General features: G+C 43.8%; 3 protein-coding genes and 2 long non-coding RNA genes across 16 annotated transcripts; 2 read left to right on the top strand and 3 right to left on the bottom strand.

Moving 5' to 3' along the window:
• Window positions 1-5,527: 5,527 nt before the first annotated feature.
• On the bottom strand, window positions 5,528-17,715 carry smox (spermine oxidase). Of its 2 annotated transcripts, none has more exons than XM_028977998.1 (8): window positions 17,378-17,715; window positions 16,668-17,271; window positions 13,323-13,557; window positions 12,525-12,751; window positions 10,598-10,771; window positions 9,210-9,912; window positions 6,922-7,082; window positions 5,528-6,031 (listed from the first exon to the last, which is right to left on the bottom strand). In XM_028977998.1, the coding sequence occupies exons 3-8, from the start codon at window positions 13,528-13,530 to the stop codon at window positions 5,885-5,887; spliced, it is 1,620 nt and encodes a 539-aa protein (XP_028833831.1). In that variant the 5' UTR covers window positions 13,531-13,557; window positions 16,668-17,271; window positions 17,378-17,715; the 3' UTR covers window positions 5,528-5,884. The 2 variants fall into 2 exon arrangements, with proteins under 2 accessions (XP_028833831.1, XP_028833829.1); XM_028977996.1 differs by having other exon boundaries at window positions 17,018-17,271; window positions 17,378-17,714.
• A 6,209-nt stretch (window positions 17,716-23,924) lies between these two features.
• On the top strand, window positions 23,925-28,860 carry LOC114787761 (uncharacterized). The gene is made up of 3 exons (XR_003749453.1): window positions 23,925-24,353; window positions 28,286-28,413; window positions 28,626-28,860. It is a non-coding gene; the product is annotated as an uncharacterized LOC114787761 (long non-coding RNA).
• On the bottom strand, window positions 28,239-35,402 carry LOC114787760 (uncharacterized). 5 transcript variants are annotated; one of them, XR_003749450.1, is made up of 4 exons: window positions 34,930-35,402; window positions 30,100-31,007; window positions 29,828-29,989; window positions 28,239-28,444 (listed from the first exon to the last, which is right to left on the bottom strand). It is a non-coding gene; the product is annotated as an uncharacterized LOC114787760 (long non-coding RNA). The 5 variants fall into 5 exon arrangements; XR_003749451.1 differs by lacking the exon at window positions 28,239-28,444 and adding an exon at window positions 28,867-29,606; XR_003749452.1 differs by lacking the exon at window positions 28,239-28,444 and having other exon boundaries at window positions 28,867-29,989; window positions 30,100-30,240; window positions 30,506-31,007.
• A 324-nt stretch (window positions 35,403-35,726) lies between these two features.
• On the top strand, window positions 35,727-71,285 carry rnf24 (ring finger protein 24). 4 transcript variants are annotated; one of them, XM_028975611.1, is made up of 6 exons: window positions 35,727-35,910; window positions 50,574-50,702; window positions 59,865-59,907; window positions 60,450-60,491; window positions 65,513-65,592; window positions 68,191-71,285. In XM_028975611.1, the coding sequence occupies exons 2-6, from the start codon at window positions 50,581-50,583 to the stop codon at window positions 68,330-68,332; spliced, it is 429 nt and encodes a 142-aa protein (XP_028831444.1). In that variant the 5' UTR covers window positions 35,727-35,910; window positions 50,574-50,580; the 3' UTR covers window positions 68,333-71,285. The 4 variants fall into 4 exon arrangements, with proteins under 4 accessions (XP_028831444.1, XP_028831445.1, XP_028831446.1 ...); XM_028975612.1 differs by lacking the exon at window positions 35,727-35,910 and adding an exon at window positions 39,978-40,119; XM_028975613.1 differs by lacking the exon at window positions 35,727-35,910 and adding an exon at window positions 45,978-46,083.
• Window positions 71,286-74,289: 3,004 nt separating this feature from the next.
• Window positions 74,290-139,541, bottom strand: fbxo41 (F-box protein 41). 4 transcript variants are annotated; one of them, XR_003749559.1, is made up of 15 exons: window positions 139,466-139,541; window positions 124,192-124,262; window positions 123,239-124,114; window positions 108,302-108,509; window positions 101,077-101,147; window positions 92,666-93,024; window positions 86,234-86,469; window positions 85,220-85,335; window positions 83,858-84,010; window positions 83,228-83,323; window positions 82,673-82,791; window positions 82,192-82,350; window positions 80,993-81,108; window positions 79,184-79,513; window positions 74,290-78,946 (listed from the first exon to the last, which is right to left on the bottom strand). XR_003749559.1 is itself a non-coding variant. In XM_028977398.1 (14 exons), the coding sequence occupies exons 3-14, from the start codon at window positions 123,979-123,981 to the stop codon at window positions 79,451-79,453; spliced, it is 2,439 nt and encodes an 812-aa protein (XP_028833231.1). In that variant the 5' UTR covers window positions 123,982-124,114; window positions 124,192-124,262; window positions 139,466-139,541; the 3' UTR covers window positions 74,290-79,450. The 4 variants fall into 4 exon arrangements, 3 of the variants coding, with proteins under 3 accessions (XP_028833231.1, XP_028833233.1, XP_028833232.1); XM_028977398.1 differs by having other exon boundaries at window positions 74,290-79,513; XM_028977400.1 differs by having other exon boundaries at window positions 74,290-79,513; window positions 92,672-93,024.
• Between the last annotated feature and the right edge of the window lie 4,263 nt (window positions 139,542-143,804).

Genomic DNA, 143,804 nt, shown 5'->3' with positions numbered 1-143,804 from the left:
CAATTATTGCATTATAATTAGCTATTTTATTGACATTTTTCTTCCGAGTTGGCAATGCGATTTTTACATTTTAGAGAAAAATGGTTGGTAGTTGGGGGAGGGGTTGTCACCACTAGAACCTAGAGTCCAGCAGATCGTGGGAATGCTCTCTGAGCTCTGAGTCCAGGCAAGTTAAAGGTCAAAACAGTCAACCACTTGGCCTGAGTACATGACAAAGAAGACAAATTATGTCTGGGATGTTCTGAAGAAAACAGACGTTTTAGAGAACCAAGTGGCTTCCAACTTGTTTCCTGGTTTATCGTGTTTATGTTGAACATTCTGATCAGACTTTTTTCTGTTTGTCTGTCAGATGGTTTGTTTGGCCAAGCATCATTATTCTCCTCCTCTTTATTTCGAAGTGTTTAAATAATTTGAGTTTTGTTGCTGATTAAGGACATTAAAACATAGATAAAAACCCATGCTGTGACCCAAATATTTTTCAGTATATATGCATGAAAAGTCCATTACCACTGGGCCCTAAATTTAATCGATTTTTTCAGCCCACCCCTCAGTTGAGATCTGTGAAAATGTGAAGGCAGAGTGAACATTTTGAATCTCATGTTGTCCAATATGGCAGGGAATAAGTGAAAGTGGAGTGATTGTCACTGTGATTCACAGCAAGGAGAGCACACGGTGCACACAACAAAATGTGTCCTCTGCATTTAAACATCACCCTTGGTGAGCAGTGGGCAGCCATGACAGGCGCCCGGGGACCAGTGTGTGGGGGTGGTTCTTTACTCAGTGGCACCTTGGCGGATCGGAAATCGAACAGGCAACAATTCCTTCCTAACCCACTAGGCCACCAGTGCATGTAATGCTGCAGACGCAGACATTATGGAGTTCTGTTGTCACCACTGATCTGCAGCAAAAACTTACTTCTGTGGGACTGAAATCAGGTAAGCTTCTTTCCATCAATCATGTTTGCATGTAAATAGATACAAATAGATACAAATCATTGAATTGATTTGTATTTCCATTTCCAGCTGCAATCTTCCTTCCTGGCCAGAAGAGAGCAGTAGTACAGCGCTCACGCCCCGTTCCATCCAATCCCATCATCAGTTGAGATAAAAGCGACATGTTTCCATAGTTGGAAAAATAAAACAACAAATTGTTTTATTCCACAGAAAATACTGCCATAAGGGATACATGTGCTGGACTCACCGCATTGTGTCAAAGATTAATCATATTCATTGTTCAGTTTAGTGTTGTTATTTCAGTATTTGGTACCAATACCAGTAAAAATCAACGGTTCTCTGTACCAATTTTTGTACCAAAGCAAAACACAAACAAGTGATTTTTGTTAATAACAAACAAAAACTAGAAACAAAAATCCCCAGGGGAAATTTTGATGGGTCTGTCCGGGCATTGGTCACAGCTGCGGGCATGTTATTTGTAAAATGGGAATTCTTTACAGTGGTACTGCAGTATCACTTCAAAGAAGTTTTATTTTACAAATGCTACCAATGCTAAAATTAGCGATCAATACATTCCAATGGGAAATGACCCTGTTTCAGCGTTAATAGCTCGGCCAGGCCCAGTCCGATCGCTTATAAAAGTAATAGCACACCTCACACAACAAAGTTCTAATTTTTGATATATAGCACGTGGGTGTGCGTGCTTCGGTACGACCCGCATTAATTGCCGAAAAAAGGCTGAAATAAATAATAATAAATAAATATTTTTTTTTTCGCCCATTTACACTTTTTTGTTTTCCCAAATTTGTGCATGATCCGTAAGTCCGACAAAGGTAAACCATACGTCAAATCGTCGGCCTTGGCGAGATCTACGAAACGACATCAATATCTTCTTTGTATGTCAAACCGTCTGGACACAAACTCCAAAAAAGTCCAATTTTGGGCTAGAATAATAAACGCGTTCCGAAAACGCTTTTTGGCTAATTGCGCGCGGACCGTAAATCCGGCCGAGCCGAGCCATACGTCAAACCGTGCGTAACGACAAGCCGCACGATTTGATATGAGAGTCGTGTGTGTGCTGTGAAGCGTTTCATCGCAAATTCTTGGAAACCAGATTTTTTCACACTTTTAATGTTTTGGACGTGATTTGTGGCCCTCCTGTAATCCCCAAAGAAGCAACCAATACGTCATTGTGTGTGGAGAGGTCAGGCCTTCGGCCTGACCTCTCAGTTTTTTTTGTGCGTCTCACGGCCTTAACGTGGCAGCCACAAATGCGAGACATGGCCTTTTTGGCCTTCTTCCCTATTTCCCATGTTTTCCTGACCACTGTTGGCGGTAGCAACACATCCAATATGTCAGATCGTGTGTCTCGGCGAGGCCTTCGGCCTCGCCTCGACTCCCGTGTCTCTAGCTTTTACGGCTGGTCACAGGGAGCTGAAAACCTCTTCCTCTGCGCAACAGTAAACCGTACTTTTTACGCTTTGAAGCCGATTTGTGGGCGGGCCGTGCGACCTACCAAAACAAAAAATATATCATCGTGTGCGGAGTGGTCAGGCCTTCGGCCTGACCACTCCGTTGTTTCTGTGCGTTTCACGGTCTTATCGTGGCGGCCTTGGACGTAAGACGTGTCCTTTTATTGCCTTTTTCCCGGTTTTCCGGCTTTTCCCGGGTTTTCCAAACCCCCGTTGGTGCCACCGACTCGTCCCATACGTCGGATCGTAAGACTCGGCGAGGCCTTCGGCCTCGCCTCGATTTTCGGGTCGCTAGCTTCAACGGTTAGCCTCAGGGAGCCAAAAACGCGTTCCCGGCACGATGGTAAACGGTACTTTTTACACGTTTTAACCCGATTTGTGGCCGGGCCGTACGACCTACCAAAACAAAAAATATATCATCGTGTGCGGAGTGGTCAGGCCTTCGGCCTGACCACTCCGTTGTTTCTTTACGTTTGACGGTCTTCGCGTGGCGGTCTTTAACATTCTTTAATGTTCATTTTTGCCATTCTCAGCACAATAATAAATGGTCTGTCTTCCTGACAGACCCAATTAAACAAACTTGAGTTAAATAACAGACTTCTTATTTATAAACTTTCTTGAATAAATTTAACAAAATATGCCATGACTGAACAATACTTTATTATTATTATAAATAAAACAAAACCAAGGCATTCTTTACATTTGAGTAATTAAATAACAAAATAAATTACAAGCTTTGAACATGTACAAGAACATGTAACATTTTTGAAAAGAACATGTAAAAAAAATTCCACTTACTCTGTGCTTAGATTTTCGCCCCAAAACTTCACTTGCCTGCACTGTTCCTTAAATTATTATTTTTTTGCCACTTGAAGAAACACTAACAAGCCAACATGTTCCTTAGTCAGCCTTGAGCGTCTCAGTGTTCCCTGCAGTGCTGAAAACATCTTGAAGCAGCCATGCACAGATACTTCCTGGCAAACCTTGATGGTTGAGGTGTTGTACCCATATTTCTTTTACACCAGGAAAGTGGTGTGTAAAAATACTTCGCTGTGATGAATGCTATAGGAGCATTAAATAGATACTAGCATTGACGTTAGCATTAGCCTGCGCTTTTGCTTACGATTAACTGAACAAATGGTAATGTTTATTTCGAGAGCCGCCTCATCAGCAGCACAGCCAGCCGTGTCTCTGTGCGTCCACTGCGAAGCCGCATCTGCACAGCATGCAACAAGAACCGGTACTTCAGAAAACCTGGTACCCTTACATTTACATTTAAGTTTCATTTTCATCCTGTGTAGTGTTTCCTGATTGTGTTCACCTGTGTGAGATTGTTTAAAGCCGCCCGGTCTGTGTCTGTTCACCGTCGGGTCATTGTTACTTGTTGTCTTCCCTGTCCTGTTTACCATGTATTAAACCCCTGTTTCGTGACATCGTGTGTATGTGTCCTTTTTCATCGTCATGTCCAGAAGTCATTCAAGATCAACTGCCTCGCCATGTCAAACCAGCGTGACAGAATGGCCCGACCGGATTTGGACACAGTTGACGCTGCACCGCTGAGATCCAAGGAGCCGCGAATTGCCAGGAGGACACTGCCAGCCCCCTTGTCCCTGGCCAGTTTAGGCATCATGTGACCAGCCTGGTGACCAGTCCAGCAGTACTGGGGGGCCGGAGAATGTCAGGTGACGTGCGAGGTATAACAAGAGCTGTGAAATTGGATGGTGCTACCCCATGTTTTTGCTTTGTAGGCCAGCATCAGACCTGTATCAGACATTGCAGGTCAGCTACAGCTATTCAGCGGTAGACCTGCTAGAATAGAGTTACAGTAATATAGTTGTGAGATTACTAGAGACTTAATGAGTATCTGGGTGGCCTGTGTTGATAGATACGGGTGGATCCATCTGATATTGCACAGAAGGAATCAACATGAGCGGGAAAGATTGGTGATGTGAGTCGAGAAGAAGAGTTGGTTGTCTATAGTCGCTCCAAGGTTGCGTGCAGCTGTAGAAGGAGAGAGCTGTGACTTGTTCAGGTAAATAGCAAGATCTTGATATAGTGAAGAATCTGCAGGAATGAGTATTAATTCGGTCTTGTGTGGATTGAGTTTTAGATGATGGGCTGCCATCCAAGATGAGATGTCAGTTAGACATGCAGGGATTTTGGAAAAAGCATGAACATCTGAGGGAGGAAAAGAGAAGATGAGTTGTGAGTCATCAGCACAGTAGTGGTAGGATAACTCATGAGAGGAAATGACCTCACCAAGTGATCTCATGTAGAGGGAGAACAGGAGAGGACTCAAGTCTCTACAGGATAGACAGGAAAGTCTTGTGATTAACTGTAGCAGATCCTGCAGAGAGGTCTAGGAGAATACGAACAGATGAGAGTTCTGCTGATCTGGCCGTCTCAGTAGAATGACCTGCTCTGAAGCTAAAATAGTTGGGATCAAGGAGGTTGTTCTGAGACAGATGAATTGACAGCTGATTGTAGACACAGAGCTTAAGGACTTGTTCTTAAAGAAATGTTCAAATTAAAACAAGAGTTTTTTTAAATTCTATTTTTTAGAGGTAATAGACCTTTTTAAAGGTAAAAATTGAACCTGCTTGAATAAATTATATTCATTATTTAATATGACCTGTCTAATCAAAGATAATATTTCAGCTAATTAACTTTGTTGAACAGATATGTAAGGAAAGTGTTCCAAATGCTCTATTTGGTTTACAAGGAAATCAATGTAAATCGGTGCATTGTATTACTATCTTTATGATAGGAAAATGTTTCTTAATTCTCTGTGCATTGTATTGTCCCAGCAGTAGAAACATTATAATTTTATTGAAGTACTAACAGGGAAATCAGTTGTGTTCAGTTGTGTCAAATCCCTGGTCAATTTTTTTAAATTTTGGAATGAATCCTGAATCCATCCATTCCATTGACTAATTGATGAAATCCCATACAAAAGCTACTATTTTACTCAATAATTAATCATTATGGTAATTATATGGTAATTTGTCTCCAGGGGTCTGTATGAAATTTATCATCAAGACCTTTTATACTGTTTTTCAGTTTTTCAAAATAGCAAGAACAGATAAAACCCCCACAAAAAAATAACATTAATATGTGATTTGTTTATTGAACTTTTTTTTTTACGAATGTTCTTTGATTTGAATAACATGACATAAAATACCGAAGGCACTTACAAAACAAGTTAAATTATGTGTTATAAACATATTAATAATGTTCTTGATTTAAAAAAGAATGATAAAAACAGAGATGGCAGACGTGGCAGTCTCTTACAGTACATTTCAAAAAGATTGCTAATAACTATCAGTAAAACACATTTCCATTTTAATGCCCCTACAGGTTTAATATAAGTGTTATTACATCATTTAAAGTCATTAAAAATACAGACAGCATAAGAAACACAGAGAGGTTGTTTCACGAGTTAGTGGTTCATTTGACTTATTAGGCGTTTGTGGTTTCTGCATTGTACAAGTCCGGGTACATCTCGAGCAGGCGAGAGGCCTCCCTCTGGCCCGACAGCAAAGCACCATGGGTAGTGGAATAATATTTCCTGTGAGTGGCCTCACCAGCGAACAACACCTGTAAGGGCTGAAGAGAAGAGATCATGTCAAGTCAACAAATCAGAACTGAAAACAGCTTGTCCACATTATGGTGTGTGGTATTAATGCCCTGAGGCATCATGGTATATTACTCCCCCTCCTTGGGCGCAAGCAGCACCGGCTTTTTGTGAGATTTCTGTGAGGTCACACTGCTCCTTCCAGACCCCTAATTGGCAAGAGCGGTGTGTTCTCTACTCGGCTCAGATCCATGGCAGCGCCTCAAGTTACAGCCGGTGCAGAGCCACGGACACACCACACTGTCTGGCACTGAGATTCTGAAGGCCTTCTGTGGGGCTGTCGATGCGCACACACCCCTGCCGTACTGCCGTAAACATCAACAACGTCTCTATCGCCTGACAAAACTATCAGCCACTTCACATGGATAATAAATGCGCTTCATATAATGATATGTTCAAACTATAAACGATAATATACTACTAACAAGTAACTGTTCATCTTGATTTATTACAATATGTGATAAATAAATAAAAAATCCTATATACACACAACCTTCCCCTTCTGTACACAAGATGAGACAAAAAAGAAACATGGGCTGGAGCATCAGCACAACAGGGCGTGGCCAGGTAGCCAATTTGCATAAAAACAAATATGTTACATCTGTTCTTTTACATTTAGCAATTGACTAAATATATTCATTAAACAATCAGCTACTCAAATAGAGGTCACATTTATATTATTAGATATACAGTTTTAAGGGTTGATAAGTGAAACTTAAATTATAGGGTTAATATATATATATATATACACACACACACACACACACACACACACACACACACATATATATATATATATATATAAAAACGTGTTAAGATATTGTAAGGCGCAACAGACACTGGTGCACAGAGTGCTTCTTACCGGAGCCTTGGTGCTGTTGGCATAAGGCAGGGGCGTGGCCAGCCGCTCCACATCACCGCCGCTGGACCCCACGCGAGTGAATGAGTACGAGCCCCGTATGTAGGGGTTACTGCCCCACGACGAGCGGAAGATGCGCCGAGGTTTTGGAATGTTCGGGTTCCCTGTTGCACAGCCAGTAAGAACACAGATTTCAGGGTTTAATTCATTATGATAATAATAATAAGTTTAATAAATATTGCCTTTATCAAACCCAAGGTCACTTTACATACAGGATAAACAACAGGAACAAAACACACATTTGTACACATACAAATATATGCACACTAAATACAAAAGTTCATTAATGTGTTCAGATTTGAAGTTAGAGAGACTTTTACAATCAAGAAGAAAAAGAGGAAGAGAGTTCCAGAGCTGTGGGGTCATAACACTAAAAGACCTGCCACCAAGGGTGGAATGTGGCATGTGGGATGGTGAGAACATTGCTTTTGGAGAACCTGAGTGAGAGCAACAAAGTGTGTATGGAGATAAGAGCTGAGGACAATAGGAAGGGGCAGGGTCATGAATGAAATCCTAGATCGGACCGGTAACCAATGAGGTTGGGGAAAGAATCAGGGTGATGTGAGCAGAGCACTTTTTATGGGTGAGGACTTGACTCAGGTCTCAGTGTAGCAGCTGTCACTTTCACTCTCTAGCTCTCTCTCTCTCTCTCACACACACACACACACACACACACACACACCATCTCTGTCTCTCACCCAGTAGAACAGAACAATCAGAGCATTACAAGTTGTGTCATCAGTCTGTCCACGGAAAGCATTTGCCAAACCAACCTCCTTATGGCCAACTGTCCCATGAACTACATGCATCGCTCAGAAGATGTGGACGGCACTGTGTGGATTGTCTTAAGTGGCTTTATGACTTTCATTGGTGTCCAAAAAATAAAAGTGTTCCTTATTAGTCACCAGGGTCCAAAATATGTGGATATAACTACTGAACTGGAGTGTCTTGCTTAGCAGCCCTGTCATTTAAAATCCGAACAGGGAGCCAATGAAAGGGTGGCTGTTCCCGTCTGAGACCGTGTCCCCGCAGCAGCATCCATTATAGATCTGACGGCCGTCTCCTTCCGCCTCTTCACCAGGAGGAGGTGGCAGAGGAGGCATCGGCGGGGAGCCGCAGCTACGGGGACGTCCAAATCCTAATTAAGCACAGCCAGTCCTACTGAAGAACCGGGCCACCGAGAGATCGACGCGGCCGACAATTACGTGCGCCCTGACCCACATCACGGCGAGACTGGGCCACGCGGTCCAGCCCTGCAGCTCCCTGGAGGATTTACTCTTAACTGTGACCTGACAAAGCAATTCACTCAGGAACAAGGGGGGAGAGGTACCCTGGTTTCCAGTAAGAAGCTCTTCACCCATGTTAACTAGTGCTACTGGTTAGGCTTTAAACACGATAAAGAGGGACCGCGAGGCTGAAGTAACATTTTTTACACTGGTGACAATATTACAAGGTTACAACAACCTTGTAATAAACAGCGCTGGCTGCTGCAGTGGAACACTGACGTCATTTGAAAGGTTCTAGAGGCCCGTGAGAGGGAAAAGTGAGTGGACCTGAAGGTGCAGAGGTGAGTCACTGACATCCTCCGCCACGGCATACTACACTACTCACATACACTTAATCCTCTTAACTGCTAAGCTGCAGTTCTGTCTGACGTCATGACCAACTGCTGCATGTCCAAAGTTGCGGAAAAGTTGAAAAACACATATTTCCTGCTGCGCTGATGAAAATGGAGTCTTCTGGATGTGACGAAATAAACAGGAAGGACAACGTGCAAGTGAGCTGTATCTTAATTACTCACATTTTATCAATTATCGCTGCCAACTAGTTTATCAAATTTTCTAAAACTTTCAAAAACAATAAAATAAATGTGCCTTTTTCATGAATAAATGTGCAAACGCAAGAAAATTTAAATACTAATTCATTCTAAGCACAAACATTGGTTGCATCCTTGCATGCAAGTGGACCACGAGGTCCATCTCCATCCACATCCCAAATATGAAGTGAAGTGAAAGTGAAGTGATTGTCATTGTGAAACACTGCAGCACAGCACACGGCGACACAACGAAATGTGTCCTCTGCTTTTAACCATCACCCTTGAACCGGCAACCTTCTGACTACGGGGCCGCGTCCTTAACCGCTAGGCCCCATGGTCTAAACACCTCAGGACCACGGCAGCTCCCTTTAGAGAACGCGATCTTTTCAAGCGCTGCGCTGATGGGATGTCTGACCTGTGAACATGCGCAAGAGCTCGGTGCAGGTCTCAGCCACGGTCTCGTCGTCGCAGCGCTCCATGAGCAGCGCCTCCTCGCCGCAGATCCAGCCGCTCAGCATGTAGCCGTAGCGCTCAGGCGGGTACAGCACATCGAAGCTGCAGATCTTGCGGTACCACAGCTCCTCTGGGTAGGCCAGCTGCTCCAGCTGGGCCTCGTCCTCCCACACAAACTGGATGCTGTTGCACTCGGGGGTCCAGAAAGGCTCGGAGAACTCCAGAAAGATCTTGTCAGTGGTGCTGATGCCCAGCTTCTCGATGGCCAGTGCCTTGTCGTGGGGCAGTCCAGGTGAGAAAAGTGTTCTGTGGCTCTTCTTCAGAACGCCCAGAGAGGCGGTGATGATGACATGGTCAGCGGGGAGGCATTCGCCGTCCTCGCACTCCACGCGCACAGGGGCAGGCCCAGGCCGGCGGTCTTGGTTGTGGTCGAGGTCGCCCCCGGTGATCTCCTCAGCCTGCGGGGAGCTGAAGTTCCAGTGGATGTGGCGGACAGGCTTCCCCAGACGGAGCACGCGGCCCGGGATATCCTGCGCCAGGAGCTCCACCACTTTGATAAACCCGGCGGGGATGACGTGGTGGGCACCTGGAATCTCTGTCCACTCCCCAAACTCGCTGAGGGACACCTCATCCATGCTGGGGGAGCTGCTCTCACAACTCTCCACCTGCGGCCAAAGCACAGATGACCACCAGCGCTTTCACAGATGAGCACAAACGGAGCATCAGTGGCAGCACGATTACTACAATTAACATCCCTCACTGGCTAAACCATGAGGCAGCGTGACACAGTAACTGAATAAAGACGGAGTGCTGCTTTATATTGTGTGCAAACAGGGATCCATTGAACATGGAACATCATGCATGTCGGTAAAAAGCAAAAGAAGCTCTACTGTCTATTTAAAGTGCAACCATTTATGGCGTCCTGCAGAGAAAGAGGGCCAATTGAGTTACTGCTTGTATCAATGGCGCTAAACAAACTGTTATTTGTCCCAGATTTTACTTTGCCTCGCTCCAACCCAGATTGCTGGTGAGGGAGCGTTCGGCACAGTATAGTACAGAACAGCAGCAGCATTTCTGACCAGTTTTTTTAACTGGTACCCATTTCCATAGGGTGGTAGTAGCCTAGTGGGTAACACACTCGCCTATGAACCAGAAGACCCAGGTTCAAATCCCACTTACTACCATCGTGTCCCTGAGCAAGACTCTTAACCCTGAGTGTCTCCAGGGGGGGACTGTCCCTGTAACTACTGATTGTAAGTTGCTCTGGATAAGGGCGTCTGATAAATGCTGTAAATCTAAATTCCTGAGATCCGGGAAAGCCCCTGGTCAGGGTCGATCGACGCTGCTCACCTTGAGGTACTGCTGCAGCATGGACAGCTTGAGCTTCTTGGTGCTTCCCCCATCATAAGGGTCCAGCATGATCTTCTTCCACACAACATCACGCGTGAAGATCCCCACACTGTTCTGACTCTCGGCTCCCACGGGCTTCCCGTTCTTGAAAAATTCCTGAGTCAGCTCGTACACCTGAGACAAGTAAGAAATACATCAGATTTACTACAGCATAACCACGCTTCATCATAGTTTCATCATACAAGCACTGCAGCAGCCTTGTACTGTACACTTACGTCCCATATTTGGTGACAAAAATGTGAGCCATATTTACATATTTGAAATAACCCTGTCTTGAAAACTGAACCCACTGGTATAGGCCAGCACAGCCTGTCATGTCAGCGAGTTCTTGAGAGTGATTGAGCAATCACCTCAGCGGAAAATAAGTAGGTTGCGGGGTCACAAAACAAATAGTTAATGCTGGCAGTGAAAAAAACGCAAAAACACATAACGCTAGCAACATGATACCCCTGGAAAATAGGTGCATTTTTAAGTGACATTTTTGTGATATTTTAGGAAAACATCTAATCTGTTTGGATGTGTACTATAAGAAAGGATAAAAAATGTGCGGTTCCTCGGCCCAGATTACGCAGGTTTGAATGTAGCCGGCTGCTGATGCTTGAAAAATAATCACACAGGAGATTTATTTACTCTGTTCCACTCCTAAATCCACGGCATGTGCTCACTCTCATCCAGCGAAAGCCTAAATACCATGGGTCAGCTGCCCTGGCCCAGCGTTTAAAAAGGAGAAAAATGAAGCCAGGTATGCCAATAACACATTTAGTAAGCCTAGTGGGTAACACACTCGCCTGTGAACCAGAAGACCCAGGTTCAAATCCCACTTACTACCATCTTGTCCCTGAGCAAGACTCCAGGGGGGGGACTGTCCCTGTAACTGCTGATTGTAAGTCGCTCTGGATAAGGGCGTCTGATACAAGCTGTAAATGTAAATGCTAGAATGAAATGAACTATAATTAGTGTTGATCAGACAATGCCGATCAGACTGGTTAAACTGCATCATCTAACTGGTTTGAGAGGCTTTACCGGCCTACCTGTATGAGGTAGGTATTATGTGGATGTTATGTGAGATGCATGTTGCAAAAGCTACAATGCATGACTAATGAGATGCTCTTCCTTGGAGAGGTAAACGTGTGTAGAAATATTGAAACAGTAGAATCATAGAAAGTTCGAAACCTGACTATCAACCTGCTGAGCAAATAAAACTGCAGGTATGAATAAAACTTAAAAGTGTCATGTGGTGGGGAGAAGACGGGAGACAAGAGCGCGTGTCGGTGAAGAGGAGAAAACCCAAATGCGGAGTCAAGTGACAAAAACCACTTTGTCCCTGCATTTAACCCCGTAGGGTGAATGTCATGGTAATTAGTGGCGGCAATTAGTAATTAATAATTAATGGTCCGGATAAGAACGTGGGATACATGAATAAACCTAAGAAAAGAACAGAAAACACATTTATCAGCTGGTATTAGAAAACTTTATCACACCAGGTTTGTGAATCCATCCACGAAAACCATCATTTGCCGAAATCTAAAGTCCAATAAAGTGGGGATTCTCCGCATGTGGCTGAGTGGATTCTGCTACACCAGTTTAACCTTTTCCCTTAATCGTACCATTTTTAACATTCTCACATTGTGACTGTTGCGAATCCACGCATCACAGTTAATACTCTGAAATGACATAACCCTAAACAGCACAACACAAATGAAACCAACCACAGCCAGCCATAGATTTAAGTAGCCCAGCTTTAGCTATGGGAAGAGTCACACTCTTCTCACACTCCATCTGCAGCGTCCTGACCCCATTTGTTGGCGACAAAGAAGCGGGAATGTTAACGGGTATTGATCTACAGTGGGACTTTAGTACAGCTCACTTCATTGTACAGGTCGCTGAATTCTTCCACCAGATCTTTTGGGATCCTCTTGCCATTGTTGGTCTGGTAGTGAGCCAAGCCTTTCTTGGCATAGAGACTAATGCGGCCCACGCTCCTCTCCTCATCTGTTGTGTGCTCAAGAAGCCCATTGTCTTCTGCCAGGTGGTAGATTGGGTTCCCATTGGCACCATGAATCCAAGTGGCTCCAAGTTCCAAAGTGGCTTTACCTAGAGGGGCAAAGAGGTATTAAACAGTAAATACATCTATCCAAAAACAGTATATATCCATTTATTGAGTACTACGGAGCAAGAAATAAAGTAAAACTATTTGTTTTCTTAAAACTAGCTGGGATTAATGTGTCTTGATATGAAATGCTCGAGTCCACATGAATTTACTTACATAGCAAAGATTATTAAACAATAGTAGCAATAATAAAAATATTTTACACCGCTTAGTGGTAAAACACTGTTCTGTAAAAAACGCTTGCCTAGGGCTCCAAATGAGTTTGGGCCGGGCCTGTAATAAGGCTCGGATCAATGGGACTGCCTGATGTAACTGAGTTTCTTGAAGGAAAGCGGGCAGCTCGTTCACTGAAACGTGCCTCAATCTGCGCCACTGTGCTTTTGGCGCTGTGGCAAATTGGTTAGCCGTGTTAAACCACATTAGCAGGAGGAACCGCTGAGGTGGACCCGGGCCCGCCGCTCGTGCGCATGGCAAGCCACCATATACCGCGTTCACCGGAACAATCCATTTTTTATTTGAGGGCCGCATTCACCGTGTGTCTGGAGGGTCCCTTACCGTGCTGAACACTTTGCACTCTGCCTCCGACTCGGTCAGAGGCCTCTAGGACTGTGACATTAGCGAAGCCGCTCTCCAGGAGAGTTTTAGTGGCAGCGAGGCCGGCCAAGCCTGCGCCGATCACTACTATTCGCGGTTGGCGATGTCGGCGTGAACCGCTACTAAGAGGATCATCAGTGCTGTCTGAAGATATTTCACAACTTTGCATGCCGTCCAAGCTCCTCTACTTTGGGCTCTGCGGGACAAACACACAGACAGGTCGGAGTTAATAAGCCACAGAGAATTCGCACAAGCAGCGTCCACAAAACGGCCGCCTGGAGACCCGCGCCACAATTCCACTCGGTCATGTGGGCGGTTCATAACATCAGCGCTTTCCGCAAATAGAATCCCGTTCCTTGGGTTCGGTGAAGGTAACGACACTCCCACAAGTCCCCGCTTTTAGAAAAGCGGTGTTACGTTTCAGTTCTCTAACTATGCACAGGCCAAACTTTCAATTATGCCCATTCATTTGAAATGATAAAGAGTAATTACTGCTCCGGTCGACCCAATCACCTAAATACAGCTCTCAGTATGGCACACATTCGACAAATCCCGGGCCAGCGATAAGACAGAATTAAGATGGAGAGAGAAGAATTTACTGAAAACACTGCGTTTCCCATCCCGTGTAAGACGTGACCACTGCAACCACGGGGTGGGGTGCACTAAACACGCCACCAGAATGTTAAAAAAGGAGGTTTTATGTCCCTTTGATAATGAATGTAGATATATGTAAAATTATATCTGGGGGAGGAGCTAAAATTTGAGGTCTTCTGTGAAATCCAAGTCCGTGAAACGTGACACAAAAGCAGGGGATTTGTGGTGTTTTAGGCCCAGATGGTGGGATTTTCCTCCACTGTGCTTTTCAGGGTAATAGCAAATGTGGCTTTACCACCAAAAAGAAAAGCAACACCACACCAGGTTTAAAAGGTTATCTATGTTAAAATCTTACAAATACCCCGCCAGAGTGAATGGCTCAATATAATTAATAAAAACTGATAAAATAACCTTTTTCCTGATACTGTATCAGTATACAAAATGTATCATTTTATTCAACTCCAAAATGACTGGGTTTCAACCGGTTCAGAAGTGAGTGGTGATAAAATAAAATGTGTTTTCTTTATCTTCATGACCATTTACGTTGGTAGATTCTCACTGAAGGCATCAAAACTATGAATGAACACATGTGGAGTTATGTACTTAACAAAAAGTGGAGACCTGGACTCCACAGTCACTGGACCTGAACCCAATCCAGATGGTTTGGGGTGAGCTGGACCCCAACAAGTGCTAAACACCTCTGGGAACTCCTTCAAGACTGTTGGAGAACCATTTCAGGTGACGACCTCTTGAAGCTCATCGAGAGAATGCCAAGAGTGTGCAAAGCAGTAATCAGAGCAAAGAAACTAGAATATAAAACATGTTTTCAGTTATTTCACCTTTTTTGTTAAGTACATAACTCCACATGTGTTCATTCATAATTTTGATGCCTTCAGTGAGAATCTACCAACGTAAATGGTCATGAAAATAAAGAAAACACATTGAATGAGAAGGTGCGTCCAAACTTTTGGCCTGTACAGTACATTTGACGGCCATCTTCTCCAGCTCACCAGGGGTCTGAGGAAAGCAGAAAAGGGCCTTTCAGAGCTAGGAGGTACATCAGCTGGCGGGCAGGGCACCTTGGAAATGCATCTCCTCACAGCAAGAAGTCACACAGTGAGGATGAGAGCTCAGCGGAGAGAAGGAGAGCGAATCCATCCCAACGTGTTTGAAGTCAGGCCGACATGTCATGCACAACGTTTAACAGATCCACTTAACAGATATTAACAGGATGTGGGCCACTGCTGCTTGTGCCGTGCCAAGCGCTGCCGTTTCAACAAACTTGAAAGGTCCAGGGATAAAGAAACATCTGCACACCATCTCAAGCAGGATCAGACAGGGACAGAAGGTGGGGGGGGGGGGTATTGTTTCTCAGGCCGACCGGCCTGGAAGCGGAAATAACAGGTAAACCGAACAAAAGCCGTTTCTCTTTTGTTCTGCCCCATTGACGCTCGACAAGGTGACATCGCTATAAATAGATCCCGTTCGGGATGGCTCCCAGCTTCCCGACACGTCCTTTAAATACCCCGTCGCGCACACAAAGACGTGAAAGGAAGGAAGTGGCGGGCACCGCGTCCAGTGTAATCCACTGTACTTTCACTACTCAGACATAGAAGGTTCGGAATTTCCCATCGTAGATGAATCCAATTTCCAGCTTGCAAACAGAGAATTTGCCACGTGTGCTAGACGTGCGTGTGCGTGCGCACGCGCCCCGCAGTTCATCTCCAGAGATTACGGGTGGGCTGAGCTGTATATAGGGGCGGGAGGGGCGTCGGCCTAGGAGCGCCAGCCCGCATCCCCCGTACGCCGTTGAATCAGCAGGTCATGATCCGCGGGAGGGGCCACATCCGGGCATTCCAAAATACGAGGCTTTTGGGACGTGGTCCAGATCCCAGGCATACCTTTCTATCTCCGTCCCTCAGCTTTCCCGGTCCAGCTGCAGGACACACCGCAGACAAGGCGTAAACAGGAACGGCGTACCCCCACGCCGGGGCGTGGATGCCGAGGGTAAACAGGAGGCGTGGCCCAGCCAGACCGGAAGCGCAGGTGACATTGCCACCCATCAGCGCGTCTCCATTCGGCTTTCAGGCACGAAGCTGCGTGCCACTTTTTGGGTTGCAAATGGGCAGGACAATCAGAACTAGAGAGTGCCGACCCCTGCGAGGTCAGAGGGCTCGGTGGCCGTCCGAGGGACCCGGCAGCCCGCAGAAATGCAGTCAGCAATCGGAACGCTCCTCATCAATAACTGCAGCCGCCATCCCGCTCGGGATCTATATGCATAGATCTGTAATAATACCAGGTTTCAGCACAGTATTTCTTTAAACCTACTAAAACGACAAATCGCTTTTTAATTTGGCAGCTGTCATTGTGAAATTCAGCAGTAATACAGTGTAATACATTTTAAAGGCTGATCAGACCTTAGAATAAAACAACAATTGAATTGTTGGAAATAAAACCTTTTCTTTCCTTCAGCTTGTAAAGTCCTGTCATTAGTAGGGACTGGAACAGCCCGCGGTGGCTTCAGGCTAAACGACTGCTGGGGACATTAAATGGTTGATTCTCGTGTGAAAAGAATCCCAAATGACCTAAAGCTCTTCTAAAAAAAGATAAAATAATAAAATAAAATAAAAAAAAAGAAACTTTGAAGCGTTCTACACCAGGGAGTCTCCTTCTCCTTCCTCCTCCTCCTCCTCCTCCTCTTCCTCGACTCACCGCTCCTGCCACGTAAGAGTTGAAGTCGACATCGCGGTCGTTTCTCGCCGGTCGGCGTCTTCGTTCACCAGCCGATAAATATACCAGCAGCGGAGCAGCGTAACAGCGGATCCTCCATCGTTTCCTCTCGCGTTTTAATCTAGATCTATATGTATATATGTGTATATATGTGTATATATGTGTATATATGTGTATGTGTGTGTGTGTGTGTGTGTGTGTGTGTCTGTGTATATATTATAGGACCAGCTCTCCATAGAAATAAAATCTCGCTCCTCCGTAAAAGCCGGATAACGGAGCTCGGCTGGTCCGTGTCGGCCGGCCTCCGTCCCCCTTCCCGCGGACTCGCTCACCCGACTCCGGTCGCCGTCTCCAGCCGCTCGGTCCCCGTTCGCGCTTCCTCCGCGTCTGCGGCCCCGCGTCTTTGTACTCGCTCGCCGACTCGCCGCGGAACCAGAAGCAGCCAGTTGCCGCTGCCTCCCGCCTTAATAATCATGAGGCCGCGGTGACGTGTCGCAGCAGGACCGGCCCCGATCCGCCCCGATCAGCCCCGATCAGTTCCCGGTCCCGTCGTGGCGGACCACGCCGCCGCGTTCCCGCTTCCTTCCTGCGTGGGGACATTTATTCTAGATTTTCGCCACGTCTGTGATGAGACAGCAGGGTGCACATTTGTAAAAAAAAATTAAAATTAAGACGCGCATCCGTAACCTTACCTGAGGAAGGTGGCCCGTTCGGCTCTGTAACGCGTGCCTGCGTGCGTATTTGACGAATGTCATGTTCCCATGTCACTTTTTTTCACACTCCTGCCTTAATCGGGCTGAACGGCAGTAGATCTGCGGTTGAACTGGAGCCCTTGCGTGTCTGTGGGAGCCCAGCCCCCGCCTGATGTTGTGCACAGCTGGATTAACCGGAGCAATTGGATTTAATCGCTTCGAGGGAAACGCCCGGCGTAGACCTTCGTCACCTCTGCGACCGTCTGGCTGCCGTGTGATTATTATTCTCCACACTCGTTGCAAAAGAAGAGAGGAGAGACCTCGGGGGTTAGAAAAGGGCGCCGTAGCGAGACGCAATGGCCGGGCCTTCGGCGAAAACCAGGGCACCCGGATTAGTCCCTTGCTCGCCCACTCCCCCCCCTCGTCGTCTCTCCGGTGACATCAGCGCGCTCGGAAATAACACGTCCTTGTTGACTGAAAGCCACCGGCCGGCCTGGGCGAGTAGTCGTTTGGCGACAAAGAACAAAAGTCACGACCAAGCTGGTCCGGTGACCTCCTTCGATCCAATTCTTCGCCTCGGCGCGGAACAGTCTGTTTTCCTTCCCACGTTATCTAATAAAATGGTTCTGCGAAGGCACATAAAAAGGGAATCTACAAGAGTCCAAAAAAGCACGTTTTTTTTTTTTTCATTCTACCAGGCCTAAAAAGCACGACTGGTCCGTCCTCGCGTTTTACGGTTGGAGAGGTGTTTGCAGAGCCGCTCCTGACCTCCTTGGGGCCCGAAGCAAAATTCTTCCTAGGGGCCCTCTTCCTGACGCGAAAGCCACGTAACCATTTGACATTCCTGCACAGCCATTCCTCCCGCTTCGAGGTATTAGCACCATTGCTATAGATTTATTTATCCGTGGTGTCCTTTCCCTGGAATTACGCGCCCTTTTTTCCCCAGAACGTTTATCTGCAAAGTTCACATGCTGAATTGCGTTACTAGGACACAGGAACGCCGTTCTCCTGCCGACTCGGCCACGAAGGTCATATTTGTTCAGTTGTGGCTGAGCAGAGCGCCACCATCTCACTGAAGGGACTTTGCCGTCTTCCAGACCTCCACTTGACATCCATCGTTCCTTTTGTATGCCATTACAGACTGAGGAAACTCTCTTGCTCCTGCTTCACCAGCACCTGTCATTTCATTCGTGGTCCATGGCTCTCCTTTTCATTTTTACTCTGTAACTGTACAGAACATAAACAGTTCCTAAATCTTCTGCTTACTTGAAGATTCACAGCAACAGGCACATTAGGCGAACGTGCTGTACGATACCCCATCACCGATACCCCATCACCAGAACTTCTCATATGTTCTACACGGACAGCCTAGTAATAAAACTGGCTTTGCAATTATAATTACATGTCAAATAGTACTGTTATAGAGACTATATGAGCGCCATATTGAGTAGTCATCTCTACTGTTGCAATTTAAAAATTGTCATTATGCAGAAAGAACAGTTTATTTTTACAGATTTCTGGAAATATTTCAACCACAAAACAGATGTATCTTGAGCTGCACATGTTAATGCTAAATTCTTACCACCAAACTTCGGAGAGTTTTAACCAGAAACATAATGATCCAAAGTAAAACGAAAAGGTCGCATTTCAAACCAGAAGAGAAGGAATGTAAAGAGAAGGCAGAATTTCATGGTGAACAGCCATGTCCAGTCTGGTGGACGCGACCTGGCTCGTGAACTTGCCGTGGAAAGCAGGAGGCCAGGGCCCAGCTGTCGGTGTGGCCTGATGACCGGTGTCACTTCCCAGCGTGAGGGTTAAGCATGGACGCTGGTGCTGTGGTGGCGGTCTTTTGTGTTGTTCCTTGTCACAAAATGATTAGTTATGATTCCAACATTTTGTACTGTCGTGTCTGCTCATTTGTGTGCCTTTTCTGGCTTTATTTTCTGTATTCTTTTCAAAGTTTGTTTAGGTCAAGTTGATTATATCAAGTTTATTGGATTTTGAAAGCAAGCCTGCCATGAATTGTTCAAGCTGGAATTGTTTTCCACAACCTTATAACGCTCTTGAGGGACAGAAATCTTATTTTACACCACTGCAGGTTTTGAATGTAGAATAACCTGACGTCTATTTTATTGTATAAGGATCAGGTTTCAGCAGCTCCATGGGGAGTTTTCACTTTATTATAGGTGGTCAGAATAGAAGACTTTTATTTAACAAAAATCAAAAATGTTTGCATCACTATTAGCAAAGATGTTATGTTATGTTGTTAATACCTCGTGTTAGGAATAGAGTACTTGCTCCCACCAGTTGAGACCTAGAACTGATTAAAACGAGCAGATCACACAGCAATCCCAGCAAATACAGTCATGCAAAAGTGGAAACCCTTGATCAGTATGTAGCTGTGAATACTTAAGTGAGGCATTATGTTAAAGATTAAAGCCTCTCTTTTTAAACATTCTACACAAGATTTGATCATTTATTTAAAATTGTAGAATGGAACACAATGCAAGTTTGGGCATTCCAAAACATCTGAATTTCATTTATTCTATCATTGAGGGCTGAGACTTGCTCCAGGGGGACTGTCCCTGTAACTACTGGAAGTCGCCCTGGACAAGGGCGTCTGATAAATGCCATGAATGTAAATGTCTGAATTAACAGTTTGTTGTAATACAAAGAAGTGGTTGAATTATTGTCCATCATATATTACCTGCATTAACGTCCCAAGCTTACAAATCAATCATTTCGAGAGAACGTTTTTCATATCCTTTCAACATTTTGGCCACTATTTTCTAACTGGAGCTAAGCACAGCACTGTGCACTGAGCATGGTACTTGTTTGTTAGTGCAAGGTCAAAGGCGTCCTCAGGATTTACAACAAGAAAAATTGAATTTTACAAAGAATCTTTGTTGAATTTGAAGTGAAAATGAAGTGATTGTCATTGTGATACACTGCAGCACAGGACACGGTGAGACAACGAAATGTGTCCTCTGCTTTTAAACCATCACCCTTGGTGAGCAGTGGGCAGCCATGACAGGCACCTGGGGAGCAGTGTGTGGGGACGGAGCTTTGCTGTGCTTTGGGATTTGAACTGGCAACCTTCAGATTGTGGGTCCGTTGCATGAGTGCTGAGATCATCGGTCTCCTCTCACCTTAAACACTTTATTATGTTAATCCAGAGTACCCCTCTGATCTAACACTAGCAAACGGGCCCATGCTCAGCATGTTGCTCTTTGTCCCAGTGAGACAACGGTCTCTTAGTTACCTCTCCATATGCAAACACGAAAGGTTAAAGCATTATACATTTTACATTAAAATGTTTTTTTATTGTATTTTATCTTTTTTTTTTTTTAATAGGTCTAAGTTGTACCCTAATTCAATATATGGAGTCTCTTTCTAAAAGTCTCTTTATCCAGTCCCACAATGAGATTTCCCCTGGATGCGCCGTTGGGGTGTCTGTAGCTTTAAATGCTAATGAGGAGGAGAGGGGCGGGACGTGGAGGAGAGCGGCCTATAGAAGTGAGCGGACATTCACGGAAATGGCGTCATCAACACCATTCACCAACCACAATGTTTGGCAAAGACAGGAAGTCGTGTTGGCTTTTTTGGTTCTTCAGAGTCTTGCGTTCCGAAACTAAAAAATACATTTGTGCCAAAGCGTGAGAAACGGGAGGGAACCTTTCCCCTTATGACAACAGAAGGGGACAAATTCCAGATTCGACGGTTGCTGAATGCAGATTGACCAAAACACTCTTTATATCACCATCTCTAGCCACTGCAGGACCATAGACAGGCTAGACAGAAGAAATCATTTTCACAAAGTGAAATTTTCATGTCATGGGACTTTTAACATGCGCATCAACAAAATCTAAGTCAAAACTCAGGACACGGTTTACTGCAGTCATGGAAACCCGGAGACACATTCCCACCTCTTAATCTTGCCTGGTCTTCGCGGCCTTGTACGTTATTTCAGGTGTGTGAGGGTGGAGCAGGGCAACAGGCACGAGCTGCCGAGTAGGTAGAATGCAGCACAACGCACCGGCGGCGGGTCACGCCCAGCCCGGGGCCAGTAAAATGTGCCCTCTGTTTGCTCCACCGGTGGGTTGTGGGTTCTGGCCCAGCTCCCCGCCGCCCTCCACGCAGCACGGAATGCCCATGCCTCTCCGCAGAGCACAAAAGACGGGAAAGAAAGAGAAAGTCTTTTGATTGCTGGGAGGGCTCGGAACGGGCACAGGAAGTGGGCTCACAGCGGCCAGCTACAAGCAGCTTTTATGAAGCCCCCATTAATTGAAGCCTTCAGTGAGTTTTCCAACACACCACTGTGTAAGAGGCTCGTCATTGTTCCGCCACCAAGGCTGCATGAACGAGGGAGCAGCACTGGTGACTGTGTTATGTAAGCCTTGGTGATAAAGCCGAGCATTCACTTCGAACTGAAAAACAGCCGTCCAATGGCACGGCTCGATGGTTCCTGAAGGCAGGGTTTTTTTTTTTTTAATAATCATTTTTATTTTGATTTAATGGACTGACAGTTAATGGCTGACATGTTTTCAGCCCCTCTCGCTGAACCCGGATCGAAATAACGTGACGTAAGCTGCTTCTTTTTATAGTTGCAGCTTTGGTTTGAATATGATACTCCTGGCGTGGGAAAGAAAAGACGTTTTGCTGAGACAGGAGTATCTGTGTGTGAGTTCCTGTTTTAATTAGACCGACTTGATGAACTTAGGTCGTCTCTTAGTGAGAAGAATTTGTCACAGCAAAATGCATTGTGTAAGAATAAGAGGTGTAATTTGTGTGAGTTCCGCAGTCTGGACATGACATGATGAAGTACGGGGGATCGGCTCCTCTTCTAATCATAAATATCCACAGACTACGGGGTGTCAGAACCGGAACTTTTACATTTTATTGCATTTAGCAGACAGATGGCATTCGGTAGTTACCGGGACAGTCCCCCCCCCGGGGACATTCAGGGTTAAGTGTCTTGCTCAGGGACACAGTAAGTGCGGCCTTCTGGTTCGATAGACAGGTGTGGTTCCCACTAGGCTACTACCATGTTGCAATGTGTGGAACTCTTGTTGGTTTTCTGTAATCACGTGAATGTTCCTCTAAACACCTGATTGCAGACAACGGTGGCCTGAACACTTAAGCCAGACGTGACAGCACATGTCTCGCAAAGTCCATGCATTCATGGAACAGAGCTGTTTCAAATCCAACCCCGTGGACTGCAGTGGCCAAAAAGATGGCAGGCTGGAGGCACCTCTGTGAATTACATTCTGAGTGTGTGTGTGTGTGTGTGTGTGTGACCTTGTACTCTATGTATTTTCCATAAGCCTAAGTAATGGATGGTGAATGATGATCCACCTAAAACAATTCTTTTTAATAGCAGAGAAAAGTGTTGTGACATCTGGACACCTTGTAACACCTTGCAAGTAGTCGTGCTCCACCCAGCAGACATGGGATACGAAACACTCGCTAAAAACGCTCAGACTCCCCGAACCTCGAGATGGCCAGTCAGCCCACGTTTCTTCCCCTCATCACGGCTCTCTCTTCCCCTCTTTAATTCCCCTTCTCTTCTCTCTTCTCTCTGCGGCCTCAGCCACGTCACACGTTGCGCAACCCTTTTCAGCCGAATCCACTCGCCCCGTAATTTGGACAAAGGAGCAATGTTTTGTAACCAAGTGTAACGCTAAATCCTGAGCATGAATGTGGCCCCACTGTGTTCAGAGTGTTCAAGCGGGAGGTGCAAACAAACAGGTCCCGCTTTTAAAAAGATTACGTAAGGGCAGCTTATAAAACTACATGTTTGGACCTCGAATTACTTTCTTTTTGATCGTCACAGCCTCTTCAGTGGTTCAGTGCATGTACTTTGTAACAGTCGAAGATGTGAAGTGAACATTTAAGACACCTGTGTTATGTGGTGGGGCGAAGCTATCAGCATGCACTGAGATTTTTTGCATTGCGAGACATGCCTAGCTGGGACTGAATAGCTCGTACTGCGCTTCGAACTGCACTTTCCTTACATTTTTTAAACCGATGAGTAAGAGTAAGGAATTTGATCCTCTACATTATCTAACGTCTGAACATGTGGAGTCCTTCAACCATGCACAGTACGGTTGAAATGGCGAGTAGAATGGAAGTCCCAACATCTGTGTTTGTGTTTACAGTTTAAGCCTGACAAATGGATGTGAACAACTTACTTTGTACATAATAAAGGACTGGGCAATAAAAAAAAACACATTTCATGAATATGTTCTATGACTGTCAATTTATTTGTAAATTGATTCAGGATAATTAGTTAAATGAACATATTTGAACTGAGGGGCCACAATGTTGCCTCATACCCCCCATGGTTTTCATGCTCTCTGGATGTTGCTGCGGCTTTCCTCCAGGTCCTCCAATTTCCTCCTGTCATCCAATAGGACCCCATGGTGCCCCTGGTCCACCGCAACGGTGATTGGGACCCGTTGAATGTAGGTGCCTCCCCTCACTCCCCTGTTATTTGTTGACTAATGTGTGCTGTGTCCACTTGTGTTTCTGTCTACATTGTATTATTCTGTTCAGTGTACACCCTGCCTGAGGGCTTTGTTAATGTTCCGGCCCCCAAGGCGTTTTTGTTTTTGTGCACTATTGAAACCATTTCGCCATGTAGTGCATCTATGCCTCCTCTATTCAATGTGGCATGACAGAACAAACGACCAAACAGACCAACTTCAGAGGCGTAGCCGATATGCACACACCAGGAAGAGAACCAGACGCTTGTTTGGAGGGACATGGAACAGCACAAATGGCGTTTGCCTGTCCGCTGTTCTGGTGCACCGACACCCAGGGTCTGTCAACCATCGTACAGCAGGCCACACTGAGGACGAGCCGTGCAGCTGGGCCAATTCCAGAGAGGAAGATGCCAATCCCTGGGAGGGGACAACCCCTGGGAGAAGCTGGGGGGGCCAGAGGATGAGAACTGGTGGCCATAGCACCTGCACAGGTTTGTCCAGAGTCACGTCTTCAGTGTAGAAGATGAAATGGTGGCTGTGAAAGTGATTGTTTGTCATTGTGATAAAGAGCATAGAACAGCGCACAACCAAATTTAGTCCATCACCTTTAGTGAGCAGTGAGCAGCCATGTGTGCAATATGTGTCAGTGAATGGTTTGTCATATAATCTAATTTTCTGCTAACATAAAAATATTTATTGAAAAAAACTTGAAATTGTATTGCATTGTTACCAATATTGTTTTGACAGACAGATCATAAATTATTTTATTGCATTATGAAAAACATTTTTTCCTAGAATTTCCTATTTTCAACCTCACTGCAGCTCCTGGAAAGAACCCAGGAGGAACTAGAGACAGCATACTGTGTGAAGATGACCTAATTTATCTTAAAGGGTCCTTATGGTACATTGCTATGCTGGGATCACTAGTTATAGCACTGCTGGTGAATCTGATATCACTTGGCAAATTCACTCTGAATGATTCTACTCAGTGTAATTCAACTGATGGACCAAGTTAATCTTACTCCTGCATCTCTGGGTACAGCGTAACAAGAGAACATAGGACAAATCTTGCCAAGTTCTTTGAAAAAACATGGGACAAAAAAAAAAAAAATGAAAATGATCCACCGCTTGAAGGCATTTCAAAAATTAAACATGCCAAAAGAATGGCTTGGCTACATGGATTAAGTGAGATTTATTCATCAACTCATCAACACAATACATTTAAAACTCATGATTTGAAACATCAGAATAATTGTTGCCAGACAGAAAACATCCCTAAACAATATACAACAAGTGTAAGTATATTGCATATATTCTGTATATACTGTGAATAATGCATAAAGATGCAAAAAGCATACTTTCCAATGTGGTATCACACAGTGTTTTGTCTAGCATATTCTAGCATATATTCAGAATATTGAAAAAAGAATCTGAAATGTATGTTAGAGTTAATGAAAAAACTGTTTTCCTGAGCAGTTCCTCATCACTACATGAAAGCTGACATCGTGCCTACATCACATTGCCACATTTTACAGTCACCTGATTCTGTCAGTCTCCTCGAGACACAAGATTCAGTATATTTGATCATTCCTGCTCTTGTTGCTTATTGGACTGGGGTATTTGGCAGCGCTCTGCCAAACTAGGTCATGGACTATTTTATCAGTCCTCAGCACTTCAGGCTCTCAGCATTTATCTGTGTTTTCCTGTCTCTCCTCTCTCTCTCTCTCTCTCTCTCTCTCTCTATCTGAGTGTGTGTGTAGTAATCAGGGGTGTTGGCGGTCTCAGCCACACAGTAATCTGTCTGAGTGAACGCGCTCAAATTCATTTCTGCCGCGTGAATGTTCTAATGGGCGCTTCAGAGACGGAAGCAGAGACTCTCATAGATGAGACAGCGGGTAATTGGGCAGAATTTGATATGGATGATTTTTCTCTCCGGAGAAACAGTTAGCATTTAACTTTGCTGCAGCACTAATGAGTAAATGAATGGGCTTATTACTGGAAAAGTCCCACATACAAGGAAATAAATCAAGAAAAAGCTGGGCAAGGTCACCCTCTCAATGCCAAAATAACTGCATTGTGTAAAGAATAAAACATGGATGACAAAGAGTGAAGTGAAGAAATTAAAGGTAAGAGGTAAGAGAAGTGAAGATGATCCTTTATTAGTCCCACAAGTGGGAAATTCACATTGTCACAGCAGAAAGTGGTAAGATAAGATCAGCAAAAAAAAAAAAACACTTTGCCGACTGTATAATATAAAATGTTAGCTATCGAAATAAATAGTCTGAAAAATAAAACAGTAGCTGTGCAGCTGGGTGCAGCCGGGAATCCTGGCTCTAACCATGGACAGGTCCAGCATTTAGGGTGTCCATGGTTATGACCCTGTATAACGGGAGCAGACTGCAGCAGGACGACGCTGCTGCATTAATGTGGACGCTGTTACTCACCTTGTGTTAGTTGATATTGCGGTTCCTGGTCTTATCCCGCACGCCTTCGGGTCGCTTTCAGTTCATCCTACTTCTGTTCCTTCTGGCCATCGTGCAGTGTTTTGTTCTTTTGGTTCCTTATTAAAACCCCTTCATCACCAGGTCCTGCTTTTGTGCTCCCTGTCCCTATCAGCCTGCATTTGTGACAGGATGTGAGTTTTAAAAACATCAATATATACATTAAAATTGATTGATTGAATTAAAGTTAATTGATTAATATGAGTGATAAAGGGGTGGTTGTCTTCTAGTGGGTTATGAACCAAAAGACCACAACCATAAATTCAAACCACAATTTGTACCATAGTGTCCCTGAACAAGACCCTAACCCTGAGTGTCTCACACTGTCCCTGTAACAACTGATATGGATAAAGACGCCTGGTGAATGCTATAATTGTAAATGTAAATTAGTCTAATACATAAATTTTTTAGACAATTTTTATTAATATCTTGTCTTAGTAATACATTGTGTTTGCATGTACAGATCAACATACTATTATACTCTTGTTAGTAATTTATAAAAATATATGGATTGTATTTCTAGTTTTTAAATGAATTGTTTTTAATGGGTTTAAAACTTAATAATAATAATTCTAGAAAGGACTATCAGAGCGTTCCACAAAGATTAAAGAACACTGTTTTTTATTCAGTAGTTTAGCCACGTGACTGTGGACAAGGGACAATCTAGAAGTCAATCAACTTTCATTTAAAAAAATCCATCACACATGCATGAAGTTAGGGCTGAGGACACGTTTATGTCATTGGTCCAAAGTCACTGCCCCTTTGTTCCTGAGAAACGTACATAAACTGCAGCCCAAGGCTGAGGTGTCTGCACACCTCTGTCCCAAAGCCTGCTGGGTGGGTGTGGAATAACAGAGCCAGCATCCTGCCTGGATCCCAGGAAGGAAAAGGCATCACAGACCCCAGACCTCCCCGGTCATCGTCTTGGTTCTTCTCTGGCCTAAAACCGCTGGGAGAGGGTGACCCCCGACTGCCTGGACCAAATGTGGAACTGAGTGATAATTTTAGCCGTGTGTCCAGGAAAGGGAGTATTCCTGTACACACCTCCTGAAACAAACCCACTTTGTCTCAAACCCGCCTGACACACGTCCGCCTGCTGCACTGCCAAGGTCTTCTTTCCCTTTGACTAAAAATCAGCCAACGCAAACGAAAACGGTCAACGCTTAGTGCTATTGTCCCCACACGGCTCATTACAAAGATGCATTATGCTGCTTCAGTAAGCTTCGAGGATGGTAATTCATTCATGACCCCCCCCACACCACCTGAATGTGTTTGTCAGACGAAGCGTAAGGGGAAGGTGTCACCGTGGCGCTACCTGTTGTGTGTGTGGCTCGTGTGTCTGCATGTGAGCTCCAGTGTCAGGTGTCAAAACATGCGGCTCATCTCAGGAGGTGCCGTAAAGGTCATCCTGACCCAGGCTGGTCATCCGAGAGAGCAACCCCCCCACCGAGCTGTTGATGGGCCGCTCCACGCGGCGCTCCGTTTCTGTCTGGCAGGTAGCTGCTGACCTACAGTTGACCTGGAACCTGCAACACCCACAAAGTAATACTCTTCATCAGAGGGCAGAAATGTCATCCCAAAAATAATGCGCCTCTCCCCCACAAAGTGCCACTGAGTGTTTTCGGTGTGGGTGTGTGTGGGTGTTGTGTTGTGTCAATTTTGTCATATCAAGTTTCCTTGCTTGTGTTTTGTAAATTGCATGTAAAGCTGCAGGACAGGATGGAGAAATTATTACACATTATGAATATTTATGAAGATGGTTTCTTTATTTTTAGTTTGCGATTATACAGAAAATAAAAGCTAAATAATTGTACTTTATTAATTTTATTTATCCTCACAAATTATTGGATCCTTACAAGGTTGACCGAAAAAAAAAAAAAACACAGAACAATACAAACAAAGTCTTTCTTTTTTTTTTAAAGTCAGTATTCCATCGCAGGAGGGTGGGTGTGGGACGGAACAGAAAGGCCTTGGCAGATCTCTCCACCGCAGAGCAGCAGAGCTCAGCTTCTCAGGAGATAAGGACAGTGTCACAAATCGCCCAGAAGAGGTAAGCAGTATTGTATTCCTGTCCCTGAGCCCTGGGTGTTTACATCAAAATATAAAAAGACATGAAAACCCCATCAGCACCTGCATTGTGCGTGTTCGCTCCAAACACACACATCATGTTCATTAACTGAAAACAACAAAAACACAAATGAAATCATTTATTTGCGTGGAAAGAATTAAGCTCTAACCAGTGTTCTCCTTCTCCTTTGGTAGGCTGCTGTATGCATTGTGGGTAAAAACACTTGACACGACCCGGCTGTACGGCACCATAATCACGATTATTTGGGCTAAAATCAAAAGCACAATTGTTTAAAATGTTGACCTTTCAAAATTCTACTAAACTTTCACAATGAAGTGGTGTTATATTAAGTGAAAGTGAAGAGAAAGTCATTGTGATGCACTGCAGCACAGCCCATGGCAACAGAATGTGTCCTGTGCCATGACAGGCGCCCGGGGAGCAGTGTGTGGGGACGGTGCACTACTCAGTGGCACTACTCAGTGGCACCTTGGTGGTTCGGGATTCGAACTGGCAACCTTCGGGGCCGCTTCCTTAACCGCTAGGCCACCGCTGCCCCCAAAAACATTGGTGCAGGTGAGGCTTGAACTCGCAGCCTCTGCATAGCTCATTAGACACTGCTTTATAAGAAATGTGCGCTATGCAATTGTGCCACTGGAGCTGTAACAACTGAATATGAAAAAAAAAATAAAGTAAAAAAGAAGTGATATATAAAAGTAACAAACAATTTATAAACAATATTTATAAACGAAATGAATAACAGGAAATGTTCAACTACAGTGCATCTGGAACACGTCAAAATAACAATTTCATTTCGATTGTGTTATTGTTTTAATCATTGGAAGACTGTAATTGCCCCACCCTGGTTTACACATAGCGGAATACAAACCCCTTAAGACCCAAATTTTGTCCGGTTTATCCAGTTGTGTTTTTTTAGAGCTCAGCTTGGGACAACAGCCCCACCCCTTGGATATCAGAAGACTGTGAATACAGCCCACGTCCCTGTGTGTGTGTGTGTGTGTGTGTGTGTGAGACAGCACATGGTCCTAGAGACCCCAACTCTAAACTGTATAGACTGAAGAAAACTGGGAAGCCTGTTTAATAATTATAATAAATTATAATAAACTCCAGACAACTGGATCCAGGTGGTTCCATCATCAAATTCACCTCCCAAGAATCTGAGACAAGGCAACAGAAACAAATCACACATCCGATTTCTTTTTTTTAATAATAAAATAGTTCAATAATAGTAAAAATTTCAACAATTAACACAATTAACAATGTGTGCTCTATTTTCCTTTATTTGTCTGTGTTCGGATTTCACGAACAGGTAAATGTGTCTATATATTTTTGAACTGTGTATGCCCTGGTTTGGAGTCTTTGTTTCTGTTTTACTCACTGGCAAGTACAAGCTGCATGGGGCTACACAGCACTCCTCGCATGGAACTGTGGCAGAACAGATGCAGCAGTGGTGCAGGTGCAAAGATGTCGTGAAGTGGCCATTGTTCTCAACACAAGGCCCTCCGGCGCCTGCAGTGAGGACTGGATCATCGCTGCTGAGCTGAGTCAGGGTGAGAGACGGAGAGAAAGAGCGAGAGAACAGGAAATAGACTGGTAAAGAGTGTAAACATTCAGAAGAATGTTTACACTATTGAAATATGAAATATGTACCATTTTATTTTGCTGCCCCCTTGAGTCAACACAGGCACAACACAAGGGAAGAAAATACTGTATCCATTACTGTGAAGGGTGAATAATTCTTGTGAATTCTGCTGAATTCATTTATTGCTCAGATGTCCATGATGCAGGTGTCTAGAAGAAGCACAAACTCAAACTGAGCTTAATATATTTTTTGACTTATGGTTGTTTAATTTTTTAATTTTTCTATTTTTTTTTTATAGCAGAAAAATAAAGTGGGAAGTATTCTTTCAGCAAGGAACTTTCTTTCATGCTCGTGTATATATAACAATATCATGTATATGTTATATGCAATATGAAGATGCTCTTCATCTTTGGGAACAATATGCGCAACAGCTGCCCAGAGGTCACTGCTGCACTCGCTAATAAATAAACGCACCATGGGAATCGCAGGAATTTCCGGTCGGCATCAGGAAACTCGGGGTCTATGAATAGTGCTCCCCACGCTCTGTGTCTTAAATACTGACAATGCTGATGTAACACATGGCTCTGTCAGTGTCATGTGGGGACTGGACCTTTGACCCGCCTCCATTGCAATGGATGCAGCAGTGGCTAATACAGAACACCAGATGGAGAATAATACATTATGGAAGGACAAAGCTGTGACCCCAAGAATATCATTATTATTATTATTATTATTATTAATAGTAGTAGTAGTATTGTTGTAATTGAATATGATGCTAATATGCATTTATCATTAAGGTAACAAATCATCGGCCATGGATTCAACACAGTGGGAGTACCAACAATATCTATTGGTGTATTCATATAATTAAATATCATTACATTTAAAATAAAATAACGGGTTTGGTAAATTGTCATTACCAGGCGTTTTGATGTTCAGGCCTGTAATGTTCTTCACTAAACGCTAGAGGGAGACACTGCAACAAAAAGCACAAATATGGCAGAAACTCCCAACACCCAGTCAGCAAAGGTGTACTTTGAAAAGAGCAACAGCCGTATAACTACTGAACAGAACAATATACAGAACTGATCCTCAACAAGGCAGCAATTTCTGAAGGAGGAAAGAGTCGAACCCCTGTTCTGAAGCCGAACATTAAAGGCTAAGACATTTCACTCACATGTTGGCCCAGTTTCCAGCGTGCTTCGTAATGAGAACATGCAGTGACCCTCCATTTATTCTGTCCAACAGTTACTCTGCAAACTGCCTCAATTTCCTGCAGCTTTTCCAAAATGCAGCAAGATTTGGGCCAATTTCAAACCAAAACGAATGTCTTCAATGTCTTATTTTATTTACTTAGGCCCACAATAAAAAAACAGGCCTGGCATTTTTATAGCTCCATATTTCTAGCACCTAATGATGGTTTTTGATAGGCTTCCAGGCCTGAAGGACCTTCGCCAATAACATCAGTAAAACAAATAGTCTGGGCACTAAACACGTATTGAAGAGTTGGATATAAAATGTTTTCTAATGAATCTTCTCATCTTTAAGATGTGGCAAGAAAAAAAATGTGGGTAATCCCACATGAAAAGAAGGGAATTCAGTTGTTTTGTAGCCGAAACCACTGAATTGGCGTTCTGCGGTGTGGCAACCATCCCCGGCCCATTTTGTCCTCCCCTTCCTAAGAAGGCTGCTGGTTCTGTAAGATGCACGTTCAAAGCAGCGGGACGTTTACGGCATTTTATTCGACTCCCTTATCCAGAGTGATAATCAGTAGTTCCAGGGTCTGTCCCCCTGGAGACACTCAGGGTTAAGTGTCTTGCTCAGGGACACAATGGCAGAAAGTGCACTGTAAAAATAAATTTAGCTGTGGCAAATAAAAAATAATAAGGCAACACGTTTCACTAGAGGTTTTGAGTAAACTCAACTTTTAAAAACTAATTCAAGTAAACAAAACAAATTTAGTTAGGATTCCTTTAAAAAGTTTGTGATTTTAACATCACAGTAACAGTCCAACACACGCAACGTATTGAGTTCTCACAAATAAAATGCCTTTAAAATTGGCCTTAACTTCCACTTTTGGACCCATAAGCTGAAACTCTACAATGCAGTTGAACGAATTTAAGCCAATCCATCTCTGCTAGAAGAACTCCGCTTCCGCATTACTTGTAAAAGCAGTAAGATGAGGTCTATAGAAGCATGATGCTTCTTTACATGAGTTAAGCTCTTGCAGAGACAACGTGAGCAACGTGTTGCGAAAGCAGGAGGTCACTAGAAGAAACAGTCTTCTGATAGACTAAAAACTCCACAAATAATAACCCACTAACAGATACATATAAAGCGTCACCTTATCCTTCAGAGCCGAGTACACGAGCAACATCACCACCAGAACAACCCCTGTTCTCCCCACGTGGTACAGCCCTCTAACTTGTTCCCTTTTTCTAAAGTGGACAAAATGGCTTCAAAATGGCTCCCTATTACTTTGCACTGAAACATTTAAGTGAAATCAACAAAAAAATTGCTTGTTTGATGACCATATTTTCTGCATTGATTTCCCAAATGTACCCTTCTTAGTTCATTTTACTCAATAATGTTCATTTAACTTTTTACAGTGCGGGGTTTGAACCCGTGGCTTTGTGGCCTTCTGGTTCATAGGCGCCCACCCACTAGAACAGGAGCTCTCCCTTCTCCCCTGTACAGACAGGAACCCTCTCTGAACTGTCCCCTCCACAGTTTTTCCATATCGTGCGGATCATTCGTTACATGAATGCTGGGGTGACGGCCAGGGCTGGAGGCTGGAGGAGCGTGTTTTGAGGAACCAAAAGCTCCAGACGTGTGGAGATCTGGAGACGTGGAGCAGAACAGTTGAGCCTTGGGGGCTTCTGCAGCATCATAAACTACCATTACTTACGTTTCTCTTTATGAGCTGTGGACGGATTATGTGCCCTTGTGCACACACACACACATCAAAAACCTGAGGTCTTTCCAGGCTATTTCACAGTTTCGTAATTGCTACTTGTTCTGCAAAGTGGTGGCGATTGTGAGCTCCTCTCCCCGGTTTAATGAACAGATGCTCTGATGCCGTCACGTCGCACAACGCGCCGCTTGTTGCTGAAGCGTCGAGGATATGATTCAGAACAGGGTGAGGAGACGCGGCAATCTTGTGCCTTTATTTAGACCGAGAATGGGCCTTCAACGCGTACCAGGCAGCCCGCTTCCTGCTCGCCCACTTCCATTATGCCCCACGTGTAAAGGGAGTCGGTGCCAGTCCAGCGCCTAGTGTGGCGTGCTCAATAAGGCCTTTGTGGGCATCGGCATCCTCGTCTCCTGCCCGTCCCGCAGTTGGCCATTCAGTGGGGGGGTCACATGACACAGCGAACTTGGCTCGGCCACAACGCACCCCTGTCACGGGTCGCTCATCGGCATGCAGCGGCAGCCACACTTCCACGTCCCCACCGGGCGCGTCTGCCGGACTTCGCGGGACCTTCATACTCTGTGGGTTCATTGTTGGGCAATGATTCCTTCAGACCTCCCGGGGGGGGGGGTTCCTGTTCCTGTGTCTGTAGCACGGAACTCTGTCATGCATTGGTGCATTGGGCATAGCAATAATTCCCTTATTTAACAAGGGATTAGGGTGGTTTTCTTCTGGCAGGCTCTTTTCTTGCTACTGTGGGGGGTTGTGGGGGCACCCTGGTTGTCCCTGGCACATTCATGGCCATTCATGACTGTAAGTAGTCTGGTGTTACTGGTGACATGTGCACGATGGTGAATGAATTAGGTGGATATGGTTACAATAATGGCACATTTTCTATTGTTCACCCACAGAATTAATAACACTCAGGACCTCCCAGTTCGTCCTAGTAGGTAAGCAGATTTACATTTACAGCATTTACCACCCTTATCCAGAGCAACTTACAGTCAGTAGTTACAGGGACAGTCCCCGCAGGAGACACTCAGGGTTAAGTGTCTTGCTCAGTAAGTGGGATTTGAACCTGGTTCATAGGCGAGTGTGTTACCCACTAGGCTACTATTGCCCATAAATAATGTCAGTAATTAGATAATTCGCTTTTTAGACTCTGAAATATGAAAATTAAGTGATTGTCATTGTGAAACACTACAGCACAGCACATGGTGACACCACAAAATGTGTCCTCTGCATTTAACCATCACCCTTGGTGAGCAGTGGGCAGCCATGACAGGCACCCGGGGAGCAGTGTGTGGGGACGGTGCTTTGCTCAGTGGCACTTCAGTGGCACCTTGGCAGTTCAGAACTTGAACCAGCAGCCTTCTGATGTGTAGAAAGTGTGGTTGTAACAGGATTATTTAAATGAAATAATTAAAATTCTTTAACACATACTATATTAACAACTATAATATCAATATATATTATAGTTATTTTAAAGTATTAATATTATTAAAATAATATAATAAAAGGCTTAGTACAGAACTTGTGACAAATCTGAAGGTTATGCTCTGTAGAAATTTATATGTGTAGTTGTTCACTTCACAATATATCTTCCACATTTAATAGCTTGTAATACCATATTACTGTAAAGCTTGAAATCTAGGCTGGTAGTAGCCTTGTGGGTAACACACTCGCCTATGAACTAGAAGACCCAGGTTCAAATCCCACTTACTACCATCGTGTCCTGGAGCAGGACACTTAACCCTAAGTGTCTCCAAGGGGGGGACTGTCCCTGTAACTACTGATTGTAAGTCGCTCTGGGTGAGGGCGTCTGATAAATGAATGGTAGAATTTGACAGATTACATGTGCCAGGTCATCAGGAGGTGTGCCGCATTACAATCCTAGCAGAATGGTCTTTGTTTTGTTATTATACTATTGTTACTATTTGTGTTTATTGTACAACTATTTTTAAACTCACTCACACACTATCCTTACCTGCATAGTCCTGTTCCTTAGGGCCTGGCGGGTAAAGCGGGTAAGCAGATCCGTAATCAGAAGTTTGCCGTTTTGAGTCCTGAACTGCCACAGTTCCTCTGCACCGTTCCTACTGGGCAGGGCAGGAACACACACACACACACACACACACACACACACACACACAAACACACACACCTTTCACTTACACACTCACACTTATGGTCAATTCAGAGTCACCAATCCATCTAATGTGGAAACCGGAGAACCTAAAGAAAACCCTCGCCAACACGGGGAGAGTCCGACCGCCACCGTGTGGTACTAAACTGTTACTACAGATTTTTTAAATTGTCTTTTGACGTTATATACAATGTTTAACTAATAAAGCAATCAAATAAATCAATAACTGGAGAAAAAAACCGCAACGTCGGGTGGCAGTAGCCTAGTGGGCAACACACTCGCCTATGAACCAGAAAACCCGGGTTCAAACCCCACTTACTACCATTGTGTCCCTGAGCAAGACACTTAACCCCCAGTGTCTCCGGGGGGGACTGTCCCTGTAACTACTGATTGTAAGTCGCTCTGGATAAGGGCGTCTGATAAATGCTGTAAATGTAAATGTTTGAAGGAATTACAGAGTTCCATCAGGACACCGCTGATCAGTAATTTACCTGCAGATTAATATTTGATATTAATATTAATGTTTGAATATTTCGGCCAGTACGTGAATCGTCGTGGGAAATAAAGACGCCCCCCGGCATCAGTCGCGCCTCTGTGTGCGTGGAACCGTCCGGAGAGGAGGAGGAGGAGGAGGAGGAGGGTCCTGCTCGTGCGTTACGTGCACAGTCGTTCGCATCGTCCGTGGCGGGAGGGAAGGCTTCAGCGCGTCGCCCACGTCCCGCCCGTGAATGAAAGTCCGACCGTGATCGGCGGCTCGGTCCCCTGACCTGCTGGAACGGGAAGAGCTCGCGGGATCTGCGCGGGGGATAACGGGACAGATCGGTAAGTGTCGCCGTTCCCTCGTGTCCGATGATTTGCACACGCGTCGGTGAACGTGGCGTCTGTTGACGGCCGCGACTGTGCGGGTTTCGACGAGGAACGATTCTTCGCTTCCCCGCTCGCCATCCGATATTCCCGATAATCCGAGTTAGCGTGGAAGCTAACCAAAAAACAGCAACAACAATAATAACCCGCAGTCGCCACGCCACGCCACGCCACGCCACGCCCCTCCCCGCTACATGGTCGCGTCCGCGCGCGCGGCGGAGGGTTCGAGGCGCGTCCCCACGGGCTCGCGCCTGCACCACGTGCTCGGTTATACAAGATAAACAAAGCGGCGGCGGCCGCCTGGCTTTACTCCGGCTTTACTACGTTTCCTTTACTACGTTACTACGGCTTAACCCCTTCCCGTCCGGACAGGACCGTCGTGGAGGAACGGTGCCGTGTTCCATTTACATTTACATTTATATTTACCTTTACATTTATATTTAACTTTACATTTACATTTATATTTAAGGCATTTGGCAGACGTCCTTATCCAGAGCGACTTACAACGTGCTTCCATGTTACCAATGATGAAGTGATCAGTTCTGGTTCTTTAGGACCCCCAACTATGAATACAACCTTTTTATTCACTGTTGTTGTAGATTCTATACTATTCTATTCTAAATCAGACAATAAGAAGGTCACAAGTTCATCTAAATATTCTCTAAAGAAGAAGGCCTTGAGCTGAAAGTGCTCAGTGACTGTGTTCAGTGCCATGTGTCACAGCACCAGACTATTCTAGAGTGCTGAGTAAAGAACTAGAGTTTACAGAGCAGGTTGGGTTTTTTTCTGGAGACTCGGCTTTGCCTTGAATTCTTCATTGTTTCGTTTTTTTTTTTTTTTAGTTCGCCTCACGAAGTTATAAAGTGGCAATCGGGGGCTGTGCACAATGTTCAAAAATGTCCATTTTCCCAGAGCCTTGGTGACAAGTAACAGACAATGAACAGAACAACTTCCCACTGAGAAGGGGTCGGCTGTGTGTGCCTCGCGGTCCGCCGTCTCAAATGGCCACAATTGGACCCTGTCAACATGAATTTAGTCATGGGGAGGTGGGCCCTTATAAACTCCTGGTAAGACCGTTCCAACCAATCGTGGTCATCAAAATAGCCGCTGTAATATAAAGATCCAAATGACTCGTCATGGGACACTTCTCCAAATGTGATGTGTGTGTCATGTAATTGAAAGGTGCCAAATAGTGGGTTAAAATTACATTTACTTACCAAAATACTCATTACATTCATATTGGCGTCAATTGGTAAATGCATAGAACTATATTTGAATATAATTTTTTTTAATGTAATTTTGATTCATATTTTTGTGAAAATGTTTTTTGCGAAGGAGAAATGCTTGCGTTTGGTTCTTTTCTCTGCCAGCCTAACACATTCGGATGAGAACACACTCTGTTCTTTCACACACATTGTAAGTGAAAGTGAAAGGGAAGTGATTGTCACATGTGAAACACTGCAGCACAGCACACGGTGACACAATGAAATGTGTCCTCTGCTTTTAACCACAACCCTTGGTGAGCAGTGGGCAGCCGTGACAGGCGCCCGGGGAGCAGTGTGTGGGGACGGTGCTTTGCTCAGTGGCACCTCAGTGGCGGATCGGGATTTGAACCGGCAAACTTCTGATTACGGGGTCAAAATTACATAAAAAAAAGTCATATTCAAATATAGTTCTATGCATTTTCCAATTGACACCAATATGAATATAATGAGTATTTTGGTAAGTAAATGTAATTTTAACCCACATTTGGCACCTTTCAATTACATGACAAACACATCACATCCAGCTCAAACGCACACACACATGCACTCCCATTCATTAAAGTGGCCTGAATTAGGATTCATTCTGGATTCATTCTGGTTCCTTCACACTGAACGAATTCCTTAAATGCTAGGCCACAACTTGATGGCGGCAATATTTCTCCCCGTCCTCAGACTCTGTTGGCTGGTGACAACGTGGCTGCATCGGTATGGTGGAATCTTCCCATTGTTGTAACAGAAGCAGGCCGCTGAAATGGCGGTTGGGTGGCGAGCGCGAAAGATTTTGTCGAGGAGCCGGCGATTTTGGCAGGGATATCTACCGTTAGAGTCAATATGTCTTCACAGATGCCTAAAACAGATAAACGTGTCCCAAGATTACTGCAAACAATGGCTGCCGGGCCAAAACCTGCAGGCCTGTCCAGCTCAAGGACTGCATGTTGACGGTGGCGATGACAAAATAATGGTTTCTTCAAAATGCCAATTGTTGGACAAAGAAACGTTGCTCGCAACGAGTTTGTTGCAAAATAACGTGGGCCGTTGAGTCGAAGGCCAGCACACACACAGCTGCTGTTTTCGGTCGAGCGTGTGGCTACTTATTGCGAGCGACGTGTTTGATCCACCTGACAGCTCTGAACATCTCCAGGAGAGGTCTGGTGAAGATAACGTCCTCGTATCATGCAGGCCTGTGGTAAAATGGCTGGAATGAGGTGAAGTTTGAAACCCCACAAACACTAATTCTTTGCCGAATAACTGCTGGAGGTGTGTGTGAGTAGGGGTATGTGTTGGGGGTGCAAACACACACAAAGGTCACGTTAAATTGTGTTTTTTGTTTTCTTTTTTCGGGTTGAGGGCGGAGCCGAGACGGGTGGGTTATGAACGACAGCTGTGCATGTCAGTCCCACTTCTTGTGTGTGTCAGCTTGGGAGAGCGTTTGAAGAGGAGTGGGGTAATCATGGGAAAAATGAAGAGCGTGTGAGTGTGTTTGACAGCAAAGGGGAATGGAGGGGGTGGGGCTTTGCGGGAGGAGACTGGGTATTTGGCTGAACCGACGTAAAAGGTCACAGATAAAATGAGCCTTTTTGTTTTTGTGTCTTCTAAAAAAAGAGAGATCACTGTCTAAATCTGCGCTACTGCTGCACTAGATTTATTCTGTATTTTTCGGGACACTCACATACACACACATGTTTGTGTAGAAACCAGACGGTATAAATGCATGAGCACCAAAAGCGTAGGCGCAGTTACCAATAAATCAGTGCTTAACTTTTGGGACAAAAATTTACAACAAATTTATTTGCAATAATTTTTTTGATAAATTGCCAGTTTTGCAAAAAATTTCCCATAATGTGTATATGTATAATACATCCAGCTCAAACGCACACACACACACGCACTCCCATTCATTAAAGTGGCCTGAATTAGGATTCATTATGGATTCATTCTGGTTCCTTCACACTGAACGAATGAAGCACAGTCATTTACTTGTGTGTGAAATATATATGTATATTTTCACACACTCTCCTTAACATTAAAATCAAACCCAGATTAAGCCCACATCAGCAAAACATACCAACGTGGTTTTGCCAACTTACTGTTTTGGCTATTTACTGTAATCAGTGGATAGAAACATTTAGACCTACTTTGTATGAATTGTACTCATGATGATAAGATTTGAGATTTGAGAAGTAAAAATGTCCATCAGAGCCTGAAAACTGAATGCATCTTAATCTTGAGTTGCAATTGATATACCTTTTGGGTCAACCTTTCTTTTTGCAGCTAAAGACATGGCGTTGTCCTTACGTCTGCTGCATTTAAGGGAAGGTTTCCAATGGCAAGTTTGATGGACAGATTGGCTCAGTGACTGCTACCGAACCCTAGTCATACCTGTGCATGTAAATCGTGAGCACCACATCACAGAACCTTGTGAGAACTGGGAACTTACCATTTACATTTACAGCATTTATCAGACGCCCTTATCCAGAGCGACTTACAATCAGTAGTTACAGGGACAGTCTCCCCCCTGGAGACAATTTAGGGTTAAGTGTCTTGCTCAGGGACACAATGGTAGTAAGTGAGATTTGAACCCGGGTCTTCTGGTTCATAGGCGAGTGTGTTACCACAAGGATACTACCACCCCACGACATACCCATGCCTGTAGTGCATGGCGGTGGTCCAGGCTCGCTGCAGTTATGGGGCTGTTGGTCTCCACGTTCGCATTGCCCTTTGGCATATTTAGTTTCAGATGCACAAACTGCGCGGCCGCCTGTGGCTGCCAGTGGAACTTTCCACTTCAGAATCAGACGGCTGCCTTTGTTCCAGAGCGCAGGGGCTTGCTGCTACTCCCCGGAGATCGACCTGGCCTGGTGCCGCAAACGATGGCAAACAGTCAGGCTACTCGATAACAAAGGTAAGTAAAGAAAGAGAGCGAGTGAGAGCCAAAAAATGTCCCACGCGTAATGCTAGAGCTCCTTTAATCTAGAATCCATTTCATCCTGAGAATGAATGTTTTCTCGAGGAGGAGGAGGGTGGTGACCCCACCGTAAAAGAATAGAAAAATCGGGTTTTGAAGTACTGGAATAATTATTGTTTTTGTGCAGCATGGGTACGACTATTTTTAAGTAATGACAGAGTACAGTCAGGAGAATAATGACCAGTCGTGCCAGCACGTAAGCACAGTGCTTTGTCGCTGAGAAAATAATCGCTCGGCATCATCGGCGAAGGGAAAGCGCTCCAAATCCGCGGTGACCGGACACGAACGCGCTTCAGTGGCAAGACCCCATTGATCGGACAGAGATCAGCTGCAAGTGCCAAGTGGAGGGGGACACGGCTCAATACGTTTGGTTCTGAACATCAGCTGATATGGCACGTGGGAGTGAACATTGACCCGGGCTCGGTGTTTGTTTTTGACCTTCCTTCATTTGGTCATGGTGGCTGCTGGGGATTGGTCCCACCCCACCGTGAATGGAAGTTTACTGGAATGGCCTGGGAGGAGATCCTCTTTCAGCGCAGATGACTTTCCTTGGTCCGGTTGACAGAGTTCATGACTGAACGTGTGGGCGTGAAGGCCCCACAGTCACAGTCAAAGTCAACTTTAGATAAAGAGACAGAGATACTTGATTGATCCCAAAGGGAAATTTAGGATTTACAAACAACATAGATGCAACCACGTCTCCCCAAGTTCAGGGAGCAAACGCAGGCATGGTAGAGCGCCTGGCCTGGGTTCTGCCAATGTTTCCATTTACCATCCTGGATCCCACTTCAGATTACTTGAAGAACCAGTTAATTCCTAACAGGCTCCTCATCTAATGTCTCCCTTTTCATGGCCAGCCTGCACACTGGCACTCATTTACCGCCGAGCGGTTTGTTTTGATGGCGCTCGTCACTCTGACCCCATAAACGGTGTCAAGCGAATCGTACGCGGGACGGAGTAGATGTGTGACAGAAGGAAGCTGACGGTGAGTGGACAATGACAGGTGACACACAAGGGAACGTATAATCTAATCCACAACTCCCCCGTCTGACGGTGACTCTGGATCCTTTGTCATTTCCTGCCGTGACGCTGACAGGAAGTAAAAATTTGTGAAACGGATTCCCAGAATGCCACAGCAGTGTTGTTGGGACTGGAGCCCCTCGAGCATGTTGCTGCACTGTTCTGCATCAGAATCCACGCTGTACCTCTTATGTCCCAAGTAGGCTTGTCACCAAACTGAAATTTCAAACTCAACAGTGACACTGAATGATGGTACTTGATACGATATTTCATACTGCAGCAGGAGGAAAACCACCCGCAGAAACTTTTTAATAATTTTTTTCTACATGATACTTTTAGAATACTTTTAATAAAGTCAGAAAACTATATACACACACAAAATAAATAATGAATTAAATAAATAGATAAATACATGAAAAACACAAACAAATAAATGAATGAAATGTATTTTAATGTTTTTGAGCCAAACTGAAAAAAAAAACACTTCTTGCTTCTCAGGCTGCAGAAGAGAAAAATATATGCTCGTTGGGCCATTAGATAATTATAAAACGTGGAGAGAGGAGCAAAGACACAGCCATTCTTACAGTTAACTTATTTACTTATAGTTCATTTGTCCTTCTGCTTGCTTTGATGTTGACAGCCTTGAAGCACTTCTTATGCTGCACAGGTTGGCCTAGCGGGTAAGGAAAGGGACCCGTAATTAGAAAACCACCGAGGTGCCACTGAGGTCACCTTTATCAAGGTACCGTCCTCACACACTGCTCCACGGGCGCCTTTCATAGCTGCCTGCTGCTCACAAAGGGTGATGGGTTAAAAGCAGAGGACACATTTCGTCTTGTTTCATTTTCGCTGTGCTGCAGCGTTTCACAATGACTATCGCTTTGCTTTCACTTTCACTTCAAATGGGCCTGTCCACATCTTTTGGTTTTCCCCATGTGATATCCGTATGTGTGTCTCTCATGTAAACATTCCATCCTCCAGGTGATTTCTGTGAACTGGCAGATGGAAAACTGGAATTTAAGAATCAATACCAGTGCTGATTTGATATGAAAGTGAAGTGATTGTCACTCAGTGGCACCTTGGCGGTTCAGGATTTGAACTGGCAACCTTCCTATTACAGTTCTGCTTCCTTACCTGTTAGACCACCACTGCCCTTTAAAGTATATCAAAATCAATTTTAAATTTGATCATTCATCAGTATCTGAGAATCTTCTTTTCCCAACAGTAGTCCAAAGCCACTCGTGACTACTGAGTTTCATTGTGCTGCCAGCATACAGGCATGATGATCACGGATTGAAGTCATTTTCTTTACATCCTCATCGCAGACTGTGGGCCCGTCTGCACTGATTCAAGATGAAGATGTTTCAATTGAGCGTGCCTCTGCCTCCTACATGGCTGTTGAGCCGTAGACGCCACTGCCTGAATTGAACACACATGCCATCTGTTTCCTCTCAGGCCAAACAGCAAACTGTTTTTTCAAGCGAGAAACATACTAAAGGCTGCCAAGCAGTGGTCAAGAGGCCCTTATCAGATCGTGCACACACACACACACACACACACACACACACACGTGTGCTTCACCTCCTCTTACATCATGGCTGCCCATGTAAACACACAGGTTCTCAGGTTAATTAATGAAGTCACACTTCCTCTTTTCACAGATCCTTCAGTCTCTGCATCTCCTGCATAGGAAGCAAAATGGTGACCATGACAAAGAGGACAATGGGTGTTATGTCAGGTTTTATGAACGGCTTAATGGTTTGTTTCCATGGTTTCCGCCCAGAAGTATTGCAAAAGACTGTTTTTCAGACAAATTTAATAAATAAAAAAAAGATTTAATTTTAAAAGTATTCAAAATATAGCTCACTGAATACATTCACAGCAACGTATTCAGTATGCAGCCATCACTACATTGTTTCATGTGTGGTGCCAGACTGGTGTTTCTCCATATGTGATGGTACTGTATTACAGTCTCATTGCAGATACAAGAATTAGGAAATCACAAAGGGGATGTTGACCCTGCTGTCGTGCTCTCATGCTCTTGTGAGGAGTTTCCGAAAGTTTTCACAGAACATGTTGTAGTTTTTGGAAATTGCCCACAGATATGCAATCATGTGTACAGCACTGGTTTTCACTCCACAATGAAAAGTACAAGAAGAGCCACAGCATTGACAGTCGGAGATCCACATTGGTGAATTTTGCCTGACTGTTTTGACGCCTATTTTTCCAGCAGGGTCGCCTGCCACCAGAACAATTCCTGCTCTCAGATGGCTGAACGACAGGCATGTGGATTTCTTTCATAGGCTATTTTAGTAGCTAGTAGCTTTTACTGTTGCGCAGGTCATCTGATAAAGGAGGTCAGGAGTTCACACATATTGAAAGAGTGAAGATACGGTTTTTGTCATTACAGCTCACTTTCAATTTCAGTTCTGTAAGTTTCATTTTTTTGTTTTCGTCTCTTTGGTATGTGAGTATGAGTGTGGGGTTTCTGTGGACAAGGTATGGGGAGGACATGAAATGGTCATTTTTGTATCTGCCTTCTCCATTAAAACCTTCTCTGTCCAGTCAAGCCTGCTCTCTGCTCAGTTTATTTTGAGCAGGCTGTAGTGCTGCTGCTTATTACATTTTTTCTTATCTTCTGCTAACGTTCCCTCCTCCTTTCTGTACCAGAGCTGTATTTTTAGATTTCTTTTTATGAGTCTTGTTGAAGGTGTTGAAAGCAAAGAGCTGAACAGGGATTTTCACTGATGCATTATCATGGTGCCAAATCATATTAGCACTTCAATGACTTGGCAACTAATAGAAAAAAAGATGCACATGAATATATTTCAAATGGTGTTATTTTATTATAGATATCAAACCAAAGTGCTGGTACATATTTTGTTTTACGTGGGCACTTCATGCAAACAACAGCATCATTTACTGGTTGTAAATTAATATTAAATAATATTCATAATATTAAAAGATATTTGTATGATGTTTTGCCTTGTATCTTGGGTAAAAATAATAACACCAGAATAATTATATTCCTAATGTTTGTGGTAGTCTAGTGAGTAACACACTTGCATAGGAACAAGAAGACCACAAAGTCACATGTTCAAACCCCACTCACTACAATTTGTGTCCCAGTGCAAGACATTTAACCCTCCAGGGGGACTGTTCCTGTCACTATTGACTGTCCCTGATTGTAAGTTGCTCTGGATAAGGGAACCTGATAAATCATGTAAATGTTACTTACAATGGGGCCAGAAAATTGGCAGCCACCAATGGTTGTCCCACTGTAATTTTCATCATACTGTAGGTACACTTCAACTATGAGAGACAGAATGTAAAAAAAAAAAAAAATCCAGGACAGTTTCCTGTAGGTCTTCACCAGGTTTGCACACACTGTAGCTGGCATTTCAGCCGATTCTTCCATGCGGATCTTCTCAAGGCTGTCGCTGGGCAGAGATTTTCTATTGGATTGATGTCTGGAGACTGACTAGGCCACTCAAGAACCTTGTAATGCTCTTCACATAGCCCTCCTTGCCTAGGTGATGTGTTTGGGATCGTTGTCATGCTTGAAGATCCATTCATGTTTCATCCTTAATGCTCTCACCGATGGAAGGAAGTTTTTGCCCAAAACCTCACGATATATGGTCCCATTCATCCTTTCCTTAATACAGATCAGTCTTCTTGTCAGCAGCCCCAATGCATCAAATTCAAATTTAAATTTTATTTATTTGTCACAAACACAGTCATACATGGAATGATATGCAGTGAAATGCTTTTCATGAAATGCTTTCATGTTTCCACCCCCATGATTCATAGTGGGTATGGTGTTCTTGGGATGCAACTCAGCATTCTTCCCCCTCAAAATCACGTTCTTGTTTGGTCTCATCTGAGCTCATGATTCTCCCAATCTTCCTATGGATCATTCACATGATCTCTGGCAAACTTTAGACGGGCCTGGACATGTGTTGGTTTAAGCAGGGGATGTTTTGAGCGCTGCAGGATTTTAATCCATGACGTTACTGTGTGTTACCGATGGTAACTTTTGTTACTGTGGTCCCAGCTCTCTTCAGGTCATTGACCAGTTCCCCCCATGTAGTTCTAGGCTGTTTCCTCACCATTTCCTCACCAAGAGGTGAGATATTGCATGGAGCCCCAGGTAGAGGGAGATTGTCACTCATTCCATTTTTTAATAATTGCTTCAACAGTTCTCACCAAGCTGCTTGCCTATTGTAGACTGCCTCATCCCAGTCTTGTGCAGTTGTACAATCTTGTCCGTTGTGTCCCTAGACAGCTCTCTGGTCTTGGAGTCTGACTGTTTGAAGGTGTGGACAGGTGTCTTTTATACAGCTAACCAGTTTAAACAGGAGCCATTTATACAGATAACGAGTGAAGGACAGCTTCTTAATGAAGAAGTAACAGGTAACTGCTTGTTTGTAGGTGCTAAATACATTTTTTTACATTCTGTCTCTCACCGATGAAGTGTACCTATGATGATTACAGACCTGTCTCCTCTTGCACAATCAGTGGCTGCCAAATACTGCCACACTGTATATTATTACTTCCAAACTACACTGATAATTTGCTCTTAACACATGGAAGAAAATATGGACCTGAGCGTTTTATCAAGTGAAAAGGCACTTTTGTTCAGTGATGATGTGCTTCATATAAGTGCAAATTTGGACCAACAGCCAATTATTTTATTCCACACTTTCATTTAGCCTTTTGTTCACTGGACGTGGAAGGCCGTGGTTTGAGGTGACTGACCCAGCCTCAGAGGCTCCTCCATGTACCACCTTCACCGTCAAAGCTGTGACGGTTTGTGAGCCTGGCTTTCTAATGCCACCACCATTGACTGGTCCTGCTGTGTCTATGGAAATGGTGTGAAAGGTAGCATGCAAAAAGAAAACAAAATCTGAGAATGAATGAATCAAGTTTCTCTTTTCTTTTCGAAAGGCTAGCTGCTTCACTCAGAATGGATAGACAGTGGTCTGACGGACACCTGAAAAGCATCTTTGTGGTGGAGGTTGTTTACCACACTTGTGATCTACAACATCTTGGCACTGGACTGTGATCTGAAAGGGGATCTCCTGAATATGTGTCCCCAGAAAGCCCTTTTAAATCATTACCAAGAATCCCCTTCCCACATACTGTCCTGCCATCAGGCTCTGCTGACATTTACATCCTAAAACTTTTACAGCAACAGGGTCCTTCGGAACAGCCAGTCACTCATTATAAATTATACAACCATTTAATAAAGGTGGAGAATTTTTTTGTCATTGTACTATAATAGTTTTTATTAATATTTGTCTTATTATGTAGAAGCTCAAAGCATATAATGACTTTGAAGACAACAGTATCTATGCGTATTTGTTGTTTCAATCCTGTAGTACATTATGTTAAAGCTCAGCTTCTGAACAAAGACAGGAACCTACTGGTGAAATCTGCTGTGATGGTAAAGGGCTTCAACAAAGGCTTGGCCTGAATGGACTGTGCTGAACACCTCAACTCAGTATTTTCATTTTTCTTCAGTCTGCCTGCTTAATATTGTATTGTGCTCCCAGCTGCTGCACTGACCTGTCATGGTGTGAACTCCAAAAAAGCTTTTTGCTTCATATACAGCTCTTTAGAAGGAGGTTGGTCAAGGTGTGCAAGTTTTTTGTTGAGGCTTCATGGATAGGAATATTTTTTCCAGCAACAGATCTGCATTCAGATGATTCACCAGACCACCCTACAGTCTTTCATGATACCATGGTTCAGGTCTGTTTTAGTCTAGATTTTCCTTTGGACAGGGCACAGCCTTTCTATGACCAGCATTAGTCCTTTCAGCATATTGCAAGAGCTCTCTTGTCATCTTTGACCTGTCATCTTTGGAGATGTGATGACAGAGATCCAGCAGTTCCACCCCTTGATAGTGCATTTCATCCGCCAGGGTTTTTAATGTGGTGGAACAGTTCATATACTGTGAGGTCTTTCATGATCCAAAGCTGCAACTACAAACATGCATTGCAATAGGCAAATGGCTTAATTTCCAAAAAATTATTTATAAAATCCAGAAACAACCCTGTTGTCATTAAACCTGTCTGTACCTGCCTAGATCAATTCTTCCACCGAAATAACCCTTCCTTTCCGTATAACCCAAGCAAATCTAAAAGAAAAATGCAGCTTTTTGCATGACGCATTGCTGCTAACTGACGCACGCGGAGTGTTTATATTCGGAACAGGCGGCAGCAGCACTATCCGGTGTTTAAAAGTAATGACTTTTCTTCAGTGCAAACTAATGAAGGTATCTGAGATCTTTCCTAGCACTTGCACAGAAGCAGCATTTCTAATGAATGGACAGTGAAATAGGGAGAAAGTGTTGAAAGGCAACTCGTCGTTCATAAGAAAAAAGTATGTCGCGCTCGGAAATCTGGGAATCTACCGACTGCCATTGCGTTGCTGCAGTTGTTGGGAAACAAGGCAAGAGCCGGCAGCAGGGCTTCCCACAAGCCCTCGGGGAGATCGAGCACATCCAGCCCGCGCCATAACTCACAGAAGCCGTTGCAGGCGCCTCCAATGCCACGCTATAGCTATTTACTAAAAGTCTGTTCACTCTTTTCTTTATGTGTGTGTGTATATGATTTTGTCATTATTCATTTCATTTAGCCAAACTATCTAGTGCCGAGATGAAGACAGAACAATAACTATTTTCTCCATACAAACTGTAAAAAAAATAAAATCTCGATATGTCAATGACATGGTTGTCCATGGATTTCGATTAGGACTTAGGGCCATACTGTTGCCGTACTGTGACGTAGTTTAACAAATATATACTGCACACATATATAAGCCTCATAGCATGCATAATAACAACGAGCAAAAGAGGAGGGAATTAAAAGGGGCACCAATTGGGGACAATTTTCTCAGGATTAGGACAGTTTTTCATCCTCAGGGATCTTGTTCGTCTGTGCGCGGCACTCAGCATGTTATATTGGAGGGAGAACAAAGATAGGTTGGGCAACTTCCCAGTGCAATCTGGCCACAAGTTCTGCCATGGGTGGAGTGTCACTGCAGCCAACCAGAAAGCAGCGTGATTATGAGAGCTCCGTGCATGAGGGGGATAACTGTTCACTTTGGTTCGGTGTGAGGTTGTGCACAGAAGGAGGGGAAATGTGGGTGTTTCTTTTCTCTCTCTCTCTCTCTCTCTCTCTTTCGCTCTCTCTCTCCATCCCAGGCTCATCTGAGCACAGATACACAAGCTATAAATTTACAAATTTAAACCTTAGCCTACTCTGCACATGGATGGTGTTTGAATGAGTATGAGTGAGTGTGTTTTTTACTACGTGACTCAGTTACAATTAAGATATAAAATACCTTTTATTAGAAATACCATTAAATACTCATTATCAATGTCAAGAGAACAACTTTCTGAGGATTGTAATTATCATTTGCTGTACTTATGACCTCTGTAACTGTTAGGACTGGCCAATGCATTGAAGGAATTTCATTTTGTTAATATTTATAATGTCATTCATAATGTCACTGCTTGACAGTTGTGAATATTGCGACGTAGTGTGTTTCACAATTATGCAATATGTCTGCCCCGATAATGTACATTGGTACATTTATTTAGCGCTCTGGCATTAAACGGTTAAATATGATTATTTTGCTCATATTTCCCTGGAGTGAGTGAGGGTGGGCGCTTGCAGAACGTAAACAGTGTGTTGGCAGTAGCGATGCTTGTGGAAGGAAGTCAGGGTTTACTTATGTGTCTGTGGCCCAGGCGATTCCTGAATAATTGGGCCACTGAAGGCTAAAGCTCCAGCTCTGGGAATGAATGTGGGGGTCGCTCTAGAGTTTCACAACTGCAAGTCACGCTCATTCAGCCTCGCCGAGCTCCATTAGCACAGACAGGGACATGCCTGGGCATGGGGTGGGAACGTATATGCCTACACTTCCACTGCTTAGTAAGCTTCGGCTTCTAACAGTTGGTTCTGTTCTATAATGGACAAGACAGGAAATTCTGTGTTTTTTGAGCATATTCAAACTTGTTACAAATTATGAAAGTGCTGCATTATTTCTCTAGTTAGTACACAACCCACAATGTATTCTGATCATTTGCATTTATATTTAAGGCATTTTGTCCAGAATGACACACATCGGTGCTTATGTCTGATCTGTATAGTTTGACTTAGATCAACAACTGCTGTTTAACAGAGACTATAAACCAAGTTACATAGCATCACAAGCCCGGTTAAGGTGTAAAGAGTGCAGAAAAAAATTTCTGGAGCAGATTAGCCACTAAGACAGAATGATGATGAATGCGCTGATTTGTGTACATGTGCAGGAACGTCAAACAGCCGGTACAGATTGTGCACCAACACACAGCATGGCTGGCAGTACAGATAAATTTGCCAAAGCAATTGGAACCAGTTGTGAAAAAGGAACCCAGGAACATGAACTGAACTTTAAATGAGTGCTTTTCTATGTGAACTGGCCCAACGCTGATATCAGTGATGTCTCACTAACCACAGTCATGAATGTGTTTTTTTAAAACAAGTCTGTAAATTTAAGAACCCTGTGACACAAGTATGAATGAAAGGTCATGACAGTTGACTACTGAACCACAATTTACATGTGTCTGAATACTCATATTTAATTTTTCTTAGGCTGCTGATGGTCATTGTCACCGAAACGTCATTTTGTCTGTGGAAGGCTTGTCACAATACTGAAATTTCAAATAAATACTGATACTAAGGATGGTACTTGATACTCGATACTATTTTACTATGATACTACAGGGAAGGAAAAAACACACACACGCACACACATTTATTCTTAGTACATAAAGAAATGAAAGAATAAATAAATTGATAGACAGATAACGAACAAATTAATTAATTAATGAAAGAAATGTTTTTTGTGTTTGTTTTTTAAAGGCCTCTTTGGTTCTCATCCCCCAGAAGTGAAAAATATATGCGCATTGAGCAATTAGAACTGCATGATTGCCTGAAAACTTAAGCCTGACCCTGATCTAGTCAATTAAAACTTTATTTAAAAAATGAACATTTGACCGACCAGAAGTTCACAAACTTGGCCCAACCTGACCCGACCAGACTAAAAGGATGAAAATTGATGAAAAACAATGAGAAAACTTCCAGACAGTACACTTGCTTTTTACATTTTCTAGCAAGCATGGTGTGTCTCTCATGGAAACAGGGCTACCCCCTGCTATGCCTGTTGAAAATTGTTGTATTCTGCAAAATTTAAGTATCGATATCAGTGCTAATTGAGTAATTGAGGTGTGGACGAGTACACTGAAAGCTGACCTTCTATTTTCTAATCAACAAATCATCAAGCCTAACCTTTCCCCCATATGTCTCTCTTCCCCTGTTCAGGATTTCCATGAGCTTCAGAATGCCGAATATAGGGTTTCAGAACCTTCCACTCAATATCTACATTGTGGTCTTTGGCACGGCCATCTTCGTCTTCATCCTCAGTCTCCTCTTCTGCTGCTACCTGATCCGGTAAGATCTGTTTCCATGCAATGTTGCCAGTCCTTTGAACAGTTATGAATGGTTTTACCGTAATACTCTGATTCCCCATGTAACCCATAAACCTATATCCTGTTCCAAACAGCAACTGCCCTTTCATGCTGGTTTCCCATTTTATGAGCTTTAATGAAAAGCACAAATCCAGGAATTGTGAACAGATGGACACATTCAGTTCGTTTATTTCTCTCGAGCATTAAAATGTCAAGTCTGAGACCCTCACACTCTGTTACATGCACGCTTTGTTACCCCTGACCTCAGTCAAGATGACATGTCCTGTGATGGTGTTACTGTCTCTAATGAGCCATTGGTTTGTGTGTTGGTTAACAGCGCCAAGTCAAATTTAGCCTAATAAGCTAAATAAGTTCAGCCTCAGTTTTTATGAGGAACACAGAGTTTTAGGATCTAGGACAGTAAAAGCAGAACTTCAAACAACACTGGGCCAGCTTAGTCCTCAAGAACTATTGAGGAGTATTGCTGTTGTGCTACTGGGCACTCGGTGGAAGTTTTTTTGCTAAATAACCGGCCTTAGGGGAGAATTGGGCACATGGTATTTGAATAACCCTGACTTTGCTGTAGAGTACAACTGATGAAAACTCAGCAAGCCCCTTGCTTTATTCTTAGAAATGGGGCAGGTTTTTTTATATCCTGACTGCAAGTTTTAAAAAATAGCCCCTGGCAGAAAGGACGAGGAGAGGCTGACAGATGGTTGCATTTTAGAACAACTTCCTTTTATCTTCTCACCAGGTCACAGAGAGGAAGAGAATGGGACTATAAGAAGGGGTTTACATTGAAACCTGGAATTTTAACTAAAAAATGGCAAAAGGTAGATCAAGTAAAGAAAAGAATGGCTCAGTGTAATTAATAATTGCACATGCGATCACAGTGGCAGGATGCATTGCAGCAAAGCCACAGTTCTGGTAACAGCATCTCCTTCATGATGATATCACCGCTCCAGCAATCTATGGCTAACACACTCTTGCATAAATAATGGAAAACATGTCTGTGCTGAACACCTGAAGTAATGAACAAGGAGCCCCGCTTTTGCGTTGTGACTGGGCGCAAGGGTTTATTTCTGTCACGACTACGGACTTACGGGGGAAGGAAGCGCAGAGGTCTGACATGCTGGGAACGGGGTTTTATTAATACAAACAATAAAGAAATACAAATAAACAGCGGCGCGGTGGCCGAAAACGATTTAACTTAAATAACGAACTGAAACTAACCCGTAGGCGTGTGGCGATTGCCAGAACTCAAAACACATGAAACAAAACTAGGTCAAGTTCGTGCAGCGAGTTCACGAAAATGCCAGCGACCCCGAACGGGCAGAAACTTCCGGCATTTATGGGGCGTCAGGATTGGATTCCGGTGTGGAGTCCAGCTGCAGGCAATCCTGACAGAGCCCCCCCTCCAAGGGCTACGTCCTCGGAGCCCCAACAGTACCATCAGTGGAGGCGGCGGGGCGGATGGCGGCAACCACAGGGCTCCTGCCCTGCTGTATCCTCCCCTTGGAGGACCCGGTCCCTCGGGCTGGCTCCCCGGCGTGGTCAGGCGTGGCGGCCCCGGTCCCTCGGGCTGGCTCCCCGGCGTGGTCAGGCGTGGCGGCCCCGGTCCCTCGGGCTGGCTCCCCGGCGTGGTCAGGCGTGGCGGCCCCGGACCCTCGGCCTGGCTCCCCGGCGTGGTCCCGCTTGGCGGCCCCGGACCCTCGGCCTGGCTCCCCGGCGTGGTCCCGCTTGGCGGCCCCGGACCCCCGCCTGGCTCCCCGGCGTGGTCCCGCTTGGCGGCCCCGGACCCTCGGCCTGGCTCCCCGGCGTGGTCCCGCATGGCGGCCCCGGACCCTCGGCCTGGCTCCCCGGCGTGGTCCCGCATGGCGGCCCCGGACTCCCGTACCTGCACACAATAATCAGGGCCGATCCATCTGGGTACGTGTGGGCCCTGTCTCCACATGTCCCCTCTGACACGTCTTGTGTCCACCCCCCTGCACCGCGCAGGGAGATTGTCCCAGAGCCTCCGGCGACTGTTCCAGGCACCCCAGGCTGGTGCCTTCTGGGACTATGCAGCCCCTCTCGCTGCACGGCCCTGGTGCCAAGGGGGGGGGCATTGCCAGACCATCCGGCTAGCCCCTTCTGCGTCCGTTGGGACAAGCAGGCCCTCTTCCTGCCTGTCCCATCTGGGTCCTCATGCCTACCCGGGGGCTCTATGGCGCTCCACCCCTCTGGAGGCAGACGCAGGCCCATGCCTGGCCCGCCCTCCTCACTGGCTACCGGAGGACCCAGCTCCATCGCTTCCCCACCTCCCCTCCCCTCAGGAGGAGTCCCCAACCCGAACTGCACCCCCCCAAAAAATTCTTTGGGGGAGCACCCCCCCCGGCTGGACTTAGGGGTACCTTGGGGCTTGTCCACCTCGCCTTGGACCAGCACATTCGGGTCAGGAACCTCCTCCCTGGGGTTCGGCTCCGCGGCTGGGTCGCCATCTGGTGGACACAAAGAGGGGAAGTGGGGGCAACATACGGACACATATGCCACGCACACACACACAGACAGAGACAGACAGAAGAGAGGGTCGTCTAGTTCCCTCTCTGAGCACTCCGGGACCTCCTCAGGGGGCACAGCCAGGATCTCGGGAGGCGCGACCTTCTCGTCGCCCGCCAGTGCTTGGTCTTCTTGCCCCGGATCATGACTGGCGCTGGATGTGGTGGAGGGGCAGAGTTCGATCCCTGGCTCAGGCTCTGGCCGATCAAACTCCGCCCTCAGTCTCTGCTGGAAGTCCCGAAAACTGCTGTCTGTCTCTCCCTGCTGCCAGAGGGTTGTGCTCCAGCCCCATGCTGACCCAAGCAGACACGAGAGGATGGTGGTGGTCTTATCAGTGTCTGCTGCCCCACTGAAGGGTCCCGGGACAATTGGGCTGTCCCACACGGGGCTGGGCACGTCGCTGGAGATGGTGGTAGGTGTGTGGTGTGGAGGGGGGTGGACGTCTTCTCCAGCAGGTATGGGCGCTGGTGCTGCACTGCCATTTCGCTGGGGAACGTCCGGGCAGAGGGAAGGCAGGTCGACGACTGGAGCAGGAATGGAGGATTCCCTGTGAGGCAGTCCCGGCAGCGCAGTTGCTGGCTGGCGACCTCCCGTCGCCCTCTTCCACCAGCTTTCCTCACACTGCTGGGAGGGACGTGGGTTTCCACGGACCTCGTGACGATCCTGGATGGGCGCGATGGGCGGAGCCATCCCGGCACCGACTGCCCAAACGGCGTCATCCTGGTCGTCGTCCGTGTCCACCTCGTACCCCCGGAAGTCACATGGGTCATCACGGACGCCGCGATGATCTCGGACGCGCACGCTGGGCGGAGCCATCCCGGCAACGACCGCCCACCGAAAATCCACGTCATCATCGCTTTCGTCATCCGTGTCCTCCCACCGGTGACTCCAAGGGTCGTCCACCCTGCGGACATCCTGGACCCATGGCGCGATAAGCTCCCATGGGCAGTACTCTGGCCATTCGGGCTGGAGGCTGCCCACCTCCTCGCTGGAGGAACGCCGCCGTTGTTGCCGCTTCTCACCCCCCTGGAAGTGACGTGGGACCCCACGGACCTTGCGACGATCGCAGACTGGCGCGATGGGCGGAGCCCAACTCTCGTCTCCCGTGCTCTCGTCGTCGTCCGTGTCGTCCCAGTCCACGGGGAGCCTTGCCAGCAGAGCGCAGAGTTCTTGGCTCGACATGGCGAAGATCGTGGAGGTCGCATCTTCTGCGCTCGCTGCCCACGTCACTTCCTCGCTGCTGCCGACGCCAACGTCCTCGCTCCGCCCACTCACCCGCCGACGTTGTCGCTTCCGGGTTTCGCGGAGTTTCCCGGGGGTGACGTCATCACGCGGCGCCGCGTACCACGGCTTCTCGGGGAGAAAACGCTCCACCAGAACGGGCGGCGCGTCTCTCCCCTGGCGTCCGCGTTCGCCGCGCCGGGCTGCGTCCTTCGCGGCGTTTCTTCTCCTCTGTTTTTTACCTCTGCGCTTTTGGGTGGGTCGCTGGCATTCTGTCACGACTACGGACTTACGGGGGAAGGAAGCGCAGAGGTTTGACATACTGGGAACGGGGTTCTATTAATACAAACAATAAAGAAATACAAATAAACAGCGGCGCGGTGGCCGAAAACGATTTAACTTAAATAACGAACTGAAACTAACCCGTAGGCGTGTGGCGATTGCCAGAACTCAAAACACATGAAACAAAACTAGGTCAAGTTCGTGCAGCGAGTTCACGAAAATGCCAGCGACCCCGAACGGGCAGAAACTTCCGGCATTTATGGGGCGTCAGGATTGGATTCCGGTGTGGAGTCCAGCTGCAGGCAATCCTGACAATTTCCCTCGCGTTCCTTTAAAAAATCGAAATAATCATTTGTCAAGAGCATCTTTAAATAACATGTAGTTTCTGCGGATGATTATCTTAATTGCTCAACCACAATCAGCCAGTTATGAAATGTTTTAAATAAATTGCTATTGCATGATCTCAGCATTAGTGCAGGACGGCAAGAACTCACATCTTCCCACTAGGATGGGTATACAGCTACATTGAGAATTGCAATCACTCAGTCATATAATATGTATAATTGTATCATGACCTTTCCAAACAAATCACTATTAAACAATGTACAGAATAATCCCAAATGTAGTGTACATTGAGTTGGGTCCTGAGTTATTGAAATAATGTTATTTGCAGATCGGGTCCCAGTGAAACAAATGAGGGATTTCAATAAAAGCGATTATGTAAGTCGCTCTGGTTACAAACTTCTGCCAAATGATGTAAATGTACGTGAAAAAGAGCAATGCAACTTCTAAATTCTACAATTCATTGAAGTGAAAAAGATATTATTTTGATTTCATTTGGACTTGTGCTGTGCTCTGCTTCATGGCTGATGTTGTTCTTCATTGAGAGTGAAAAGGTCAAAGCAGCACAGAATTGGCATAGCCAGAAAGGTCTTCCCCTCTGAAACAAAGGCATGACTTTACATTGAAACAGCTCATTTGAACCGTCACTATATTCAGAAGCTGCTTATTTGCACAGATTCCAAAGGCTGTATTGTGCCTCCATGGTGACAGGCGCTGTCCTGTTCATATAAAATTCACTATAAAAAATGTCTGTAAGCTATTTTTCATCTTCAAATCTGTATACACATGGAGTGAACGATTTGTTCACATTTTAATGTGGACATTTTTGTGTGTGGAGGAGACAGTCCTGTGTTTTATAATCCAGTGCTCATCCAGTGTTGCGCAGATTATTTGGCCCCTGCCCTGTGTACTGCATTCCAAACCAAGAAAAGAGGAGGGGACCAGCCCCTCCCCCTTTCAGACGGCCTCTTAGGACCTGGCCAATCACGTCACTCCTGCCCACTGTTGCCATGGAGGCCCTCCCTAACAGCAGTGGCACCCATAGAAAGCATAGTTCGTGTTGTATTTCTCGCCCGAGACACCGAGAACCTCATTGCCCCTCTGTTTTTCGCTTTTACCTAAAAAAAAAATAAAAAAAAAAAGGTATAAACTCTTCATTTTGCGGATTATCACGTTGACAAGTCATGGACACAGGCTTCTGAAGATGCAGTCTCACAGCCGCCCCACACCAAAGCTGCTCAAACACCCCACTGTACTGCACACCCTCCCTACCCACGCCATCAGAGGAGTGAACTCTGAAATATTCATACCACAGGGGGATGGAGGAACATGACGACAATCGCAAATTTAGCAGTGCGACCCGAAATAGAAGCACTCCTTCGCTAACACCGAGTCATTTTTCATTTGCTCTTCTCTATTTTTTCTTTCTTTTTTTTTTGGTGACTGCTCCATTTAGTTAACCTCTCCCAGTGAGCGCAGGAACAATCGAGTGTGCAGAATGCTTCCTTTTGCTGCTTTTTTTTAATACCTGCAGTCTACCGGCTGCGTGTAAAATTGACGCTGGCTTATTACGTCTTTCTAAGAACAATTGGAGTCAATGATTTCATAAGTGTCATTATTATAGGCTTCTGGTTTTAGACAAAATCACCTGTACAACTCACACCAACACACTAAATCCCTTGTAGCTGAACTGGACTGGACTTAATGGAGCGTAATGTACACGTAAATCAAAACGTACGACCGAATCATATCTGATTAGCTTATTAAGATCGTGAAGCTAATGAGGCAGCAGCTCTTTGCTGGCAACTTCATTTTGGCACAATGTGCAGCCAATATCTTGGCTTCGCCTTCATGGTGCCTTCATTACTCATTTCACTGGTTTTTAGCGCTGTCTGTCTTCTTTGTTCTTTGACATAAATGTTACTCTTGCACTGCCTGTATACCATGTCTGTCTGTGTCGCACACGTCCACTTTATGTCGGTATGTAACGTTGTTTAAATGTTACATGTAGCACCAGGTTCCGGAGAAACGCTGTTTCGTTTCACTATGTACCGTCTAACACGTATATAGCTGAAATGACGACAAAGTTGACTTAACTTGACTTGACTTGATGAATGCCAAGCACGAACTGGCCGCGAGGACCGAGGGGGACGTGTGCTGGAGTTGACCTGTGAACAGCGTCCACACACAGGCATGTGAGGCCAAACGTAGCAGCCACACACCAGGCCCAGCAGGCACGTGCTAAATGTTTCAGCTCCTGCGCATGCTCCAGTCATGAAATATGTGATACATTAATGCATGAATCATATCATATGCAGCACACAAACAAACATGTCTGCACAGAGGAGTTGGTAGCTCGCTACCTAGCTACTGTTAACATGCTAAACCGCAACAACATGTGTAGGCGGTTGAGAGCATACAGAAAAAACATTTATTTATACACATCTTCCTGCATTATACCACAGTCAGAGATATGCAAATACATTCACAGAATTTATTTGTACTCTGTTTAAATCATTGTTGCATCGCCCTCGTACATCAAAGGTATGGACGTCTCCTGACCTCTGAAGGCTACCTGTGGAATCATGCACTAAAAATGGGTCTTCACGGATCGCAGATTTTTCCAGCACATTCCACCAGTGCTCATTGAACTCGCATCTTCCTTAAATCATGCCTGAAATGATCACACTGACCGAGACCCCTGCCATCGGGGAGGCCACGCGCGACCCTGCTACAGTAGATGGTATCATGTATCAATCGATCTTCCCCATGAATGGAGGATTCCATCACACAGCGTACACCAACTTCCCTTCTTCTTGTAGTTCTTTCTGCTGCCAGACAGATGAGCACATGGTCTGAACAAACGCATGATTCATCAGGGCCATAAGTGTCCCTGAGCCTGTCACCAGTTCACTGGTAGTCCTTCTGTTAATCAATTTTGCTTCATCCAGCCTACCGGGATCACCTAATAGATATGCCCATTTTTGAAGAGCCATGACCCCTGACCTTAACCCAAATAACCTGTGTGCCCTTGGGAGCCTCTTCACCTTTACCTGCCGATCTCTTTTAGAACCTCAGTTGTCCTCCAAGACTCCGCTCTCTCTGCTCCAAGAGGTTTAGGTTTCTTTTAATGGGGATGATTTAAAAAAACCTGTTGCTACTCTTCTGTTTTTTTTTTCTGCTTTCTTTCCTGTCCTGTTTTTTCGTCTCATCTGTTTACCTCTGCAGAGTTTTTCCTTTTTAATTTTTTTTCATAAAACATTTGCGATCCTGGCAGGGACTTGTTTTGTGCAGTCCGCCTGAAACGTGTTTTGGTGCTGTTAATGAACAATCTCTAGATGTGCACGTTTATTAATACTCTGTGTGGTAAAACGGGTGAAATGATAACCCATGATGATGACGAGAACCGAGAAAGCTCTCACTGGTTAAATTTCATTCAATATTTATAGCATCTTACGAAATGACCCCTGTTAATAACAAATCACACCAATGCCTGAAATCTGATCGCCTACCCATCAGGCACATATTAACATGGCTGAGCATGTGCTGTCATATTCATCTTGGTTTATGTACTTTTAGTGTTGTTTGACTAATTTGAATAAATTTCACATGCTTTTGCAAGCATTTGCACGCTCAGCCCGCGATGTCTGTAGGGTGAAAATGGCTGACCTGATTTTTTTTCTTTCCTTAAGAATTCGATGCCTGTTAACCCACAAATCTTGGCTGCCTCATCAGCACAGATGACCCTTAAAGCCTGCAGTAGCTACGGGGTAATCATATTTTACTCCGAGGCACTCAGTAATGAAATCCAGTAAAGCATTCTTTAAGACCTATGTCGGCCTGTGCGGGCGGAGCATGTGTGAAAGACACCCCTCTGTTTTAAGGTGAACAGATTGTAATCTTCTCAGTGCTGAGGCTGCAGAACGCCACGAGATGTGACACAGAGATGATTAACTGAGCTTTATACACTCACTGAGCTGCAGCCCCGTGTTGGGTCAGTTTTATGACCTGGTAAGGTCTAGTTTTTTTTTTTTCTTTCTTCTTCTGTGTTTCACAAAGCAAAACCGCATTGAGGTTCTGTCTTGGGTGTCAGATTCCCAGCGGACTTGGTAATTGCCATGGCAGATTGCAGACACTCTTTATCTGTCAAAGTCACCACTGGGTCAGCAGCACAGGGCTACAGTCCACTGTAAGGCATCTTTTTTCTAATCAGAGGCAGCCAAGGCTGTTGGGTTCAAGGCTTTACCACAGGCAGTGTAGCACAGAGAGATGAAGGCTCTGAAGCTTCAAACACGACGAATTGGCAAGGTCAAAATATTATCTCGCCAGCGCGGCAATGAGCTGATAGGAACCCATCCAGCTGGAAACTCACCAGTTTGTATTGTAATGAGAAATAGAATCGCTGCTGACCTGGATTGCGTACAGCCAGGAGTCAGTGATCCAAACGTACGTGCCATTTTCCCTGGCATTTAGAAGCCACATTCCCCGATAAGGTTAAAATGAATGTGGATATGTCATTGTATTGTCACTAAAAACCAATGGTGGGGTGGGAGGGGGGTCTGAATGTAGCTTGAGTTACAATCTCAGAGTGAGCTATAAAAAAACCCAACCTGGATGGACCTCACTGAGACAAGGCGGACTTTATTTAATGGTAAAAAACTTCAGAATAAGGTATAATATTTCTCTGTCGTTTTTGTGGGGGGAAATTAATACTGCTGGTCATTAAAAAAAGGCGTGTCTCCCTTTTTGCTTTGTTCTCTAGGTTACGACACCAGGCACACAAGGAGCTCTATGCATACAAACAGGTAAGCGCCTGCCTGCTTTGCAGCAGCATACATAACTCAGAGGATGCTGCCGTCACACCGCGGTGCATGGAGTGTTTATTACAGGCTGTGGGTGATAAGGTCATCCTCCCTCTCCTCCCCCCGCACAGTCATAATGAAATTTATTCCCAGTGCAAGATGCCATTGTCAGCCAGCACATGTTAGTAATATGTTTGGGGCTAACACACATACACACACACACACACAAACACACACAGCCTCACCTAATAGCTCTTTAGTCCCCTTGGAACAGACTAGCTGTTGTTTAATCAAGAACTTATGACATATGCAGTGTGGAAAATCATCCAAAAGTGCTGACCCGCCCTGTTTGTTTCGCTGTGGGGTTTTCGTATTACGTACTTAATCCCCCTGAGTCTCACTGCAGATATGTGCAGTACCGTTAATGCATTTACCATCCAGCTATAGCTTCATTCGAGGTCAGGATTGTGCGTTTTATTACTAATCGGGCATTAAAATTGGGAAGAGTTCGCATTTGATAACAATGATGTTTTCCTGTCTTTCAGGTCATTCAGAAAGAAAAGGTCAAAGAGTTAAATCTTCATGAGGTAAGCATCCACCCCTCTCTGCGCTCAGACGTGGTATTGTGATAAATACTGAGGCCGGATAATTACATGTCAGAGCCTCAGATCACCAAGAATCAATCCTGGCCGGCCCGCTGCAGGACACGCTGCTCCACCTGTTGCGCTCCTTATGCAGCAAGCGTGAAAGCTACACCCTCGAATCTTATGATTGCAGTATCCATGTCACTGCCGAAGTGTCAGCGCGGCGGCCGGCTCTGGTTTCTGGATGGAGCGGCTGGGCGGGGGTCGCATTCCTTCTGCCGTCTGCATTTAGATTTTTATATAACCTTCTTACAGCCGTTACGCAACTACTGCCGCGGTGGGTGCGTGAGTGCGGGCCGTCTTGTCCTTCAATCATAGAAGCGTAATAATGCGAACGGGATCCCACCTGGACGAGGTTGGCCACTGGGGTTTTTTTTTTCTGTCACTTCCTCTGTCTCGGTCATTTAACCCCAAGTCACAGTTTTACTGTAGTTGTGGATTCTGGCGCAGCACTGCTGGGACTTAGCGGACGGCCGCTAATGAAACGCTAGCGCTTGTACCAGCGTGTGAGGAAAAACAGCCCCGCGGCCGCCTCCGTCTGGCTGGCCTGGAATTTCCCACAGTGCACTGCTGTGCTTTTGGTTTTTTTACTTCGGTGGGATGCAGTCTGAACGTTATTAGGCCTATGGGTGGATGTATCACACACACCTTTTCCCTTCTTTTACCGCAGGAGGAACTGGTCTGTTGGGTTTGTGAACAGGGGGCCTGTAGAACTAGAATTTTTTCGGCTTTCATGGGCATGTCCTCTGATGGCTTTTTCAGTGCCAGGCTCCTGCATCCACCATGTTGGAAGGAGAGATTCTGAAGGCCTTTCCTTCCAACAGCCGTCAGGCTCTACAACAAAGTTCATGCAGCCGACCAAACATACACATACACATTCAATTTATCTATGTTTACATATTCACATTTATACATTTATATTTTTAATATTTTAATTTTTCAGATTGCTTGTATAGTGTACATTTTTTGGTCTAGATTTTTTTTCTTCTACTGTCCACTTTCTGCTATGACAAATGCAATTTTCCCACTTGTGGGACTAATAAAGGATTATTTTATGACGCCGAGATCAACTTTTAAGATGTTTTGATTAATTAGGTTTTAAATAGAAGGATCACACTGACTGACAGCTCCCACCCTGCTTCTTCAATCAGTGACAAATGCAAGGTTTCCTGGCACTTAATCCATTTTTGCTCATAATTCATGCAATAGACAACTGTTATAGACAACTCTATTCACACAATACATATTGCCAGACACTCCAAACACTTCCAAAACATACCACTTAGACCAATAGTATTTCAGACCTGCAGCAAATGCACACATTCAGTCTGCACCTCAACTCTTCTGTGCCACTGAGCGATTGCTGTAATTAAATTTCAGCTCCCATGCACGGACTGGTGGTAATGGGGAGTTTTACGTAAGGGGTCGGCATCCCAGAACTGCCATCACCCAGAGCTGACCCGATTTTTAGAGACAAGCAGATTGTTCAGCGCGAGGGGACGTTCGGTTCTGCAGCCGGCGGGACACTGTTCCACGGTACATGATCTCAGTGTAGCGCCGAAGTGACCGGTGATGGAGCTGCTCAGTGGTGGGCCTGCAGCATGCAGCTGTTCATGAATGGAGCAGAAATTTCAGAATACACATCTGTGGACTTTAAAACGCAGCCGGCTGAAATGGAACTTTTGCTCAAACGTTGTATTAGCCACTCAGGTTATTTGATATGAATCTAGTTGATGTTGAAGGCACTTCACATTTGTAGCCTTAGGTAAATGAGGACCAGCCTCTCAGTTCTGGAAGCCAAAGAAAACGCAGATTGTGGATCAGTGTCAGATCTCTATCTGTGTAACCGCACATGAAGCCCGATTAGAAACGTTGACGTCTTTAACTTCTGTTATGTTCCATTCGGCCGTAGCTCAGCTGGATCAGGAATGTTTGGTGCTTTTCTTCTTGTGGTTGGCAGGACATTTCTCGTGATTAACTCCACCTCTCCTCTTATTATCCAGGGGAAGTCCACACATATGTTTTTGGGGCTTCTGCTGCTTTCTTTTTTTTTTACAAGTCTGAGCAGCTTCACACAACAGCCACACCTCAAGACCTTAAGATGACAATATGTCATGTGCTGCAGTCACTGTTTTTTATTTCCACTTTCTCTTTCCCTCGCTATGTCTGATATATCAGTTTTACGCATATAAAATCAGTTTAATTCAAATGCCAGTGCATTATGAAACGAGGCAAGCACATTTCTGTATTTCTTTGCCCCTATTGGATCAGATTACTATTACAGCCTCACTAGGATTTCTGAGCTGTCACCAGAAGTACGTTCTGCATCACACGCATTGCCCAATGCAACACACACCATGGAACACGCATCTATCAGATAGAGGGTCTAAACCCAGAATGGCCAAGTTGCCACTGAGGTCCCATCATTTTGTTGTATGCACCGTGTGCTGTGCTTGCTGTGTATCACAATGACGAAAACAATCACTTTCATTTTCATTTTAAGAGTGTGTTAATACATTTGCAGTGGCCAATATATTAATATACAGAGGTGAAAAGGTAACTGAGTGAAAGTGAAGTGATTGTCATTGTGAAACACTCATTTAACCATCACCCTTGGTGAGCAGTGGGCAGTCATGACAGGCGCCCGGGGAGCAGTGTGTGGGGACGGTACTTTGCTCACTGGCAGCTTGGCGGTTCAGGATTTATTATCCACTAGGCCACCACTGCCCCTGAGAGCATGTTTATCATGTCTTTTATTATGAATAAAAATATATGTAAGATTGTATTTGGCCTGCCAATCCCTTTGACCGTTCACTGGTCATCCATTCAGCGTCTGGGCCACTGCCCGTTTGTGCAATTGAGTGAAAATGGATCTGAATCCAGGTCATGGTCCAGTTTTCAGGGGGTTGGTGGGGTGGTCTGCAAGTCCTGTAACTGCAGTTCAAAAAAAAAAGAAAAAGTGAAGTGATTGTCACACGTGATACACAGCAGCACAGCACACAGTGAAATTTGTCCTCTGCATTTAACCCATCACTCTGAGTGAGCAGTGGGCAGCCATGACAGGCGCCCGGGGAGCAGTGTGTGGGGACGGTGCTTTGCTCAGTGGCACCTCAGTGGTACCTTGGCAGATCGGGATTCGAACCAGCAACCTTCTGATTACGGGGCCGCTTCCTTAACCGCTAGGCCACCACTGCCCAGTTGATGATGCAGTTGCCTGAGCTCATTGTAGGACAGTAGTCCATCAGAAATGCATGGTCTCACTCAACCTCCTTGTCCACCACTGCTATTGTCTGCTCAGCCAGACACAGTCCCTGCACTCTGACGTCACAAGGAAGTCTGACAATCAGAAACCCATTAAGAACCATTGAGACGCAACTTATTCAGTGCCAGAGCAGTACACACACTTCATGGTGTCCACTCCTTGTATTGCAGGGGCACAATAAAATGAGAATCTGATGCTACAAAAGAATACATTCTGAGAAACAGAGCCAGTCCCCTCATTCCAGACAAAGGTTTTTATTCTTTAGTTTATTCATTTGTCATTGTTAAACAATGTAGAGAAGTCAAACAGTGTCTGCTGGCAATGTCACCGAAGGACACATTTTTGTGACCGGACAGAGAGTAGAACTTAGCAAATAGCCCCTCTTTAATTCTTATGAATTTCCCGAACCTTCCCCTTGAGCAAGGTACTGTCCCCACACACTGCTCCCCGGGTGCCTGTCATGGCTGCCCACTGCTCACTAAGGGTGATGGTTAAAAGCAGAGGACACATTTTGTTGTCACCGTTTGATGTTCTGTTTATCACAATGACAATCACTTCACTTTCACTTTCTTTCACTTTCTAGTACTTCATGCCAGATTGGTATAAAAAATCCACAAAACGTCTAAATTGTAATAAGACCGAATCCAGTAAAATACAATGATTGACAGACAACATGAAAACATGCCTTCTGGGTTATGAAATCACCCATTAGTGCAGAATTCCATTAGGATTATAAAATAACAGAGCAGATACTGGTGTTTTCTGCCTTTTCCACATAGACAGAAAACACCAGAATCTGGCAACATCCTACTGAACTTATTCCTGTTCTGTATGCTGATGTGCGAAACACCTGCTGAGGGAGACGAACAAACCTGATCTGATCAAGCTTATCCCTGCCTTTCAGATGAATAAGATCAAAGATCAGAGATCTGAGCTTCGACCAAGAAATGTCTTCTTAGGTAGGCTGCTCCAGCAGCCTTGTGCCTGACTCTGTCTGGCCTGTCCTTGATAAAGTGCACATTTTATATGCCAAGGCCGAGCTTGACACGCTGTCAGACTTTTCAGGAAAGATGTGACAGCTCCTGTGGTTCGCGGCACTCTGCTGCCTGAAGGGCAGTTTGTTTGGCAGAGCAATTTGTTATAGAATTTATACTCCAACGTCCCTGGAGACAGGGAGGAAGAATGTTCCTGTTGCATTAGATTGAATTTAATTAAATGAGAGCAGAAATAAGACACGAGTTAGTGTGAAAACAACTATATTTTAGAGCTGTGGCTTCAGATGTTAAGACATGATATCTTCCCTTTTTTCCCAGAAATTCATATCTGGATAGAAAAATGTGATTTGCTGCAGCAAGTAAACACAGATAGCTGGAACTCAACTGAAACAGTACACTGTTCTCTGTAGTGTGAAAGCAGAGTTAAACGTGTGCTATGAATAGAAAATAAGCATAAGTGTGTTTAAAACAGAAACATGATCTCTGGTTTTACTGATACAGTATCCACATACTTACCTGGGCTTAAAAAAACTCTTTTACACATACACATTCTGATCGGTTAACTCATAGGCATGTATTCAGGATCAGGAAACGTTTTGTCAGCTTACGTTTACATCGGAATAGTGCCTGAGGGATTCCTCCTCTCTTTTCTAATCATAATGAGATGTGACTTTAATCCAAATGCCCCTTTTTTCTGCCTCCAACAGATCTGCGCAGTGTGCTTGGAAGAGTTCAAGCAAAAAGATGAGCTGGGGATCTGCCCCTGCAAACACGCCTTTCACAGGAAGTATGTACACACACACACACACACACACACACACACACACACACACACACGTTTGTGTTTCATTGTGAGAACCTACAGAAATATGTATCGAGCCTAATCTTCACCATATCCTTAGGCTTTTGTGGTGTTGGTTTATATTTTTATTAAATATATATATTTTTATTCTAGAGTTTAGAGGGCATGAAAAATACTGAGGGGCTGCTTCTATAAAACGCCTTGTTTTCCTAACGCCGTGCTTTTTAGATATGAATAAACACACACACACACACTCAGTGTGAGACTGAGTTTGTTACTGAGCTGAAGGCCGCAGAGGGGGCAGAGGTACTCTGCTGAGGGGGTGTCCAGGTTCAAGAGACCAAGCTGAAGTTGGCCACCTGAACAGTTGGAACGTGTCTCTCTCTCTTTTCGTGTGTGTGTGCGTGTGAGAGAAGAGAGAGAGGGGGGTCCTTGATGGATTGGGAGCCCGTGATGGCAGGAGGCCAGCTTGACTCCTAAGCCTTTAGAGCAGGGCTGAGCTGAGCTATTTATCAGAGTGAGGACCTGCCCTGGCCTACTTTACTTCACCCAGCCCCGCATATCCCAGGGAAGGGGGAACTGCAGAATACACACATCCTGTCAACCGTGTTGAGCAGGACTGTGTGTGTGTATGTTTTTAAAGCAGAGGTCTGGATACTTCATTCAGAAGATGGACCCTCCACACTGAATATGATTGTTGTAGTTAATGTGTAGATAAGATCTGGAGCCATCCAATATGTTGGAGTGCCAGGAAATTCAAAACAGCTTAACCATTCCAAAAGATATGCCTTCTCTCCATTGGTGTTCAGTTGACTGGACAGTTGTAGGACTTAGTGTCAAACAGCATCATGTTTTCTTTTCATTTGTCTCCAATCTGTATGAGATTCATGGACGTGAACAGGAGGTCAGGCTTCTGTCTGACCTCCATACCCTTGTGGCCTCCTCTGCAGCGCTCTGATCGTATGGGTTTCGCAGGGCATCCCCGTGGGACCTGAAGGCCTGAAATAGCACAGGCCCTCCTAGTGAATTATTCACAGGCGCAGAAGTCGTCAGCGCTCTCCCTGAGTCATGTGCCGCAGCGCTACAGTCGGCAATTCACTTCTCCCCTCCTACGGGGTCTCTTCCCTGGCATCTCCCCGTGGCCTCCTGGGCAACCATCTGTGTCTTTCTCTGGCCAGAACAGCCCATCCGCCGCGTGAATTCTGGCAGTGCGATGAGGCCCGGAGCCGAGAGAGTCTGCAGTGTCCCACCGACACTCAGTAGTTCTGTATGGAGGCGAGGGCTGGACGATATGCCAAAAAAAAGATCATGATGAACCATGACTGAGACCGAAAAAGATAGTTTATTAACATATGAAGTGTAGAATTTCCAATGCCAATGAATTAAAAGTAAAAAAATACTATTCAGCTTACAAAATTTGGGCTCCGGCTCATGATGCTCCAGAACAGTAGTTAAAAGTCGAGATGTTAAATAAAAGCCCACCTATGCTGTTTGTGTGTAGAACTGGAAAGACACACAGTGAACAACATCTCTCTCTCTGAGCGTGTGATGCAAATGTTAAAATCTCACATGCATGTGTTTGTTTGCTAGCAGTAGTTTTCAGGATATTTTCTGCAATTTATGGGCATCAGGGAGCCACTATCAATATGTGGAAGATTCCCGGAACTTCCGGGAGACTTGGGATATCTGGCTGCCACGTATCTCCATTTAAAAGCAACAAACAAAATGTGCTACTTTCTGCCGATTTATTGATTGTGAAAAATGTCCAAGGCTGATCACGGAGAGCGAGCTGGATTTTTTCGCAATCATTGCTCAACATCGTATAATCGTCCAGCCCTAATGGAGACTTTGTTCAGAACAGAGTGTGCAGTGAGACAGCATGGCAGCGATGGAGCGTTTAGTGTGTCGTGATAAGGTCAGGTCAAGTACATCTTCTGGGTTTCCAAAGCAAGAAAGTGCTGAAATGCTAATTACCTCTGACTACGTGGGGAAGAACTGTGTATGTGTACGTTTCTAAAGCAGAGGGCTGGACCCTTCATTAAGAAGACGGACCATATCCACTTATCTAAAACATGCAGTGCCGTCATATCACAATGTAAGGATGTCTAGAAATAAGTAGAAATAGGTTTTAGAGGAGAAATGAACTGTTTTTGTGAGTGTTTAATCATGTCTGTCAATCATGTCATGAATAATGGTGTTTATATAAAAATAGATCGAGGAGTCCATAGTGATTGACAGATTTCCTGAATCCCAACTTTCTCATTTATGAACAGGCCTGTCGATACATCACACAAGAATTTGTGAAATTGCCCAACCTGGCAACACCGATTTCAATGTCCTATTTCCTCCCCCTCCTTCTGTCTTTATAACAAGACTAGTTCACAGCACCATCAACAATCATCACATCTCTGTTATAATCATCTCGAGACCTCTGTGATATGATTTTTTTTTTGAGGGGCCTTGTTTTCATAAATATAAACACTTGGTCTATGTTTATTCATTTAACAGACATGTGTTGAAAATGTGGACTGAAGAAGTTCATGTCTGATGTCCTCCTCCTTTTTTCTCCCACGCTCTACTCAGGTGCCTCATCAAATGGCTGGAGGTGCGGAAGGTGTGCCCGCTGTGCAACATGCCTGTCCTACAGCTGGCCCAGCAGCAGGGCACCGCAGAGCCCCAGGGCTCCATACAGCAGCCTTTACCTGGGGTCGAGAACCTAGTTTAGGGATGTCTTCACCTCCACGCTCCTCTCCTCACCGCTCACCGTCCCCTTGGCACAGAGGCACCGCCTTACCCCACCCTGACCTCACACGCTCACTCGCCACCGGTACCGGACCGTCACAGCAGGAGGACCTGAATATATGGACACATTCTTCTGCCTTGGTGGATTCACAAAAAGTATAACAGTTACTGACCACAACCAAAGCACTTTTCTGGGGACACCAGCACAAGAGAGGAAAAACTAATAAATAAAAACCCAACAAACTGCAAAATAGGGGGAGCTAACGCATTTCTTTTTTATGAAACTTTTTTTTTAACAAGCACTTTACAAGAACCTGCTTGTGAAGATAGTAGCAAGGTCATAATTTTTTTTATTACACTTAACTGTATTATTAATATTGCCCAGTTTTTAGTTCACATGTACAGAGCCACATCGGTTTGAACTTTAGTGAAAATAATAAAAACTTTAAAAAGGGACAAAAGATTTCCATGGATGTGAACCGAGAGGACCTGATGGAACACAGTGCAACATGCTCACACATTGAGTGTGAAGGTGGAAAACAGAAACGGACGTGTGTGTGTGATTAACTGGTCACATGACTTGGGTGGGTCCAGGCGCCCATCACCCTGACCCCCCCGCTGTTCTGTGGAGGTCCTAGAGTGTTTCGTGTTTGTGGAGTGATTTCCCATGAAGGACGTGCTGCATGTCCTGCCCCCAACATTGGAGACCACTCTGTCCAGAAGAGAGAAGAATGTAAATTCGTCGAGGCGCAATGGTGCTTGGCGGTGGGAATATCTCATAATATCTCATAACATCCCACACCGTACAAATTCTCTAAACCCCAAATATGAAAATTGAGAGTTCAAACAGGAGCCCATCTGAAAGTTCTGCCGGCTTTGGGTCTACAGTGTTAAAGAAAGCAGCAGCCAATCACATGCCTCGTGTTGCATAACCACGACCAAGCCCCCCCCCCCTCCCTCTTCACCCTGTAAGAAAACATGCCTGAAGTGTTAGTCATATCACATCTTGGCAAGTGGATAACACCGACACAACGCGGCGCTCGGCCGGCCTGTCCGAGCGGATGGGTTCTGGAAGCACCCGTAAACTTGAGGGCCCGGTGTGGGTCTTTCTCTCGCGCTACAGCGGCACTACGCAAAGCGCCGATCGTACAGAAGGCTGCACTATAGGCCGGATGGCCCAGTCCCCCCCAAGCACACACAGAACAACGTGTGCGCTGTGCCGCCGAGCCTCTGTCCGGCAGGTGAGGCAGCGTTTTTCATTCTGGCGTTTTTCTCTCCGCTCCCGCTGCGCCGGTGCACTTTGTTTGTAGCGCCCTCGGTCAACAGGGTCTTTTGTGACGCCCTCTTTTGTCCCGACACCCCCCCACAGGACAGAAAGTGCTGTCGGACAAGTTTGTTTCACAGAGAGAGCTGGGGTCCTTTTTGTCCCCCGTTGCGCTGCATACGAAACCTCTGTAAATAGCACGTTTGTCGTGTGGAGCCCGTTTACACTCGTTTTACAAAGCTGGGTCAAACTAATCAGGGTTGTGCTTTTTTTTTTTTACCGGATTTGACATCCACCCACAGCCAGGTCTTTCTGAGGTGCCATTCCAAACCAGCCGAGATGGAATTTACATTCACGCCACCCTGCCCCTGACTCCCAGCGAACTTGTCTGAGCAGCTCTTCTTCACTGTCAGGGTTTAGGGGAAGATGGAACTCGTGTTCCTCTCTATGTACTTCAGTTGGTGCTTTTGAGACACTACTGTGGTTTAATCTGGGCTAACAGCGTCAGAACAGAACACTCCCGTTTCATTTCTCGCCCCATACGATGCTTCCATCGCTGCAGCGTCTTAACCCCCGTCTTCGAAATATTACGTATGTGAATGTGTGCAGCTACCGAGATGCTAAAGGACTGTAATTAATATTATTATAATGTGAAAATGATGATTGTGATAAAGTCTGCCCCTAATCTTCCATGCTGGCCTGTAATGGTTTCTGTGGAGTAGGTCCTGCTCTGGCGTAGAGGAGTAGAACAGGAGTTTGGATTCTGTTTGGACGGTGAAAAAGGAGAAATGGGCCACACAGGGCAAGACAGACATTAAACCTGCACCCACGATCCTGTGGCATCTTCATCCTCAGTTCCAGCTGTAGAACTGGTCGGTAATTCGCAGAAAAGGAGAAAACCTGGAACTGTGCAGGAACTGGATCTGGAGACACCTGGTCTACGCGATACCATACCTCAGAGGGAGTTTTGCAGTTGAAGTGTTTAGTGATGGTAGGCCATGCCATGACTTCCAATTGCGTTGCTCTTGCACCCAGAGGTTCTAGAACATCTCGTTCTACATTAGTGGCCTTTTTCTAACTAATGATGTGTTGCCATGGTTAAAGATGTCACTGTCTGTGATGATGTAATCTCATGTGACTAAAATGAGGATAAAAGTCCCCTTATGATGTAATGTTCTTTGTGGAGGACCTCGCTTTGTGAATCGAGTGGGGAGCATCTGACGATCATCGGGAAGAGTGTAGGTCGCAATCCCAGCACGTAGCAGGAATGTGATGAAGTTACTGCCACGCCCACCTTCATTCCCGTTTACATCGTGCAGTGTTTATTTATTCAGTGTGAGCTTGACCACCCCACCCCCCCAAACACACACACACACACACACACACTTTATCCAGTCCCACCTACAGCCCCTGGTGTTAACACTGATTCTGTTTGTGGAAATCACAGACATGTTTGTAAAACTAAGAATTCTGCAGCAGAATATTTTGGAGACAATTGCTGTACAGTATTTGTAAGCTCTATTTTTGTATATTTAATTGCTATTTTGGAGGGAAAATAAGATGCTTTTTCTTTTCTTTTTTTGCTAATTTCGTGTTCTGTTCATTAAAATAAAAAAAATGTTGCATGTGATTGACTTGAACTGTAAATAAAAAGAAAAGGTTTTGGAAATAATAGTTTCATTTCGACTCCTGTGGGCTTGGATTCAAAGTGTCATGTTGGCAGTAGAGCTTGGAAAGAAGAATTGTACCTGAACAAGAATGCAGGGTCTGAGAAGGACAACCAGTGATGAGACTGCTCATGTAAAAATCCAAATTAACTGCTAAAGACACAAACCCGGAGTTTAAGGGCCCTTAACAACAAGCCACAACACATAAATATCATAAACATAACTTCAATGACTTTATGGTTTTGTCCACAACAAAATATGTCTTCTCAATCAGAGGCATTACCAGTGACCATTTCATCTTCTCCATCCTCAGGACGAGCAGATTTGTCAGTATGGGTTCATGTACAGACTCTCAGTCGGAATGCATTAAAAGATAAACCTTCTGTGCATTAAAATTCCGCTGCCTTTCTATTTCAAAAGTCCTGGAGACCTGAAGCAGACTAGTAATCAGATCTGTGCCGGTTGAGACATCACCAGAACACTCTGTGCAGGTGCTCAGAGTACAAAGGACAGAAAGATGGTTAGAGGATTTGGCAATTTTGTTTCACATTGATGGTAATGACACCGAACGGCATGTTTCCCGTTAACAACACACCGTGTTGTTGCAATTCTTGTCATGGGGCAGTGGTGGCCTAGCAGGTGAGGAAACAGACTCGTAATCGGAAGGTTGCCGAACCGCCAGGGTGCCGCCGAGCAAAGGGTGCCACCAAGGTCATGGGTTGAGTGCACCGTGTGCAGTGCTGCATCATTTTCACGATGACAGTCACTTGTCCGTCCAACTGGGACCAACTAGACCTTGACCTTGGTGGCACCCTGGCGGTTTGGCAACCTTCCGATTACGAGTCTGTGTCCTTACCTGCTAGGCCACCACTGCCCCATGACAAGAATTGCATCCAAGATACAAAACTCGACCAACACCAGGGTGGTAGTAGCATAGTAAAACGAGGTAAAACACTCGCCTATGAACCAGAAGACCCAGGTTCAAACCCCACTTACTACCATTGTGTCCCTGACCAAGACACCTAACCCTGAGTGTCTCCAGGGAGGGGGGGGGGGGGGGGGGGGGGGGGGGGGGGCTGTCCCTGTAACTACGGATTATAAATTGCTCTGGATAAGGGGGGTCTGATAAATGCCATAAATGTAAATGGATTATTAATGATATTTTTACTGTGAAACATGGGTGACAGATAGCGGTTCTTGCTTCTTTAATAATGCACTTTGGTTTACTGCTGAGAGGCACTTCCGTCGCCCAGAATGAAGTCACCTAAACCACTAAAGCACTGGGATCTCCCAATTAGAAATATCCACACTCACATTCTTCCAGCATGAAACTTGTCCTTGGAATCCACATGCACCCAAAATAAATGTGTGTACAGACACAATCAAAATGTCTTATGAAGAGAAACCAAGGAGAGAACCATCTGCCTTTTATTTATTTACACAATGCACAACAACACTTCTGTCTTTGTCTGGGATCTGCAGCAAAACAAGGTCTTGTGATGTGTTACAAGCATCTGCAGATGTGGCTGTGAGAAAGAGGTCGGGACTCCATCTGAGGTCAGTCTCCAGGACTACGTGCCTAATCTGCCTTGGGGGATCAGGCGCCCTACCACTGCCATACGCCCCACTGACCCAATGGCTGTTGATCAGAGACATCTGCTGCTGTTGTTCCCCAGTGGATACGACCATCGGCATTTTAACTCCAGAGAGACGAAAGGACACTTACCTCAGTGTAAATTAAAGGTTTGATTGAATCAAGCGTTTCAGTCCGCTGAAATAACTAGTGAAGAGGGCCTTCTATGACAATATTTGAACACTATGAAAAAGCGAAAAAAGAAAATGAAGACAAAATACAAGATTAATAACATATCGCCAATCTTTTGTTCAGTTCATTTGCTTTCATTCATATTTATCCCACATAGTTGATCACTATTAAATGGAACAACAGTGCCCCCCTGTGGCAGGTTTTACTATTTACACACCACACTGCCACTGTGCATCCCTTTCTTTTCCTAATTGTGGTCATGGTGTCCAAGTCTTAGGACCAAATGTCTTAACTAAGTCTCGACTGCTTTTTTAGCAAATACAGCACCTCAGCCAAACCAACCTGATCCTCTATGTTTATTTAACATGACTTGACTGGACTTTACTGGGGTTACTGGGATTTCACATCAGTACCTACTGTTAGTGGCTTGCATTCCACAAGAATCCCAGCGGGATCCCAGTTGGGGGTCCACACGGTGGACACCCACAGCTTTACAGGGAGAGCATGCAAACTCCACACATGCAAAGCTGGAGCCGGGATTCCTTGGAGGTGTGATGGAGATAAATGCTGCGCCACCATGTCCCATATATCTATTTCATGATCATCATAAATCTTGTCCAATAGATCTTTATAGATATGATGAAATGATAAATCAATTGTCTTAATACAAAATGGCTGTCTCCTGTTTTCATAAAACATAAAAAGGTGATCATTTATGCATATTAAATACATTTCATGTTAAAAAATACATAAAATTTAAATATTGTACACACCCCAATAAAATGCCAGGAAATTCCTACTAGGAATTATTTTTATTATTATGTTGTTTTTCACATGGAATTGCAACAGTCATAGGTCACAGGAAAGGTTTTGAAATTATTTTTGCAAGAATTTTTTTACATCCCAAAAATATCTGACATTTTAACAGGGGTGTGTACACTTTTTATACACATTATACATTACATATATTAATGATTGTTTTTATATCAGTGTAAATTTTTGCATACAATATTTTTATTTGAAAAGGAATGAACTGGCAACATACCAGCTGTTTCTGATTGGCTGACATGTCTACATTTCTACACTAATGTGCTTTTAGAGTGAAACCAAATCACAGAATGAAATAATTTCCATAAATTCTCATAAAATCATTCAGCCAGTGTGGTAGACTGTAAGACGTCTAGCATCACTGTATTAAACCACATAATTACCTTGAGCAAGGAAGACGGCAAGGAAGACCGATGTTAGAAAACCATACATTTGGCATTTTATTATTTTGTATCCTTTGTCATTTAATAAGCCACAATTATTTTTTTATTGAATACGTTTCTGGATATATTTACCTTCTAATGCTGGCCACTGACAAGTTCAACTGATTCACAAACTGTATTAAAACCAGACATAACACCAAAAATATAATATTTTATACAAACGTGATCAGTTAACTATCTAGTAGAGACGTGCTCAGGTCATGTGATTCTATTATTAACCAGCCCAAAACTGTGCACATTGTGAGATCTCCTAGTTCTTGTGTTTTATGTATGTAGAATTGCACAACTTAAACAGCTAGGATTTTCCAGGCAAGAAAAACAAGAAAAAGAAAAAAACATGTTAGAGGCCCTGTCTGTAAAGTGCTTGTTCTTTACTGGTTCATTTGTTCATTACATATATGCCTTTTATGAAGCTGACATGGGATTATAGAGATTTTACACAGTCGTGCCAAACAGAAACCATACAAATGTCATACTATCCATCCACAGACGCCAATGCAACTTCACTTCAGCCTATTGCACACTGAAAACCATACAGTTCCACTCCTAACACCATTTTTCTCCTTTACAGCATGCCGTAACAAATGTAATCATGTAGCTAGATGCGAGAAATGGTCCTTAAATCGAGTAAGCATTCAATAAGGCCTCACAAATGCAAAAAAAAAAAACATTGAAAATAGTGCCAAAAATAATGCTTTGGGCAATGGCTTTTGTGATTTGCTCTCGTTAAAAAATAAAACACTATGTCTACTGATGGAGAAACATTTGCCAAAGGTGTGCATACTTAGTTCCCCAAATATGCATTGAGGTAATGTATTATGTATTAAAAATGGAAACCAGCGGATACAGAGTACAATCGTTCCGACGTGGACTAAGCGGAGAGGTAAGAGAGAGAAGTAAGACCGTCGTGGACATCCATTATAATCCAGTCGGAGGAAAGAGCGAGTACTGTACTGCTAACACTGTAGGCCTGTATTCAAATGCACAACACAGTAGAGATTGTTATCTTACAGACAGAAGGCATTGGCTTATAAAACAGCCAAAACACACATCATTTGCAGTTTTGAGAAAATATCCCCTCATTTGGTATTAAAATACATTTTAATACAGTGAGTGTGTACAGATTGTGACATGTTTTGCGTAATACTTGTTTAAAATCAAAGAGAAGATAAGGAACAGTGTCTAGGCATAAATGAAAAAAAGTTGTAAGTGCATATGCATGAATAAAATATTATGTATTGATTATTATTCTAGATTATTATTAAAGCTAGGCTATGTTTTGCATTAAATTCATTTTATTCTCATTTCACATTTTAACTTCCCAGTACAAGGTGTCAAGAGATGCATGAGTGAAGTTGATCCAGACGTAGATGCACGTGATCGATTGTAAAGGAAAAGTGAAAACGTGCATCACATGAAACATCCCGCTGGCTCATTTTGTAAAAGCGAAACATCTTTAGCAGAAAGAGAAAAAGAAGGAAAGAAGAGAGGCACGCGGCATTCACCGTTGTAAGTGGAACAGCAGTATGTGACAGAAGAGAAGAGAAGAGATCAGAACCCCACCCCGTTAAGTAACCACTCTGTACCCCCTGATCGGGCCACGACTCTGGTTATATGAGCACAAATAACGGTTCCTCGGCGCGGGCCGGAACTACAAGCTGCACGGCTGTACAGAAACGTGTGGAAACCGAACGAGCACTAACCAAAAGCGTCCTAGAAAAAAGTGCAGTGCTGTAAGTTAGCGATAGCTGGAAGGACCAAAAAACAAAACTAAAACTACACTACAATACTCAACATTAGAACAGCTTTTGTCTTCTTCTTCTTCTTTTTTTTTTTAAACTGGTGCAACGATTGATCAAGTAAAATGAAAAAAGCTTAAGCCCCGGCAAGCAGTTCAGCTTTCACAGCAACAGTAATTTCTACCCACTACCGCAGAACAGTTAAGAAGGCAACGTGATGATTAATGATTTTGAACACAAACATGCCAACATTATAGACATCTGTTTATAGAAATAAATAATTCAAATAATCTTTATCTTCTCTTTTTAAATAATTCCATCTCTATATGACTCTGATACACATTTAATATAAAGCATCTATGATACACGACTTACTGCAAATTCAACACTACACTTCATATTATGTGATGTAGAGGTTTCACCCAAGATCAACTGAGAAAGAAAGTTTCACTTTTTTTTTTTTTTCACTTCTTTCTTTCTTTCTTTCTTTCTTTCTTTCTTTCTTTCTTTCTTTCTTTCTTTCTTTCTTTCTTCTGCAAACTATGACCCTCTAGCAGTGTAGCATAATGCAGCAGTTTCTTTTATAAACAACATTTATATTTACAGCCTTTTAAAGTCTTCAGAAGGCAGATTGTCAGAGACTGAAAGGTGAAAGCGTGACCTTTGTTGGGTGGCACTCTGTCGGCTCTGGGCTCTTGATCGACCCCCATCTTGATATCTGGTCCTGCTCACGTGAGGAATGTTGTAGCCCTACCGGTTGTGCCTGTGTGTGTGTGTGTGTGTGTGTGTGTGTTCTCGGGATCAGTGCAGCATACTGTGTGAATGCATCGGCGTTATTTTTAGATGATCCTCCCCGCTGGAGATGGAAGCATTTTGTGTTGCGATCAAGCGGGTTTGCTAGCAAACTCTTTTTCATCAGCTGGAAATCAACTCAATGCCAGGGGTGTGACGAGAAAAAAAAAGGCCTTTACCATTCTACCTCTCCCCTTCTCCACCTCTGCTCACCACGAGAAATCAATAGTGCATCTGCAAAACTCCCACGCACACAGTTCTCCCACCCTGCAGAGATTTAAGACATAAAGAACAGAATTGCACCATGGAAACACATCCCTGGGCCTGAGCACTTGATACAAATGTTGCGAACACCTCCGCCCGCACCGCTGAGCGGCCATCTTGTCCGAGGATGGGCGGTCGGCCCAGAAGAAGGAGCACCGTTGCCTGACGATACTTAAGAGTTTGTGCATTTGAAGGACCAAGTGCCTGTGCTGTTTTATTGCATCAGCAAGACGTTGTCCTTACTGGAGCCTCCACAAGCTATGGCAAAATGACTTCTACGGACTCTATATTCAGACAGCGCATGCTCAGTCGCGGGTCTCTCCCACACATACAGCTTCTGTGGAATGGGATAGCGTTGCAATGTCTTCCTGTCTTTTCACCCTTTCTTTCTCCGGCTTGAACCTCAAAACAAGGTTGCACTTCTTCAGGTTATTTCACATTAAATTATTTCAACCGGTCGAGCTGTGTCCGACCTGCCGAGGTCTAGCTTTTGATGTCTTCAGCAGCCTATTGCCATCTGAAGCTTAAGCAATAGACGGATATATTAGACCTACACTACCTTGTTGTTTCCCTGTTGGACCCATTTTTATTTTTTTGAAATGGCCGCTGTATGCATGAAAGAGACACTACCATGTGTGGGTCTATCGCATTGGCTCGCCAGGAGCTTTAAGTCCGCTAGAATCTAATGACGCTTTGTTCAACAGCCTCTGAGAGGCAAAGAGGACCGAAAGGTCTGCCTGAGACCTTCATGGAAGTACGCATTCAGAACAGGAGACAATGAACACAGGAGAAAATAGAGAAAAAGCAACTCCATATGTAACCAGCCCTCCAGCTGGTGTCTCTCTTGGGATGTCTTAAAATAGACATGTAGATTCCCCAAATGTTTTACATTTGGGTTTGCTTAAGCTTTTCAAAATGCCTAATCATGTCAAATGACTCCAGGTTTGCTCAGAAGTCCCTTAATAAATGTGAAGTTGTTTGCCGACTCAATGTCTTGAAACAGCATATGTCTGCATGTGCTTTAGATGAAGCGTCCTCTTGACATTTTATCAAGGAAAGTTCTTCCTTGGTTGTAGCATTTGCTCATTCTTTCATTTGAGAACATCACTAGATGTGCACTAGAAATGATGCAGGAGCATTGCCATGGAAACAGTGATTACAATGGCAATCGCAATGGGAGACAGAGAGGGAAAATTGCATGCTGTCTACGCTATTTTGTTGTATTTTTTCACTAACTTCACTTGGATATTTAGGGTTGACTCAACCTAATTCGACTCACTGAAATGGATGTTCGTCAAAATCCCTCCTGTTAATGGCACAGAGGCAGAAAAAAGCCTAAGTTCATAAAAGACCTAAGTGCAGGTCTGTGAGAAATCTGTGCACCAATAGATGGGTTACTGTGACCTCAAAGGCATGGTAGATAAAAAATAAATAAATAAATAAAAGATCTTAGGTTATCGAATTTATGTTAAAATCAGTTCCTGTGAAACCAGGACAGAAATCACTTGAGGGAACGACGCCGCATTTTCGATGTCGTGCGGCAAAAACTCCAACTGATTTTTCTGAGGGGGCTGTGGGTGGAAAGCATCCCCCATAAAGGTTCACCTTTGTCTTCTTCTTGAGATTACACAGCCTGATTTCTGCAGACCTCCTTGGCACTGATGAAAGTACGCTCAGAAGAGATGAATTCCACTCCAAAACGGAGATCCAATCAACCACACGTTGAATTGCTGTTTTTCTCAGGCTTGCACAGGTAACTGGCCAGGTGAAGGTGTCCAGTCGACCTCCAAGGTTATCTTTCCTTCTCTTAACTCTTTTTTTTCATAAGGAGCAATCTGAAGAGACAAAAACAAGTATTCACACTCATAATGGCACACCGAGATGAACCTTCTTAAGGATCTTGACTCCTGCTTGAAGAAATCTATGTATACACACACACCCATACGCACACATTCTCAAACACTCTTCTGTCTTACTGATTCTGAAAGTCGAATGTGCTCTGTCAGTTTTACATCACCACACACATAACGTTAGTTTTCCTTTTCCAAGTGTGCTCTGAAGACATCTGTTACCTTAGTTTGATCACTGAGTTTCGAGTACCATTAAGGATTTCTGCTAATGTCCCCTCAGCAGTCACAGGAAAACATCTTTTGTTCTTTTTTTTCTTTAGTTTGGTGAGAGTTGCATCTGATAATGAGCGTACTGCTTCAACAAAAAGACTCCAGGGTTGTTGTTCATGGCACGGTGGGTTCCGTTTTTCATGTAATGCACTGGGATCAGCCTCTGGGAGAGAAGGTTTCTGGTTGGGTCGGGGTTCGCCCTCAGCATGGCGTGCAAGGTTAGCATAAACTATCAGCTTTCACATGGAGGATTTTGGAGAAGCCAGGCCTTTTCTTCAGAGCCTAAGATGGAAAAAACAGCAAGTTCAGAGGGTCTTTATCAGCTGCCAGTGGTGCTCAATTAAAGAGAATCAGCACAAAAACATGCAATAAAAACCAAAGATTAATACAGAAACAAAAATAATATTCAGAGTGTAACTGGTTGCTTACATCTCGATTTCACAACCTAGTTGAAATTGTAGCCAACAACTAAATTGTTAACACTGAATTGTTTTATGCTGTTTAGTCAGTGTCAACTATTTTTTGGTTTTTATTGATAGTCATAGTCAGTGAAAGAATGCACAAGCTCCCGACTTGGAGCTCAGAATTTAGAAGGAAGTGTTCAGATGGGGAGACTAGACTAGACTAGGATGTGGCACCACCTGGTGGGCCAGAGGGGCCAGGACCTGACACATATCCACTAAAACTAGCTAAAAGCAGACACCAGCCGGGTATACGTACATATATTAGTTTTTTTTTTTCCTGACTTCTGTTTTGTTGCAGTTGTGTCCTCCTTCGTCTCCAAAAATGCAAGTTATGAACACAGTTTCATATTTTTAATAAAGGAAGTACAAAGGAAAATTGTTAATATTGAATCTTTCAAACCAGTTACTAAAACTTTTCATCTTCAGAACAAACATAAAAGTATGCTGTAACGTACATAAGACCCTTATTATAGTTCATAAGCTTATATTAAGTACCCATTTGGATACTTTTACCGAGCGCCCACCATAAACTATAAATTAGCCTCAAGTTTTCATGTGAGTTTCTCACATGGCAATTACTTTTCTGACTCTTCGTGACATTCGCTGTGTCTGGGTGACAGACGAAAGCCTCGTCTGACTCACAGCCTCAGCAAGACAGAATGTCTATAACATCAAAAGTGTTCATCCCCAGAAAGAAAAAAAAGCCTTTCAATGAAGTTCAGCGTGGGAGGCTTGTTATGTACGACCCTGCCGCTCATATGCATCACTTCCTTTCCCAGGTCTGCCCAAGTGAGGTTTCTGCACTCGCTTTCTCTACTCAGCAGGTCAGATTCAAAGGGTGTTATGGTTCGAGTCATCGTGGAGGGGTGGTGGATGTACAAATCAGTCTCGTCCCACGTACCGGCTGGTGAGGGGTATTCTCTGATGGGGAGTTACTCACTAAGACTGTGAATGCCAGAGACAGGAAACCCGACACATTCTGAGGTGACTTCATTCCAGCTAAAGCTGGGATGTGTTTTATTTTTGTTTTCCTGTGGGTGGAAACGACCACAGCTAATGATGTGTTTCCCCGTTGAAGAGCTGTGCGTCCTGCAGACATCCAAATGAGCAGGGACCGCGACAAGATCTGAAGCCACCAGACTGAAAAGGCAGTAATGGCTTTCACTGCACCGTCACTGTTCTACGCATATGTCATGTTGTTTTTTTAACGCGGAAACTATAAACCACCATTGTTATAGTATGAATAATGACAGCGGTATTTTCACAGATAAATGTGTTCTCACACTGACGAATGTACCTGCAGTTTGTTCACCATCTCATCAAAGAGTTTCCTGGCCTCTGGGCTGCTGGGGTCTTCGAAGTAATCCTCAATGCCGATCTGCACCACAATGGACTTCAGGTTGCGGCACACACCTGAGGAGAGGAGCACAACACAGTATATATGACCAGACGATAGCTAGGGTTCTTACACATTTTTACAAAAGAATTTCCTATTACTATAAGGCGAATTTTCATGACCAAATTTCATGTTCACTGCAAATAAAAAAACTAAAATAAAAAAATCACAAAAAGGCAAAATATTGTTAAACTAAATTGGTCATGAACCACAATTGGCTGGTCATAAGAATATCAAACCTGTTTAAAATGTGTCTCCCGTCGAGGCGATGTGGGCATAGTCAGTGTGAGCAGTCAGGTCGCATCCGAACATCGGACTGTACAGTGTGTGCTCATAAATTGAGAGATTTTTTTTCCGCATGCGATTTATATGTACAGTTTGAGCTTTGTGTACAGTTGTGTACAGTTTGAGTGTTACTTTCTTGACCCCACAAGCACCACTGTCAGCCTGTCTGTTGCATAGAGATAAATAAATCTTATTCACTTTCCACCTCAGCAAGTTAATGCTGTGGGATGCATAATTTTCTCAACTATGCCTCACCCGAGTTGGACTGGTCTCAGGGTAGAGGCCTGATAAAGAGCAATCCAGTTACATGATTAAAAAACAGAGCACCCCACCTCACCCATTTCCCACCTCCAATGCCACCACGTGCCTCCTTCACATTTCTGTCTACCCCCTCATATATGCCTGTCTAGAACCGGCCCTGCCTCTAATGCTCATCATTATCTTGTTCATTTATCTTGTACTTTATTTTTGGTTTCCGATGCACACTAGCATTATGCAGGCACCACTGTGCAGGGTGAACAAAAACTGGATGACACATGAAAATCCCTTCTTTCGTTTGATCCCAGAGGAACAGTTTTTAAAAACTGTTGCCATTATAATAATAAATGTATTTATGATACTACCATTAAAATCTTCATACAGATTGGATTTATATCGATTGAACAATTCACCAGGTCCTCAGAACCTGTTTAATATAGCCCAACTGTAGCATTTATATCATAAATGTAGCATATATATCAAAACTAGAAGTAAAAGAAGAGCTTTTAGGTACAGTCATAGAATATTCAAGTCACACTAAATATTTATGTACTCACTGTTGAAATGGAGTAGGGCTTTTGGTGTGACTGGCGTGGAGGTGAGTACCAGCATCTCCAGGCCCTTGAGCCCCTCTCTGCAGACCTCAGCTGCCACTTCTTGGTTGATCTCACTGACATGGTCCAACTCCAGCACCTGCAGTCTCATACAGTTCCTCGCTAACAGACAGACCAACACAGCAACGGGAGAAAGTGGTTTTATAGTAGCTCAGGTTTCAGAAATAAACTTTAAAATATTTCATTAAAAACAACAATGATGGCTGCTGTTTTAAAGAGTTCCAATATTCTTTCATCTTCTCAGGTTAAATGCAGTGCATTCAGTCAAATTTGACACACTTTCTTTTTTACTTCGCATGTTTGAGGACGTAATGGTCTGACTGCAGAATAACTTATATCAGGTCAAACTACCAGGCATTCATAACACAATTAAGGAAAGTAACACTGTACTACTGAAGTTCTAGAGAAAAAGGATGAAACTCACCAAGTGATGCTAGGCCCTGTATACCACATCCAGCCCCGCCCACTCCAAGGGCCCGGAGGTGTGGCCAGCACCGGCCAATGGTCTGCAGGCATCTGTTGCTGAATCGTGCTGGCTGTTGACTGAAAAAAAGATGTCGTTTATTATTGACTCTTGTTCTTGTTCTGTACACTGCAACATTATCTCATTGATAACCAATTGTCACAGTATGGTTTCTATTTGGGTAATTTTGCACTGTAATGCACTACAATTTATTACCTAACATATGCCATTCATTCCTGTTGGTTTTTCCACTACTGCACACAGTACAATGACCATTTTTAACTTGCTGTTTTTTCGCTACCCACCATTCTAAAACCACAAGTGAAATACAACAGGTGAGCCGAGAAATAAGGTGTTTGCAGAGATGAGGCTTACACATTACAAAACACAGATGGGAGAATGGGGAGTTTGTAGCCTGTGAACCAGAAGACAGCAATCTCCCCTTTTGTGTCCCTGAGCAAGACACTTAACCCTGAGTTGCTCCAGGGGCACTATCACACACAACCTGCCTCTCACCATGGATGGAGTGGCGCCACCTGAAGAGAGATGATGTCTCTGCAGCCTGCTCCCAAAGCCCAAATCACCTCTTGTCCAACAGGGTCTGTTGCACTCCTGAAACCAGCCAGAGGGGATCTTTTTCATTCCCAATTATAAACCGCATACATTGTTTCCTACATAAAATTCACCAGGTAATTTAATTATTAAACATTGTAAATCACTGGTTCTCAAACTGTGGTACCACTGGTGACACTCTGGCTCCCTCTAGAGATATGGCATGAAAGTCAGATTATAGTCATTATTCAGAGCTTGAATTAATAAAGATTCAGAACCACTAGTGTTAGCTAATTACGTGAAAAAACAACCTGACATTCATAACGGACGGAGAATTTCACCTCGCCTATTATTAAAATAGATTGTGCAGCACCTGTGCTGCAAAGTAATGTTAATATAACCAACTGTCATGTCTTATTATGATGTTTGCATTATTTCCGGTCAGCCTAGTAAAACTGAAGTGAGCAGACACTTAAATTGATTATTCACGTCGGAGCAAAATTTGCACATAAATGAGAATTTGATGACCTGTCCCAACAGTCATATGCACACTCACTCACACACTGCTTTTTCACCCGTCCATGCAGAACTGACCTGTATGTGACGGCCTGCAGGGCGCGGCAGTAGCAGCTGGCCAGCCACAGCGAGCGGTCAGTCAGCAGGTTTGGGCAGTGTGAGATCTTCAGGATCAGTAGGTTCCCTCCTGTGGCTTTCAGTAAGGCCTCCAGACCCTCCTCCAGACAACCACTGCACACAGAGCCAGAGAAAAGAAGAGCTTAAGGAGGAGCAGTTGTCAGCTTCACTGAGAGCTCAACGCCTGTTCACGCCATTCATAGAAGGGGACAGACTGAAAGAACGAACTATTTCAACAACTCCAATAATTCAGTTAATCCAATTACACACGCAGGATTTGTCCAACAAAATACAGAAATACTTCTGAGATCTAATGTCAGTTGATTGAGATGAAGATGTCCTCTAGAAAAAAAGACGCTGAGCAGAGAGCCTTCAGATGGTGCTTACACAAAACTGCAACCAACTGGGAGAGGGTGGGGAGTAGATTCAAGATGAGCATGGGAAAGTGGGTTCAGAATAAACAGAGAGTGAGTCTGTGAATGTACACAAACACACAATTCATTAACCAAATGCAACACTTTTAGCTTTCATTATTCCTAACATTTACCTATTCCACAGGTTCCTTTGCTATTGTTCCATGTAGCACTGCATTTGTAATAAAGAAGAGCTGTTTACTGGTGTTTTAAAAGTTTAACTTTTCTCTCAACACCTCCTCCCCCTCTGAACCCAACGTGTGATGGCAAGAAATACTTGCTAGTGTGTGTACCTGACTAGTGTGTGAATGTGCCAACTCATTGTGCGTGTGTGTATGTGTGTGTTTGTGTGTGTGTGCAGATGGGAGTTGGTCCTAAAAACAAATAATATGTGACAAATGAAGCTGGAGAAAGGAAAAGAACAGAGACAAAAAAAAAGAAAGAGAACATAAAAGACAAAAGTCCAGCTCTTCCGGAAGCCCATATAGCCCCATGCCCAACAGCATCAACAGTGACTTGACCCCAACCACTCATTCATTCTCTCTTTTCCAGAGAGGAAATGCCCTAATGCATCCCTTGAGTTCAGGAACACACACACCACACAAAGCTTCCAACAACCGTGGCATTTTGAAGCATCTGAAAGCACATTAAACATAAATGACGTGACATTTAAAGTTGGACTTCTGAAGCCTTGCACGCATGGAAAAATATACCCATGATTGGTCGAAGGGGGCCATTTGGTTTAATACTGATTTACCTCAGGTTAATTGCTGAGTGATCCTTAATGGGTCTTTCTGACTGAAATGTTCAAAGACAAGTAGCTTGAGTGATTACAGACTATATATTCTATATCCATATAGACCAGTGCGAATTCTATGCATCCTATACAGAAATATGTGCAGTGATGTACCGTGTGCTCTTAAGGTATTCCTCTTTCGTCTCCTTCTTGCCCCTCTGTCTGGGTTTGAGGTTCTGCATTATGAGGGAGTGGGTCTGGGTGCACCACTGAGACAGCGTGGTCAGGAACTGTGGCAGAAAGAGAAAGAGTGCGGATTAAGTGGACAAGAAACTCATTAACAGCATTGCTTAAACACAATGTGTTCATTTTCTTTTGAGCAGTGAATTTCTAATGTGCATGACTAACGGGGAATTAATGCACCTAAGCCAAAATGGTACAATGCATTAAGAGATAAAAAAAAATTCAGCTATTACACCACCAGAAAAATTAGCCATGAATCATTGTCAGATGGGGCACGTCTAACTCAAAGTGCTCTGCCACAATTTCAGGCCGATATTTGTTTGTTGCATGGAGGGTGGCATCACAGTCCACACAGAAATAGGTGCCATCACAGCAAACCAGAAATCAATGCAAGAAAACCAGGAGACGATAGCTGTGAATACTGAATATGATATTAGATTAATCAATAACCATTTCAACACATAGGAAAAATATAATTTCACCTATAAAATGTCTTTTATAAATACTGTATATGCCCTGTTTGACACCACATTTTTGCATTTAAAGAATACTTTTTGGAAACAGAATAATATAATAACAAGTCATGCCAGCAGAGTTGGGCTGATGATATCAAATAATAAATTGACAGGGACAACCGGACAACAAGAGGCTTAAACTGAACCATCATTTAACTATATTGACATGATAATTGAAATATTTAACTCTTGATTCATGCACACTTCATATAAACTTGTTCATGCTATGGTCAAGGGTTCCAACTACTTTTGATAAATAATACTTGACTCCTGGCCTTGCTGTTGTATCTGCTTGCTGATATTGTTAAAACTCACCTTGATTGCATATGGCAATCACATTTGACTTTGACAATTCAAGCCAATTCACCAAGCCCGCGTATAATAACAGTTGTAAAATAATATGACAATGTAACATCGTCAACTCCAGCACCTTGGAGGAGATGCGGGCGTTCTCCAGTAAGACTCTGGTCCATACTGCTGGGTGACGGGCCACAAACTTCCAGTCACGACACACTTCGGCTGTGCGCAGGAGCGTTTTAGTGTCCAGGTAAGTGAAGATGCAGAAGAGAGCGGCTCGCATCTTGAGCACCTCCGGGCTGATCACCTCATTGGACTTTGAGGGGCTCTTTTCGTGGCGACAGGGTTTGTAGACGCACTCTGAACGACCTGCAGAGACAGATGGAGGGAAGAGAGGTGTAGAGATTTATGTTAGAGAGGGTATACTTTTTTTCCTTTCGAATCAACAAAAATGACTTGATCTCCAAATGATGAATCGCTGGAGAGCACAGTAAGCAGTTTCTTGTTAATGTTCCCTACAATCCACAGGGTGGCGCCAAAGTATTTCAAAAGCTGAAACCCTGAAATCAGTCCAGCTATAGTGCAGTGCTGAAGCTAGAGCATCGGGCAGAGCAGAGCAGAGCACGTGATGAGTCACATGTGTCATGCTGAAGATCTGGAAGCAACAGGCTTGTCCAACGCCTGCACTCAACATTTTCACACGTAGCAGAAAGCCAAGCGATGTGACTCAACAAAGGCTGTTCATGTTCTTCTAATCATGTCCGGATATAAAACCGAAGCATTTCATTGTGGAGAAAGGCAGAGCCAAAGCAGGATTAAGATGCAAAAAAAATAAACAGATTTGCAGCTCTCCTACAGAACATACATGATTTCATGATGTATGAATGTTTTATCCTGCCCTTCTCTGCTGCCATGCGGAGCCACCTGCTCTCTCTCAGCAGCAGAGGTGCTGAAATGGAGGACATGTTTGCTGGTGGGAGGTGGAGGTGGGAGTAATCAGCTGCTTCCCTCATAAAGGGCGGCTAGAGAGAGTGAGGAAACATGATTCTGTCACGGGGGGGTGTAGAGAAGAGAGTGAGAAATGCAGAGTGCTCAGGCTGAGGAATCACGGGCTAATAAAGGTCCTCCAGGAAATTAAAAGTGAGAGAAAGGGACGAGGGAGAGATCTGCCAAGACGGGTGGGAAGAGAAAGAGTGGCAGTGACACTAGACGGCAAACGGGACCGGAGATAAAGAGGTCAGAGGAATAAAAGGAAAGCAGGATGCAGGATTTCTGGATTCTCTGACAAGTAATAAAAACAACAACAACAACAACAATATTTATTTCTTATATATCCCAAAATCACATACAGTATGTCTCAATGGGCTTTGACAGGCCCTACAGTTGACACCCCCCACACTTGACCCTTCTGCACACAAGGAAAAACTCCACACAAAAAAACTCTAGGAGAGAGAAAAAAAAGAAAGGAAGAAACCTTGGGAAGGAGTGATACAGAGAGGGACCCCCTTCCAGGGTAGAGTGAGCCTGCAAATGGTGTCAGTGCAGGGTTGGATATGATATAATAATAAGTCCTACAGTTGTAGGGTTGGAGAAGTCCAGAATGTAGTCCAGTGTCATGGTCTAGATTATGTGTCCATAATGATGTTTCTGGTCCATTTGAAGATCCCTATAGCTGTAGTTGTAACGGTGGTGGTGGCTGTGGTGACCCTCTGGTTTGTTTCATGGTATGTCCTTGTTTAGCAGTTGTCAGGAACCAGGATTTATTTGCTGGTCTCTTCACTGGGGTCTGCCAGTTGTCTGTGTGTTTGATTCCATGTCTCGGAGAAGCAGACGGTTGAACTGTACGACCGATACTGAAATATGTGGTATATTGGTGCTACAGTGGCCTGGTACCCTAACTAGGACAGCCTAACTAGGGTGAATTTAACTTTGTCTGTGTCTAACAGGGGGACTCTTTGATAAACTGGACTTTATAATTGACACTGCGTCAAAGTGAAGTGAAACAAGGGTCTAGGATTTTAACAAAAAGCCAGAGAAAACAGATAGGTTTTGAGATTGGATTTAAACACAGACTGTGTCTGAGTCCCGGACACTGACAGGCAGACCGTTCCACAACTGCGGAGCTCTACAGGAGAGCTCCCAGCTGTGACCTTCTGTACTTTTGGTACCAGTAGTGACCCCTCATCCATTGATCAAAGGGGGCGTGGCGGTTCGTAAAAGAACCAAAAGTTCACTCAGGTATTGCGGGGCGAGACCATTTAGAGCTTTATAGGTCAAAAGTAGGATTTTGTAGTCAATCCTAAATTTGATGGGTAACCAGTGCAGTGATTGCCACCCAACTACTGGTTCAGTCCTTAGTAATCTCACGACTGGACTACTGTAACTCCCTTCTATCTGGTCTACCACTATGTACCATCCGACCTCTACTACTAATACAAAATGCAGCAGCACGACTAATCTTCAACCGTCCCAAATTCTCCCACACCACCCCTCTGCTATGCTCCCTCCACTGGCTCCCAGTAGCTGCACGCATCAGGTTCAAAATACTGATGCTGGCCTACAAAGCCAAACATGGAGTAGCACCATCCTACCTCACAGCCCTTATTACACCTCGCACTGCACCTCGTATACTCCGAGCCTCCAGTACTGCTCGCCTGGTCCCTCCATCTCTGAAGGTAAAAGGAAAACATTCATCTAGACTCTTCTCCGTCTTGGCCCCTCGGTGGTGGAATGAAATTCCCCTCGAGGTCAGAACAGCTCAGTCACTGAGCACCTTCAAACGACAGCTCAAGACCTTCCTCTTTAAAGAATATTTAGATTAAATTGTAATTTTCTTGTTGTTGAACTTTGTGTACAGAATCTACAACAGAGTGAATTAAATAGATGTATTCATAGTTGGGGGTCCTAGTGAACCGGAATTGATCTCTTCATCGATGGTAACTTGAAAGCACGTTGTAAGTCGCTCTGGATAAGGGCGTCTGCCAAATGCCGTAAATGTAAATGTAATCTAAAATGATTATAAGACTGGGGTGATTTGGTCAAATTCCCTAGTTCTAGTTAGAACTCTGGCTGCAGCATTCTGTACTAGCTAACTCATGCACCTACTAGAGCATCCAGACAGTAATGCATTGCAGTAATCTAACCTCGATGTAATAAATGCATGGACCAACTTTTCTGCATCATGCATTGAAATGATATTTCTTATTTTTGCAATATTTCTAAGGTGAAAGAATGCTATCCTAGTGACATTATCTACGTGCGAATTGAATGAGAGACCTGCATCAATGATGACACCTAGATCCTTTACTTCAATACTTGGTGAGATAGAAAGACTATCCAGGGTTATGATGTAGTCAGCCATCTTATGCCTGGCTGCTTGAGGTCCAAGTACAAGCGCTTCTGTCTTGTCAGGGTTTAACAGGAGAAAGTTGGTGAGCATCCACTGTCTAATGTCCTTCAGACAATTCTCTATTTTGTTCAGCTGCTGCCTCTGATCTGGCATTGCTGACAGATACAGCTGTGTATCATCAGCGTAGCAATGATAATACCGTGTTTGCGGATGACGTCACCTAAAGGTAACATGTATAGCGAAAAAAGTAACGGACCTAGGACAGAACCTTGTGGAACACCAAACTCTACTTTACTATGTGAAGACGAAACACCATTGATGTCCACAAACTGATATTGGTTGGTCAAATATGATCTGAACCATTCAAGGGCTGTTCCCTTAATCCCAACAACATTCTCTAACCTGGCAAGGAGAATAGCGTGATCAATAGTGTCAAATGCTGCACTCAGATCAAGCAGGACAAGCAGCGTCCCTGATCAGAGGCCAACAGCAGGTCATTAACCACTTTAACCAGCACTGTCTCAGCGCTATGATGAGATCTAAATCCCGATTGATATACTTCATGGATATTGTTACAATCTAGGTATGCGCTCAGCTGCTGGGCTAAGACTTTTTCTAAGATTTTTGATATAAACGGGAGGTTGGATATTGGTCTATAATTTGAAAGCTGACTGCGATCAAGATCTGGCTTTTTAATCTAATGACTGCTACCTTGAACGAACGACGAGTTAACAATTTTGAGGGTAGAATTTATAATATCGGGTGCTATTTGCTTAAGGAACCTTGTTGGAATTGGATCCAAAGTGCAAGTACATTGATTTGACGACGAGATTAATTTGATTAATTCATGCTCTTTAATAAGGTTGAATCGTTCTAATCGGTGATATCGGTGTCTATTAGAAGATTATTTTCCATGGAAATATCGGCGGAGCTATTTGTTGCGCTTTTAATCTTCTCTCTATTCGTGACAATTTTAGTATTAAAGAAATTCATAAAAATCATCGCTACTATGATGATATTGAGTGGTAGTATCCATTTCTGTCTTATTCCTAGTTAGTTTGGCTATAGTTTTAAACAGGAATCCGGGATTATTTTTGTTTTTGTCTATTAACGAGGAGAGATACGTTGATCGAGCCGCGCTAAGAGCCTTCTTATAGTTAAGTAGGCTCTCCTTCCAAGCTATTCGGAATATGTTTCACTTTCACTTTCAAGAAGAGTGTTTTGTACATCACTTTCACTTTCAAGAAGAGTGTTTTGTACAAAGGCAAGGACATCTACTGTCAACCGTAAAGAAAAGTAAAGGTAGCATATAAAACTAAATGTCATTGCATGGGCTTCTCTGAGTGGTCCCAGGTCAGCAGAGCCCATGCTTGATCTGACCTAGAAAAGCTCAACGTTAGAGCAAGTGCTGAACCGTCTCGAGAGACCTTCACTCAGGAGCTGACAGACAGAGTGCTGAGCAGAGACTGAGCAGCTACAGGACAGAGAGTGTGAAACGCACAGATGGTAGGGGCTACCTGCAGTCAACATAACTGGCAGAGCTTAAAGATGCATGTCGCAGATCAGATGTGATTGAAGCATTTCAACATTCATGTAGCTAGTTAAAGGGAAAGTTTTCTTTGTGATACACAAGCAAATGTGTCCTCTGCATTTGAACCATCTACTTGTGAGCCGTGGTCAGCCATGAAAGGCGTCCAGGCAGCAGTGTGTGGGGGACGTCAGGGGCACCTTTACGGTTCAGGATTCCTTACTAGGCCACCAATGTTCACTGGGATGCATGAATGCAGATCTAAATGACGATTTTGTGTGTAAATATATCACACACAATGAGTAGGTTGGTGCCCCCTTTCCCGCCAAAACAGCCCTGATCCATTAAAGCAGGGAATCCACAAGAGCTCTTAGGTTATGCTGTAGTAGCCGATACGTTCAACTCTTTCAAATCTTTTGGAGGTCCCTCCATGGACCAAAATAATAGTAATGACATAATGAAAGTTAAAAATCCCACTTGTTTGGTATATATATTACATTCAAATTTGGCAAGTGGTTCATAGTATATCTGTATATGAATGTATACATGTGTGTGTTGGGGAGAAATGGAATTCCGGCGTTACGTATTTAGAATATAAAATATGAGTAACTGTATTTCATTAGTTACCGCTTAAATGATTGATAATCAGAATACAGTTACTTTTTTTAAATAAATTGATAACACGGCTGACTTTTCCTGTTTCATATGTTAGGCTATCCCCTCTCTATCTCCTCTCTAATTTTGGTAATTCCACACTGCGTGGACCACACATACCACAGGTGTTCTGTCGAAACATGCTGCCTATCGAGTTGTGCTACCTAGCGGATCTGCACAGTCCCTCAAGTTTCAGCACCCATAAATCCATGCTAGCCCTGAAATTGTAAATAAATATGATTTAATTCACTATTAACCCATGATCTTTATACTCTTACAGTGCACATGGACTGAGTGTGTGTAAGGTGACACGCCATCACCCGGTTTAACCTCGGCGCGCAACGGAGATGCCTGTAATTGGCCGCTTTCCACCGCGAGGAAGGTGCGGTCCTAATCAAAAAGAGGGTCGTTTTTCTTGTGCAAGGCTACTTTTTATTTGAACTAAGTGTTGGAATATGTTGGTGACCATAATAGTAAATACCTTTCAATGGCATATTTTGTTTGTCTTGCACTTTTCATCTTTATAAATAAAGAAATGGTTAATGAAAAACAGGGCTTTTTATTATCTGTTATTGCTACATTCATGTAGTTTTAAAAAGCATGACAATATATTAAGCAATCCAAAGTATTCAGAATACGTTACTCACATTGAGTAATTTAACGGAATACGTTACAAACTACATCTTGGGGCATGTATTCTGTAATCTGTAACGGAATACATTTAAAAAGTAACCTTCCCAACACTGTGTGTATCCTAAAGTCCTGTCCTGTCGTCCAGTCCTCTAGTCTTATCATTCACTCATGTTAATGAGCATCTCATGAAGCGGCTTTTGATGACAAAAGTGAACAAAGTCATCATGAAGAAACAATTTCATCAAAAATACTGACAAAAAAGTGACTTATTTATCGTGAAGTGTGTGGTGTGTTCACTCTTGTTAGATACTGTGTGGGGTTATGTGTGTGTGTGTGTATATAATAAAGAAACAGAGAGAGTGAGCATGTGAGAGCACTTTATGTGTTTATATAAATGTTACCTGTACCCAGGCGGTAGGAGGCGCGGCTGTGTGGCAGTTGGCTATCGGCAGACGCTAGTCTCTCCTGTTCCCACAGATCGGCCTCCGATTCGGTGGTGCGGGAGCCGACGTCCGACACGTCACCTTCCTCTCCTTCGGTGCTGTTGCGGTAGGGCCTGCGGTGCCAGTTCTGGATGGCCTGCTTGCGGAGTCCCCAACTGCGGGTGGGCCCGGCACGTTCGTAGCCCCCCTCTCCCAGCCGGCACTGCACATGGTAGTACTGAGCGTCTGGGCACTCATCCATGGGGTGCATATCCACGCTGTCACTGTCATAACCTCCGCCTGAGCCCTGAGACACCATCTTCATTCGCCCAGATGGCCTGTGAAGAAGGGAGAGGCTTTTATAACACAAAAAATCATACACACACACACATACACAAATACACAAACAGAACACATGCAAGGTCACAGCAGCCAGATTACAGCTACAGTGTGGATGCCTGCTGTCTAAAGAGCAGAATGCATTTTGTCTTTCCCAAATGTCTTCATGCTAGCTCTCCTGCAATATTCAAAAATACATTAAGCATTACACCACAGTGCTTCAGCAAGATTTTTCCATAGATATAAAATGATGGAACACCACAGATGTTGTTATTGCAAATGAAACACTGTCAGATCAGTGTCCATGGAATTGTGGGTAAGAAATGGTCCTTATAGGGAAATCTGTACAGATGGTCACTCTTTCCTCAAACGTTATAGAAATATGCAATATTATCTTACATTTACATTTACAGCATTTATCAGATGCCCTTATCCAGAGCGACTTACAATCAGTAGTTACAGGGACAGTCCCCCCCTGGAGCAACTCAGGGTTAAGTGTCTTGCTCAGGGACACAATGGTAGTAAGTGGTATTTGAACCTGGGTCTTCTGGTTCATAGGCGAGTGAGTAACCCACTAGGCTACTATCACCCTTACCATTGGTACAATTGTTTAAAACTGTGTTAGTTATGTTATTGTTGCTGTGTAAACTGAAATACTTTATTTGTCATAATGATTGCTTAAATGCATTGTCAGTACAATAATTGAAATAATTTAGTAGGCATTGGTGTAAAAAGCCATGTGTATGTTATGTGTCAGTAATGTTAAGATATTGAAGAGCCGTCACATCATGCACACATCGTAACAGTCATTATAGAGATGGCTGATAAATTTACTACAAATAGTAACAGTAAAATACAGTAAAAAAAAAAAAAAAAAGTTAAGAAAGCCCCTTTCACTTTGAATCAACAAAAAAATCAACTCACACCTACACCCCTGAGGTATCCATGAAAAGCAACAGCATGGAATATCACACAGCACACTATCACACTATCTGTGAAAGTCTGCTAAATAAAGTAAAAAGCAGTAATGGGAAATGATGATGGCAAACAAGACAGAAGGACTTCCTAAAAGCCAACAATGACCTGCTATTTAATGACATTTCCATGATTCACCAGAAAAGGACCACAAGGCCTAGTGACGTCCCCTCAGACAGCTCAAAGGATGTGCCCATTGAGAACAGATGGAGCAGCCATGTTGCTAATGCTCAGTCATAAAGACATTATGATCTTGCATAGAAAAGCATGGGCTCTAAGTTTAGCTAAGCTAAAAATAGAACATTTCCTTCAAAATTTCTGTGAAAACTGACGACAGAGCAGTGAATCATGGTTTATAGAATGCTTGTTTAATTAACAAACCAGCATTCTAGTTCTGGTATTGTCTGTCTGTGTGTGTGTGTGTGTGTGTGTGTGTGTGTGTGTGTGTGTGTAGTTTTTGGATTTAATGGAATGCTATTCAGAATACAAGAATAAATATACACTATATGGATGAAGTTACTGGGTTGCACCTCCTCATTGTTTGAAGTTATGTGTTTAGGTCAGGTGGTAGTAGCCTAGTGGGTAGTACATTCACTAATAAACCAGAAGACAGGTTCAAAACACACTTACTACCATTGTGTTCCTGAGCAAGACACTTGTCAGTCACTTTTTGACAAGGGTGTCTGATAAATGCCATAAATGTAAATGTACAGTCAGGTTGACATTGATACAATGTTTTTGGCTCTATAGAGCAACACAATATAGTGAGAGGCATATTTAAACCTTTGTAATACCTACACCATTCACCTGTGTTGAATGTAAATACACTCAAATTAAAGCTGTAAGTCTGCAGTTAAAGCACATATTGTCAAGCACGTTTGGCATGGCGAGGCCGGTGAAATGAGATGATGACAAAACTAGACTAGGAAGAATGACGCATTCGCAGGACGTCACAATACAGGTGTTTAATTTGAGAAGAACAGGACAGGGGAGACATCCAGTAACAGGTGAACATGTAACATAACAAATGTTATGTTACATTTAAATTCATTTTATGAAACAAATTGAAGAGTTCTGAAATGTTTGGTCACTTCACATGTGGTACTGGTGCAATAAGGTAGTTTGTAAGATTTCATCCCTGCTGGATACTCCACGTTCAAATGCAATTGTTTTGATTGGCATGTAGAAGCAACAATGTCATCAACACCAGTAGTCAATTACTTCAAAGGTTCAAAAGTCTCCATCTCTCAGTTGATTCCATAGATAAAGAGTTCCAAATTTCCACTGGCATTATTATAAGCACAAAAAAAAAAGCTTAATAGAATGGGTTTCCACGGGTAAGCAACTGCACAGAAGCCTCTCATCGCAAGGTCCAATGCAAGGGGGGAATGATGGTGTGGAACTGTTTTTCAGGGTTTGAATTTAGCTTGTTATTTCCATTACCCCCAGTAAAGGGTCATCTTAATGCTTCAGCATATATTTTGGACAATGCCATGCTTTAAATTTATTTTAGACACAAAAAGATCATTTAAATTCCAACATGACTGTGACCAAGTTTACAAAATAAGGTCTATAAAGACAAAGAATTGTGTCAAGATCCTGGTTGGAGGACACAGGTGCAGACATGGTGAGAAGGAGAGAAGCGTCTTTGGGAGCAGAGGTGGGGTGCCAAGCTTGAGCCACAAATGGGAAAGGCAGGGTGGTCTTAATGTTGTGGCTGCTGGGGTGCATCAGGTGGCGTGCACGCGAGCAGCGGTGAGGCATGGGCAGAGTAACAAGGCTTCAGCAATGGCTGGTACTCTGGTGCAATCAGCACATCCTGGAGCTAAACAAGCTCAAGACTGTGGAGATGACAGTGGACTTCAAGAGATGCCCTTCAACACTGCTCCCCCCTACCATATCAGACAGCCCAGTGTCTTCTGTGGAGCCCATCAAGTTCCTGGGTACCACCATCTCCCAGTACCTGAAGTGGGAGACCAATCCTCACCCCACCCATCCATCTCTTCCATCCTCAAGAAGATCCAGCAGAGGTACTTTCTTAGGCAACTGAAGTAGTAGTCTTCCTCAGGATTTGCTGACATAGTTCTACACTGCAGTCATTGAGTATGTCCTGTGCTCCTCCATCACAGTCTGGTATGGATGAGCCACCAAACCGCCCTCCATTCAGGACCTGTTCCTCTCAAAAACCAGAAAACAGGCAGGAACAGTGTCTTTCCCCTTGCCATCAGGGGTCTGTTGTTTTCCCATTGCAAGACTTGGGGTTGTGATGCTGTGGCTATGTTGGTGCAATCCGTGGGCCTTCCTGGAACATCTGACCGAACCAACAACCCCTGGAGGACCCCTTCTCACAAAGCGCCCACGAGATTTGAATGGATGAAGAAGAGTGGCCACCAAGCCTGGCCTGTATTTAGTCATCAAGCCTTTTGGATGTGGTTGCTGAGCATCATGAATGGATGCTCTGCCCTCTCTTCCAGGGCCAGCTTTACAACCAAGAGCTCACAGTTCCCCACACCATAATTCTGTTCAGCCAACAAGAGAAAAAAGCACAGGCGCTTCTGATTGGACAGGGCTCACACCCAGGTTTGAAGCATTGAATTCCACCTTGATCGGCAGGAGGGTGCAAGAGTATGGGCCTGGTTGTGAAGCGCAGCTTGAGGTTGGCGAAAGGTTCCTGGCGGGGGAGTCCAAATGCAGGTGAGTGGAACTGCCAGTTCGCTGTAGTTCCTAATGAACCAGTGGTAAAAGTTTGTGAACCCCAGGAACCACTGCAGTTGGCAGAGTGTGGTAGGGAAAGGCCACTCCAAGACTGCCGTCACATTGGTTGAGTCCATTGGGGGATCCCCTGAGTTGATAACCGGAAGCCCTGGAATGTGGTGGTGGTGGTGTGAGACACAGATTTGAGGTGTTCTCATACTACATCAGTGATGAGATTCGGGAGACCAAGAGGCATGACATGGTATTCGTAGTGGCCCGTCAGAGTGATGAACCCAGTCTTCCACTCGTCCTACTCATAGACCAGGTGGTAGGTGAGATCTAGCATTGTTCTGAGATCTAGCTTTGTTAAGATCCTGGCCCTGGCCAGGAGATCAAAGGTCGACTGAGGCAAAGGCAGCATGAAGCAGCGTGTACTTGTTCTTAATTCTGATATTATTAATATTATAATAATGATATTCTATTGTTAATATTATTGTTAATATGTGATATTGTTTGTGGTAATCAATGCAGGAAGAACGGGGCTGTGGTTGGAGAGGTTCAGGGGCAGATGATCCAGAACTTGAGGGAGTTCTGGACATATTTTTCCGGTGAACTTTTTGAAGGCAATTGAGTCACACAGTCGTGTAGACATTCCAGTCTTAATAAACATATTTACCAATGCTTCTTCTCGTTTGTAGTGTTCCTGCATATTTACTAGCCAGCAGCTATTTGGTCGGCGGTGGAAGCAGTCCATTATGGATGCTGTCGTATCACGTTCCTTTCCCGTGTTACCTGGCCTGGCTACCGCTTCTCTTTCGGCGGACGGCGGGTGAGAGGCTAGCTTGTCCAGGTACTCTTGGTTTGCCTTTTTGTGTGAGCTTTTCAAATGGGCTTTCAGATTCGTGGGGTTTTTCCCCTTGAGAAATATTCCCCATATTGTATCACCTGCTTCTACAACAAGGCACTTACTTTTATTTTTGACACTGTCATAATCAAAGAAATCCCAAATAGGACTCTGCCGCTTTCTTCCGACTTTCGCTGCAGCCATCACGCTAGCCGGCGGCGTCACGGACAGACTATGGACACGTGACATCACAGACTACGTGTTGCCATACTGGTCAAACACCTCGCTTAAAACTAGCAGCGTGAAGTAAATAGATTTTAATTCAACCCAAAATGATTATTACAAAGACGAAAACAAAGGACGTTTTTGCTATAATATTAGTTTGTTTAAGTTAGTTTTGTATACACACAAAACAGTTTCAGTTAGTTTTTGTTTTTTTTAACTCTCATTGTTGTTTTTATTTCAGTTAATTAAAATGCTTTTTCAATTCTAGTTTTAGTTTTTTCGTTTGTTTTCGTTAACTATAATAACCTTGGTGAGCACCTCACAAGCTCTTCACTGGTGTCCCACAGGGCTCAGTTCTTGGCCCTCTCTTTTTCTTCCTTTACACCAAATCCCTTGGTGAGGTTATATCTTTGCATGGATTATTGTATCACTGCTATGCAGATGACAACCAAGAATTTTTACTTTCCACCATCAGATGTAAACATGTCCACAAAATCTCTGCTTGCCTGACATCTCATCCTAGATGGCAGCACATCATCGGAAACTCAAACCCAACAAAACTGAACTGAAAGAGAAGTGATTATCATTGTGAAACACCGCAAGCACAGCACATGATGCACACAACAAAATTTGTCCTCTGCATTTAACCGATCACCGTTAGTGAGCAGTGGGCTGGGGAGCGCCCAGGGGAGCAGTGTTTAGGGGCGGTGCTTTGCTCAGTGGCACCTCAAAGGCACCTTGACGGAAAGGAAATTCGAACTGGCAACCTTCTGATTCTGATTACGGGTCACTTCCTTATCCACTAGGGCACCACTAGGCCTCCTTGGACAATCTACCTCTTCTATCATTTACAATTGAGAGCAAGAAGTTCTGTCATCTGACATGGTGCAGTTGCTCGTGACATTCTCTGGCACGGTCAGCCTGGCATTGATCCAGAGAGGTGACCAGCCAGCTGATGCTGTTCAGGGTCCAGCCCAACTTGCAGTTGACCATCTCATCCTTGATGGAGTCTCGGAGGCCCTGGTAAAATGCTGCAGTGAGTGTCCAGCAACTCTTGGTGCCAATGCGCAAAACTTAATGGCATAATTAGCCCCACTGTGGTTTCTTAGGTGGATGGAGTGAAAGTGCATGGAGGCTGCATGGGTGCCGGTATTCGCCTGAAACACCTCTTAAATGAGAGTCACAAAGTTTGTTACAAGTTGCAGAAGGGTTCTGGATTTTCTAACAGGGGTGTGGCCCAGTCCACGGTGCATCCATTTGGGCAAGTTATGATATACACAACTGTCGCAAACTGGTGTATTCAAGTGTTGGGTCAATGGCAATGGGTACCCCAGTGCTGGTACTGGAGTGCCTCCCACTGGTACATTCCGGTCCAGGATATAGTTGGGGGGCATTGTCAGCACACATGCTGCAGTGACATCAGTAGTTGGGCCTGGTGATGGGCAGTTCATACTGTTAGGATCTTGGTTTGAGGATTAGGTGCAGACATGGTGAGAAGGGGTAAAGCATCTCTGGGAGCGGGGGAGGATGGCCGAGCCATGTGTCCGGAGAAGTGTAGTCGGGTAGCTAGGGTTTGGCAACAATGAGGGCTATCCGGCAGAAACGTTGCAGGAGAATCGTGAACAAGAGATGGGTGGAAGTCAAAGACAACAGGTCAAAGTCCTCAGAAGCATTATCCAGGGACCATGAGTAGAGGTCATGAGAAAAAGGTCGTTGATGATGGATCAGGAAAGAAAACAGCTAGTAGCAAAGTCAAGAGGCACAGACAATGAACCGGCAAATGTCTGTTTAGCAGCTCTGGGTCACCACACACTCCAACACAGTGTACGAACGGGATCTGTGACACATGGTTGCAAGAGTTCGATGTGAAAGAACTTGACTGGCCCACACAGAGCCCTGACCACAACCCCAGGGCTTGTTGCTCAGACAACGTATCTTTTTCATTCCACACTATATTTTCCAAATGCATGTAGAATACAGTTACTTTACATTTTAAAACACAACTGCTGCAAAAACATGGAAAGTCAATAAAAGAAATGTTTGATAAATCTACCACCCTGAAGTTTAAATGTGAAGATAAATGCAAAAGTTACACTTTGGCATGTTCTCCTCGCCCATGAATCAAATGAGGAGAAGTTATCCTTAAACACTGGGAAACAAAACAGGCCTGGGCAGCCCGAGTGTTAACACTAAGAAATTCACACAAGCTAGAATTGATACACAAACAGAGGAGCCCAGTGTCTCAGGGGATTGCGCTCTGTGTGAGACAGCCAGCCTCTTAGCAGGGTTCCCTTTACCCTTCACTGTGACAGTGTTCTGTCAGTGGCTCGATACACATGCCTGAAAGATTTACACAGACCCATTCCATTCTACCTAACACACTGCCAGTAACCCAGCTGGAGAAGCTCTTCACCTGACAAATTAATATTCTTTTTTTTTATCCAGTATACAGTGCAGAAATAAAAAAAGGTTAAGGATCTCAATTACTAGTCATAGATATGACTTTACAAAAGTGTAATGGAAAACAATGCTCTTATGAGGTATTTTGATTTTGACATGAATCCATCGCGGTTCAAATCCTAGTGTAAAATGCACAATGAGTATTCAATAATCGATTTAATATTTAGACTGTGCTTTGGCCTAGTTGCTGTACTTGACTTGCCTGTGTTTTAAGGATTGTTCATTAAACACTATTGTTAGCGTACATTAAATAGATTTTTTTCTCAAAAAAGCAGAGACATATTGACTTATCAGAAGAAATGATGCATTCGCTGCATTTTATTTCAACTAACACTCTAAACATGAATAATTTAATTTATGATATTTTTGCTAAACAGTGATGTGTGTTTAACTCATTGCAAGGCCCTGCACTTGTGGATTTCATTACCACTGGGGAACAAGCACCTCTTTACAAATGACTGTTAACACAGAAATAAAACGTTTATTGACATTTTCGGTTCTTCCCTTCTGGAAGGTGGATGTTAAAGCACCCAGGGCGTTTTCCTCAGGGCGTCACCACGGTCTACTGAGCACACAGTTTAGCATATGGTCTAATGCACCGCAGACATCTACAACAGGCCACTGGGCCAATGGCCTTCGGCTGGTTGTCAAGGATACGAAGAGCAGACCGCACCTACATGACATCACATGAAAACAAAGAAATCTGCTGCTTCTTCCATAAAAAATAAAGACTGCTGATTTTACACATCTGCAGTCCATGTTCAACTGAGTTGAGCTGAATGACATCTTCAGGTTCACCAGGCCGGTGCTGTTAATTGACAGGTTTTTATGTTGCTGCGGGCAGAGAACTTACCCAGAGCTGGGGGACGAACGGCGGTCTGAAACCTGGTACATGCCCCTGGATGTCGAGACGCTGGAGTTCCTCTGAGGTTCACAATGAGAAAAACAGCGTGATTAAAGACAGTGGCAAGCACATGGTCAACTTCCACAAACACAGAATCAACTTCAGCCACTTAAAGGAAAAAAGGGACATTTGTGATTATATTAGCCTGTTACCAATTCAGAGGAGCAGAACAAAGAAAGAACATTGGTTGCACAAATGCATGTCCAAGATGCAGTGTTGTGCCAGTTCACACTTCCAAAAATTAGCAAGTTCACGTTTAAATATACAAGTAACTTTTTGTTTAGGTCAGAAAACTGTTTCACAAAGACTGGCTTCATCAGACGCCGGGCGGGTCTGTACCAGTGCACAATCTGTACCGTCTACCTGAAGATCAGAAATAGGGATGCTATGTCTGATTTGTTTTTCAAGTGTACATATCAATATAGGCATATCCTGTGGTGTAATGGTGTATAACAATGGGGTATATAGAATGTATCGATCAATTAGAAGAAAATATATCTTGTTTTTAACGCACATCATGACTCACAACTAGTGTTATTTTCTTCAATTACATTTATTATGAAATATATTTGTCAACAAACCTTTTTGACATGACTGAAACAAGACAAGACACAATGTAAATGTTTGTCATGTGACAATGAATATAACACAATGTATCATGTAATATCATTTCTGAATAAAAACAAGACTAAGTATGGTTTACAGAATAAAAACTATACTAAAATGTCTCTTGATTTTCTTTAACAGACACAAGACGTTACTTCCTCTCGTTCAATCACGTTATTGTTTCTGTCTCCGATCTGGTCGCACAGATGATGTCACATCTCCAATATGGTTTTGTGGCATTACTTGCTGTGGGTTTGTCACGATTGGGTGCAGCTGGAGACTTTTGTCCTTTGTCCTTTTTTTCCCCTTTTGTTTCCCCTATTTTCAGCCCTCGCGGTGGTTTGTTTTTTGTTTAATAAATCATTGTTTTCAGTATGTCATGGTTCTGTGCTTCATTCCCCCGTCAGGGTTAGAAGATGGCTCGGAGAAAATGATTAATAAAGACTAATAAGATCTAAAATGCCAGCTTGACGCAAAGACTAGACTAAAGCTAAAATTAAAACAGGCTGCCAAAAACATCTATACAGCCCTACATTGGATTGACAATATTATGAATGAAATTCGCTTTTTTTAGAAGCACATCACCCCCTCCCCTTTCGACTGGTGTGAAATTCAGGTCATCAGCAGCAGCAGTAAGCAGGCACACAGCTAGAACTTAGAAAACACAAAGATGCTGAAGTTAGCTCATTATTCACAGCTCCTTATTCGAATTTACTGTTCCACCTAAGATACTGCAGGTTGCAATACTATTTATTTTACATGAAAATGTCCATATCAATTTTACAGTGAAAAATGTTTTTGGCCAGACAGGTATTAGTTGATACTATTTCTACACATTCTATTTACCCATAACAAGCCCAGAGCTTTTAAACTGTAAAAGAATGCCATTCATCAATCAGTTCCCATGTGAAATTTTCAGTAAAAGTGGTGTTTGGCCAGACTACCTGTCATTATCCGGTCCAGTCCAGGATCCTGTGTTCACCTGTGTCAATTGTATAAAGCTGCCCTGTTTGTTTCTGTTCGCCGTCAGGTCTTTGAGGTTATGCTCCATGTTCACCAACGTCTCGGATGTCTCCCCTGTCCTGCGCTTCACAAATTAAACCCCGGTTTTGTGATGTCATGCGCTTGCGTCCTTCTTCTTTGTCTTCCTCGTTACCTATTCTCATCATCTCCGTTCACCTGCCTCGTCATGCCAGCATGGTTGTGACAATACCATTTCTAATAATTCCGAGTTTTGAGTGCGCACCGAGATCATCACCTTATACAGACTTAATTTGTTCGTTTTTCTTAAAATATCCCCGCTGTAAGCCTCGCTGAACTTTACCCACTAAGGTAGAACAGACTATTTGAATAAGGAGCTAACTTCAGCATCATGTTTTACTTTGTGAGTGTCAGGATTGGCCTCAGCTGGAAACATCACCTGGGGCCAATCAGGACAGCTTTTGAAAAGCCTGTGGATCCGCCCCTCTTATAAAGTGAAGTGATTGTCACACGTGATACACAGCAGCACAGCACACAGTGCACACAGTGAAATTTGTCCTCTGCATTTAACCCATCACCCTGAGTGAGCAGTGGGCAGCCATGACAGGCGCCCTTGGAGCAGTGTGTGGGGACGGTGTTTTGCTCAGTGGCACCTTGGCAGATCGGGATTTGAACCGGCAACCTTCTGATTATGGGGCCGCTTCCTTAACCGCTAGGCCACCACAGCCCCCTCTAGAGCGGTGGCATTTTAGTGAACTCTTTCGTGAACTTGTTTGTGAACTTGACCTTCTGTGTGGACCTGGTGTTTGTTTGTGTTTGAGTTCTGGCAATCGGCACACGCCAGCGGGTTAGTTTACGTTCTCCACTTTTTATTGCCCATTTTTGGCCATCGTGCCGTGTTCCTTTGTTGTTATTAATAAATCCTTGTCCCCAGTATGTCCCGCCCCGCCAGCTCGCCGACGTGACAGTGAGTTGGATCTTAGATGCATGCAAAAAATATTTCCAATGCCTCACCATCCGCCCATGTCACCCATATCAAAACTGTATTATGAAGATGCTGACAAATATTCAACATTAGAGGTTGATTTAGTCAAAGGTCGGGTTTTGTCCATGTTCAGACTTCAAAAACCAAACATAGCATGTTGAAATCTGTCTTCTATAAATACAAAACTTTTGGTCATCAGGGACAGCATCAGACATGACAAGCCCAGCGACGAGGGTCTAAACACTGATGTAATAAGTGCTGACAGTCAGGAGACACTGAACACAGTTGTACACTATGTGCATTGTTGACATAAAAAAAAAGGTCTGAGTGAATGTGGAGCTGATAATGGCGTGTTGTAATGGGCTGTGAAATGCGTGCCATTCAGACAAAAAGATCCGCCCAAATTCCTGCCCACTGCAGCTGCTCTTTTCCTTAAGGCCACTGTCTTTCTGGCTCACACACACACACACACACACACACACACACACACACACACACACACACACACTCAGTTTTACATATTTGTGAGGACCTAGTGTATATGATATATAAACATTTAACAGATGGATAAACGTATAATTACATCTACTTAACAACTCTTCTACTTAACCTCAATAACAAAACACCGTTTTTTCCGTGAGGACCACAGAAGGTTCCCATTTTTAGTGAAGTTACAATTATTGTGAGCATGTTTGCCCTGAATACACGCACACACTTTTGTAGTAGTAGTACATTAAAAATGGCTGGTGCTGTGGCTGTATTTCGTTCATTGGAGAGAGAGTGGCCAGTTTCCATACTAGTACTGACCAAGTTGAAGCACTCACACCCACATACAGAAATGGCCATGTGCCAAGGGAAATGAAGCAGGAGAAACAGGGATCCCATCCATCTCAGTGGTGACCCACATAGAGGCATGAGAAGGGCGGAGGCCGAGTAAATGCCTCAGAAATGGGCCGGAACAGAAGGCCTGCTTCATCCATCACACACACACACACACACACACACACACACACACACACACACACACACACACACACACACACACACAGGCCTTCCCCTTCAAGCATTACCAAAATCACCAGAGACAAAGAGGGAGATAACAAAGGGAAGCAGGGCTGAGAAACTCCCTAATATCTAAAACTTTTGACATGGTTATGCAAATACCATAAAGTCCTCCGTTCTCCTGTCTTCACAGTGTTCCCTCTCAACAATGGAGCTCCACAAACTCACCCCATGTCGCAGTGCACAGCATACACGACCAAGCTCACACCAGCAGCAGAAAAGAGCAGAAGTGACAGAGGGGGCTAGATCCCCTCTAGCGACATCAGATGGGACAACAGAGGCACTCGCCATCACCTGGAGGCAGCATGTTCTTTGGACCTCATTCTCATCCACATTTATTACTCAAGATAGAGACTTGTCTATAAAAAGTTGACCGTACCAAAAACATGGCTCCAAAATAAAAAAAGAAGAATAATAGCATTCTACAGTATATTCCAGTATACTCTCAGAATGATTATAGTTTTGTATTATTTTATTTTATGACATTTTGAATGAGACTGTGTATACACAGTATATAAATTCAATATAGTTTTTACTAGGGCTTTGGGCCACTGAAAACTCACTTGTTTAGGGTAAAATAGGATGTGCACAAATTGCATCAAGTGTTACCTGTGACAATGTCATTATGCTGAGGATATGTGAGGATATATGCGTGAGATTTGTATGTAGATGCGTGAGGAATAAACGGTGTATGTGTGAGGTTTGTATGTATGTGAGGATATATGGTGTATGCATGAGGTTTGTAAGTAGATGTGTGAGGAATATATGGTGTATGTGTGAGGTTTGTATGTATGTGAGGATATATGGTGTATGCGTGAGATTTGTATGTAGATGTATGAGGAATATATGGTGTATGTGTGAGGTTTGTATGTACGTGAGGATATATGGTGTATGTGTGAGATTTGTATGTAGATGCGTGAGGAATATACGGTGTATGTGTGAGGTTTGTATGTACGTGAGAATATATGGTGTATGTGTGAGGTTTGTAGGTACGTGAGGATATATGGTGTATGTGTGAGGTTTGTAGGTACGTGAGGATATATGGTGTATGTGTGAGATTTGTATGTAGATGCGTGAGGAATATACGGTGTATGTGTGAGGTTTGTATGTACGTGAGAATATATGGTGTATGTGTGAGGTTTGTATGTACATGAGAATATATGGTGTATGTGTGAGGTTTGTAGGTACGTGAGAATATATGGTGTATGTGTGATGTTTGTATGTACGTGAGAATATATGGTGTATGTGTGAGGTTTGTAGGTACGTGAGGATATATGGTGTATGTGTGAGGTTTGTATGTACGTGAGGATATATGGTGTATGTGTGAGGTTTGTATGTACGTGAGGATATATGGTGTATGTGTGAGGTTTATATTAAGATGCGTGAGGAATACATGGTGTATGTGTGAGGTTTGTATGTAGATGCATGAGGAATATATGGTGTATGTGTGAGGTTTGTATGTAGATGCGTGAGGAATATATGGTGTATGTGTGAGGTTTGTATGTAGATGTGTGAGGAATATATGGTGCATGTGTGAGGTTTGTATGTAGATGCGTGAGGAATATATGGTGTATATGTGAGGTTTGTATGTAGATGTGTGAGGAATATATGGTGTATGCGTGAGGTTTGTATGTAGATGCGTGAGGAATATATGGTGTATGTGTGAGGTTTGTATGTAGATGTGTGAGGAATATATGGTGTATGTGTGAGGTTTGTATGTAGATGCGTGAGGTAAGGTAAAGTGTGTGCAAGCTTTTCTTGATATATGGCCTTGGGGCGTCTCACAGATTTTCTTATTTTATTTTATGACATTTTGAATGAGACTGTGCATATACAGTACATAAATTCAATATAATTTCCTTTTCTTTTTTGCTCAATCTTTAAATGCCACCCAAATGTTTTTCACTTAAGAACTACTACAGCGTTTTTGTGATGACTCGGCAGTTCCGGGCAAGCCAGGTGCTGCCCATCACATGAGAGGGTTCTAGTCAGCCCCAGCTGCCTCTCTTTTGGTGTGGGTAACTAGAACCCTTTATAAACGAGTTTCTCCCACACCCCCAGGTCCTGCATTGGCGTTGCGTTTGTTTTACGACTGCTACGGTGGTTTCTGTATGTTTTGGCCATTGTGCCATTTTCTTTTATGTTTATTAAAAAATCTCATTTATCACAATGACAAGTGAGTGTGCCTCATCTCTCCTTCTCCATTGTGGTTTTGAAGGAAATCCCATAGAGCAAGAAACACCACTTAATGAGAGAGCACTTCAGACATTTAATACTCTTCTTGAGTAAAATGAATTTGCTTCTCGTGGCGTTTTCTGTAATCAGCCAGGAAACACAGCACTCACTTCACATCAGCGTTTCTCATATTGCAATGTTAACCTGTTGCAGACATGCATTTACTATCCAAAGCTAGCAGATCCATCACAAAACATCTATAGCCACAAACTTCACACTGACACACAGGAGCCTCGGAGCACAGATAAGCTGTGACTCCCGAGTGACACGCTGATCAACTCTGACAGTTGGTGACACACTGATTACTGGCCCAGGATGATCTCCAGCAGACCGTGATCAACTGACATTCACCCGTCTGGTTATGTAAGATAGGAGGCTGCCTCATCTAACGCTGCCAGTCTTCTTTAAAATGGACGTATCCATGGAGACACGTAGGTCTGCGTGAGCAGGACCGGCCAGCAGGCAGCTGGAGTGAGTCTGAAGTCGGGTCCATTTGAACAGCACCGTGTTTGAACAGGCTGAGACATGCAGGGTGGGAAAGGTCACATTCTTCCAGATTAATACTTGGGTGCTTCTGTAAACAGTCCCTCCTCCGGCTTTCCTGCTGCACTTCTGCTGGGGTGACAGCGTTCCGATGCTGCCGGCAGCCATTCCTGCGAATGTGTCCTCTTCCATCCGCATTTTCCACCAAGTATTTAGATGAGAGTGAGCAGCTGCTTTCATTATGGGGTATTCAGGAAACGAAAATGAGGCAATTAGTGCAAGGGTGTCTTTGGCTAAATTTAGCTAACGCTGAGGAAAGGAGAGCAAAATTCAGCCGGGGGACGAGCTGCCACAACACCTCCTCCCGTTCCACCTTCTCCTAACGTCGACAATTACACTTCAGCCCCCCGCTGTACTCAGTACTACACAAACACTTAAGCCGCCCAAATGCACACAGACACAACGGCTCTAACACCCAGTTCAACCGGTCCAACCCACCCTCGGCCACGGAGCCCAAGTTAGAGGGGGTGGAGGACACTTAAACCGCCTCAAATTCTTTTGTGAAGATATTACTAACAATAAACTAATTCGATAGGTTGGAAAATACAGTGGTTGTCGACGATCTCCTGAACAGCATATTAGTGCATGGAACATTCCGGAGATGACACTTGACAATCAGAATCACATAATCACTGCTGGAGCCCATCCTGGGACCCTGGAAGCAACTGGGAGTTTTATAAATATAATAAAGAATCTCACTTTTGCCAATCATTGCATCAACAAACTTGTCAGACTTGTGCCTCCAAATTAGACTTCACTCACCTGTCTCCCATTGCCCTTTGACCCCTGTATGCTGCAGTGGCCCAGGCTGCCGTTGGGCGTGGTTCCGCAGCTGCTGATAATCTGCAGCTGCTTCTCTGCGCGGTCGGCTCGGTCGAGCAGCTCCTCGATGAACTGCTGCAGACGCACCTTGGCATTGGCCTCGCGCATCGCCGTCTCTTGCAGGAACTGGTCGATCTGAGATACCTCTCTGTGGAAAGAGTTGGACGAATTTTTTTATTTTTCATTTTTGACCAAGGAAAGGATGATGGATTCATTTTATTTTGCCAATACATGACTTAAATGATATTACTTGTTCAAAAAGTAATTTATTAATTTACTGCTACATATTACGATATTAATCCTTGCCCAAAAATCAGCTTCTATTAAAAATGAATCCACGCTACAAAAACAATTAACCTTGTAGAGTCTAACTACTCGACCACAAACCCTGGATCTGGTATGGATAATTATACATGTAGAAATTGAACATGTTCAATTTGAACATCCATCCAAATCAACGGAAGATTGATTCACCAAAAGAAAATGAAACTTCTGGAGGCCAGAGCCCAGGCCTAAAGCCAATAGAAGGTGAAGAAGGCTGAGCTCAAGAGAAGCCCTCACAATCTGACAGATTTGGCACACTAGTAAGAAATGACAAATATATCCAAGACAGACGTTCCACACTGATAGACTCCTACCCAAGAAGACTGAATACTGCAGCGCTCATAAGGTGCTTCAACAAAGTACTAGTTAAAGGGTGTGCACACTAGAATAGAAATAGAATGTTGCTTTTTCATGTGTCTTTCAATTGAATTGCACAGGCTATAGGTCACATCAAAAAAGTTTTGAAACTATTCATTCTGATCAAAGACGTGTGCACACGGGGGTTTAAGTGTCTTCTGCTCATCTCATGGTTGGTCCTCTCTCTCTCCTCCCTCCTTTTTTGTGAGGTTTATGTAATCCAGTTTTCAGAAGGGCCCTGAGGGATGCAGACAGCCAGTGCGAAAAAGGCCCTGCGTCTGTTATCTTTGTGCCTGACATCTCTGTCCTTATAAACAGTGGCAATCGCCTATGTCAACACAATCAAAACAGTCATTTCCAGACACACACACACACACACACACAAAGAGCTGCATGTTGATTTCTGACAAATGTACACTCATTCATGAGCCTTGAAGGTCATCTATTCACAGACAAATTCTGACTGTGCAGTTCCAGACACTCTCTGGGACAGCGACAGTGAAAGCGAAGTGCATGCTGTCTGCAGGCGTCTCTGATCAGCCTCTGCTCTTACAACTGGCATTTCATTAAACGAAAAAATTATAGCTGAAACACAGCACTATTCAGAAATGTGGCACGAGACATCTAGGGTTGTCTGTGTTCACAATTACTTAATTATTTACAAAAGTAATTGTGTAAATGATACACTCCACATATCAAAAATTCACACGTTTCAAAAATTTAGTGATGCTTAAAAAAAAAAACAAGTCCATATCTTACTCACAAGAATCTGTCTTTATCTATTTCACCAAAGGCAGACTTTTAAACAGAAATGATGAAAGTAATTGAGACCACAATGGGCTAAATTTAGCAGTGGGTCTCTATGGCTGCCACTGCTTAGAACTAATCTGCATTAAAATCCCCTCCACGGCTGAAAGTACAATTGAAATATTTTCCTGACGCACTGGCAGAATTGAAAATGAAAGGCTTTCTGTGCCAGTTTGAATTCAATAATGCAATAAAGAAAGCAAAAAGTAAGCTTTGACCACAGGCTCAGTCCATAGGAGAACCAGCGCTTGCTTGAATGTAATGCCAAGTTGACGGCATTATAAACTGTCAGGGCGTGAGGTGAGGCTTTGTGAAAACCAAGAAAAGGTTTGTGCAGCGCACTTCAAACTCACACGCCACACGTGTTGGTCTCAAACTGAAATCAAATCTTAATCCCACTGCTGACATGTGAAGGGATGTGCACTTTTGATGTACATTCAAGTTGTGGACTAACCGTATATCACTGAGACGAGCTGATGCACATGTCATCATTTCAAGACCAGAACGCCCAGACTGTCCCCTAACTCATCTGTGTACACAATGGTCTGAGGAGCTACATGGCTCCCAAACACGACCAAGGGTGAAAGTAATGCGTAACGGTCCGGATTTCAGTGGTGGAATGCAGAGCTGGAAAGAGGGGAGAGCAGCTGCCTGCACTTCCAGCAAAAAAACACACCCGTTAACACTATTTCATCTGAAACAATCCCAGCTGCCTTTGAGTACTGCTAGTTAATGTTAGCTTACTTTCTGCTCCATATAGGTGTTAAAAGGATCAATAGGAAGGTTGTGGTAACGGGCATCAAATCCCACTTAAAACCATTGTGTCCCTGAACAAGACACTTAACCCTGAGTGTCTCCAGGGGGGACTGTCCCTGTAACTACTGATTGTAAGTCGCTCTGGATAAGGGCGTCTGGTAAATGCTGTAAATGGATAGGCTGTACTGGCAGCTGTCTACTGTCACACCCGCATACAACGCAGATCAATATCATATTGAATATGCAGTGTATACACAATATGTACAAAGGAAACATTAACAAGACATTCATTTGATTATTTAAAAGTGCATCACAATAATTATAACAAAGATATAGCTGGACGAACACTACAATAAGCTATTGTACAATTGAAAAGGAAACCCAGTTATTTTGAGGAATTCCCTTTAAATGGATTAATTAGCGAGTTCCAGTACCCACATTAATGCCTTTTCCTCTCCTGCTCATTGTTTCCAGGCACTGACTGATCAATAAGCAACAGCTCATGCACACACTTTTTGGAAGAATGCAAACAACATTTGTTCACGTGTTTGCTTTCAGGAAGGAAGACATTTTGCCTGCTGGTTCCACACACAGACGGGCTGCGCTGGCAGTGATTCCAGCTCCTCACACACCTCACTTCTGTTCTGGTACACTAGGGGCCATCGTGGAAACTGGCATATATGCTCTCTAGAGCGTTCCGTGGAAGAGAGAGCAAGCTCTTCCAGCGCCGATCAGTGTGTTATTGCATCATTACAGTGGACCCGCAGGTGCTGATAACCCATCATGAGAAAACAGTTAATGTCCTCGCCCTCTGAGAGAGAGAGAGAGAGAGAGAGAGAGAGAGAGAGAGAGAGAGTCCAGAAAAGAACTACTGCTCTCCCACACCTTGTTTTCTTCTCTCAATTCCAACATTTCCTTAGGGATGAGGCGGGAAGTGGTGCATTAATGGTGCAGCGTACTGTGGCCGATGGAGCGACTGCTGGAATAAAGATGAGAGAAAGGGGGAGAGAGACTGATCTGCCCGGTGTTCCTCAGACAGAACTAATTTACAGTAGTTCGACAGACGTTCGACCACCCTGAACAGCACGTGGGGGCTGAACAGAAGATTTCCCATGGTCAGTGTGTAGTCAGAAAGACACTCTCTGTCTGGTTTCTGTCTGCTTGTAAGGCACTAAGGGAGATGCAGTCCAGGCCATGGAGGAGTAACAAGTTCTTAAGTGAGACACAGATGTGTCTGACTTCTGGGACGACTGCCATGCCTCTGCTGATCCAAGAACATCTGTATTCAGTACCGAAACCTACAGGATTTAATAAAAGCTGTTTTATTTTTCTGTTTTCTTATGATATGTAATTAGGGGTAAATAATCATGTTGACTTCCTGAACATTGTGCTCCCCTGTAGACCCTGTTTGGAGGACAGACCCTGTTTTGGAGGTTAGAGGCGGGTGATAAAACAATATAGAAATGAGATGGTTACCTATATATATTTGGTTACCTATTAAATTTATTTAAATTTAAAACTAAAATTACTATTAAACTCATGTGTCACATATAAGTAAAAAGAAATAATACGTATCATGATATATATGGAATGACATGAGTTAGAAAATAATATAACACCCCTGCCCACCCCATCCCCATTTCACCCAGCTTCATGTAGGGTAAATATTCTTAACTCATGGTATTTTTAATGATTTCCATTTTCAATTATGAGAGAGTCATATGGTAATGAAATATTCAATGTTATGACAGTCTGAAATACACACAAATCATACTTTTATAATTACCAGCAGTTTGTAAGGCAAGACTCATTCATCAGCCGAACGAGAGATAAGGAGTAAATTCAAGAGGCTTTTTCTTTTCAGGAAGAAAATCTGATTAACACGACTCATTTCACCCTTTTAAAACGAAGTGTGAGCTGATGAACTCACACAGCGCAGTTGTACAGATGGAGTGAGCCAGTTTAAAATGGCCTCCAGTCACAGTCCGTGAAGTCAATGAAGTCAATTCCATAACAATTAAGGAATAAGGCCAGCATGCCCATGTGTGGTGAGAGAATCTGCATTAAAGATTCTCTGGTTTCCAAGCTGACTGTAAGGATGCAGGACCAACATGGCCTTGTGAGAGTCTGGTTAGTAATTAGCAAAAGAACAAGGGAATAATGGGAAAATGCGGGCTACCATAATTAGAGGCAGGATCTGCTTAGAGGTAAGCGAGGCTAGAAATGCTTTGCTGGCATAATACCATGAAGAAATCAGACTCATGCTAGAGGTCTGAATGCATTAATTCCTAATGCATTGCAATATGAATCACCCTTATCAAAACCCTTTTTTCTTCATCCACCTTTCAGTAACGTTCAGATTCACTGGCTGTCACACACTGGCTATCGGTAAACAGGTAAAAGCCTCCCATTGGATAATTACTGCATGGATGATTATGTCCGGTTATTCCATTAGTGAATTTCTTCTTCTTTGATGGCACGGGCACATATCAAGATGACAATGCCAGGAGTCATCGGACTCAAATTGTGAAAGAGGGTTCGTGGAGCATTTCACACATGGATTGACCACCATGGATTGAGTCCAGCATTTGGCAAAAAATGTATGGAGAGAAGTAAATGTTGTGGCATTGCAAAAAGGTCATCGAAACAATGCCACCACAAACGCAGTTGTCACACAGCAGTGCAACCAAACATAAAAGTGTGTAATGTTATTTTGGACAGGCAGTGTATATACCATGTCTTTAAAGCATTTTTAGTACCTACTAAATATGTACAGTATGTATTGATATAAAAACCCAAAGAGGGCTGAATCAGCCCAATCTCCAATATTACAGTGGTTTAATGCACAGTGCCATGATTACAAAATAGTCCCCTCCTACATTTACATCATTTATCAGACGCCCTTATCCAGAGTGACTCACAATCAGTAGTGACAGGGACAGTCCCCCTGGAGACACTCAGGGTTAAGTGTCTTGCTCAGGGACACAATGGTAGTAAGTGGGATTTGAACCTGGGTCTTCTGGTTCATAGGCGAGTGTGTTACCCGCTAGGCTACTACCACCCCTCCTAAAACCCCTTCACTGAGATCGAGCAAAAGCCTATATTATCACACCTTACCACATAGTATCTATCTGGCAAAGAAACAAGAACCAAAATGAGAGCTGAAAAAGGCGAGAAGACCAGTGGAGGCTGAAAAGTGCAGGTGGGAAGATTCAGGTCCATCAGAGGGACAGGAAAACTAGGATAGTACCAAACCCCAGTCAGTAGTACTGACAGGAGAATGGGGTGTGACATTCAACTGGCTTACAAATGCATACATAACAAGTATGTTTCGTTAAATGAGATGAATCCATTGTGAATCAGCAGTACATTGTTTTTGAGCCAGGACAGGGAAAGCCACTGGCAGGTTAGTATTTTTAGTATTCTAATATTCTAGTATTCTTGTGGAGTAGTTTTCTGAAATCGCATTCACTCCCATTCATTTTACAGCACAAGAGCGATTGCACTTTCAGTCTTCCAACAACCACATATTTCACCTATTCAACCAATGTAACCAGTTCAACCAAATTTAACCCCCTTCCACTCATCCCCCCTCCTCCACTCCTCCTTGTCATCCCTCTATCCTCAGATTCACCCATATGCATTTTATAGAGCAGCTATGGTGCCACTTTCAGCCTTTAAACAACCACATATTTCACATATTCAACCACATTTAACCTCCTTCAACTCATCCCCCTTACCCCCACTTCTCCTTTTCATCCCTCCATCCTCCCATTGATCCTCCCAGGATCCAAATGCCACCAAATTTCTTGAGACACATTGTGTTATATGCAAATTAAAGCCCAAATAATCTCAATTTCTCAATGTCAACTAATTTAATCATTTCACTCTTCCCCTTCATCCTTTCATCTTGTTGTCTTTTAACCTTTCGTTGCTTTATGAGCCAAAATCAATGTTAGGTGGCCAGAAAGATGGAATGACACAAGGTGTGACAGGAGAGAACAGAAATCTGTAGTAAAGAACAACAGAGGGCAGAGAAAAGAACAGTGGGGAAGAGAAAGAGATCTGAGAAGAGAGATGATGTATTCATCGACCTCAATTCTAAGCTTTTCTTTTTTTCTCGCAGGCTCAATCACACATGACCGGCTTCGCAAGCCAATCCGTAAGGCATGTCTGCCTGTGAATCAATTGCATCGAGTAAATATTTCATGCCGGTGCCCTGCTGCGTCCTGTGCACCCCCTGCCCCCTCTGTAAATTTCAAGGCATCTTCAATGCGCCCCTCTTCACAAGAACAAAGCACAAGGACTTTCAGAAAAGCTCTACTACCATCATTAGTTTTGAAATCATATAGAAGAAAATCACATTCCACTAAAGCCTTTGGTCAATCTCCCTGTCAGCTTGTTACAGTCATTTTAACATAAAATTATTATTTTAATAATACGAAATTTCCCCTTTTCATAGGTTCAATGCTGGAGCAAAGGCTTCAGGCTTCTGAGAGCCTGGAGAGGGAAGACGATAAGAATCAGGGTATCATCTGCCGAGCAGCTGGTGCTGTAGCTCCTCGACTCGGGTCCAATCCCATCTGCCCGGGACCGGTCAGCCGAGATCAGTAGAGGTGATGAGATCTGTCTGTCGGTTGACCTGTGGGTGAGGATGGAGGTGACCAGAGGAAACATGGTTGTTGAGGGAATGTGGTGTAAACTCCCTCATCTGCTCTGCTCTGACAGAGTCCACCCCTGCGGCCTGATAAATAATGTTCTCTCCAAGGAGAAGAGCAATGCCCGGGGAAGCTCGTGGCTCACTCCGAGCCCTGCTGATGCTGGGATCTGAGCTGTCTTATTGAGAGGCCAAAAATTATCAAAATGAATCACATTCTATGTTGGCTATGAGAATAATTATAATCATTTCTATATTTAAACTACATAATATTACAGAATAATATAAATACAGAGGATAACCTGATGAACCTGTTATTGTGAAAACCTTGCAACAAAGGCATAAGTAATTTAATTAATCCACCATAATTTCTCTTCACACTTGCAGCACCTTGTGTGCTACAGCCAATTTCCTGACCCACATATCTCTTTATCTGTGTGCTTGCAGCATGCTAACACCATCCTCAAAGGTATAGCCATTAATGAGGAAGGCTTCTGTACTCACGAGCTCTACATTCTGGGACACAGCGATGAGTCCTTTGCTGTTTCCACAGTAGCGCTAGATACATCTGAACGATAAGTCTCCGCCCCCCCTTGCTGGAAGGAGAAAAGAGGGAGATTGTGCTAGGCACACAGCGGCGTGATATACAGCCCTGTGCAAACCACTGCATCCCTTACATGGCAGCAGACGATGGCTTCCAACCCATCCAGCTCCATCCCCACCCTCTCCACCTCACCAAGAGGCATAAATCGAGCTCATGGTCTATGGTTGCTCATGGTCTACTGGGTTCACACATTTTAACCAGTTCGCACACTACCTTGTATACAGATACCTTGTATCTCTCACGTTGAGCAGTAAATGAAAGCGACTATGAAGGTGTCCCATCAAATAAGATGCATCATCACACGTACAGGCGCACGGAGGGGAAGAGAAGCTGTTTTGGCTGAAAATTTTAAAATAATGTACCTGCTCCAAGCATGTTAAATTGAACTGCTTTTTAAATTATCAAAACTAAAGGGTGGAATGGGGTGGGGCATAGATCTAATCAAAGTTCTGATGAAACTTGAGAGCCCCAGTAAACTGTCTGTGATGTGAACTAGTGTTCTTTTAAAAGGGTTCCACACAAAAAATGTATATAATGAATTATCTTGAGCGTTTTTTTTTTTGCAATATTGTATTAACTCCTAATTGTAATCACGCTTGAAGATGACACCAGCTGTTATGATATAGTGGACATCCTGAAAATCTCACATTTCATTAGCATGACCTAAAGCCAGACTTGTCCACTAGCTATTCCACATTTCTTAATAAAAAAATCTTTTAAATGTAATGAAGATACAAAACTTCCCAGAAGGCACAGTTCTGTAACATTAACATGATCTCTGTGGTCAGAATTACACTATAGGCACTTTCATTAGGACTGTATGGCAGCAGAATCCTGAAGCATCAGAGTTGTTGGGGCATTCCAGGTTTTTTTTTTTTGTGAGGACAGAAACCAGGACACACCCAAGGCTACCAAATATAGAAGTGATAAAAGAGAAGCTGTGAGATTCTGCTATCTGCAATTAAGGGGCCTGAAGGTTATACATGCAAAGCTGAACCCCAGCCCAACAGCTTTCAAATGTGAATAATTAGGCTTGCTATCCACACGTTTCTCCGCTATCCACACTTTTTTTCCGGATATACTTCAGGGCTATTTCGGTTTGAAAAATGTCAGGAGGACACCGTGTCCACGGCAAAGAGACCGTCAGCTTCACCCATGTCCTCCTTTGGTATCACAATCACAACAGGAAGTGAAATAATTACAACTGAACTGCTGACCTCAGATCTGCTCCAGCCCATGGGTGGAGGCTGACCCCCATAGCTACATACTAGATGTTTCAATCAGCTTCTCAGCATACGTCAATTAAGGATATTTATAATATATCATGAGTAATATTTTATGTTATCGTCTTGTATGTTAAGAAATTTTGTGTTCAACAAATAACGTTATTCATTTTGCAGACCAGAGGAGCATCTGTCTTCCCACTAGGGCTGCACAATTTGGGGAAAAAAGACATATTGCAATTATTGAGATCAATATTGCGATATGCGATTGCGATATGATAAAGGGCACTTGCTTGTATATCAATGAAAAGTTGCATACAAATTACTAATAGTGAAATGTTTAATTTCAAAGTGAAACATACAAACTACTTATAACAACTTGAAATGCCCAGTGCTTTCAAAATACAATATTCTACAAAATTAAATAATCACAAAAAACTTTTATATTACTGTCGAACGACAAACCCTGGTAAGGCTAAACAACTGTTTTGATTATATTTGGTCATTATAAAATCCTGTATTATAGTTCTTATGTTTAACAAAAAAGGTTGTTTGGAGGCTGACTTGAACACAGGGATGCGTAGCTTTGCTAGCTTAGCTAAGGTTAAGATTTGTAAACTGAGGTGAATTTCTTTAGGAAACCTTCAAAGTTTGAGAAAAGTTAACTAAACAGCTAAGAACAGTCTAAATGCCTATGTTTAGCCAAACCGTTGTTTGGAGGCTGACTTGAACACATGAATGAATAGCTTCGCTAGCTTAGCCTAGCTTAGCTAAGGTTAAGACTTATAAAACGGGATTTTATAATGGCCAAATATATTCAAAACAATTGTCCAGCCTTACCTATGAAATGTAATCCCCCGGGATCTGGTTTGGAGCGTACAGCGGTTTGTACAGACCCAAGCAGCACAAGAGTGGGGCATTTTTATCCACTTCTCTCAATAGACATGTATATGCTTCACTCCACAGCAGAGCCTATCGCAATATGGCGGCGACGTTGACGTACGTCTACCCATATGTCTATGTGAGTCAACAATCGAAAGTCATGTGACTAAACATGTCACATTCGACTGAAGTGAGATGTTGCCAATTCAATCCATGTACTAATAATTTAAATTGCATCTTTTTGCGCTCTTTAATCGCACAGACTAACATCGCGATTACGATTGCGATTAGATTAATCGTGCAGCACTACTTCCCACCCCATAGGAAAGCGACAGCTTCTGCTCTGACACCTGTATGTATTGCAGTTCTTGACAAAATTATATAAAATGTGTCTGTGTATGGATCTGCCCTATAGTTATTTTTTTCCAAGTAAGCAGGTAAAATCATGTTCATCTTTCATATTAAATATAAAAAATTAAGTATTTTCCTTGTCTGAAAAATGTGTTGTGTACAGTTCATTGTTTGTAGGTCTCTACAAATCCATACAAATGCCTGTTGCTTTGGATGAAAGGGAAAGGCTACAGGGCTGATCATGAACATTGCCAGGGTCTTTCAGTGAACATTGCTGTCTTATATACCTATAGGCAGATTACAATTTGAACATAAAATTATGATATATTTTTAAAAAATGCTTCTCTATCAATTTATTCATGGCTTGGTCGTAAATGCATGTCTGAAACAAACCAAGACAATAAAAATTGACCAAAAATGCTCGTCATTTTTGCATTGGTATGCGAAAGTCCCGCCTCAAACTGAAATGTGTAGTGGGCTGTCAGCAGCCAGAACTGTGAATTATACACAATTCCATGTTTTGTAGTGGATTCCATTTTATTTGTTGGATTTTCAGTGGAAATCATAGGGCCCTAAGTATGGCAAAATAGATCATAGAGAAAACATTGCGAAAGATTTCCATCCCTTCTTCCACAATGAAAGCATAATGGCTTCTGCACACACATGTAAGTTATTAAATATGTATAACTGCAGTGGTGGCATCATAGAGCTGATAAAATGGCACAGTGAATAATAATTGGGCAAAAGATAGACTCAGCTAAAATGTTCTTGATATAAGGATCTGTGACCTTGGTACTGTTACAGGTCATATACAGTCCCTGACAAAAGTCTGTCGCTTGTGTACAAATTGACCTCAAGTGCCCCTGAAATATATTTCTAATCACAAGAAATGGCTCTAATTACAAGAAATGGCTCATTTTATTCCCAACAGCTTTTGTAATAATGTTTCGGTGCAAAATGAAACTGTCAAAAAGTATTCTAATATTCAAAGCTCGGTAAAGTGTTGTGTTCTGGGGTTACATCCAGTTTGGGGGTGTGTGAGAGATCTGCAGGGTGGAAGGCAACTTCAATAGTCTGAAATACCAAGAAATCTTCACTACCTTTTATATTCCCAACTACAAAAGAGGCCAAATTCTGCAGCAGGATGGTGCTCCATCACATACTTCCATCTCCACATCAAAGTTTCTCAAGGCAAAGAAGATGAAGATTCTCCAGGATTGGCCAGCCCAGTCACCAGACATGAACATCATTGAGCATGTGTCGGGTAGGATGAAGGAGGAAGTATGGAAGACGAAACCAAAGAATATTGGTGAACTCTGGGAGGCATGCAAGACTGCTTTCTTTGCTATTCCTGATGACTTCATCAGTAAATTGTATGAATCCTTGCCAAACCGCATGGATGCAGTCCTTCAAGCTCATGGAAAACGAGATATTAAATTTGGATCTCACAGCACAACTACTTAACTTGCTGACATATTTTTGTATTTGCAGTAAATTTGTTCAATTTCTGCAGAGGCGACAAAACTTTGGTCTTGCCAAAATTTGACTGTATTCTGTATTCACAACAGACTATTTTTTACCAGGGTTCACTCTGAATTTGGCTTCTGTTACAGCCTAAGTGGCTGGACATAAGAGACTGTTCAGACTGTCTCATCATTGTTCCTCTGCGGAAAAAACTGGGCCTTTTTCACTCTTCCTCTAAACATGATGACAAGCTTTTCCTCTGCAGTCACACACGCTTTCGTCATTTTGGTCAACCAAATATTTCATCCGTAAGCTGCGGTGCAGTTTTTCCATCCCAAAGCTCCAGATGTTTAACTGCCAACCTTTCCCTGGAGTCTAACAGCCTACTTGTGCCTGCTGAGGACCTTAATACAGAACAACATGCTGGACTACAACAGAACATATTCCTCGCACTCAGCGCTGGCCTTATTATTTCCTTAGTTATAAATTGCCAGGCCCATAATGTGGACCATAATGTGGTAATGTGGACTTAAACTCCGATTAGCTCCGATTAACTGACAAATTCTTATAAGGGAAAGACAATTCTCTGTGCATCACAAGTCACAGTGCAGGAGGCACAAGAAATGGCTGCTGGCTGGTTTAGCAAATCTATTTATTAGCCCCAAGCAGAATGGTGTTATTCTCGTGAATTCATTTGTACACTGTATACCATGGTTGCAGGGATTTTACCAATTTGACGATTAAAGGTGGTGTGAAATGTTGTGGTTAATACACCTTTAAGACTTCCCCAACCTCGCAAAAAAGTTTTAAAAAATTGCCCGAACCAAAGACATGGAATAGCCTGACACGCCAGGAAAAACATTGTGGCCAAAGGATCCATCACCTCAATTTTACAGCATCCCAAAATCATCACGTGGACATATCCACACAATTTAAAGTAGACTGGGGAGTGTGGGGTATAGATTGTGTGGGGAGGTGAGGAGGTTATAGAGTGCTAAACATGCCAAAACTCAGCACTTAATTGTCCCCTGACATTATTTTTTTTATTTGGCTTATATAGGTCTTAGTAGTTGGAAAGTTTCTTTCCAAAACATAGCCGTGGTGCATAACTGGTACAGCCACTTTAAGACAGTCACACAATGAGATTTCCCCAGGACGTGCTGTTTTTTTTGTCTGTAGCCTTAAAGAAGGAGAGAGGAAGGACAAGGAGGACAGTGGCCTATAGACATCGAGGGGGCATTCGCAGAAATGACGTCATCAACACCATTCACCAACCACAATGTTTGACGCAGACAGGAAGTCCCCTTGTGACGACATAACGGGTTATTCTCTAGATCAGGCCATCTGAGCTGCCGCTCTCTGAACGGTGAAGCAGAATGGCCAAAGCACTCTTTACACCTATCGCCATTTCTGGCCACTACGAGACCATAGACAGGCTAGGGGAACTCTAATTAATGATAAATAATCTCACAAGGTAAAATTTTCATGTCAGGGGACCATTAAGAGGCGCATTTTCTAAAACATTGGCCTAACATACATAATTTTACAATAAAACGTCGTAAAACACGTTGTTTGCCAGAATGTTGCCAGAACGCAGTTTTTACAGCCTTTCATTGTTGACAATACTAAAAGGATATAGCTGTGTTGTAGGCTACAGATTGAAGATTGAAGTTTGCTTCCAATTTGTCTATAACAAGCATTATGTTTTCTCATCTGGCCTTCTCATAAAAGGATTGTTTAAGGACAAGGAAAGCCTGTTTGCATAGGTACTTAAATAGTAACTGGATTGCTCCAACAAACCACTGCCGCAAAGAGAGTGTTCAGCAGTAGTGTCAATATTCTCTCACCTCATCGTTCAAGGCTGAGCTCAGAAAACATGCACATATATGCCTTTTTGCACTGATTTGTGAACTGTTAAAAGTCTAATGTAGACAGGTTTATCATAATTTTATGCTATGTGTTCATGTATTTGTTAATAGAGTTGTATGTTAATATGTTAATACAGTTGTGAAATCAATTCATATAAAATAAACAAGATAATCGTGATGCCGGCATATCTCTAAAATGGTACCACCAAAATTTCAAATCATTGCAACCCTACTGTATATTTGATGTGTCATTAGTGAAACTGTCCCCTCTACAAAGATTTAAGGTTCAGAGTAGGCCAGTGTTTTAGAAGTTGACAAATTATTTATAGCGATACCTGTTAGACAACAACAATCGTACATATGGTATAAAAACACTGTTGCAAAATGAATAGTATGTTTTAATCCAGCATTATTCACTACTGTTCATGAACAGCCATATTGAATTATGAGATCAGGGCTAATTGAGTCTGCCCGACTTTCCAATTTAGAACTCTGGGCGTAGACCATATTGATTTTTCGACTGTAATCTCAGAAACGACTACTTCAAGAGTTCAAATGGAACACACAGAAGGCAACCTAGGTCACCTCACAAATTCAGAGTCAGGCCAGCGCCATCTAGTTGCTTGCTTAAACGTTACTGAATACTAATAAGCCTTTGAAACTTAGAGTTAGGGATTGTTATATGTTTCTCTGAAAATTACTGATATTCATCAATAATTCAACTTAATAATAACACAATGGATAACACCCATTGCATGGGTGAATACTAGTAAATAGCGGAATCAAATTCTGCCCTACAAACCGTATATAACATGGTAATGGCTAAAATATTAAATGTTAACATCATCTCAGTCCACAATCATAGATGCTTGGAAAGCCATTAGCCTATTCAAAATCAACCTGAAACATTCTCTGAGGGGACTTCAGAGCAGGACACACAAAGACAGCTGGCAGACAAGCAGACATCTGGCATGTGAGAGTTATCCCTGTTCTGGGTAAAAGGGGAAGCAGAGGTGTCAGGCTCTGTTTGCAGACACTACACTGCAAAATATCCCAGAGGAAAACTACAACTGGAGAGTGAATATCATTCACAGCACAAATGAGCTGTGTGCCGTACTCACAGTCATACGAACGAGTAATCACGTAGTGGACACTACAATAAACATCAGTCTCTCTCTCTCACACAAAAACACACACATACACACAAGACAGTACTGGTGCACAATTCATGAGATTCTTGCACTCAAGAATCATTTCAAAACTGATTCTTGAGTCTTGATTCAATACAACAGATCAATTTCCCATTTTAATATGGCATGCAACTGTTTTCGATGGAAAAAAACATAAAAATAAAAACTATGGCAAATATAAACAGCAACTATCAAATAACCTGAATATGTCTTACTTACTAAATCTTCAATAAGGCCTCATAATTTTCTGTGCAGATTAGTGTTTAGCTAGACCTAAATGTATTATACCCAGCAAGGTACAATAACCTACCTGGCAAAACCACTGTTCAGAACCGAGGTCATTGTGCAGGTTTTTCAAAAGCACACATACATGACACACGAAGGGAGGACTTACTGTTGCTTGTGGGTGAGCTCCTGCTCCTTGTTGACCAGGTCCTGCTTCAGGCTGGCCAGCATCTCCACAGACACGTCCACCTGCCGCGATAACTCTGAGGCCTTGTCCTCCAGATCGTGCTTCTCCTGGCTGAGCCGCTCACTCTCCTGCTTGGCCTTCTCCAGCTCGGAGCTCTTCCTCTCCAGCTCGGCCTGCAGTCGGCCCACGCGTGCCGCGATCTTCTGCTCCACCTCCTCCGAAAGCTTCTCCAACCTCTGGTCCAGCTCAAGCCGCTCGAAGGCCCGTGCCTTCAGTCGCGCTAACCCCTCCTCATAGGCCGCCTCCACCGCACTGGCAGCCACGTTGGCGGCAGCCACGGCCACGGCCGTGCTGCTGGGTCCAGGGGCGCCGTCGCTCCCTGAGCTCATGGCTTTCTTCACCAGGATCTCTCCCAGGGGAAACTCTACATTGGGCAAGTAGCGAGCAGTGGATGGGGTCAGCGAAAGGTCGTCGGCGCAGGCCAGAGGAAGGTCGCGGTACGGTGCTGCGGCGGCGGCTGCGGCCGCCTGGTTGAGGAGAGCGCCGTCAGCTGCCACCAGGGGCAGCAGAGCAGCAGCGTCACACACACTGTTGGACTTGGAGAGCACGTAGAGGGTCTCGTAGGTGTGGTTGTACTCCAGGTGGGCGCGAAGCGAGGACAGGCTCCGGAAGCGCTTATGCTCCCCGCAGCGAGGACAGCGGTAGGGCAGGTCCAGAGAGGCCATTCCGCGCCCGCCACCGCCGATCGGAGGAGCGGGCGGGGAAGGCGGAGGGCCACTCACACACACCAGGGGTGCTTCACGTGGAACCAGCGCCAATATGCTCTCATCTCAGAAGCACAGACGGGTGAGCTGGGTTCTAGAGTGGATGGGTCACAGTAAGTGTACATAACAACAAGTCACTACTCTTCAGAATACACACAAAAAAATACTCACACAGGGACAAGCTGGAGGATGAGATCTGTTGTCCTCTCCCAGCAAATCAACTGCTTATCTCCAGCAGTGCACTAGAATTAAAACAAAACATAATATAAGATTTTATTTCTGGCCAACTCACTGGGCCAAAATGTTCCTACAAATTATGCAAACTATGTTTACTATTCTTTTAAATCATATATAGTTTTCTGTCTCAAGCAAAACAATGGCTCATTAAAAATAGACCATTGGGCTACTACACAAAAACTGTGTGTGAGCTATCCACTGTTGATTCAATTGAAGACTAGGAGAATAAATTTGGGGTGCAATATCCCCGACACCCGAGGTGTCCGCAAAGGTCACATTCACTAGTTTGGCAATGTGAAGCACTGATAATCTGTCTTCATGTTTGTATTAACAGTGTGTGGAGAATTGACTGGAGATAAATGATCCAAAAAGAGGAGGCATTATAAGAGTTGTCAGTTGTCCACGTTGGCTGCTCCATTTGTTCAAATGTTCATTGTATCCATTACATTATGTTCATTCTGCAGGCACTTTAATCTGCAGGCACTTTAATGAAGATTAATGAGAGGCAAACAAATTAAACAAGTGTTTAGGACGAGAGGTGATCTCTGGATTGAGTAGTTTCCAGAAGTTAGAGTGTTCTGACAAGGGATGGAACCTCAATCCACCATTTGGGAACCAAGGACAAGAAGGCCTAAGGTGTGTAAGGTTGGCAATGCTTGGCAACATTCCATGCAGGAATGCAACGGCCTGGATGGAGTATAAGCCTTCAAAATTGAGTTCAAGTCTATGGGTGCAGAGTTAGAAGTCACTATGCAGGTGACCAGAATTTAAATTAGGTGGCCATAGGCAGACAGTGAGGTGACATGTGCCCTTTTTCGGATGATTGAAAACCAGACACACATGGTAGTGTGTCTGAGATGCATAAAAGGGAAGCATTGCAGTAGTTGAGACTTGTACTAGAACCTGGGTTTCATGTTAAGTAAGGAGAGGTCTGATTTCCTGATATATAGTGTCATGAAATCTGGACCATTTAACGGCTGTATTTGCATGTTTTCAGTAATTTGGCCTGTCAGGGATTGAATAAAAAGAATTAAAAAACTAAAAACTGAAATGAGAAAGCATTCTAACATATCTCTTGTCGATAGCATGCTATACACTGGCATTACATACATTTTATGTAATGTTTTTAACTCAGAGGAACACACCAAAAATCAAAGGATCATCACAATGCCCTGACATGTTCTAAAAAGTGGGTGCTTGCGGCCAGTTCATTTGGTATGGTTAAAACAGTGTTCTATCTGACTAAATATAGGGCAGCCTTTCACCTTGGAAAAAAAGGAGCATTCTTGCTGCATGATATCTAAAAATAAAACCAGAAAAAATAAGTCCCACTCATATCAAGTCACGTGTAGATGTTGATAAATGCAACGTGCAGTGAGAAGACTGAATTAAGAGGCATGAATTTGTACAAAATCCTTTAGCACAGTATTTCCACAGTATTATTTAAAACACCTGAAATGTAAAAGCTAATTGGAATGGATTGGAAGGGAAAGGAGGGAAATTAAGAATTAAGATTTTTTCCTCCAAGACCTCTGTTTTGCCAGCTTCTCTGTGGTGCACATGAACGACGGGTTCATTAGTGATTTTGTTTGCGTATGCTGTGCTCATCCAGCCTTAAGGCGGCTGCATCTCTGGGCAACCGCCAAGCTGAAGGGGTCGGACTGGGTCATCCATCTGCAAAAGAGCGAGTGCTGTGACCTCTGTTTATGAGCAGCATCATTCTGAAAAACCCACAGCTCTGATCCCATGCCACTTGTATCTGTTTGGTCTTAGGACTATGGCCGATGGAGAAGTGCTTGATGAGAGTCAGTCAGACCAGTTTTACACTTAAAAACAATCAGTTCAATGCAGAACCAGTAATAACTGCCAGTCCATATACAGCCAATTGGGACTAATAGCCAGAGTCCTCGAATAGAGCATAGCAGGTGGCCTGGCCATCTGCAATACAATGACTCGGCACTGTGAATGTGATGCATGGTAACTCTGGGCAGACAGTTGACTAACAATTAGCTTAGTTACCCCCCAGCATAATATATATAATTAAATTGCTAGCAGAGCTGGATGTAATGTTTACAACCAATTTTTGAAATCGAATTACTTATGTCGTGTCACCTTTCATTTTGGTTTAATGTCTCCTACTTTGAAGGCATGGCCTGTCTTGACAGACAATATGGTGAATAAAAACACAAGCCTTGATTGTAGCAGTTTAGGATTACTGCAATTTGAAGAAACGTCAGCGCAAAGAACAAGCTGAATTCATTGCTAAAACCACTCACTTAATTATCCTGTTACAGAGACAGCCAATTAAAAGCTGATGCTGCTAAAAAAAAGGAACATGGATCCGATCAACTTTGAAAAGCGACTAATTGTGATGATAGATGATAGACACAGCGGTAATCTTTCTCGCGCGGTTCTCTGTAGAGGTGAGTAAATAAACTTTGACTCTGTCTTGGGTAGCTTGTTTTTAAGAAGTGCTTGTGTTTTTGTTGACGTGACTAGGCGAGCTAAGTTAATGTATTAGCTTTCGCTGTCGTTATTGTTGTCAATCGGCGTCAGTTTCACCCGAACTAGGTACACGCCCACTCTTGCGTAGTCGTGAAACGGGTTATAGTCAACACCACTACCTGTGGACCGCACCTGTAGTCACTCACAATTTGACCTGTACTTGTGGTACTACTCTCGCGCTACCGCGTCAGCGGTAGCGTCAGCCCTTGTGTGAAGACCCATTTGGGTAAAGACCTGCGACTCGTCCTGCGCGACTCTACCGAGCAGTAAAACCAAAATACAGGTAACTTCACCCATGCTCCTCTCCTACTTCTTTTTGCTAATCATGTCCATCCAGAACATTCCGCTCATTCACTCCAGGCGCCCTCCTCGATTCAATACAAACAGAACACGCAACACACATAACCTCCACACACTCTCCCAGGCCTCATCTTGCCACCCTGAGTACTTGTTCGGACTGTGGAACTGTCAGTCGGCAGTCAACAAAGCAGACTTCATTCCTGCTTTTGCTACAGAACGAAATCTCCAAGTACTCGCACTGACTGAGACCTGGATCCGCCCCCATGACTCCGCCACACCTGCAGCCCTTTCCACAGACTTCTACTTCTCTCATACCCCCCGCCCCACTGGCAGGGGAGGGGGCACAGGATTGCTCATTTCCAAGGACTGGAAATTCACTCCCGTTTCTGCTATTCAAACAACCAGTTTTGAGTTCCATGCAGTAACTATTACACACCCAGTAAAAATGTCCATAGTTGCTGTATATCGTCCTCCAGGTCCGCTGGGGAACTTTGTAGAGGAACTCGACACAACTCTCTCCTCAATTATAGATGAGGAACTGCCCCTTGTGCTACTAGGAGACTTCAACCTCGATCTCCTCAAGCCACAAACCACTGACTTCCAACACTTCATCTCTGCTTCCAACTTCACACTTCTCTGCACGCCCGCAACGCACAGAGCTGGAAAACAACTAGATCTCGTACTCACACGCAAATGCTCCACAGCCAACACTTCTGTCGTTCCTCTACATCTATCCGATCACTCTTTTATTCACTTCAGACTATCCCCCCTGGCACGCACCACACCCACCTCACACTTAACACAATTTCGCCGTAATCTCCGTACCCTCTGCCCTACTCAATTGTCTTCCGCTGTCTCCTCTGAGCTCTCCCCCCTAGACATCCTCTCTATTCAGGACACTAACCGTGCTACAGACATCCTTTTCTCCACACTAACATCTTGCCTCGAGAGACTCTGCCCTCTAACCTCAAAACCAACACGTGCGACTCCACCCTCACCGTGGATCTCTGACGAGGTTCGTCGCCACAGGTCCCACCTTAGAGCAGCTGAAAGGCAGTGGAGGAAATCCAAGTGCCCGCTTCAACTTAATAAGTATCAATCTCTCCTAAAATCCTTCTCTGCTGCTGTAACTACAGCAAAGACCAGATACTTCCAGGACAAAGTAAACAACTGCAATGACTCTCGAAAACTTTTCTCGACTTTCAACCGTCTCCTGAATCCTCCACCCCCTCCCCCCTCCACTTCTCTCTCATCTGAAGACTTCGCTACCTTCTTCACAGAAAAGGTGGCTGACATTAGCAAACAATTCTCACCACCTAACCCCAGACCCCGTCCTGCTGTTACCTCTGAAACCAAGAATCTGTCTTCCTTTACTCCCCTCTTTGAATCAGACGTGTCTACACTTCTCCAGTCTAGTCACCCCACAACCTGCTCCCTGGATCCAATCCCCTCACACCTCCTTCAGTCCATACAGCCCACCATATTATCTGCTCTGACACATGTCTTAAACTCCTCACTCACAACAGGAACATTCCCCACTGCTTTCAAACAGGCTGTCATTACTCCCCTGCTCAAAAAACCCACATTAAACCCATCTCTACTGGATAGCTACCGCCCAGTCTCCAACCTTCCTTTTCTTTCAAAAATTCTTGAAAGAGCAGTCCTGGCTCAACTTTCCTCATTTCTCCACAAGCATGATCTTCTTGACCCTTTTCAGTCTGGTTTCAGGAAAGGGCATTCTACTGAAACCTCCCTCCTGGCAATGATGGATGACCTTCGTGCTGCAAGAGCTGCCCGCAGATCATCCGTCCTTGTTCTACTTGATCTATCTGCTGCCTTCGATACAGTTAACCACGAAATTCTTCTCACCACACTCTCTGATTTAGGAGTCACAGGAACCGCACTAGATTGGTTCACCTCTTATCTCTACGACAGGTCCTTCAAGGTATCATGGGGAGGTGAGACATCTGTCCTCTCTAGGGTAACCACAGGGGTTCCACAAGGCTCTGTCCTTGGCCCCCTTCTATTCTCAATATACACTCTCTCACTTGGTCACATCATCCAATCACATGGCTTCTCCTATCACTCCTATGCTGATGACACCCAGCTCTATCTGTCATTCCCACCAGAAGATGCTACTATAGCAACAAAAATTTCGGCCTGCCTCTCAGACATATCGGCATGGATGTCTGAGCGACACCTCCAACTCAACCTATCCAAAACCGAGATTCTGATCTTTCCGGGCAACAATTCTCCTCAGCAAAACCTTTCAATTCAAATTGGATCGCTATTGTTAACACCCACGGCATCTGCAAAAAGCCTTGGGGTTTGGATAGATAACAAATTGAGTTTGAACCATCATGTTGCTGCGATCTCCAGATCCTGCAGGTTCACTCTCTACAACATTCGCAAGATTCGGCCTTTTCTCTCACAACAGGCTACGCAGCTCCTCGTCCAGGCAATGGTAATCTCCAAACTCGACTACTGTAACTCTCTCCTGGCTGGAGCCTCTGCAGTCACCATAAAACCACTCCAGATGGTCCAAAATATGGCAGCCCGCCTCATCTTCAATCAGCCAAAATACACCCATGTTACACCTCTCCTTACCTCCCTCCACTGGCTCCCGGTAGCTGCTCGCATTGAGTTCAAATCCTTGATGCTTGCCTACAGGGCTGTAAATGGAACTGCGCCCTCCTACATCAACACACTACTACCTAGATACACTCCTACACGCTCTCTCAGATCGGCAAACGAAAGGAGACTAAAAATTCCTTCTTCACGGGGTCTCCGATTCCAATCATGTCTGTTCTCCGTTGTTGTCCCTGGCTGGTGGAACAACCTACCCTCCTCCACACGACTAGCCGAGACTATCACCACTTTTAAGAAGAAGGTGAAAACCCTCTTATTCCAAAAATATTACAGACAAATTTAACACATACACATGCATACACATTTAACAAACAAATACAAAATGTATAAATACATTATAATTTTTCTTAGTCTAGCACCCAACACTCTCCGAGCATGTTCTTCAATGACAAGTCTAAGCCTTATCAGGGCTCTTAGTTTGTATACTTGATATTCTATAGAAATCGAACGAGAATTGCTGGTGTCTTCCCATTGTAAGTCGCTTTGGATAAAAGCGTCTGCCAAATAAAGTAAAGTAAAGTAAAGTAGATCGCTGGGTACCTCCAAAATGGCAGGTCATGTGGTGTGCTTCAGATTAGCCATAATGACCACTGAAAGCATCTACAAAGGTCATGGGAGAATCAGAATTGAACCATGGACAGATATCAGCATAATGTACTATCAGCAGAGGCAGTTTGATGCTCTGGGCAAATTTAAGCTGGGAAAGCATTTATATGGTGCTGCATTTACGTTACAGACCACAAAACCATATTTCTATACCCTCCTACACTCAAGATTCAAGATTGGTTTATTGTCAGTACAACAGTATACACAGTATACCGTGTATTGAAATAATGTTTCACACAGACACCCCCATAGTGCAATCATAAAAGAAAGAAAAATATTTATGTGTATACACACTAAACTATACTAACTAAAACTAAAACTTAAATACTGTACAGATTTCTAAAACTCCAAAAAAAAAGTCCATCTCACAGTTTAAAACAGCATACTTAACCAACACTACTTTAACACCACGTTTTAATCAAACTCATTTTACATGTTCCGTTACAAGGTTAAATACATCCTCACTGGTGGTAATGGAAGTTTACAAGCTGCAAGGGTTCTGTTGCATTGGTACTGTTACAAACAACCCTCTGGTTCCAGCCATATCACTTAAAGTCTATTATAAATTCCACTCAGCAGTGCAACAAGTTTTTGTTCCTAGCCTGAAACACAATGACTTTTGGCTAATGATTTTCACTTATTACTACTGTTTAGCATACTAGATTCTTCAAAACTTCTGCAACTTCTAGAAAGCAACTGGCAACCAGGAGTTTAATTGCAAGCTTGGTGCCATGTCAGCAATGTGTCATTTCCCATCTCAGAGGCCTGGATTTCACAATCTGTCAGCACTCTGCATTCTACCCACACCCAGCACACAGCAGCTGAGAGATAGAATCTCACCCACCCACCCCGAAAAAAAGTTTTAAAAAATGTAATTTCCTGACATCATCTAGAGAAATTAAAAAACAGCAACACATATGATGAGGTTGTGGATTTTACCTGACTCACAAGAGCAAAATGGAGCCTTCTGCTATCCCGGGGTTGGAATCAAAACGTACCCTGGAGGGCTTCTGTTTCCTAGATTCGTTAGGCTGTGCAGGGTTTTGGCCTCCTCTACTTTCCGTGGCTGGTCGGTCTGTGTTTACTCGAATCCCTCTATCGCTCTAGCTCCAGTGCAGGACAGATGGAATGAGATGGGGAAACCCCATTGTTCCCTCTTCAAACCGAGCGGCAGAAAAAAAAAAAGACAAAAGACAAGAGAGCTCTCTCTCCTCCTTGCATCCCTACGACGACACATCTGCCTCTGTTGGCTCTCTCCTCAAGGTCTCGTTTCCATGGCAATGATTCTTTTTAACACTGAAATAAATAAATAGTATCCTCAGACCCCATGTTAGCCACCTGGTCCTTTGACTGCTTTTGGCCTGATGTGGGCCGGCATGGGGCGGTCGGGAGGCTCATATCTGAGTAATTTTGCAATCTTTGTTTTTCTCTTGTGTCTGACTGCACTCTAATTGTCAATCATTTTGTTCCTAGCATGACCGTGTCCTGCCACAACGGATCTCTTTGAGATGGCAGTTAAGGACCAAGACATGTTTTCATGGGAGAGGCAGTAATGGGTAACAATAATGGGTATTACAAGTGGCCTTTCCTTCCATGCAACAGACATACGAAACAGACATGATGATCAACTGCCCAGTTGCTGAGGAACTCAAACTGACATGGTAGCTTTAGGTTGGACTGTGTATCAGGATGTATCGTGATCATTCATGCATTGATACATTATAACAATTTTTTATTTTTTTTTACTAAATTTAATTAGGTATCTGGCCATAAAAGGTAAAAAACCATGCAGAAGTTGAAAGGAAGGAGGAGATGGTGGAGGTGTGAGTGGGAGGATCTCATTTTCATTTAGCTCTACAGACTGTGGCTAGGGAGTGTCCATGCAAACAAGTTGTACAGCTTTGTTTCTGTAACTGAGCTGTTTTATTTATGTGTTTTATTTATGTGTCTGTGAAATACAAGCATCTGAACCAAAAGTTAACCGCTAGGCCACCACTGCCCCAGTTTAGTTAAGGAAGCGGCCCTGTAATCAGAAGGTTGTCGGTTCGAATCCCGAACCGCCAAGGTGCCACTGAGCTCCCCGGGCACCTGTCATGGCTGCCCACTGCTCACCAAGGGTGATGGTTAAAAGCAGAGGACACATTTTGTTGTGTCACCATGTGCTGTGCTGCAGTGTTTCACAATGACAATCACTTCACTTTTTTCTTTCTCTACAAAAAATACGCCATCAGACTGTCACTGTTTTTGAAAACTGTGTGCAGCAAGATATCAATTCTAATTAGACCACAAGGGAGAATGGTCTGAAGTTTTGTGCAGATATCAGGGCATGCCTCATTAGAAGGACCTGTCACAAACATATCATGACAATGCATACCTGAACATGAGAGAGAGAGAGAGAGAGATTACTGCTAACTATTAGCATTCAGCTAACATTCAAACAAAGGCGACTGCCTCCATGGTGCCAGTGGGCTGAAAATGGAGGCCTGGGCCCAGGTCATCCTTCACACAGCAAAAAGCCACCGGAGCCTGGGACCGCGCGTCTTCACCAGGCAATGTCCAAAATGTTATCTGTCATTCAGCTGAAGGATTACTGAAAAATTCGCTGGGTTGGCAAACGTCTGAGAGCTCCCAAAATGATGGAGTCGAGGGAATAAATATCAAATGCAAAAAAGTACAATTTAACTTAATAAATATCAGGCTTTTCCTTCTGTACTGCGAAAGACATATTTGTAATCCTTCAGTTCACTACAGTATACAGATAAAAAGATGTATTGCAAAACGTACAACGTGGACAATGATCATTGACAGAAACCTCTGTCAATGTACCCATGGCATTAGAAACTTGTACATCTGTGGACACTATTAATACAGAAAGAAATGTAAAATATTAGCACAACATATGATGCCATCCCGGCCATGCTAAAGAACATGAGATGGAGACAGCCTAATGTGTAACACACACAAGTCTCAGGTTCAAATCCCACTTACTACCATTGTGTCCCTGAGCAAGGCACTAACCCCGAGTGTCTCCAGGGGGACTGTCCCTGTAACTACTGATTGTAAGTTGCTGAAAAAAAATGTAAATGTAACATCATCAGCCCAAATTCTGCCTGCATTTCTACAGAAAGGATGCATAAGAATGCTAATTGTCATTTTGGGCTAAATAAGAAATATATGCTCTTGTTGTTGTTGATACCTAGCACTATCTACCATTCCATACAGAAGACCCCACAATGCAGATCTTGCCTTGTATTCTCATCAATGAAAAAAAAATATAAAAACATGTGTTGGGCGAGGAAAAAGGTCTCAATTCTTTATTGAGAAAATGTCGCTGGCCAATCACACACAACAATGCAACTTTTCCCCAGTGCACACAAAAAAGCCGTCTGGCAGACATTATCAAAGGAGGTCGCAGTGAGTGAGGGTGGGGAGTGCAAGTGATTCCTCCACTGGGGTGCAAATGGAACTTGGACCTGCACAAGTGGCCGGGAAAACAATTCACTAGCGTGAGTGGGTGTGTAGGATGCCCGTGGTGGATAAAACCTTGGATAATTCTAATAAACAAGCCGGATGCAATTTCCAGTTGTGAAAAAAAGGACATGGAAAAGAGAGGATGTCTGGACACCCTAGCATCTACCAAGCCTGAAGCAGGCAATAAGCATAAAACCTTTAGCAGCCAATGAGCATAAAACCTGTAGCATGCAATGTACCGTGCATCCGGAAATTAACCACAGTGCATTACTTTTTCCAAAGATTTTTGTGTCTTATTCCAGGATGGATTAAATGCATGTTTTTCCTCCGTATTCTACACACAACATCCCATAATGTCAACATGAAAAAAAGTTTACTTGAGGTTTTGGCAAATTTATGAGAAAAATGAGAAATGTACATAACTATTCACAGCCTTTGCTCAATACTTGGTGGATGCACCTTTGGCAGCAGTTACAGCCTCAAGTCTTTATGAATATGATGCCACAAGCGTGGCCTACCTATCCTTGGCCAGTTTCACCCAATCCTCTTTACAGCACCTCTCAAGATCCATGAGGTTGGATGGGAAGCGTAGGTGCACAAACATTTTAAGATCTCTCCAGAGATGTTCAATCAGATTCAAGTCTGGGGTCTCAAGGACATTCACAGAGTTGTCCTGAAGACACTCCTTTGATAACTTGGTTGGGTGTTTAGGGTCGTTGTCTTACTGAAAGATGAACCGTCAAGAGTTCAAGAGCGCACTGGAGCAGGTTTTCATCCAGGATGTCTCTGTTCATTGCTGCAGTCATCTTTCCTTGACTAGTCTCCCAGTTCCTGCAGCTGAGAACCATCCCCACAGCATGACGCTGCCACCACCATGATGGTATTGGCCTGGTGATGAGCGGTGCCTGGTTTCCTCCACACGTGATGCCTGGCATTCACACTAAATAGTTCAATCTTTGTCTCATCCTTCAGGTGCCTTTTGGCAAACACCAGGCAGGCTGCCATGTGCCTTTTACTAAGGAGTGGCTTCTGTCTGGCCTCTCTACCATACAGGCCTGATTGGTTGATTGCTACAGAGATGGTTGTCCCTCTAGAGGACCTCTGGAGCTCTGACAGTGTGACCACCAATTTCAACTCTAGGAAGAACTCTAGCAATTCCTTTGACTTCATGCTTAGGGACTGCGGGACCTTATATAGACACGTATGTACCTTTCCCAATCGTGTTTTTTCCACAGCTGGACTGCATTTTGCAGAATTTTGAGGAAAAAAAAATATTTAATCAATTTTGGAATAAGGCTGTAACATAATTAAATATGTACAAAGTGATGCACTGTATGCATAGATACTTGGCATACACTGGTTTATATTTGCACTATATTTATAACTTAACTTTTGCACTGTTTTGTTGTTTTATGTTTTATAATTGGAAAGCAATACCTTTTCATAGTTTAAAGATATTTGTGTGTATATTGTTTGCGCTTTGACGTTTGCAGGAATACAGATACAAGGTGCAGCTGCAGCTCAATATCAGCTCAACATCAACCGGAGCGAGAGCATCGCTCACAACATCTAAACATCAAGGCCTTCAGATCTAATCAGATCATCTTTGAGTTAAAGGCATTTTTCTTCCAAATGTGAATAATTCTAACAAGGTTTTTTCAAGAGGCTGACCTTTTTTATATTGATTTATGGCATAGTTATTCCAGCTGCATTAGACCACAGGGAGACAGTCTTCGGTAAATCTCTCCGTGTCACATACAGTGACATTGTGGAGGCAGGACTCCAGATGTGTGTTCCCATAGGCTGGCAATGGCTCTCTTGGGGTTTCCTAAGGGGTTCCTATGGGCCAATTATCCTACATTACACACGGATCATCAGATGCCTAGAGCCTTGGTCACACAACTGATACAGCCCCCGCCCTATTAGAGTTCCCTCTGGCCTACTGATAATCATTGTGTAGTGCTGTATGTCAAAGCCATTTCTGTTTACCAAATGTTGCAAGCAAGATATATTATTTTATTGTACATGGAATGATGGTTAATGGGCGTATAGCATCAAGAAACACAAATTGTATTTCTCCTCCAGAAGGCCATGGAAGTCAGACTAGATTCCCCACTGTCACACTGGCAGCTTTGCACACACAGGTTGACTATTTGAGGTCAGACAGGGTATATCCGCATGAAAAATAGGATTAAATGAGGACACAATGGGAGGGGCTCAACTGGCGTACCTCAGTAGATCCTGACACAACTGCAAGCATGCCAGAAAGCAATGTCTGTAATAATAATCAATATTATAATAAAAAAAGTCTTATTTAAACAATAAAAACGCAAGATATACATTAAACATTTCAACTTATATTTAACATATTGTTGTAACATATTGTAGCCTTTCTATCTCACCGAGTATTGAAGTGAAGGATCTATTAAAGTGAAGGATTGCGAAAATAAGAAATATCATTTCAATGCATGATGCAAAAAAGTTGGTCCATGCATTTATTACATCAAGGTGTATGCATTATTGTCTGGATGCTCTAGTAGGTGCATGAGTAAACTCCAGCTAGTACAGAATGCTGCAGGCAGAGTTCTAACCAGAACCAGGAAATTTGACCACATCACCCCAGTCTTACAATCACTGCACTGGTTACCCATCAAATTTACGATTGACTACAAAATCCTACTTTTAACCTATAAAGCTCTAAATGGTCTCGCCCCGCAATACCTGAGTGAACTTTTGGTTCTTTACGAACCGCCACGCCCCCTTCGATCAATGGGTGCGGGGTCACTACTGGTACCAAAGGTGCAGAAGGTCACAGCTGGGAGCAGATCCTTCTCCTATAGAGCTCCGCAGTTGTGGAACAGCTTGCCTGTCAGTGTCCGGGACTCAGACACAGTCTCAGTGTTTAAATCCGTTTTCTCTGGCTTTTTGCTAAAGTCCTAGACCATCATTTCACTTCATTTTGACGCAGTGTCAATTATAAAGTCCAGTTTATCACAGAGTCCCCCTGTTAGACACAGACAAAGTTACATTCACTCTAATTAGGCTGTCCTAGTTAGGGTACCGGGCCACTGTAGCACCAATATACCACTATAACCACATATTTCAGTATCGGTCGTACAGTGCAACCGTCTGCCGCTGCTTCTGTTTGTTTTTCTACGAGACACGGAATCAAGCACCCAGACTACTGGCAGACCCCAGTGAAGAGACCAGCAAATAAATCCTGGTTCCTGACAACTGCTTAACAAGGACATACCATGAAACAAACCAGAGGGTCACCACAGCCACCACCACCATTACAACTACAGCTCCAGGGATCTTCAAGTGGACCATTATCTAGACGTAATCTAGACCATGACACTGGACTACATTCTGGACTTCTCCAACCCTACAACTGTAGGACTTATTATTATATCATATCCAACCCTGCACTGACACCATTTGCAGGCTCACTCTACCCTGGAAGGGGGTCCCTCTCTGTATCACTCCTTCCCAAGGTTTCTTCCTCTCTTTTTTTCTCTCTCCTAGAGTTTTTTTGTGTGGAGTTTTTCCTTGTGTGCAGAAGGGTCAAGTGTGGGGGGTGTCAACTGTAGGGCCTGTCAAAGCCCATTGAGACATACTGTATGTGATTTTGGGCTATAAGAAATAAATGTTGTTGTTGTTGTTGTTGTACTCACAGGTTTCTTTCACAAACACAATTCAAATGCATTTCCACCCTTCATAACCCTTACCCATCTGATTCAGTAACATATAATGTTCTAAAATATCTCTATAACAGGTAATGTTGCATGGAACTGCACTTAGTCAGCACATCCTATAAAACTGTCTATATTCTGCTGTTCTAAAAAATAAACTGATAGGCTGAACCTTGCTTTGTTCAATTAAAAAATGAATGTCAATATATATATATGTGATATACCTGTGATGTTACTTTTCTTTTATATAAATATATTATATATGCAAAATGTTCAGGGGGGCTGTTGAGGGGCGTGGCTGTGTGAGGAAGGAGTTGTTCAGACATCTAGAAACATTCACTTCTGTTTAAAGTCATGACACAACAAATGGCCAACTCTATGTTACTCTAACATTACCCCTGTGGTGGTAGTAGCCTAGTGGGTAACACACTCGCCTGTGAACCAGAAGACCCAGGTTCAAATCCCACTTACTACCATTGTGTCCCTGAGCTACACAGTTAACCCTGAGTGTCTCCAGGGGGCGACTGTCCCTGTAACTACTGATTGTAAGTCGCTCTGGATATGGGCGTCTGATACATGCTGTAAATGATAGCGTCCGACTTTGACCACATTTTGAGCCATTTTCAATCCATTAAATTAAACATCTCTCAACGTTAACAGCAATGGCATCTTTTTAAACAATACTCATTTTAATACAATTCATAGTTATAACCAGTGATATTAATGCAGCTCAGCAGGCCAGAAGCAAAAATTTTAACCAGATTGAAGAGCTGCTGCTATTTATTTGCGTGGAATGATCAGTCCACTGTGTTTGCACCGAGGACTATTTCAGCCACTCAGCCACACATCAGCAGAAGAGCTGAACGCCCAGGCTGTCTGGGGTTCCTTTCTGGCATATCCCTGCCACACCCCTTTTTTTCGAGTCACCCACTGCCTAGTGAAATTTCAGCATCCAATTATGTCCGGGGAAATAAAGCTGCACCTCTGTGCCTTCCACACCTCTCATTGGTAGCCAGCTGCAGTGTGCGAAATACATTCATTACACCGCTTCTACCTGTGAAATGAGAGATGCCGTTATTTACAGCGGCTGCCACCCGGTCCCTTTCATCTGTCTGTTCCATCTACTATTCAGACTGCAATGGCATAGAACCCGGTCAAATCGATGCAATTTCCGGTTGGAGTTTTCTTCTTGCAGGAAGTTTAATTTGGCAGCCCATGGGACAGTGAAAGCCGTCCTAGAAGTCCTGAAATCGCAGGTGATCTTTAACTTGAGCCTAAACTCCTTACTTTTGAGGTTCAAAGCTACAGGTTGGGCATGTTTATCATTGATCATACTATAGCAATTACTACATAAGGATGATTTAAAAAATACTATTTAATTACACTTTAAACCCTTAACTGTGCATTCAATTCTGATTTAAAGAATGTGATACAGCCAATGACACGAATATGAGGTTAATTGTTAATTAAATGTTGATTAGAAACAGTAGGATCGTAGCGCTGGCTGCCGATCAGTCATATTATCGAATACATCTTCAGGCCTTCTAACAGATCCGGGCTTAAATAAACGGCGACAGGCCATCGACATTATCCAACGTCCCCGAGCATCCCAGCGACCTGTCACCGCGACCGGGCACTCGCCGATTACAGCCGACGTTCGTCGATTAATCGCCCCCCCCCCGAAACCCGGAGCGGCTGCGTGCGGCGCCCATTTTCACGTCCACATGACGGCAACGCACAGGCTACTCCCAGCCCGACCGCGGCGCGTACGTACGCACTACGAACAACGTTGCGCCATCATCTTCACCGTTTCTCCCCGTCACAACGCGCGCTGTCCTTCATTCCGCCTCCCTCCTCCTCCTCCTCCTCCTCCTCCTCCGAACGACGAGCTGACGGCGATAAAGCGCGCCTCCGCCACGCTCCTAATGACAATTCTAATTATTTTGCTTAAGAATAAAAAAAGAGAGAGCGTCTCGCGTCCTCACCTTGCATCTTCTCCGCGCCTTTTCCGCTCCCGAGCCGAGGACGCGCCGGCGCGATGACGTCACGCGCAGCCCTCTGCAGCAGACGCCGCACGCGCGCGCGGAGAGAGAGGAGAGAGAGGGGAGAGAGAGTGCGGCGCGAGCCGGCGTGCACAAAGCTGACCACACATTTTATATGTAGATGTGTATATGTATATATATATGTATGCGTGTGTGTGTGTGTGTGTGTGTGTGTGTGTGTGTGTATCAATGAATGTACGCACATTGTCATAGAAATTAAAATACCCCTTTTATTTGCACCTGTTAAGTCGTTTAAAATTGAATCTGTATGTATTTATGAGTCTGAGTATGTGTGTGTGTGTGTGTGTGTGTGTGTGTGTGTGTATATACAGTACAGGCCAAAAGTTTGGACACACCTTCTCATTCAATGTGTTTTCTGTATTTTCATGACCATTTACATTGGTAGATTTAGAAAAAGGTGAAATAAATTAAAACGTGTTCTTGAAGGAGTTCCCAGAGGTGTTTAGCACTTGTTGGTCCAGTTCACCCCAAACCATCTCGACTGGGTTCAGGTCCGGTGACTGTGGAGGTCAGGTCTCCACTTTTTGTTAAGTACATAACTCCACATGTGTTAATTCATAGTTTTGATGCCTTCAGTGAGAATCTACCAACGTAAATGGTCATGAAAATAAAGAAAACACATTGAATGAGAAGGTGTGTCCAAACTTTTGCCCTGTACTGTATTTGTGTACTGTATATCAATAGCACGTACACTGTCAGAGAAATTAAAATGCCCCTTTAATTTCCCCCTGTTAAGTCGTTTAAACACGAATAGATTATCGGAGGAGGGGTTCTTTTTTTTTTTCCAGCATTAAAGAAAAAGGGGTTCTCCCCAGAGCAATTCCTAAAAAGGTCTAGTGTGATTTAAAATCTTGCATCCATGTCGAATCATCATCAAATTAGTGAAGTAATGGGTGATGGGTTAAATGCAGAGGACAAATTTCACTGTGTGCACTGTGTGCTGTGCTGCTGTGTATCACGTGTGACAATCACTTCACTTTTTTTTTTTTTTTTTTTTAATGCAATCTTTTTATTTACAGGCCAGGTCCTGGTTTTCAGTACCATTTGACATGTTACATGTTAGTGTCCATCGAGCTGAAAATGGATGACTTGCATCAATCTTTTTATTGTACATGATATTTATTTCAGGATGCTCTTAATTAAAAAACGGATTCATCACAAGATAGTAACTCGTATCCTCATGGCTGAAGCTGCAGGTGCAGTCACTTGTGGACGATAAGGTGAAAATCACGAGGGGGACTTAGCGCCACACTGTGGTGAAACGGTGCAACTGCAACAGGCAGGCAACACGCATCCAAAGCAAAGGTGCACTAATGAATGACTGTTGTTGTGCGTTATTTTTTTATACGTTGTCTATATCTCAAAACTGCTGAATACGCCTTGTTCCCCGTGTTTCACAAATTCCCTGTGTGTCACAAAATCGTTGTAGATATTACTCTAATCTTGCAGGTTTACCACCATTCGGCTTGCGGCTTTACTTTAAGAAACATCTCATGAGGGAGACGCAATAGATTTTTCTTTTCTTGTTTATTCTTTTCTCTGGATTGAATTGCGCTCATGCATTCTTGATTTATATGAATATTTCATGGGTGAAATGCATGGTGGCGTTCTTAGCAATTGCTGGGATTTTCAGGAAAGCAAGGGGTGGGGGTGTTCACATAAAGAGATGTTTGGGAAAGCAACCTGGTTTCACAAGATGATTCCCTACTGTTTTCTTCCACGATACATTTTGCCTGACAATACGTGGAGCGATCAGTTACATAGAGATCAAATTCAGCAATTCTAGGGTATTGTTTATTGATTGACAGCAACTACATGTATACATAATGAAATCATATCTCACTGTAGTCTGCATTGCTGCAGGCTATAATATTGTAAATGGCAGTCATGTTTTGCTTAGCAACCTCAGTTGCTATGTTGTCATTTCTATTCGCTCGGAATATAAGCACATTGATTAGTTCTACTGCTGATGATGTAACTTTAAGTACAGTGGATGTCAATCAAAACTGTATCAGCATATTAGTACTCGAGGTCATGCTGCAGCAGTTCCTAAATAGATTTGTTTTACATGTCATTAGCATTACATTTCAATATTTGGTCAAAAGCACAGAGAAACTGACTCCGATTGTCAATGGTGAGCTGATCCTGCCTTAGGTTTCTTTTAAAACATGTTTTTTCTAATACGGCAAGCTTACTTGCGTACATGAAAGAACTACGAGATGGTAGAAGACGCTGACCCCTGTTCATGGAGAGCTGGCATTGAAAAGGAAGCTTGTCCCACCGCTCGCCCTTACTGAGAAGGAGCGATGGTTTTAAATCCTCCACTGCACGGAACGTCTGTAGAGTGGGCTGGTACCCAACAGGGGGCAGCAGTAGAGCATTCGAGGGACATTAACACAGTTTACAAATGCGAAAGCTTTTACTCTATAAATTATAGCTTCAGAAAGATCAGCTACACATCAGAAGCAGACAATACATAATTTGTATTTAAGTGCTGCCTGAGAAGGAAATGTGGCCAATCCAGACAAGCCGTCTGACAGACCATAAACACATTTGTTTTACACTTAACAACAGCAAATACATTCTACACTATATTTTAACTTGCAAGTAAGTATATAGCCATGTGTCCCACATACATTAACAGTCCCTTTCAATAAAAGGCCCAGAGTGCAATGCAATAACGCGCTGAAAGGGCAGTGTTATAAATGCTAATAACTCCTAACCTCTGCCTGCAACTACTGGTCCGCGGTTGTGGTGTGGGAAGTTGAGGTCTGAGCGAAGCAGATGCTGTCTGGAAAAGCCACGACTTTTGTTTGTCGTCTTTGCTCCAGCGATAAGGATGAAAGGTCAGCGCAGCCCAACACCTCGCGCCGTCATCTTTAGCTGTGTCCGTGGCAATTGAACACTTGGAGTGGTCATTAAGCATGATAAGCGGACGAATTATCAACACAACACAGAGGTGAAAAGTACCATAATGACATGCACGCTGCGTGAATACCAATGCAACCAAGACACTTCGGCCTGAATGCTTTTAGTGATACATTATTATAAGTGACAATTTGGAGAGCCTGACATCTATTAATTGTTTAAAACGACAACAACAGCAGCGCAAAGGTAGCAAGCCATCCTGCAATGCAACGAGTGGCTGACGTGTCACTGTCCTATTGTGACTGTGAAAAATGACAAGAGTGCAAAAAACATTCCACATTTCTGTCCGGGTCAGCAATGCTAACTAATTACAGCACAATGAGCAGTGATCGCAGTAACCTAGCCATTAATAACAGAACCGAGGTGCAATCGTGAAAAATGCAGGCAGCACGAGCACAATGATGATAGAGACCACAGAATTCTTAGCTTCAGCCATGGACGTTGCCATGGTAACAGAGTATGTCTTATCAAGTGTGGCTCTTGTGAATTTTTTTCCAGCAGAACTTATTTGGGCAGTGTAGGTATGACAACAGGCAGTTGAATTGTTGCATTCATTTGCATATTAATAGTTTTAACGGGCAGCGTATGTTAATTTAACCTCTGGAAGGGATGGGGAGGGGGGGTCAAATAGCTGTCACATTACTGGAGTTCGTCTATATATAGAGGCTTTTATGTAAATGATGAGATGAACTTCTGAACTATAAATAGAGAACAGTTCACATGAGAGGATGACGACGACGAGAACATGAGAGTTTCAGCTCTGCTGGGAGGTCAGGTAGAGCTGGCAAGTCCGGGCCTTTTCAAGCTCCTCTCTCATCACCAGTTATTCTGTAAAATCCGAACCTGCGCGGAGACGGCGAAGCTTTCCGTGTTCTGGATTGAGTCTGCCGCCATCTGGTGAATCTCCGCCTCCATAGCGGCCACTCCCCATCACCTTCCACTGAGCTCAGTTAGTAAGAACATCCCTCAAATTTCCCCCATTCACTCCCATGCAGGTAAATATTACAATTTAAACACCAACCCCAATGAAAAAGGATAAGGACATTTTAAGGATAATCTTTTTTGTTCAAAAGTATTTTGAAAGTTAGGATTGTCAATACATTCCAACACTCATTTCATATGCTGAATTATTAATTTATGTTTTTTAAAATAAGAATTGATGTGATTTCATTTAGAGGATAGAAGCCATTCACAGCTCTCCTCCACATTCTTGACTACATTCTGTCTCTATGGGTGGTCTGTATCGTTTTCTTCGCACATTGCAGGTCTGTAAAGTAAAAAATGTTTGAACTTAGCCTACTTTTGGCGCTTTGCAACCCCAGCCCGTCGTGCA

This window comes from Denticeps clupeoides, chromosome 4, assembly GCF_900700375.1.
Source record: "Denticeps clupeoides chromosome 4, fDenClu1.1, whole genome shotgun sequence".
NCBI lineage: Eukaryota > Metazoa > Chordata > Actinopteri > Clupeiformes > Denticipitidae > Denticeps > Denticeps clupeoides.
Note: the sequence above shows the minus strand (reverse complement) of the source record. Positions and strands in the feature narration are given on the sequence as shown.

Coding starts and splice junctions, on each gene's coding strand:
- smox (XM_028977998.1), bottom strand. CDS start 13,530: ATGCAAAGTTGTGAAATATCTTCAGACAGCACTGATGATCCTCTTAGT. Junction 12,752..13,322: donor AGTGCAAAGTGTTCAGCACG/GTAAGGGACCCT, acceptor TTGCCCCTCTAG/GTAAAGCCACTTTGGAACTT. Junction 6,032..6,921: donor CCAACAGCACCAAGGCTCCG/GTAAGAAGCACT, acceptor TCTTCTCTTCAG/CCCTTACAGGTGTTGTTCGC.
- rnf24 (XM_028975611.1), top strand. CDS start 50,581: ATGAGCTTCAGAATGCCGAATATAGGGTTTCAGAACCTTCCACTCAAT. Junction 60,492..65,512: donor AAGAGTTAAATCTTCATGAG/GTAAGCATCCAC, acceptor TGCCTCCAACAG/ATCTGCGCAGTGTGCTTGGA. Junction 65,593..68,190: donor AAACACGCCTTTCACAGGAA/GTATGTACACAC, acceptor CGCTCTACTCAG/GTGCCTCATCAAATGGCTGG.
- fbxo41 (XM_028977398.1), bottom strand. CDS start 123,981: ATGGCCTCTCTGGACCTGCCCTACCGCTGTCCTCGCTGCGGGGAGCAT. Junction 108,510..123,238: donor GAGCTCACCCACAAGCAACA/GTAAGTCCTCCC, acceptor CTCTTTCCACAG/AGAGGTATCTCAGATCGACC. Junction 82,351..82,672: donor ACAGGGCCTAGCATCACTTG/GTGAGTTTCATC, acceptor TCTGTCTGTTAG/CGAGGAACTGTATGAGACTG.